This window comes from Drosophila eugracilis, unplaced genomic scaffold (assembly GCF_018153835.1).
Source record: "Drosophila eugracilis isolate 14026-0451.02 unplaced genomic scaffold, ASM1815383v1 contig_1197, whole genome shotgun sequence".
NCBI lineage: Eukaryota > Metazoa > Arthropoda > Insecta > Diptera > Drosophilidae > Drosophila > Drosophila eugracilis.
Window position 1 is genome coordinate 3,081,362 of NW_024571981.1, and position 140,754 is coordinate 3,222,115.

General features: G+C 37.4%; 2 protein-coding genes across 2 annotated transcripts; one reads left to right on the forward strand and one right to left on the reverse strand.

Annotated features, from left to right (window-relative positions):
- Positions 1-6,191: 6,191 nt before the first annotated feature.
- Positions 6,192-108,350, reverse strand: LOC108103058 (neural-cadherin). The gene is given in 25 exon segments (XM_017208376.2): positions 6,192-9,644; positions 10,141-10,311; positions 10,445-10,657; positions 11,924-12,162; positions 16,348-16,518; positions 16,619-18,920; positions 20,356-21,679; positions 23,524-23,661; positions 26,084-26,248; positions 27,314-27,429; positions 27,569-27,712; positions 64,604-64,790; positions 65,977-66,159; positions 67,868-68,057; positions 72,263-72,453; positions 73,063-73,074; positions 74,283-74,474; positions 74,534-74,767; positions 75,330-76,115; positions 76,327-76,543; positions 77,040-77,233; positions 77,235-77,491; positions 93,704-94,592; positions 94,594-95,458; positions 107,758-108,350. Coding segments are annotated over 24 exon segments (9,303 nt in total). The 5' UTR covers positions 95,260-95,458; positions 107,758-108,350; the 3' UTR covers positions 6,192-9,522.
- Positions 61,409-61,724, forward strand: LOC108103047. The gene is made up of 2 exons (XM_017208360.2): positions 61,409-61,559; positions 61,626-61,724. The coding sequence occupies exons 1-2, from the start codon at positions 61,491-61,493 to the stop codon at positions 61,722-61,724; spliced, it is 168 nt and encodes a 55-aa protein (XP_017063849.2). The 5' UTR covers positions 61,409-61,490.
- Positions 108,351-140,754: the final 32,404 nt, after the last annotated feature.

Genomic DNA, 140,754 nt, shown 5'->3' on the forward strand with positions numbered 1-140,754 from the left:
TTTATCCCAGAGGTTCAAAGCGTGCAATTTGTTCTTAAAGTATTACACTTATTCCGACAATAATATATATCCTTCGCACCAAGATCAATTAAAGAAAATAATCACTTTCATCCTCGGCATTCTTTTTCAATTCGAACATTAACCTTAACTCTTCCTTTCTGCCATTTCCCTGCCATCACATCACATCTTGGACTTCCGTTGATTCGTAATATTTTTCGCTTCTTATGCTAATGAGAAAACTGCCTTTTTAAATTACGCAACATAAAGAAAACAGGAACTGTGCATATATGGGCGTATAATTTTAAAAAGGGGAGAAAATTCCGACAGCAATAAACTTTTGTTGCTGCAATCCATTTACCGGCCCGGTTTGCCTTATATATCTATACATATATACATGTATAAAGCCAAGATATATGAATATGACTCCCGGGCAGTTGTGGGGCTACTCAGGACGAGTCCCTTTGGCCAGGGCTACTTTATGGAAATTAATCAGCGCAATTATGACTCGGCAGTAATGCAATTTGCGAAATGAGAAACGATACAGTGACGCAGAGAAGAGGAGAAAAAATGTTAAGGCAGAAAGCCACTGAATTCGAAAGATACGGCATAAAGGTGCTGGTATAAAGTCTTAAATTTAAGTGCAAAATGTATAAAGCCTTCATCGGGCATATATGAAGATAATCGAAAACCAGCGGGAAGTATTAAGTTTGCTTTCCACGGTCCACCTTTGAAGGGACACTTGGCATATCTTTCGGCACCGCGTCCATTTAGCATGAATACGCAATGACAACTCGCGCAAACAGAAAATTCAATGAAAATTGGCTTTCCCTTGGATGTGTGTTTGCTTTGGTGAGGAAAAATAAATTTTAACATTTTATTTGAGTACCTTTAAGCACTACAAAAAAATTAAATAAAAATATTTTTATAGTATTTATATATTATATTCTCTATTTTCATTTTTGTATTTTACTGAAAAGTGTTTTACTGTTTAACTTTTGTTTTTTTGTATTTTATTTTGGGTAAGTTACTTACAATTACTTTAGTAAACAAAAAAAAAAAATTGCAAGTCTTTTTGAATATTCAATTTAAGGCCTTTAGGTAATGGTAGTTTGGATTAACTTTTATTATAATTTTTTTCGTTTCTGGCTTGAAAGTTGAGGCATTTATTATGTCCTTTCAGCGGTTCTGACCACGTCAAAAGCCCTGCCAAAGAGTTTATCAGCAAGTAGCGAAACGCAGTGGGTTTCCTTCCTTCATGGTCCCCCTATTTTTATTTTCGTCTTTTTCCCAGATTTCCCGGCTTTCCACCTCGTTTTCCCTTGTTCTACCTCTTCTGCTGCCCATTGATATAACGATTGCAGTTGATGTTGTAGTTGCCGTTGCAGTTGTAACTTCTGTTGTTGGTTCGGTTGTTCATGGTTCGTTCTCGCCTCGGGGCTCTACTGTACACGCTTAAGGCTAACGCAGACATATGCGACGGTCCCAGGATCCAGGATACACGGACCGAACCAGCACTACCACTGGCAGTCTTTCATTAAAATTTGTTCGCTGTTGGCTTTTATTAAATGAATATCCATCCTCCGCCTGACGGGGGGAAAATCTCTTCCGCAAATGGAAAGCAATCAGAAAATGTTACCGTCCTATCTGTGCACATACATACATTTAAATTACTCGAAAGAGTTGAGCCGGTTTCGAGTCGCATTGGGACATTGTGCTGAAAATTACTCAAAGCGAAAAAGAAACGTGATCTCCAGTGTGGGGGCTTGTTTTTCTTAAGGTTCTTTTTCTTATTATGTGTTTTCCCGAATATCTTAATGGATTTCGATATTGAAATAAATCCAAGGTAATTTCCCTTCTTAACTGAAGCTCTTGAATTTCATTAAAATCTGATTTAGCTTGTTATCTAAGTAGCTGCAATATTAAATCTTATTATCTAGATTGCGCGGATAGGATGATAAGAACTTACTGCACTGGCAATCTTCTTAGGAGTTAACTCAGTTTTGGCTAAAAGCGAAGCGGCGAAGAGAGCTGCTGCATTATCAAATTTATTATAAAATCTTTTGAATTCATATTTTAGACAGCTTGAAAATTTTGTTATTGTACTGTAACATAAAAACTTCAAAGTATAGTAGAAACGTACATTCCGTACATAATAATGTCATTAACAAGGACAGCAGCCATACTAAAATTACCATTCACTCACATTATCCCACACAAATTTCAATTTGCTTAGTGCAACCTTAGTAAGTCTAAGATAAGTCTATTCTAACTGCAATGCAGCTACAGAGGATTAGTCGTTATTGAGCCATCACTTAATATATACTAATGAACTAATCTCATGGTCAGAACATTAAATCCGATAACCGCTCCAGACACCAACACCCAAAGGCATTAAATGTTGACCCGGAGACTAAAGAGAACATTAATTTAAGTGAGTGGATGTGTGGGATGTGCAGACCAAAAATCCACGAACCAAAGTTATCAATTAATTTCAGAAATAGTGGTTAACCGTTTGACATGCTGATATCTGTCCGCCTAACATGGAGAAATCTCGACCAGAGCTTTGGTTTTTGTGCCTGTGATTCATCTATTTCTCTAATGCAATTAAAACAAGCTTAAACCCGTCTCCTTCGGCTCAATTAGATGGTTGGGATAGCTCGTCAGACGTGCTCGGCGACAGTTTATGCAAATTTCCGGGGCAGGAGCAAACAATCAACATTTTTGGCGCCCCACTCAAGAACTCAAGGCCGCCTGTGAGCCAAAGTATTTGCATTTGGCCAAAAGGATATATCCCATTCGTGCCTCGACGGAGTCCCCAGGCATTCCCACATTCATTAAGTAATTTGTAGCCACAAAATTTAATATGTTTCTAAATTGATCCTTGCTATTTATTTAATGCTTGTCAGCCAGCGACCGGTTGTCCCTTATCCTTTTTTGTGTTCTTTGCCATCCTAGGGCAACCCTTTTGACCTTTGATTGACTGACAAGTTGGCCTTAACGACCAACCACAAGTGGCAAGGGGGCTAAGCAATCAAATTGAGCGTCCGATTAGGATTTAAATTGCTCAAGTTTTCCAAAGGTTCATTTGGGGAGCTCACATCTTTTTTCTGGGCATTTCAAGTATTTCCGTGATGTACAAGCGTGGGTTTAGGTATACATGCTTTTGTATGAACTCCAGATGCACAAAGCAAAATAATAATAGTTTTTATAAAAACAATTATTATAATTATAATCTATATATTAATGATATTAAAGCTTAATGCTATTATAGCAATAAATTACCATTATTTAACATGATAGTTATTGAGTTTCTTATTGCATGTTTTACCCCTATTTTCTAATAATTACCAAAACGAAACAAACACTTTTTCATGTTAATAATAAATATATTTGCAATTAAAAATCTAAAACGCCTCAAGGTCAGTTTCAAACTTTTTTCATTGTGTATACATATTGTTAAACATTTTTTGAAATCTATTCACAGCCATCTGGCCTGGAGCTGTCAGCTCGTGCTCTTACTTTCCGCATTTGCATGTGTTGATTTTCGCTTTTGGGCTAAAACATGTTATGCTCATTCCATTTTCCCCCTTGTTATTTTCATTTTTCTGGCTTTTTCCTTCAAGATTTTCCGGTGTGTCAGGGGATTTGTACGAGTTCGCTGGTGCTGTTGGGCTGCTCTTTCCGCCGTTTGACTTTGTTGTCTTGGAGCGTTTCATTTCATTTGCGAGCGACAAATTGTGCGTGTTGACTGTAGGAAATGAATGTCATCTATGTGACATGTTGGCAAAATATTGAAATATGTGGGCTGCAGAAAACAAAGCCGGAATCTCGGCCCGTTTCGAACATATGTAGATGACATGTGCTTATCTAGTGCGCATATTTACTGCATGCTTTCGGGCGCAAAATAGCATTTGAAAATGCCTTGATTTTGAATTCCTCTTTGAAGAGCAAATATGATAAGTATCATTCGCAATTGAATGAGATGAAATCAGTGGCCAAATGCGTCCACAAATGACTTTCACGTGTCTCTACGATTTTTCCACTTTTAAAGCTTTGCTCATCTTTCGCTTGTTAAATTCCATTCAAAGTTTGCCTAGAGCAATTTCATAAACTGCAGCACTTAACTAAAAAATGCCAAATTTATTGCGAGTCGTTGCTGCTTCTTCACTTTGTTCGGCTGCCAAAATCGAGAAATGTTCGCCTTTAACAACCTGCTATAAAAAAAAAGCCCACACACACGAAGCGAGAGCCAAAAGCCCATGAGCGAAAACTGAAATCGAAACATTCAGCTGGCCCATCAAGCTGATGCCCAGCTCAGAATCAATACAGAGTGCACAGAAAAAGTGAATAATAAATATGATAGATGAAGAATTTAACAATTGTGTTGTAATATATAATATTAATGAGTATTTCAGTGAAATTTAAATTAAATAAAATATTAAAAAATATTTAAATAGTATTGCAAATATCTATATTTTAAGAAAAAACTGCTTAGGTTTATTTATCTGATATCTTAAAGACTGTACATTTTTTTTTCCATGTGCTTTCCACTAACGCCATAACTAGAATTTTTACTGCAAATGAGCAAGGGCAACATGCCCTTGGAGAAGCAAGAATAAATTCGAAAGGAAATGGAAAGTTCGATAGTCTGAGGGCTGAGGAGCAACAAGCGAAACTTATTAGATGAGATAAACGAGCGGCTCTTGTCAGTGTGAAATTCATAAATTTTGCAGCCCAAAAACAAAAACCCATAAATACCCGAGGTTGGAGTGGTGGAAAACAAACAAAACCGAAAGCATGACAATGAAATCAAACCGGGGAAAGTGGAGAAAATGGGTGAAAGTAGGGGAATGGGTGGTATTTCGATGGAAAGGGTTGGCCAATAAATCGACAGCTGCAAAGAGACGGCTAAACAAATTGTTTAGCTAAAAATAGTCCGCACAAATTGTGGCTTATAAATTGTGCTTGAAGTGAATGTTTGCATATACATTTACATTTTCCTCCACCCGCACCACTTGGCGTATGCGCAATTTGTTTTGGCGCCTTAAACAATTGTTGGAACGTGCCAAGAGCCAGCGAAAAGGGCAAGACAAATGTTCAACAGGGAGCAATAATATTGGAAATTTGATGCCTCACTGGAAAATGCAAAGGAGGAAAACCTCCTGGCCTTCTTCTTGTACTATATTTGTATATATATTCTCGCTTTGTGGTGGAAGTAAAGATTTCATTTTTTGACTAGAGAAAAGGAAATTGTAGTCGGGACCAATAGCAAAAGCCAAATCCATTTTAAAAACCTCCCGCATTTCTTAGCAAAATCGTTGCATCGCTGTGTGGGTGTTTGTACATTCTTTTCTCGGGGCAAAAGTGTTTCCCTGTTTTGTGTGCTTTGTATGTTTATAGTTACTGCTAGTTATATTTGCTGATAGCGGTAGTGTGACAGCAGACAAAGGAAACACACTCGGGCCGAATAAGGATATAATATGATCCTGCGAGTGTCTGGCCCAAGGCTTTGAGCATATCAGACACAACATTGACATTGGCATAATATTGGTTTCATTTGTTGCAAAGCAATATGTAATATACAAATAAACAAATATCAATGTTCTTGGAAGCTACCTGAATATGGAATGGCCATTGTAATGCTAAGATAACAAGAGATTTCTGTCTAGTAGATACAAACATTTACAATTGATATATTGATACAACAAAGTTATACAACATTATCAATCATAAGCTAGTAAAGCGCTTAAATTACAAATTCCCAGAAAATGTAAAGCATACTGAATATTAAGTTAAGGCTTCAAATGAATGGGATGATAGAATTTATGTTTATTAATAATAATTACCATTCCAAAGTACCCTAAAGCACTCTACCCATTCATTATGTATATATTGAAATTTTTTTACTAAAATAAATATTAAACAATAATGCAATACTAAACGATTACATTCCTTTGTGGAATGTTAATTAACTAACTTTTTGCTTTCTTAGTACCCACTCCATTTTCCCATGACATTTCAATGAAATCACAATTTTTCTATTTTTGTTTTTCATATAACGTTACAGATTCTTTATTTATTTTTTTATCTTTCTTTTTGTTTGCTTTCCACTTTTCTTTTTGTGTGTTTTCTTGCTTTTATAATAATTTTCTTGTTTAATATAATTGCAGTTGTTCTTGTTGTCAATGAGTGAATGTGTGTGTGTGTGTGTATATATGTCAATGTTGTTTGTGTGTATGTTCGTGTATAGGTTTTCTTAACTAAATATTTTCCCCATTTTCCACAAGTGGCGCGTGATTAGCTTACACGTTTTTTCACGCCTTTCTCTGTCGCTTACTTAATTAGCATTTTTATCATTTTCGATACTGACACAATTGATTTGTTAGTTTTTCTAGCAGTTGCTTTGCTTTTGTTTGTATTACTCGTAATTTATTCATAATTTCTTTTTTGTTTTTAATACTAGTTTCCGTTTTCCTTTTCTGTTTACTGTATATTAAAGTGATTTTACATAATAATGTACTTATATGCAAATTTATCTAAAACTGCATTCAAATCGGTTTTTTATATACTTTTTGGTTTCCCATTTTCTTCTATGTTGGTGTGTGTGTGTGAGAGTATGCTTTCCATTTTATTTGACTTAATGGGTTTAATGTTTCATAGAGGAGATTCGGTTTTGTTGCCGCTTGTTTTTGGGTTGGTAAAAAATGCATACATTATAAATACATAGTTATCAAATAGTATGATTCTTGCATCGCATGTATGTATGTAGGTCTGTCTAACTGTCAGTCTGTCATTGTGTTATTCTATATGTGTGTGTCTGTAAATGTATTTCGCATTATATATGTATATGTGTCTGTGCATTATTCAATATATAGTATATGCCTCTAACTTACATTACAAAATATATAACAAATACGTGTAAATGAGTATATAATTCACTTGCCATTCTAATAATTTGGTTTATATTCTATGTGTTTTTTCTGCTGTAATAAATATAAAATATCGTTTCGGTTCTTTTGTTTGCTGTTTATCTGAATGTCTTCAATTTAAAATGTTTGCATTTGTTCAATGTGTTTGTTTTGTGGTTGTTTGAGATGTATTTTTGTTTCGTTTCAGTTTGCTGTTCGACCTATACATATATAAATGCAAAATTTATTCATAGTCAGATGCGTTAGAAAGAAGGCCAAATGAAAAGTTCAGTGCGCGAAAGAAAAGCGAAAACCAAAAAGGAACTGTTCGTTGAATTAACCTTAAAGAGTTTTTGCTAAACTATACCATAATTTTGGCAGTGTCTTCTGTGTGTCAATTTAATTGCGGACTTGCTGTACCGAACCGCACTGTAGCTTCACTGCGCTGGCAAATCATGCAAAAGATGGCTTTGGTTATCCGTAAATGGCTACTTCGAGTTAAGGTTCGATTTAACAATTAATGTGCTTTAAAATTTCTATGAATTTTCTTAAACAAGTACAGCAGAGAAGTTTATTATTATTATTTATTTCGCTGTATGGTTTAACAATTACGTTAAAATCTTTGCACTTTTCAATAGTCAACTTTTGTTGCAGTTTTGTTAGATTTTTCTCCATTTCCACTTGTTTATATGTATATGGTATGTGTTGCTTAAGTACTTTTTATTAACTTTTCACTTGTGGTAGTAGGAATAATTCGAATACCGAAATTTGTGTGTCTGGCTGTGTTCGGTGTTTGGTGTTTCATATCTGCCTTAAGGGAAAATCTGTAAAATTAAGGAACTGAAAGGGAATTTTCAATAGGATCAAGTTTGTGGCCATGCTGCCTGGAAAACTCTATGATTTAGATAGATTTCATTTATATATTTCTTTATATATTATGTACTTACGGTTCTCTACAATCTGTAATCGGTAACCTGTTTGTCTGATTTTGTTTTTCTGGCTGACAGTTTGAATTTGAAAACAATAACGTGAATTCAACTTATAAAATCAAATTTTATTATGTGTGGGTCTATGAAACAACAAATGGAAAATGAAAAATATTTGCTACTATTATCTGTCGATAAAAGTTGCGGCAAACAAATGGAGAAAAAACAGTTCACCTGCAAAAACGTTTGCTTTGTCGTGTGGAAAAAGTTTGTTTGTTTTTAAATGCAGTTTGTTTTGGGTTTATGTATATGGAGGATTTTATTTGTTTTAATTTGAATGCGTTCTTCCACTCTAGTTGAAATGACTTAATAAGATTTTATGTTTTGCTACCAATTTCATTTGGTTTAATATTGTTGTTGTGTCTATGTGATTCTTTGTATACGTGCTAAAACTAATAATATATACAATGTAAAATACTTTTCCATTTTTTCATCATTAATATATATATATTTTTTTGTTTCTTTTTAAGTATTCATTTTAATTATATCAATTGCGCTAAGTTCATCTAAAGGTAATTTTTCTTTTTTTACTTTTACTCTTTACTTTACTTTGCCAGCATTTCTTCGGCAAGATTCGCTTTGAATGGAGATTTTTAGCATAGGTTTTCTGCATTTAGAATATTTTTAGGAGATTTTTTTATCCTGACATTTTGCCCAGAGATTGCCGATTGTGGTTTACTTTAAATTGAATGATACACAATGCGGCAATTTTTGAAATGCCCCTCGACTTGCAGTTAAAAATTTCGTAATGTTTTTATGTTAATATATATATGTTTGTGTTTTTTTTTTAATGTATGTATATACTTGTTATGATGGAACGAAAACAGTCTTTGGGTATTCCTTTATATAAGTTTTAATTCTGTTTAATTGTAATCCTTAAAAATAAATGCCAAATAAGAGAACTTAAGCTATCGATAATTTAAAGGCTTTGAGAATTCTTGTCTGTCTTAGAGGCTAAATGACTCTCACAAATGTCACGAACTTATAAACAGAAAATTCTTAAATAAATATTCTTAAATAATAATTACAACTTAAAATAATATGCACAACAAATCTGTTCAAGAACTAAAGTTATAAATTCATAAGCGCTCCTAAACTAAACTTTGGTATGCTCTCTCCTACATATTACAATTCTCATTTCCTTTAATTTCCTTAATTTTTTTTTCGTTTAACTCGTTCTTAACTTGCCCGCAAAAAATGCTGGAAAATGTGCAACCCTAATTTTCGGATCGGGTTGCCCTAATAACTTAATCTCATTATGGTAATTGTTTTAAATTTAAATGCTGATGAAATATTTTTACAAATGTCATTTTGCGTGTCATAATATGTGTTTGATTTTTAATTCATTTCCATATCCATTTCCCTTCCCTCTTTTTTTTTTTTAGTTTTCTAGTTCTTAGTTTCCATTTACGTAGAGAGTTCTGCCAACTTCAGCATTGAGATGCTTCTTTGGTTGCGCTTTCTTTGTGTGTGAGTTTCCCTCGAGTGTGGGGCTTTCATTTCGTTTTAAATGCAACTTTGTATCTACTAACAGTTTTTAGTTTGTTCATCTAGGTATCCGCATCGGATTTGGATTCGGTCTTGCCCTTCTCCCCACTCGATTCATCGATTCTCCTCGGTCTGACAGCTTACAATTCTAGTTCGGTATTATGGGGATTGGGCGCCTCGGGTCCATACATATTGGCCAGCTTGTCGAAGCGTGGTCCCCAGGCTCCAAGGTAATCATACTCCTGCTGCTCGTCATCAGTTCCTGCAATAAATAGGAAAATGCACAATCGGAAATTCATATTTAATTTCAAGTTTGTTAACTACAAAATAAGAGGGAAAATTTTTGAAAGCCTTTCTAATATCAATTTTACTTTTCTTGCCAATTATCAAAAATTCTTTAAATTTATTGCCTATAAGCATAGTCTTAATTAGTGTTTTTTTCTCTTTGTGTAAGCAAAGGCAATATAAAAGACAGGAATACCATTTATGATTTTAGGTTTTCTCCTAAATTTACACCCAATATTCAGATGTATCTGAGACACGTTGGCCTGGAAATGTCAGAAAAGATGATGAGTCAACAACAAATCGAGTGCTCTAGTTTTCGTTTTTCAATTGCACGCTATGAATGCTTTTCTAGTTTAGTTGTAGCCTACTTTTTGGGGCACTTCGGGCTGTAGGATCTAGTTTCGTGTCTAAACTGCTGCATATTGGGTGCACAATCTAGTTTTTAATTAGAATGCATTTTATAAAGGGCCTACCTGAAGCCAATGAGCTAAGCGATCCAGCTGTACTGCCGCCACCCTCGTACGCGTAATTCCTCAAGTCATCGAAAGGCGGCGCGTTTGGATCACCATCGGCGCGCTTTTTATGGTCCTCGATGAACATGCCCACATTGGGTTCCTGACCTGGCATTAAGGTCATAACGGGATCTGCAAATGGAATGTAGAAGAACAAAATGTTATTAGTTAAAGAAATAGTAAATAAAATTTACTTTCTCGTTAATAGAACAACAATAGAATTTTACTATATCGCTGAAATGGGAAAATTTCTGAGAATACTTACACATAATTGGCATTTTCATAGGCGCCAGCTCAGGTGGCATTGGCCCTCCAATTGGTATCTGCAGGGGTGTGATATCAAAGGCGGTCATATCATCCTCGCCGCCTCCCTCATCGTCATAGTTGATAATATTCTCGCGCACATCGTCATCGGGACCCGGATATTTGATATGCGCCTCACGGCGACGATTGTATACGACGAATACCAAGACGAGTACTGTGAATAGTTAAGATTCAAGAATATTAAAATACAATTTCCCCTCAAGTTCTGCTCTCCTCCTTCTGTATGCAACAACAACTAGTCAAGATTACACAAAGTGCACCATACAACGCTTAATTTAACATGCAGAACAATTTCAGTTATACTTCTCTGAAACGGCGGAAAAGCGAATCCGAAAAATATCTGAACGCTATTAGCTGGTGGAAAAATTCTTAATTAAATTGGACTACGAAAACGGAGAGGAGGAAAATAAGAAAACGAAATAGGAGAAAATAAAGTGAAGGAAAATGAAAATAAAAGGAGACCTAAACAAATATTGCAAACATTGTCCCAGTTTTCTGGTCAACAGAAAATAGCAAATCAAGCTGCTGACGACTTGAATCCGCTGTCTCTCCGTAGCTTTTCTAATTTTGCCAACGCGTTTTTCGCCATATTGCTGAACGCAGACAGCATCTGTTGCACGGGAAAACCCTGAGAAAACAAAAAGTTTTTGGGCATTCCGGAGCCGTCGAAATTGCCACCACAACTTGAAGTTGACGTTAAGTAATTTGCTGCGTCTACTTCTCTTCGTCTGCGCGAAAGTTTTTCCTTTTTCCCCGGTTTTTCTGCCAGATGGCCGGCATATAATTGCAATTATTGTGTAAGTCAAATACGCATTCGCCAAACCAAAATAAAATATTCTCTACGAACGATATTTCATTTGTACTTCGATTGTTCGCGGCAACGCCCAAAATTGATATGCAAAAAATTTACGCTGACCGTTGAATTTAATTTATGGAAGGACTTTTGTTGTGTTATGTAATTTGCGGAAATGACTTTTGACATGTTTGCTTGCCGGCATCCGTCGTTTCCGGTCATTGCAGATTGTTGATTGTAAGACTTAATTAATTTTATGGCTTACTCGCGATGCCATCAATATTTAAAGGACATGTAAACGTTTGATTAAACTTTTAATTGGCATAGGAAAATCAAGGTGAGATTAAGGAATTAAAACTGAATATAAGTTATATAAATGTATTTTTAAGTAAGGAATGAAACTATGAAACCATAATTTAGATATGAAATAAAAGATCTAACAAAAAGTTTAAAAAATGAATCAATCAGTTAGGTTAAGATTGGGTTAAAGCATGCAAGTAAGCAAATTTACTGACTTTCCTCTTACTTTTTCATATCTTTAAGATAGTCAAACCTTATACTTAGTAGTTACTTTAACCAAAAGTCGAATCCACATCTTTTCAATTGGTTTACTTGGTATATACTTACGTATCAGAGTGCCCAGGCAGAGTGCCAGGGCGACAATAAAATCACGGGATGGCGTCAATACGCCGGAGGCCAATAACTCCAGTTCGCAGTGCATGCCGGTGAAGCCCATGGGGCAGTGGCACTCGTACTTCTTTGGAGGATGATGATCGCGACACCTACCACCGTTGCGGCACGGGAACAGTAGGCACTCGTTGTCGTTGATACAAGAGCTGCCGGAGCTTTTGTAGCCAGCCGGACAGCTGCAGGACGAACCCCAAAAAAGTTACGTATACGAGTTGTTGGTTGGTTGTTCGAGTGGATGTGGGATGTATGAAAGGTGGTGTGTGTGTGGTTCAAGTGTTGAAAAAATAAAAGAAATTATTTAAAATTTGTTCCATCATGCAGGGCTGTGATGTATGGGTATGTCTTGGATAAAGTTTTTGCATATTGTTACACTGGGAAAAAATTAAGATTATAATATCAAGAATAAAATTCTAAACAAAATATTCAAAAAAAGATATGGTAAAAGTTTTTACATCAGAGTAAAAACAAGATATTAATTTTCCCTCAGTGTTCGCATACATCACTTTTTTCGTTTGAATAGTTATGAAAATGGAATATTTTCCTTTGCTGTATTTCGCTCTCATCCTCTTAGAGTGTGAAAAACTGTCAAAAAGTCTTCTTAAACGTTCGTTGCAACTTTAGCATTTTTTCCTAGTTTTCCATTGTCGTTATTATTTTACGCTTTGTAAGTTTTTAGTTTTGTTTTTTGATGGAGGGACAAACTTTTTGCATTTGCATTGCACAACGCCCTTCATCGACTTCCCCATCCCATCCTAACACGCATCTTAAGTGCTGTTTTTACAATTTTTGTTTTCCTTTATGATTATTATGTAACAGTTTTTGTTTCCATGGTTGAAATTGAATAAAGTTTTTTCTCTATATGCATTCTTGGGATAAGTTGAATTTCATTTTATTTTGTCTCACTTTTCCTTACTATACTTTTGCCTTCGTTCGTAAGTTTGTTTTGATTAGTTTTGGGTAACGCACTCACACTAGCTTTTTAAAGAAGTTGAAAGATAAAAACTTTGCGATGTCAGTCGACCTTTACGAATTGAGGTGTGAAATGGCCAAGGGAGATTTCCTTGACTCAACGTTTGAGTAATTGAGATGCATGGGATTTCTTTATTTTCTTTAAAAAAAAAAGCAATCTCCTTTCTAAGTAAATTCGCCAAGATGATGACAAGTAGGGAAAAAAAATTATTTAAATAAATCCAGGTCATGGTTGCAATAGATTTTAGTTAAAGTAAATGTCCATTACACTTCTTAAATAAGTATTATATATCTTATTTATTTAAGTAATTAATCTTATTGGATGTTTTCTTAAAAAGTGATAGTTCAAACTATGAAACTATTGAGAGACATTGCTCAATAAAGTCTGCATTACTTTCAGCCAAGGAAAAAAAGTAAAAAAAATGGTTTACATTTCATCTGATTTTCTTATAGTTCAAAGCTACTACAAAATGCATGGCTTTTGAGTGCCTTTTTTGGCAAATACAGTTGAATACTTTTCAAATGCAGACTCGAGACACTTTTGATATATTGACGATTATTGGCAAATTCCATGGTTTGACCATCGTACTCTGTACAATGGGGAAGGAGAAAAAAGAGAGCAAACAACTTGAAAAGGACGAGGATAGAGTAAATACCTCAAAAGCAGCAAGAAACTTTCACACTAAATCAGCGCCAGTTGAAAAGTTGAGTCAGGAATAGTTTTTGTTTCCTACTTTCGGCTGCTTTTCACTGCCTTCGATTGCTCCCAAGTGCGTAGTTTAAACCCATCAGCAGTGAGTAAGGTACTTGATAATTTTTTAGAAAATTTCCCGTCTATAAAGTTTGCCATATTTTACGTCATTTATTTTTAGTTGAAGTTGACTTGGCCTCGAGCAATATTTTTACGCTTCACGAATCGTATTTACCTTTAAACGTTGAGCAAAGGTGGCATATAAATGAAGCTGAACTCTAAGCCTGAAACTGGCATTTTTCTGGCTGTTTAAACACATACCCGGCATTTAATGTAAGAAATGGAGAAAAAATAAATGCAAACGTAGTAAATCCTCGCGAGGCATTGCCCGAAATGCAACTGGCAGCTTCTTAGTGCCACTTTTCCAAGCTGCTCCTTTGAGCTGTCTGATCTTCCAGTCCTCCATCGTCTGTATTTTTCTTTTTTCCTCTATATATATATATGTATTTAGTAAGGTGGGCGGATTTAGTGCATCGTGATTTCTCGAAATGCCAAAGCTAACAACTGCAATTGCTCTTGCTCGGTTTTGGGTGGCTTGCCCTTGTCTCCTCATGGGCAACTTGTATCTTTGACTGCACATTTGTTAACTTACCTGAAGGGCATTTCAGGTCTTGTTCTTTCTCAAGCTTGAGTGCATTTTGAGATGTGTGAGGGGGGGCATAGAGTTGGTAAAAGTATATAGCGCAAAAAACTAAATGGGTAGTGTATTTTACTGAGTCTGAGTCTAAATTAAATACCCAGAAAAATATTAAGCAGTACATACCTTCATTTGGTTAAATAAATTATTTACACACCGTAAAATATTTGGATTAATACTAGACATTGAATGGAAGGCTAAACGGAAAATGTGCCAGAAACAAACATTCAAAATGGTATGCCGATGAAATCATAGTTTGATGAATATGGAAATGCCTTTTTGAATGAGTTAAACGTCACCGGGCATATTGAAAGCCATGTGCCGAATATATAAATTTTCATTAAAGATGGATTCGGTGAGCCGTGATTTTGATGCCGAATGATTGGATTTATAAATGATAGTGAGTGAGAGATGATAAAATAAAAGCAAAGTGCATAAGAGCCTTTGAAAATGTCGAATTGATGGTAAAATGAAATGGGATTTGCATGAAATTGATTGGATGATTGCGACCAGCTAATTAAGTTTTAAATAACATGACAACATAGACACTAAAACGCTAAGCATTCGCTAAAGCACTAATTGCTTAATTATAACTATTAGTTGTTGTTGCATTTTTGGGTATATATAATCTTTTTTGAAGGTGGACTTTGTGGTTCGATGCTCACTCAGTATGATCAAAAGGCAGACCAAAATCGCCGCCAGGGCGCCCATGCTGAGCTTTAAGGTCTGACCCTCCTGCACCAGTTCGCAATTCTCGCCCCAGAAACCATCTGGACAAATGCAACGATATCGAAGTCGGGGTTCGAGATTAATGCAAGTGGCACCGTTCATACAGGGCATATCGAGACACTCGTTGCGATCCATACAGCCCTTGGAGTCGGGCGACATAATGCGTCCTTCGCCGCAACTATTTCGATTCGTATTTTTAATACCATTAATTTAACATTAATATGTTGAGATTGAGTTGGGAAAAATGGCAACAGAAACTGGGCAACCGAAAATTCAAATATCGAATGGATGTTCCAATTATGTGATGGATAAGTTAATATATTTGAGACAGGTCCAAGTTAGGTCAGATAATTATGTCGTAGATATTCCCCAAAGTCGTAGTTATATTTTAAATATATATACTTCTATATCAAAGTGCCCTTTTAACCATTTCATTGCTAACTTTTAGACACTTTAATAACAGATTTAAAATCCGGTATTTTTCTATTTTGGACTTTCGCTACTCAGATGATTGATTTTTTACTGACCAAAAGCTTAAAGCCAACAATGTGTGATGTGTGGTTTTTGTGTGTGTGTATTAAGCAAAGAAAAGCAATGGAGTTGTACCTGTGCTAAGCTCGTTACTGTTGCTCTGAGTGTAATGAAACAAAAGCGTGAATATGTACAAAGACCATCACAAGCCGGACAAATGCTCTTTGCCCCTGGATCTCGATTCTCGAAACGACTTCAACCCGAAGTCAAAGCGAAATCGGAAACGTAAGCCTAAGCCGATTGATTTGTCACGCAACGTTTAGTGCCAATCACTAACTGACTTTTGTGCCGTGTGTGTCGAAAAGGACGGGGTGGGGTGTACAACCGAATCTCCGGCACGAGGTCCTTTTGACGAGCAGGTCCAACAAGCTTTTCGCCGGACTAGCCTTCTCCTACATTGTATGCTGTATTTTTTCTTTTTTCGTACCTGCCTTTAATTGATTAAGCCTATCAAATGTTAGCTTTCTTCCTTATCTATGGGTGCCGATTTTTTTCGATTTGTTTTCTTTTTTGTGGTATTGGTTTTTGGATTTTCCTGGCTGTTTCTTATCGCCATTTCTGGCTTATGGGTAATTTGAGGTTTTACCCTTTTTGTTTTGGGATTGTAGATGTTGTGTTTGTGGGCGTACAGTCCGAACAGTCAATTTACTTAAATGATTTAAATTTTTCTTTTTGATTGATGAGAAACGAAAAGCAATGGGTGACTTTCTTAAAATGAATTACTAGGGTGATAATGTAACTTACGTGCACTCGTAAACATTCCAGAGGTCTACGCATTCGAAGGGATCGGGGCAGATCACATTCGAGCAGGGTTTATTTGATGGACAACCCTTCTCTAGATTCCTGGCCATTGTGGCCTGTCCCCATTGGGTGCCATTCATCGCCGGTGGCAGAGGAAGATGTTTGCCTTCAAGTCTGCAGATGAAAAATAAATTTCGAATAGGAACCATTAATATAATCCTAACAAAATCTGGGCTTGATTAAAACTATAAGGTCGCTTAACGTTACTACTTACCGTATATCATCGAGACAGCTCTTCTGGTAATCGGCGTACACCTCAAACGTTCTAACACCAGTGTATTCAGCTTTTCCGCCTGCATAGACACCCTCTTGTTTGTCCACCAGCAACCACTGATGCCCCACGAATTCAAAGGTTTCGTTGTAGCGACGACCCTCTCCTCCATCCAACTCCAAGGTAGCAGCAGATCCATATCGATTTACCTTCACCACATGCCATTGACCATCGTTAACCACTATGGCGTTTAGCCAGAGATCCTTTTCTTCAGTACGAAGGGAGTTGAGATTGTAACGGAAGTGCAGATGACCATCTTTGATCTCCAGAATTCCATATTCTCGATTATGTTGATCGCTAACCCGGAAAAGTTCGCCGTACTCCTCTCTTGTTCGGAATCTCAACTGGACTTGAGTGCTGAAACGATCCGGTTCGAAACTCAAGGCGTATTTTACATAACTCTGGGCTTTGAAGGTTGTGGGTATTGTAGGAATGTTACAGGCAGGTCCTGTCCAACCCGGTCGGCAATGGCATCGAGCCTCGGACAACGATCCAACACAATTTCCATGTTCCCAGCACCGAGATGTGGTTTCCGTTTGGGCACAAACTTCCTCGGTTTGTGGACAACCTGCAAGACTATTCCTCGAGAGTCCCGGATGAGCCAGATCATAAAGTTTCGAATTGTGGACCAAATTTCGGATGCAGCCATCGAAACCCTTGGCAGTGGGCATGTAGTGCCAGAAATACAGACTCTGATCGAATTGCTCTCGATATAATCCACCCACTTGCAAGGGAGCATTAACATTAAGGTACTCATTGAATGGCGGAATTTGTCCTCTCGCCTGGCAGGACATGTCATCGAATTCTGGTGGAGTACCATCCTCCATTTCGGCAATCTCCGCTGATTTACAGAAGTCCACGACCATGCGAATGGATTCGGTGTCCCAGAACAGATCGATCCTATGCCATTCACCATCGTCCAAGGTCTTCTTGGTCTTCACTCTCAGTTCCAAAGTTCCCGAACCGAAGTCGATAAGGAGTCTAGGATAACCTCGCTCCAATTCTAGAGCAATAAAATCTGATATAAGCGTCTCATCTCGTTCTGGTGGAACAATAGGTCCATTGTAAATGATTAGACCATCTGGTTTTCTGGTAATAAATTCCAAGCTTAAATGAGATTCGTCGCACATTTCCAGAGGAGGATACCAGGCCCAACCGTTTCCACGGAAACTGCGAGTGGTTTGCTGACATCTGGGACCAGCATAGCCCACAGGACACGAGCAGTGAGGACCAAATCTGGTATCTACACAACGTCCACCATTGTGACACGGAGTTGTTCGGCACGACTCAGGCTTGCTGAAGTTACGGGCACCACAAGTACAATCAGCAATGGTATCCACTCGAACACCCACCAAGGCAGTTTTGTTGGCATTAACCATATAAGGCAAAGGACTGATTTCTAGGGCATTTGTGCAGCTACCCTCGCACATTTGATTCTCATACAGACACTCATCGATGCCAACCATGGTGATATTGATGCCGACATCCTTTTCGATCTCCTCGCGATGCATCAGAACAATGCCATTTAGCCTCACAGGTTTGTAGTAAGGAGATCCATGGGCCGAGAACCTAACATCGGTTAGAGGCGGATATTTCCTCTTTAATTGCACACTGAATATATCGACATTTTCCCTTTCGGTGTTCAGTAGGTCAGCCAGCTTATCCCTGAAGCGATCCATTTTCGAGCGACTCATGCTCTGGGTTCTATAGTTCCAGACTCGAATGAAATCCTCATCTGAAATGCCTGATAGACGCACTGATCCCGAGTTTATAACAGCTTCGTGAGGTATTTCCCGCACAGTAACTGTGACATTGGCTGGAATATCGGTTTGAGTGTGCTTACGATCGTAGACTTTAAACCTAAGATGATAGCGTCCTTCGCGAGTTCCAGCTCTCATGGTGACCATGCCGGAGTCCTCATCCAACTTGAATCTCGGATGCTCCATGGCCTCCCAGTAGAACTTCTTATCGGGCAGATCCCAATCATCCAAATCGTAGACATAGACCCGACCAATTGGAGTATCTGGCGATTGTCCTTGGTAGTTGTACACGAAGATTTCCTTGGAGCCAGGCTGCATTTTATTGTCATTTACATCGCCAATAATGACGGTCAATGTGCTGGTTCCAGTCATTGCCGGTGAACCATGATCCTTGATCACAATCGGGATCATATACTCCTTTTGCTGTTCCCGATCAAAGGATCGCAGGGAGGAAATGACGGCCATACCATCACCATTGGCACCCTCTGTAAATTGGAAAATAATAAAAATAGTTACATTTTTTTATCTAAGGCAAATTTAACGAAGTTCTTAAATAATATACATTTCTTTAAATCTAAAGAAAGGTTATTTACCCCATTTATTCCCTATTGAGGGACTTTTAAAAGGAACATTCTACATCTGCCTACAGGTGAATAAACTACCAGTTCTCGGACAAGTAACTGCCAAAGGACCTGCCCAAAACCAGTTGCCATTCAGGACTTCAAAGGCATTTGCCAGTTAGCCGTAAGCTCTGACAACTAACCAAACCAAAAACTAAGCTCTTTTATTAGCCAGCACGTTTTCCTTTCCACCTGATTGCAGATGCAACTTCTGCAATGGCCCATTTGTTGTAATTACGCCTTTGAGCCAACAAGTGTTAAGTCTGGAAGTCCGGAGGAAGGGAAACTATTGCCCCGTTGGGGAAAATACCCCAGGAGAGTTCTCCGGGCGGGAACGCACATTTGAAATGTATTTTTAAAGACACTCCATGGTGTGTTTTTAGGCAAATTGTATGCAAATAGGAGTCTGGAAAAGCCTCCTGTTTACCCCCCCGCACCAGAGCGTTTGCATAAAGTCACTGGATCGTAGTTGTGCGGACTGCCAAAAGCCCCCAAACTTGCAGCTTTTCCCATTTCCCAGCTGGGGCATCAAAATTGGATTGCCACCCACACAAATTGTGACTGCTTGGGCACTTTTACCCCATTTTTCCCTGTTTTTTTGGGTCTTCTTTTCTTGGCTTTGCGAAGGGAACTGCGATGCATACATATGGAGTTTGGATTTTGCGGGTGGACTCTCTATGGCCGGGGGTAATTTAATTGAAAACTTGTGCATTTCCCATTTTACTTCTCGCCCAGGTGGAGGTGAGTCTTTTGCGCTGCCTTGCTTATATTATTTAAATTTTCATGTGCGATGCGGTTTTCGGTTTTCATTCTATGGCCAAAGATTCCTGGCTATTCATTTCGGGCATCCTCTACGATGTAATTGCATTTTTATGCTATTGTTAGCGTTCTGTGACACTAGACACAACCCTTTTTTCCGGTCCCCTTCAATACTTGGAAAGAAAATTTCAATACAGGAACACACACACAAAAAATGCAAAAAGTGTAGTGCATTGTTTAAGCTTTGACCCAAATATTTTGCAAACTTTTTCATTGCAGCCGGCAAAGTTTTGGTCAGCTCGCAACTATTTTTATAGATTCCTATAACCTTTTCATGTTGTGTATGTGGAGCAATTTACAAGTAATTGGCTGGTGTTTGGAAACCAAATTGCCAAATCGAAGGGGTGAAAGATACAAAAATATACATTCGCCAAGGGTAAAATTATTTTAAATGCTTTTTGAGTTAATTTCTATATAATCGTAATTTCAGAAGTTATTGCAGAGAAATAAACAACTTTAATGATAACAAAAATATACTCACTTTGATCTTGTTCCACCTTGAAGGAAGCACGGATAATATCATCGGCACTGGGGTCCAAACGGAACTGGAATGGTGGGCCATTGCTCTTGGAGCGATCATCGTCATCGGTGGCCAGAATTTCAACCACCTTACGTGGAGGCACATGCTCTGGCAATACTGGTCTGTAGTCTTTTAGGAACTTGGGAGCATTATCGTTGATATCCTGAACGATAACTGTTAGAGTAGCAGTGGCGGTCTTTGGTGGAGATCCATCATCGATGGCCAGAATTTTAACCTGGTGACGCGGCACAACCTCGCGATCCAGGGAACGTTGAATAGTTACCGAACCATTCTGGTTAATGGCAAACTGGCGCTGACGATCCGAGGAACGATCGATGGAATAGGAGACCTTACTCTTGCCACCCTGATCTGGATCGGTTGCCTTGAACTTCTCGAGTTCGGTGCCAACTTTAGTGTCCTCGAAAACGGAGACCTCCACATTGGCACGGTCGAAATGCGGTTTATTGTCATTGATATCTCTTAGTTTAACCACAACCCACGAGTAGGCCACATGGTATTTATCATTGTCATTGTCCTCGCCCTTGTCATTGACTTGAATGCGGAAACGGAAGCCATTGCTCTGCAGCTGATCTTCGTAGTCCAAGGGCTGTACGATTTTCAGGGAACCAGTTCCATCGTTATTCCGCACCATGGTAAATTTATCGGCACCATAACCACTGTTATCGATAACTTTATATTGGAACTTATTGGTTTCGTCTTCATCGTGTACGGTTACGGTTAAAATGGGCATTTCCGGCAGTGCCGTACCATCCGTTTCGTCCACTTCCGTAAACCATTCGTCTTTCGTAAACTGCGGCGGCATATCGTTGATATCTTTAACACGTATAGAGGCCGTCCCCGTCCCCTTTAACCCTCCGCCATCCATCGCAACGACCTGTATCGAATAGTCCGGAGTTCTCTCGCGATCCAAACAACATACTGCAGTCTTTATCACACCCGTATCGGGTTCAATTTCAAATATGGGGGACCCAGTTTCCTCCTCAATCACGTTCTTTTCAATAGAGTAGACAAGACGGGCATTGGAACCCTCATTGGGATCGTCGTAATCCACTGCTGTCATGGTCATCACAACCATGCCGGCGGTGCCGTTCTCGGTCACGTTGCCAAAGTATACGCCCTGTGGGAAAATGGGGGCATTATCGTTGATGTCCTTCAGATTGACCTGGACATCCGCATAGCCCACGAGTCCCTCGCCACCCTCGTCCTGGGCGAATACAGTGAATCGCCACTGGGGACGTCCGTTCGGTTGATCGCGATCCAGGGGCTATAAAGGCATAAAAATAAAAGTGTGAGTTAAAGTGTAAAACGATGTTATGGGTTAATATGCACAGGGTGTATTGCGTAATTTTAGCTGTCATAAACGCAAAACCGATTAACATTGGGTGGAGGGTAAATAACATTGTTGTGGGTTAAGGGTTCCACCGCCCCATCTCATCCTTACCCCATGAAATTATCCTTTTACACAATACCGGGGAAGCCAAACAAAAAAAAACGGAGAAACCTGTACCTGTCTCTGATGTTGATTGCGACTTTGATATGCATTCACAGCACAGCCTGAGTGATGTGCTTTGGTCTCACCTGGGCATCCTTAACCCCTGCACACCGCCCACTCTTAACCCTCCTCGCACACGTATTCAAATAATAAAAAAGCGCAAGGGAAAAAAACGATTTTAATCAGTATTTTGTATCTGTTGGCTCCTGGCAACCCTTGGATAATGCCCCAAACCCTTGTTAGCAAATCGCAACCCCGCGACCCCTTAGCCCTCTGACTGACTTAACCCCCGACGACATGTGACAGGCACAGCAGACCGACAACAAGAGCAGCTTTTCATGGCGCTGACATTGGATTTGTCGTAAAAAAAATGTATACGAGGAGACAACAACAAAGAAAGTGTGTGTAACATTTGGCTGATGGATTACACCAAAGGATACTCTGGGAATATTTGGTCAGATCTTTATAAAGAAGTTAATCTTTTTACAGATAATGGGCGTATTTAGCTAATTAAAAACAATTTCTTATAAAAATTAAAATATAATAAAGCAATCTAAGCTCTTAAAATAAAGACTTCATAATAAAATTATTTTAGTTTAACTGTTATTTAGTTCTTTCCTTTACAATAGCGAAAACTCCTCAAAAAATACCCTTTAAATATGGAATAAAAGAAAATATGTGCACATAACCACTGCGTAGTCATCGCTTTAATTTGCATGACAAATTTGCCAACATTGTTATGACATATTCAATTTAAGGGATTAGTTGTGAGTGGGTCACATGCTGGGGTTTCTACAAAAAATGCGGTACATCTGTTTGTTATCCCTTATCAAGTTGCCAGCCCTCCGCGCCACTTTTCTAAAAATTATATTCACGTAGAGAGGCTGGGAGATAGTATATGGACTAAAATGCACGAACTTTATGGCACGAAATTTATTCGTTTTATTTTTATTTTAGCTGCTCGCATGGGAATTTCATTTTATTTGGCTTTGGCGTTTTTGGGACTACACTAGAGTTAAGTGAAATTTTCCAACTCGCATGTGGCGAGGGATTTTCAATTGTGATTTTCTAATTAGTTTTAATTTAGTTTCCAATTGATGCTTTTGTAGAGGCTTTTATTTGAAAATTTAAAGTGCAGCGGTACCGCGAGTACATACTGAACATATTTCTTCCGAATGAAATATTTCCGTTCGAAATCAGTAAGACCTTGAGGGTCATCAGTCACTTTCTCCGCTTCAACGAATCCATTCAGGTATTTAATTTAAAAGGACCCCCTCCTTTTGACCATCAAAATGAAACTTAAATGTTAAATAATGAGCACGTAGACAGATTCACACGTTTGCATTTTGTGGGTATTGGGATTGATTCGAAGCGGGCTTAAGTGCACATTGATGGGGCTTAATCAGCGGGAGCATCGGATTTTCACCATTATTTTTCAGTTTCTGACCAGCTGCGGCCTTGGCCAACATGGATTTTTAAATACCGCATTTTATTTATATTTATTTATGTGTGCGAACACATTTTTGCGCACCGGCTATTGGACATTGGCCATTGGCAATTTGTTAATGCTTAAATTACGAGCCAAGCATTCGGTATTGTTTTCGCTGATGACTTACCTTTAAAACGAATATTTCGCCAGTGGTGCGGTTGATGTCGAATTTGCTATTGGCTGGATTATCCGGATCAATGCCTTGGCCCGTGAGGAAGTACACGATATTCTGGGGACGATCCTTGTCGCCATCTGTGGCCGTAACCTGTTCACCCAGAGCGACAAATAAATACAGATATTTATTATTTATGGTCGTGGAAAATGCATGAAAAATCGAGAAAAAATAAAATAAAGCAAAAAGGGCTGAATTAAGTAGAAAGGAAATAATACAAACATGCCATGCAAAAACTACTTCAAAAACTCAACTATTTTATGCTTTGGTTAGTTTTAAATGTATTTTTTAAGTGCAGAACATTTTTTTCACTCTCCCAATAATACCATTCAATGGTTTTTGTTTACTTCAATTACCATTTTAGACTCTTTTTTAGCTCTTTTAATATGGATTATGATTTATTTGCCAAATGCTGTCAGGTATTAAGTTTGGTCAGTGAAAACATATTTTTGTTAGAGGTTAGTGAGCACAAAGTCAATGGTAAATAAAATATTATTTGGTTATGGTTAGTAGAATGTAAATATAAACAAAGTTAAAGTGCTGACTGATTGATTTTAATTCCCTTTGTTAGCCTTAAGCGCCAACTATGTATATTTTAATTAAATTAGTTGGACGCCAGTTAGCCACAAGTGAAACATGGTGAAACCACAACAGAAAATCTGAGCGAGTCAGGCTTAATCGTGCAAATGTGTAACATTAATACTTAAAGAGCGTATTGAATTTAATTAGCAGCTTTTGGTAGCGAACAGAAAATGGCTAATGGAAAATCGAAAAGTATGTGCACGATAAATAAAATGTGAAAATGTTGCACAATATTTACGCAGGCAATTGAAGACCGCAGGGATTTTTTTATACCAAAAACAAAATCGATTTGTCGTTAAAGCCAACCCACTAATTGTTCTGCTTGTAATGCAGCCGTAAAGTTATAGACTTTTAATGCCCAGTGGAATTTTCTTTTCAATTTACACAATTACCGTAGAATGGGTTTTAATAAATTCGAATATTACACCTTACACACGGCGATTATTCATTATGTTTACGTATTGTTATGGTTGGTTTACACAAAGTTTACATGGGAAATGAGACTGAATGAGATTTTGTGTGTCTCGGTTGTTGGGTTAAATTAATTGTTATGTTGTTGTGGAGGAGCTGCTTTGTTGTTTGCCTTATGCTATATGCTATATGGTATTTTATATTCAGTATGCTTTTATATACAGGACTCTGATATGGTAAATAAAATAGCGACCTGCATGATGGTAAAGGGCGTGTCGGTCATTCCCTCGTCGAGAGTTCGCTCATAGGATGTCTGCGGGAATTGCGGCGGCAGATCGTTGACGTCGCGCACATTTATGACGATTGTTGTTTGATTTTCATTCAAACTGTCCGAGGCAACCAATTTCAGTTCGTACTTTATGCAAACATTAAATAAAATGTACGGCCAACGTAAAATTGGTAAAGGGGAGAGAACAAAAAAAGTGGAAAAAACGAAACGAAATTAAACAATAAATTTGAAATGCACATAAATTACAAAAAAAAAAGAACCATAAAACTATTGATTAAATTTAAATGAAAAGCTCGTTTTATAATTTACACATGTTGAAGATGAATCCAGGGAATATCTTGTAAATATTTTTCCACTCTTGACTCGACAGCTTATTTGCATTTTTCATATTCAACCACACTCGGGTATTTGCTCATTAAAATGCAATTATTTAATCGACTTATTCAATTATGCATTACAAGCGGCATAGTAATTTCAAAGTATGCATGATAATCGACATATTTTGAAGTCATCTTAATTTTAATAATATTTTTTCAACGTTCTCTGCTTAATGATAAATCAATAGTATTACCATACATTTTTTCTGTAAGCCACAATTTAAATGCTTTATGTGTGAGTGTGGTTTACTCTGTAAATAAATTTCATACTTTTTTTTCAGACCCACATTTTACAACATTTGTCCACTCCAGAATGGACAGTATTTTTTAATCGTCCAATTACTTTTCACTAGCCTTAAATCAAACGAAAAAGCGGGGAAGGAACAACATGCAAATATTTCAACTGCATTCTATACTTAAACAAATGTATTGGTTTTGCTTTTTTGATTGTAGGTGTTTTCAAAACAAGCCAATAAAAAAAACGGGGATTGTAAAGTCCATTAATATTGCACAGCAGTAAATACCTTTAATATGTCAACAATTTATCGAGTGAATGGAAAAGAGCCAAAAAATTGAGACACTTTCCACATGATTGAAATAAATGTTGCCAACAGAAGTAAAATCCAAATAAAAAATTTCATCGAAAAGTACTGCATTGCATTAAAATATTGTTTTAAACGCTATGTGTGTCTATTTTTTGTGCAATAAAATGTGGTTCAGGCAATTTTTTGGGACAGGGAAAAACTTTGAAACAAAAATTCAAAACATGCAATAAAATCTAGCGGAATGAAAACTCTACTGGAGATACAAAACAAAAGTTGTGAACTAAGTTTTGGATTTTGTTTCATTCATTGACCTGCAAGACGCGTTTGGGCAAATTGCGATCGTCCTCTTCGGTAATCTGGGTGCGATAAGTGGGTCGCTCAAAAACGGGGGGATTATCGTTAACATCCTTTACGTGGATAATCACGGTGGTGTAGTTTTCCTTCAAATTATCGGAAGCGGCCAAACGAAGTTCGTACTGAACGCACAGAGAGAAAAGTTTATCATAAACAGGTTCGCTTTCATACATATATCATTTTGTACTTTTTTACTGAATGTTAAATGTTGAATAAAAACTAAATACATTTTATAAATTTAATAGTCCCTGTAGCTGCCACAACATATGAAAATATATTCCATTTTTAAATCTTTTCTCTTTCCAACATTTTTCATCTATTAAAACAATGCATTTTTTATTTTTTCCTCATGGCTGTTGAAAAATAAACTTTTTCTCGTAATATTTAAGGAATTCACAAATTATTTATTTTCATATTTATTATCAAATTCAAATTGCAATTTTAATTGTTTGGCTTAATAAATGAAAATATTTGCATATTTCCTGGACAAAGTTTCCCTGGCAGCATTTCAATTAAAGTCACCAGCGTTGAATGACTGACTGACTCTGCACTTTGGCCAATTGTTCAAATTGCAATTCAATTAATGGTTGGCCATCCCTTTTCTTGCCTTCGGTATTTGACTTTTTGACCGCAGCTCGTGTAGCAAAACTTGTTTGAACTTTTAAATATTTAAGCAGCCTCGCGGTGTGCGAAGCGTGTAAATTGAAATTCAAAAGGAGAGCGAGTTTCTTAATGAATTTTATAGTTGGCCAAGTAGAGGATGGCCTTAATGCCTGGTTGGGCAGTGAAATGAAATTTGCCTGTGGTATTCCTAGGGATTCTTTAAAGTTAACTAAGATATTTGACTCGTGAGAGCTTTAGGCAATCCTCTTGAAGCTCTGCATTTATTTCCTTTTAGTTCTTCCTTAGCTTTAAACAAATTTGCGTATGTATTTTTTTTTTTGGGGGATGTAATACTGTAATCCCTGTTGTCCCTTATGTATTCTCAGCTTTCCAATGACATAAACAAATCTCACAGTTGACTAAGCCCGCAACGCTTATGTCATAAATATATCTGAGCTGCGAAAGAACGTTTGTCGATTACAGAGGACTCCTCTACGGGTTTCCACTTTGCATTTTTCATTTTTTGTGTACGCGGTTTCTGTTATTTTCTTCTTTTTTGGGTTTTTTTTTGGTTTTTTACTTACCCGGCGTCGAGTTTCGTAATCTAAAGCGCCAGCTACATAAATGGCACCCGTCATATTTTTAACCGCAAAAGCGCCGCCAATGTTGCCGCTTGTAATTTCATAGCGGATACGTGAGGCTGTGAGGGAAAACCACAGAAAAAAATTCAGGAAAAAGATGGAAAAAGAGGAGAAAGAGAAAAATGTGTGTGTAAGATAATAATTGTGGAATTTCTGGGCATATTTTTGTGGCTGAACCAGAGTAGACCCTCTACTTACATTCGTCGTGATCCTTGGCCGTTACAGTGAGCACTGTGTGCTGAATGTCCTCGTTCTCATCCACTTCGGCCTCGTACAGCGATTTGTCGAAATAGGGCGGATTATCGTTTTTATCGGCGATGCCAATGCGTATGAATTTGGTGACTGTCGATGGGAAAAAAAATATATAGAGACAAGAAAAAAAAAATGAAAACACCATTTTCGCTCGGTTAAATTTCTCGTTTTCAATTTGACACTCAAAGACTGTTGGTACTTCGCAATTATCACGTACTAGACACAATGAGGGAAACTTTTTCTCCGCCAGACAGAGCAACAATTTGACGCCTCTTATTAAGGCGACAAACATTTTGTTTGCCCTTTATTTAAGGCTTTCTTTTGCCTCCCCTACTATTTTCCTTTCATTTTATGCGTGGGAATTTCAAACGCGTTTCGCATATTAAATAGTCCGGGATATTTTGGTTTTCCATTTGATTTTTATTTGCATGTGCGATGATGTAATTTATTTGATATTCATGGTTTTTCCATTTGATCACAGAGAGCAGAGTAAGCGGTAATGCGATTGCAAATGAATTCGAGTGAAATTTTATTTTCAGCCCATTTAAACCTCTTGTCTTGGGTATTCAGTCGCATAATTAACTATTATTACCGCTGGCAATGTTGAACAACACCTATTGTGGCTGACAAAATGGCTTCGAACTCCCCAAAATGAATTTTAAATGGCCCCACAAAGACCTCAAATTTAATGATTTAATATGCCAGGGAGAGGGTAAATAGAACATGGAAAACTTTCATTTGAGGGCAAGCCCAGGAAAAGGACAAACAAAGCCACTGACAATGAGACATATCAGTGAGCAGAGATGTCAGGCAGCCAGTAAATTACATATATCATTTATAATTGCTCCAATAACAACGGACGACAAAGCCACTGCGTTTTAATTAAATAAATGCAAAGACCATCGGACCAAAGGAAAACCTGAAAACTACACACAAATCTATGGCAACAGATGCGACAAAACTTTTGCCGCTTAACAGCCCATTTAGAACTTGCCAAGTGCACAGTGGAAAAATGTTAGATAATTCACTAATTCTGCTATTAAATATATATCTTTAATTATAATAATAGTCTTTTAGATTTGTGAGTATCACATTCTATAGTTTCTTATTAATTTATTTCTATTACATATCCAAATCCTGTAATATTTTCTTACAGTATATTAGTTAGAATCTCGACGCAAATGTTTCTGTTTATCAATTTACTTAGCAATCCCGAGAAGGACATCAGAGGACAACTTTCTCTTGTGCCTGCGTTGTTTGTGTTTCGGTTTATAAATTTGCTGCCTTGACTGGGCATTATCTGTGTGCAAGAATTATGCACATTTGGTCGTGCAGGTTAACAACTCCCATTGCAACCGGGCGCACATGGCGTATGTGTGATAAGTTCCTAACCCTTTGCTAGCATTCTCAGCCTGGCGCTTAAATTAGCAAATGTTTGGGACCAATTTTGAATTAAATTTATTGCAAAACATTGCTAATTGCCAACTCGACTGTAGCTATGCTTCTATGTGACGACATTTTAATTAAAACTTGGCAAAATCCTGCTGCTAGATTGGCATTAAATGCAAATCATTTCCAGCATACTTATTAATATTTATGCTTTAGTCAAAGGCCTTGCATTTGCCGGAATGAACATTTTTGTATCCCATATTTTTGAGTATTCTGTGAATGGCAAATGGAACTTTTTACCATGCCAGTATGCCATACTAATTACCCATGATATATCATTAAAAATAATGACATCTCTTTGCAATGGAAATTAAGTAATTGCGAAATCTGAACTTAAGTCTTTCATTGCTCTGCATATTGTTCTTAATTGTGGTACTTTTTATAATTAATAAGTGTCAGTTTAATCGCAGGAAAACTGTTATCCAACGGCTCCCATAAATACCCAGTGGCTCGCTCTGGCCCGTAGGATGATATTGTGGTGACCCCGAATAAATATATGTACGAGGTGTGTTCAAAAAGTAAGGTGACTTTTCAAATTTCTCGGGCAACATATTTTCGATTATCGTTTTTTTTGTTTTGTTATATTGGTACACTCTTCCCTAACATCTGTACCAAGTTTCAATGGAACATCCTCTTTTGTTTGGTTGTGAGAGGCGTAAAGTTACAAGTTGTTTTGCGAGCTCGGCGATTTTTTGCTATCGAAAAATATGGATCAAAGGATTTGCATCAAATTTTGTGTAAAAAATAAAATTAAGTGCTCTGAAACACTTGAAATGTTGACAGTGGCATACGGTGAAACTGTTCTGAGTAAAAAAAATGTGTACAAGTGGTACAAACTCTTCCAAGATGGCCGGGAAGATGCCAATGACCAGCCTCGCTCTGGACGCCCAAGCACGTCAACAACTGATGAAAACGTTCAAGCAGTGACGAAAATTGTTTTGGAAAATCGTCGAATCACTATCGAGAAGTTGCTGAAGATGTCGGTATATCGCTTGGCTCGTGCCATGAAATTTTTCAAACGTTTTGGGTATGAGTCGTGTGTCAGCGAAGTTTGTTCCGAAATTGCTGAATTTTGAGCAAAAGAACCGTCGCATGAGCATCGCTCAAGAGCTGTTGAATGACGTCAACGACGACCCAGATTTACTCAAAAGGGTCATAACTGGTGACGAATCATGGGTATATGGTTATGATATCGAAACCAAAGCCCAATCGTCCCAATGGAAGAGCCCAGACGAGCCAAGACCGAAAAAAGCAAAAAATCGCCGAGCTCGCAAAACAACTTGTAACTTTACGCCTCTCACAACCAAACAAAAGAGGATGTTCCATTGAAACTTGGTACAGATGTTAGGGAAGAGTGTACCAATATAACAAAACAAAAAAAACGATAATCGAAAATATGTTGCCCGAGAAATTTGAAAAGTCACCTTACTTTTTGAACACACCTCGTATATAGCCCACGGATTTTTATTAAATCCTCACAGCAATTCCTTCCTTGACTTTATTATGTCAAAATTCAATTTACCTGCATGCAGATGAGGGCGAGCTACGCGGCGTATGCAATATATATTGAATGCTGATGTTTAACTTGTAAAAATTTCACGTTGGCTCATATATTTATTTTTGACGCAGATTTTTCCCGCATGCCAGGCACTTCTTTGAGTTTCTCTGGCACGGATAAATGAAATTTTATGAGTTTTTATTAAGCACATTGCCGGGATGTGTGGAATTTAAGGCGCGATATAAGCGAAAATATAATGTATGGGGTGAAATATTTTACAATAAAGAAAACACCAAGAGCCAAAGTCAAAAGTTAACCCAATTTGAGAAAGCTTTTAACCCATCGCCTTTATCGGCTTACGTGGCGAGGGCCAACCCTTGAAATACTTTATCTATTTATCTAACACCAATTTTATTGCATTCTTCAACCCGACCGCACACTCCTATAAACTAACTCGAAATCAAATAGAAGATATCCCATTGAGCTTTTGAGCTTTCTGACACACACTCTCGCCCACTGACATCCAACGAATTTGATGGTGAGTTGTGTCTGTAATGTTTGGACAGCTGCTGGGAAATCCTTTTTCGAAAGGCTTCCTGTTCTCCTCTAGGATCTCAAGTCTTTTGTGCGCCCATGAAAGCTGACATTGAAGCAATTTGGGTTAACTGCAGTCGAGTGGCGAAATCAAAGTCAACTTTATCACATATTTAACTCGAGGAAAATGTGTCACATTCGCTTTCTCTTTTCTGCCAAATAAATAGTTTTCGATATATATGGTTATTTTTCAATTTTTTTTTTGCACTTCTTTTTGCCCTCGAAAAGCTGCTACGCTTAGCTGCACAAATGCCACATGCCACGCCCCCCTCCAATACGAGTGTCATAAATTTATGCGCTATTTTCGCTTGTTCAGGCGTTCCGCCAACCAAACATATTTATATATGTATATGCACTACGTGATGTGGCACAATGTCAAAATCAAAGACGCCATATTTTCCCCCAGATTTTCCCTAACAGTTTTTTCTTCTCTCCCAAACCGCTTTTTCCGACTCTGGTCTTCTTTGGTGAGGCAAAGTTTATCGACAAGTTTTGCACTTGAATGAATTTTAACGATATTAAATAGCAGAGTGAAAATAAACAATAACAGGAGTTGGGAGGAATATTTTTATAATGGCAATGTTACCATCGAGGCTTTAAGTTTTCGTTTCAATTGAAACATTATATTATTTTCTTAAATATATTTTTAGGGGCAGCACATCCCTGCTTACTTGAGGTAAAATACTAATTGGCCAAGATGCAGTTTCCCTTTAGCCATTTCATTTTAAGACCGGCTCTGTTGCAATGCCAACACAATGTATGGTATAAAAGGAAATCACTGACCATCCGCCTGTGCGGGTTGGCCATTAATGGCGCTTAATGTGGCCAGGCAATAAAGACAAGCTAACTGCATGTCCAAAGCTAATGCCACTGAAGGGGAAACTGTGGCATCTAAATTGTTGCAAAAATATTTTTATTGCAATTCTTAAGCCCCAGCTCGTAAAAACTGGTTCAAATGCATTTTGTCGCTCGACTGCTGCTGATTTTTTTATGACTGTGGTCTATCTGTCTGTCATTTTTCCCGTCTGTCTGTTACTGACTGGCAGCTGTTCCCTGCTGTTCGTCCTTCATCCTTGAAATCAAAAAAAAAAAAAAAAAAACATATACATATAAATACTCGTACACCACATGCAAGGCCTGCAACAATGTTTCTGCGGTTCATTCGAATATTTTGTCAGCCTGCCTGTGTCATGTGTATATGATTGTCCTTTTTGCGGTTAGTGAGGTTTTCCATTTTCCCATCACTGAATTTGGTGTGTTCACACTTTTACCAATTATCGACTAATTTACGCTCCCATAAAGATTTCAACTTCAAGGGGCGCTTTATAATTAGTTTAAATGCCAGACACAGCCACAAAATGCCATTAAAATCAATTGACAGGTAGAAAGAATCCCCCAACTGCTGCTCACTCCGAAAAAAGTCAACAAGAAAATATTGTCACGTACTAACGGCAAATTTATGAACCAAAAATTTGGCAGGACATTAATTGATAAAGAAAAAAGAAGTATATATATAGGACCCAGGTGGATGATAAATCGTCGCAACAAAAAACTCCTACCAATTTTCTTAAAGAAATTGAAAACAAGAAAGTGAATACAAAATAGCAAAATGGCGACCCTAATAACATTTTGGGGCTGCCATTTTTGTTGGCGACAAGAAGCAAACGAGTTTTCCTGAGGGCTTGTTGCGGTTTTTGTGGCCAGCAGAAGGGAAGTGGGAACAAGTAGAGCATTTCTCCCTTTGCTGATGACAACCGGCCAAAAGATGGGGGCCAGAGCCATGTTCCTGCCCCCGAAACAGTTGTCATTGCAGTTGTTTCTGCTGCATACGATTGTACAATTACCAAATGGCCATAATTCTGCTCTGACCAAAAACTAGTGACCCTGTTCTTGCACTTGACTTGTTTATGCTGGTCTCGGTCTCGGCCGAATTTATGCGGACAACAGTAGCAGCTTTTGCATAATGAATGGCCAAAAATGGGTTGGCCAGTTGGGGGACCCTCACAATTGCCAGTTGTCGCCACTTGAGCGGGTTTCTTTCTTCGTTTCGACATCGCAAATTGACTGCCAGAAAACTTCGCCAGCTGTCAATGGAGTTTAAGGAAAATCAGCTGGTAGTCTTTTACACTTTAAACAAATTTTTAAGCCAATTTTTTGCACTTACTTATGTTTTAGGACATTTCTAAATAGTATTTATCTACTCTTAAAAAGACTAAGCAGAGCTCTTAAGAAATGCGATATAGGTTTTACGATGATCAAGGTATGCGTTTTAGTTTTTCTAACAAAATAACCACTCAGTGTACCGGAAAAGCAGCTCTAAAGTGTCGCTAAACTACGTCAAGTGGACAAAGTGCTATATCACCGGAAACTTGCCAGAACACCTGCTGCCTTTTGGGCCACGAGGACGACTAATCATGCTGAAAGGACAGCGGCGAAAAGTTGCCGCCCTCGTGTCATAGTTTAAATTATGTGCGCAACTTTGGCGAAACTTTTAATAGCATCCACTGCTTGCCAATCGAACGGTGTAAACATGTCGAACATTTTGGCCCGTTCTCTCTATCACAGCATATGCTCATTGATTGGCTACACACTATCCCTTCCACTAAAAGTGAGGGGTTGTGGCAATGCCAGTAGTTGGCCCAAATGCGTGCCTCGCATTCGGAAGTCCTTTTCCGAGGTAAATGAGTTTTCCACCGCATCGCAGTGAAGCATTAAATTGTATCTCTCAAGCGAAACTTTCAGCGCAACTGTCCAAGAATATTCCAGAGTTTCCATCAAGTATTTCAACCAATGTAAAGCGACAGGTGGACAAGGACTGGCAAAATAAACCAATTTAAGTTCTTGGCGAAGTTAAATTCTTTAAAGCAGGCCAAGCGGCACAGACAATGAACTCAGTTCGAGACTAAATGGAGAAAAGTGGCCAGCAAATTAGAATCCTATTAATAAAAATTACTGAACGGGCTCTTTGTACAGCAAATGTTTCTGCTCTTCAGCTTTTCTCTCTCGAGACTCAATGGCAAATGTCTGTCGGTAATGACAGACACCAATAACATCAGTGGCATCAGCCGACATTATATTATATATATATACACAAATGGAGATAATTATCCTGCTCGAATGGCCATTAGGCATCGAGTGGACGGCCGAGGAGAACTTTCAGCGTTTGATAAACTCGAATTAATTACATTGATTTATGCCATTCCAGGGAAGCGAGACCAGAGTCACGCGTGACTTATCGACACTTGTCTCGGGAGCGACACAGCCAACGCCTTTGTGGCTCAAATTTTCCCAGACGTCCCTTTGGAAAGGAGGGAGAGCAGAAGAACTAAGGACCCCACGACATCAATCAATTTTTTGCTGCAATTTATCAAACTATTCCGTTGCGATACAATTTAAATTGTTGCCTAGTTTTGCGGCGGCACGTCCGCAAATTGCTTATTTTACTCTAGATGCTTTTACTGTTCTACTGTGGCATGAGTGTGCCGTCCATTTACTGAATGCCTACACTGAAAGAAACATAATTTAAAAACAGCTTTTAGGGTTTTTAAAAACCACAGGTTTTCGGAAAGATTCCTAAGAAGAAGCTTTTGTTTACAAGGGAATATTTTTTTAATATCCTACTTAAGTGGCCACTATTTTTGTTTTAAATACAATTTAGAAAACATTAAAAACATTCCTCTTCGAGTGTACACTTATTTTTACTTCACTTTTTTGAAGAAATCGCATCAACAATGTCGTGCGCATGTTTTGTCAATAATATTTTCCATTTGATTGATGTTCTTGCCATAAAAACCATTGAAATGTGCTTCAAATGGAGATGGAAGATGGCAGGGGTGAAGCCATTGATGGGGAAACATGGTGAGACACATCGGTATACGTATGAGTATATGCAGGATATGCCATGTAGGATGTAGAATGCAGGATGTGTGCGTATGAGGAGTGTTCATAAAAACGTCTCCAGACTTTCGTCCTGTCTGTGTGGCACTGTTACTTTCAACTAGCAGCTGGTGTGCTAGTGCCTGGGTGAACAATGTTTTGGGTTTTATGGTCGCAAATTCATTGTTGGTGCTACGAAGGCTTTCGCCACTATCTACAACAGCCAACTATAAATATTGTTTATGCCCCTTGTGGTCGGTGCCATATTACACAATGTTTGTTGCGTCTACAATTTCTGGTTTATGCTGGGTCGCCACCTAAACATAAAATTGTTAAAGAGTTGGGTTAACGCGAGGGAATATCAAAATATCTGACCCCAACGAATTTGAACCAAATGTCAAATAAAATGGAGCTTTGAGTAAATTCCTAGTCTTTGATCTTTTAGGTCATAAAGAAAACTCAACAATGTGAGTTCAATAAATTAAATAACATGATTAAAGGTTCTTCTTTTGTGAATGAACTGCTAATATTCGATGGCATACACATTGCACATTTTCACATTCATATTCACGGCTCAAATATGCAATCAGTTCAAATAGAAAAATATTCCTTTCGTATGAAAATGGCAAACATTCGAATGGCAAACGAAAATTCTTTTGCAACGGAAGCAGGGCTTATCTGGGGCACACGGATTTATAGATATAATATTTTTGTATACCTATTCCAATTCCTATTCCCATTTCTGTTACTATTTTGTTTCAAATATGTGCAATGAAATTATTTGTGTAACAGAAACAGTGGGGCAACCAGTTCAAATGTAAGCTAGATGCCTCGAAATATTTGTTTTTCATATTTGATCTCACTGCTTTGGGGTTTTATATATTTCATTGGCAGGTTTTGGTCGCGGAAATGGAAATATAAGATATGTATGTAGGACCATGTTTAGATTTCCCGTTGACCATTTCAGTTATTCAGTTTGTTTATTTTTTTCTTTTTTTTTTTTTGTAAAATTTAAAGTGTCAGCAATGGGTGTTGTACCACCTGCCGTATTCGCAATGTATTCAGCAGTTGTGTTATATTTTTCTTCTGGCCAGAACACAAATCTATTTGCTCTCTTTGTGTGCGAATGTGGCTAACAACAGTCATGCATATTTTTAGGAATTCTGTTTTCCTTCCAACTATCGGAGGGCTTTTATTTCCATTGTGTTTTATTGACCCCCAGCACAGAAAAGTTTCCGGCTTTCCTTCACTTCCCTTAACGTCCGTTGTTTTCTTTATAAGCAGCTTAAAGTTGAAGGGGATTGCACATAAAGTTAACTGCACCGAACTTCAGAGTCAAAGTAATTAAAGTTTCCGCACGATGCGGTTAAGCGAAGTACCAACCTTACCTGAGTGTGCGGTTTTTATAGAGGAGTTGCGATGGAAAATGCGATTTGTTTACCTGCAATGAAATGTAAGGAGAGGAAATTGGTTTATTTCAATATTGAAAGGTATTTAATATGAAGTCTTACTAAACAGAAGCTTGAACGTTATTTCTATTCCCTCTAATTGAGAACCTCCTAATTGAGTCTGAGCTTACATTTCCTCAGGGGTGAATTATCTATTCGCTAATTACTGAGTTCATACAAACAAAGTATCAGTTAACTTGCTATTTGAATTTCAAATTACTTAAAACCCATTTGTAATTTGTGATTTAGGAATTCTGTGAAAAGGAGTTTAAATTAAATGATTTTGTAATTACATTTTTGATTCTCACTCTCATTTTATTTTGTTTTTTTTTTTTGACAACAGGAAGTCTGGACTTGGCATTGGATAAACTCTTTGTGATTTTAAATTGTAGGCTTTTGTGTTGCAAATTAAATTTTCCGCAGCACGGGAGCTCTTTCAAATCAAGCTTATTCACACATTTGTTTCATTTATCAGGTACTGGTTTTGTCCACTAGTTTTCCTTGCTTTCTTTTTTTTGTAGACCTTCATGTTGAATAAATGAGAAGTAAAGCTGAGAATTTTCCCTACTTGCATAATCTGAGTTTGACGTTGGCAAAATCACAACAAAGGTGACAAATGAAAAAGAAGGAAAACGGGAAATCCCGCTGCAAATATAAGGCAGGACGATCAAAAAAGTGCTTTGTAATCAGATTAAAAATGGTAGAGGAAGAACTTTTGTTAGAGTGATTTCTGATTCACCTTCCCCACCTTTCGGTCTTCCATCTATTTTTTGTTATGCCAAGTCTGTTTGTTATGTGAACCAATTAGTTTGGACTTTGCGTTTCCGTTTTACCTAACGTGTATATTTTCCAAGAAAATTGGGCGATTATGTTTAAGGTGCGCCAAAAAACCATTTGCCGCTTCTAGGTGTATTTAATTAACTTTTATTTTCTTTAATTATCGCATCAAAATTAAACAGAAAACAACGCTTATTTTCATTTAACTGGAATGGCCAGAAAGAGATAGGGAGTTCGGGGCAAAAGCAACAGACGACTGTGTCGCTAAGCCAGCTTCATCCTAAACAAAAACAACAAAAAATGGGGAAAAAAAAAGAAACTAGCTAGCGAAATAGCATAAAATATTGTAAAACAGCGCTCTCTGTTGCATTTTAATTACATTTGCATAAGATGCAGCTTATCTGCCCCTTGCCATGCTTCGCTGCAGTTTCCAGTTTGCGTCAGTCGGCAGCTCTAAAAACCTTTCGATATATATAAGGTCTGTTTCTTTTGCATATTTTATATTCTAAAAACTTAAAGAGAGAAAAATGTGTGTGTGAAAATGTTAAAGTTACAAAGAAAGCTTTAAGTAGAATCCTTAGTTCCTGTTCCTACTTGCGATTCTATATGATTGAGAAATATATTCACTTAATTTCCACTTATTTTATTAGACTTAAATTACCCCACATCTCACTTTAATTACTTCCCAAAAATGTCAAAAATGCTGAATGCATTTGCTGCCCCTTGAAAAGTGACCAATCTCGACACTCTCAGAACAACGAGTGTCATCCTCTCATGCCGCCATCATCATCAGCCGCCGCGTTGTCATTTGGTGACAGTTTGTTCAAACAATTTGCACAAAAAACTCTGGGCATTTAACAAATACCCGGAGAGTGGAAAAACAACAACAACAAAATTGTGAAAATAGTTGCTGCATTGTTGGAATGTGGCAACAAGAAATGTTGGAAAAACAACTGGCAGCAAAAAATTGTATAAATAAAAGCGAGTCAACAATCTCGCAACACGCTGCAAGTGGCAATGCACATTTTTATCAACATTTTCGGTGCGTGCTGAACAGGAATGTGGGCGTGGCACGTCCCACTGATTAATTGCACTTTAGTTTAAGAATGCCAGTGGAAAGAATGACAATAGTGGTAGTTAAAAGGGCTAACTTTGTACTCTTTATATTTATAAATACATTTTTTATCGGATTTTAAAGTAAACGTATAATTTTCATATCCAAAAACTGTGTTTTTTTGGAAAAGTAGATGTATCTAATATCCTTCTCTTCTTTTTTCCAATGTCCAAAGTGTAGCTTAGTTGATTAAAGTCTGAATTAAACCCAAGGCCTCAACCCTCGTGTATTTCTTATATGCTGTAGGTCCAATCTTTGCCAGTCGCTATTTACCTTATGTGTTCACATTTAGTTCATTTGTTTGTGCAGCTTCCTCTCAATATGTTCGAGGAGCCGTTTTCTGTTGTGGCTTATTTCATTATCCCAGCCCACCCAACAGCCCCAGTCCAAACAGGCCATGTATTTTTTTCACTCCCCCTTGGCAGCCCCCTCAGCAGTTGTGCTGATAGTGCACAAGAACGGAGAGAAAAGAATCCTGCGGATGGAGGGAAAGAAGATTGTGGCCAGTAGTTTGGGCCAAGTCAGCTCGACTTGATTTGGCTTTGGGTGCGTGTTTGCTGAAGCTGACCTCAATGTCCTGACTTCGCCCGGACTGTTCGTGTAGCAATCAGTGAACGCCTAGAGAATTTACTGCTCAATGTGCTGGTAAAATCACAGTCGGCTCAATAAAATATACACGTGAATGTGCCTGCCAGGACTTTTCGTAGCCAATCCTTTCCATGTCCTTGGCAAAACAAAAGGTTTTTTGCTAATTTGTTACTCCAGTTGGCCAGCCAGGCTTTTAAAGCATCTGGCAAACTGCTGATAATAATTTCACCACCCACTGCCCCAAATTGCCAGCAAAAATAAAACAAGCTCAATTTTCGTACGCAGCAAACTCAATTAGCTCTCGAGCTATTTTGATTATAAACTTTTTTGAATTATGCGACTCAATTGTGAGGCACAAAAATGAGAAGAAGAAAAGAAGTAAGTAGAAATAGAAATAACACTTGGAGAGGAGGACAAAGGCCGCAAGGAGGTCAAAAGTTAAACGAGAGTCGAGGACGTGTCCGTGGGTGTGCGATAAAACGAAGATGATGCTGCTCCCAACAATTGCACTCTTGGCATTGTGACTGCCAGAAAGCCAAGGACTATAAGCAGTCCGACCATTATAGTGGTAATAATAGAGAAAAGTAAGCAATGCTGCTTGGCAAATTGAGCTTGTGTTTGCTATGAGACAAAAGGAAAAAGAATAAATGTCAGGCAGATCTTATTCAAGTTAATCAATAACTACTGAGAAATTGGTCAACGTAATTTTGACCATTTAAGTTCCATGATTTGTCATTTTGAATATTTTAAGTCAAACAATTTATAGAAGTTATAATTTATAATATTCCCAAAAAACCTCTATTTATTTTGAAGAACCTACAACTTTAACACCCTTTCGACAATAATACTTTAAAATCAAATCAAGACCGGTGAACTGCAAAACAAGAAATGACTTGGGGCACACGGCGTATGAGTTTTAAGGCTTTCAGAGACACGTGCTTGGGCTTATTTAAGAAAACTTTTGGCCCAGCATTTTTCATTGTCTTGCCACACAACGGGAGTTACTTGGTTTCCTCTTCTTTGGCTCCTTTCCCGTGGCCGCAGCAGGACCTTCTTCAGGACATTTATACTTGTTATGAGGCCAGTGCTAAGGGGACCCCAATCCAAGTGGCAACACTTGAGCTCAATTGTCTGAACGTTGACAATGCGAACTACACTGGGGTGGCAAACATGGATAACGACAGGGAACATTTCTGGTTAGCTCTTACCAAACACTTTAAGGACTTTCCTCCCTCACCTGCACTCTCTCAATTAAATCATCAGCTCGAAGTCAAAGTTTTTCTTTTTTCCGAAAAAGAAATCAGACTCGGCAAGAAGTCAAAGGCCTCCGGAGAATGTAGACTTTGGTATGTAGATAAAGGTTGAGGCCATAAAATTGTGCAGCCACAGAAGTTTTGCAGTTTCTGGCATTTTATGGCATTTGTAGCCAAAGTTTTTGTTTTTCCTTTCCTTTGAAATTGGCATTTGGTTGCCTGGATCAGCATTTATGGCTTTTCTATTTGTTTTGTTAGTGATTTTATTAGTTTGTTTTTGCGCTTTCATTTTATTATTATATTTCTATTTTTGCAAAAACACAAAAAGTTTTCTATTTTTCAAAAAAAAAAAAAATATATACAAAAATAAAAATGGAAAACATTTTGGTTTGACTTTAATTGAAGTTATCGACTGTTTATACACAGAAGGCATATTAAGTTTTCGTTTTTTACCATTTATTTAGTTTTTAATTGAAGTTATCACAGCCTTTGAAATAAATTACTTTTCACCGAGCCAAACTGCTGAAAAAGTCAACTTTTGCACGTTTTAATTAGTTTGCATATACGGAACGATTCTTAGTAAACATTCGTCCTCGACACATGCGGCGTATGCGCGATGCACAATTGCATAATGACTTAATTAAAGTTTACCCACTAACACCAACAACGTCGTCACACTCAGATAATTAACGCAAAATCTTTAACACGCATTAACAATTCCAAGTTTGTCGGCGCATAATAATCAACTCAAGTTGTGGAAAAACTTTGCCGTTTATTATCATCATCTCCAGGTAAAAGCATATTGCACACACAGATTGCAATGCATCTTAATGAGCGTTGAGCAGGGAAGTTGGCCAAAAAAAAACAACAAAACGAAAGGAAAAAATATCTGGAAGGTAGGCCAGATGAGGAAGTACAAGCCCTGAAGTCCACTCAACCAGAAAGATTCCCTCTGAACTTCTCGGCTCTGAGTTCTCAGTTCTCAGTTCACTTCTAAGCGGCTTTAAGTTGGCGTGAAAATTGTTGAGGCAAGTTTTGAGAAGTTTTCTTTTCTCCGTTTTTGGACCAGTTTCTTTGATCAATTAGGGGAAGTGAGGGGGCGAGAAAGGGTCTGTCTATATAGAACATTTCGTGGTATGAAGGTGGGCTAGATTTATTTTTTTCTGGTTTCTGGCAAGTGTTTCTCGCACCATCGGGATAACGAGATTTTTTCGCCTATTTCAGTGGTATTTTCGTGCGCCTGTTTTAATGTGATAAAGGTCGCCGTGTGACAGCTGGTCGAGCTAATAAAGTTTCGCACAGATTGCGTTGAAAAAAATTGAAAGGAATTATAAGAGTAATAAGGAGGTGAAATGTGGAATACCCTCGCTAAAAAGGTCTTCAAATTTATGTGGCAGCACTTAAAAGCCTTGTTTAGAGCTGATTATGAGATGATTATTTAAGAGTTTAAGGCGTTAAAGTAAACAAGTTCATTGTGTATTTCTTAATTGCTTAAAATATTTTAAATGACTTTGCATAACTGAGTTTGTATACAAAGAAGGTTAGAACAGGGTAGCAAATAAAATGTTAGAACTTATTAGAAGCCCAAATCCAATCCAATATGTGACAAAGCCCACCACGCCACCTTTATGATAAGACCCTCGTTTACACTTGACATTACCTTTTGTGTCTGTCACTTTAAAAAAAACTTTTCAGAGAATGATAATTGTCAAATTATCGCACAAAATAGCCAACAAGAGAAAGACTTATACGTTGAATGGAAGTCCTGTGAATAAAGGACGAAGGGAATCCAGTGGTGTCGACTAATTGTAATGAATTTTTCAATTTTCCCGAACTCCGAAGCACGCACATGAGGAAAAGCTTGAGTTTCCACCACAGCCTGATGGATGATGCACACTCGTTGCTGTCATTCATCACAGAGGTCGGAAATGGAAAAGCGGTTTCTGCGGTCAAAGTTGGACTTCTGCCCATTTTCCTCAAACAAGATTTTTGAACCCTCTATCTGGATGAGTATGTGTGCAGACTCCAATGAAACGCGATGGAAAATTAAATAAAAGGAAAAGCCAAGATGTTTGATTTTTAATGCCAGAGAATGGAAAAAAGCCGGATAATCTGATCTATGGAGAATCTGATTACATAAGCATTTGTCCCTGTTGACCAATTGTTTTTTGCCAAACATGAAATCGAATTACAGTTGCCATATTCGAGATTATTATTTTGACCATTACCAATTAATTCCTAATGTGTGGACAAGGGGTTTACAGTGGCTTGCCTCTGGTAAATGCAAACAAAAGAAAAAATAGCTGCGGTTGATGTGTGTTTTCTTATGCAAACAAGCTTCCATCAAATGTCAAATTAAATTTTGTTAGGATTTAATACTTTTAAATTCACTTAAAGAGAGAAAGAATAAAACATTTTCTGTTTTAAATATTAAATCCTTCATCTAAAGCATTTTTTGAATAAAAATTATTTCCGTCATTTATTAATATTTTCTCCCCCAATAAAATGAAATCAAGTGTTATAAATTGATAGCACTTTCACTTCCAATTTGCAATCCCAATTATTTAGCAACCATATCTTTCACTTTCTTTTTCAAGCTCTTTTCTGCTAGGTTGCCTTTGCATACCATTTTGGCACTTTGTTGCCCTATTTTATGCTGCCATGCTCAGCATTTTGCTGCTACTGTCTGCATATAGTTTTCCAATTAAGTGAAATAATACAAAAAAATGGCAACAGAAGGAGGCTAAATCGTAACTTTTTTCCTCCCAACTTGTCATCTTTTCGGGGCAAAAACAAAACAAAAATATAAATGACAGTGGAGGGGTAAAGGAACTTGGAGTATCCATGGCCTGCTTAAGATATTCAAGGCGCACTCATTTGCACATTTCCGTTCCGCTTTTTTCGCTAAGCGGAAGTGCCGCATACGCCATGTTGCCAAACACAGACTGAGATGGCAATAGATGCACCGAAAAAAAGTACATCAAAATATGTGTAATCAAGAATATGTACTATACATGCAACATACATTGTTTATTCAGCATCTTTAAGGGCGAAAATGGTTGTTTATGATTTTGTAATGTGCCTAATTTAATACAGTTTCTTTCTGTGTAGTCGTTTTATCTCTCTTTTCAAAACAAAGTGCAACGTTGACAATTTTGCGCTTTAAGTGAACGAGGTATTGCAGCCGAATACTCATTGCACATTGCGCCATCTTGTCTCCGGATGCGAATTTATGCGTATTCAGCTGAGGAAAAGCACCAAAAAATACAGAAGAAAATAGCGGAGAGATTGTCTAGCAATTGCTTTTTGTTAGCGTTACTTTTTGCATGCTTTCAGCTGATTTCTGTCCGCCTTTTTGCAGCAAATTAATTGCGTAGACAGCAGACAGGAAACTGAGAAACTACCGGGAGAAATCTGCGCGACACTTTTTCATTTGGCATCTAAATTATTGTTTGCGTTTCTTAATTGAAAATTAAGAAAAGTTTCCCCCGAAAGGTATCCGTGTGTGTCTCGGTATAACATCTGTTTGTTTTCTCTGAGAAAATAAAGTTTCTTCTCCACTCCACTTCTTTTCTTGCTAACTATCAAACCGCTTTAAGAGTATTGCACCTCCCTAGGGAGAACGTCTCACGCTCGAATTGTTTCCGCCAAAAGCAATTTATACTGTTTGAAATGGAATGTCATAATACTTCCACATGCTCAAATGTCCTGTGGGAATGCCTGACAGCTGCCCAGACAGCAAATAAAACAACGCAAGAAAACCCTTGATTTATTGTCAAAGGAAAGAGTTCAACAATAAGTTATTCAATGAGACCTTACCCCCGCAGAAACATAAATCAAACAATTTCATAATGCGCATAATAATAAATCGCATAAAATGTATAAAATGTAATTAATAACTGCCCATTTCCGTTTCTTCAAGGCGATGGGGCTGCCATGGCACCCCCGTATAACAGGGGTTGAATTTCCCCCTAGAGGGTTTGAATTCAGATTGACAGGCGCATGATTGAACTAAACATAGAAATGGCATTATGCATAGTTTGAGAACGCTGTTAAATTATAATTTAATATTTAATTACAATATTTAAAATACCCGCATTCAAAAATGTACGCGGCAATGGTTTGCATTTGATTGCGGCCTCAATTGAATGATAAATGATTGAGGGTGATTAAAATATTAGCCAAATATGCGTACAATTTGCCCAAAATAGCAAACAATATTTCACCAAACACCTGGCTGTGTATATGGATTTTTAGAATACGATTTGCAAGCTAATAAATCCTCAGGTCTTGCCGTGTGCATTGCTGCTGATCAATTTTCGCTAAAATGAAAACTCAATTGACTGCATTATCGAATGGGCTTTCCTCCGCACACCTGTGAAAATCCTGTGATTTCTCATTGTGCAGGTGCATATGTTTTTTCTTTCAAATCGCACACAATGCTCCGATTGTGATTCCGCATTCAGATTTGAACTCGAATACTGATTCCCATTCTGATTGCCCAGCAAAGGCAAATAAATTTACGTGCCAGCTCAAAGGCTCAAATGCCAATTGAAAATTGACTGACAAATGTGTGCTCGTGAATTTGTTGTTTGGCTGCCATCAGGGTCTTAAGCGATTTGTTTGGCAAATAGTAACGGCTATAGTACTCCATTTGGCAGCCACCCAACATCACCGATTCCCTTTGCCAAATGACCTTGCCCCTCTTCCCATTATATATAAACTTCAGTGCCACCTGTCAGTTAATTCACTTACTTCCCACAACAAGCAACAACAATTGGCTTAGCTGCTCTAATTATTATTTAAATTGTTTATAATTCATTGTAATAAGTCACAACCATCGAGGTGGGACAAATCCTACCCAGATTATTAAAGTTTTAATACTGAAGAGAAGAGAAAGGTGGCCTTAAAAAAGTTTTAATTGTGTGACAGAAAATTGTAAGGTATAAGGTGGTTTGGTAATTACAACGGCAACTGGTTGAGGGATAAAAAGAATTTATAATTTCTCTTAACCAAGGACTTTCTCTTTGGTAGAAATGAAATAGGACAAGCCAACTGTTATACGGAATAAAGGAAAAAGTTAGAAACCATAATATTAAGTCTGAGAGAGTGTCCGAATAAAATAGTAGGATATTTATCAACGAAAGCTCTTTAGTCTTGTACAAATTTGTTAGAAGATGAAAGGAATATTTTATGTTGGAAGAAAAACTTTAAAATACCCAAAAGCCAAAAGGAATTATTCCTCGAAATATAAGATGATTTTTCTGAAAGTTCTTATACATGTATATTATAAGAATGTTATAAGCAATATATCATCATGAAAGCTTTTTCAAAAAATCGGAAACCGTCTTTTGAGAAAGTCTTATATATTTCTATAAAAAGTCTCTAAATAGTCTCTCCCAATAGGCAGCCTTCCTAGAAACGTATAAGGTATAAAAGCTTTTATGTCCTTCGTTCCAATGCACAGACTTTTTGCTATAAGTATGGAACTTGAAAGCTCTGTATAGCAGAAAAGGGTATAATTATAAGACCTGAAAGCTTTTCAGAAATAGTAAGCTTTCTGCTTAACGAAACATTGTTTTATAAAAAGTTTAAAAAGAAGCTGTCTGTTTTATGGAAACTTTGTAGAGATATTTTTAAACTCACCATATCTGATTCAAACTTTCTAATCGCATAAAATTTTAAATGTAACTATAAAGAAGGCGTCTTAGCAAACAAGATTTTTAAAATGATACTTAAAAAAAGTTAATTATCCTAAACTTTAATTTCAATCTCTGACTGTCATTGACTGAGTTTTTTTCCTTCTTTCAAGCTTTTCGACCAGCTGCTAATTTGAATTGCCCCTAACTTAAACTCCACTTCCACAACATGCTAATCTCGGGCCACTTTTTGGACACTTAAATCCACGTGAACACTTTGTCTCGCTTTTGGCCAAAACTTTATTAGTACCAACTAAGTAGGAAATATTCGAGAGTTGGTTTTAGCTCATTACGCTGGCCAGAATATTTCGGAAATTGGGCTTCAGCTGTTGCCAAAAACGCGTATTTCCGTACATTGTTAGATGCAAAGAATCTGCTTTGCTTTTTATACGGACATATTTTAAAGTTTTATACCCTAAGAAGGGCACTTAAACGCAGCCATCAAAGGCACGGGACCTTGTGGCTAAATCTCATCGTGACATTTTTGCTGTAGCTGATGATGATATTGATGATGAAATCGGCAAGTTTAGATGAGCAGGAGAAGTTTGCCATAAACACTCGAGCTGTGAAATGTTTATATGCATGATAAAATCATAAAAAGATGTGAAGCTGCTTATTAAATGCACACCGCAAAAATTGGTGATCAACTGCCAAGTAAAAGCGAGATTTTTTGATGACACAAGTTTTGTGAGAGTGTTTTTGGGGAAAACTCCTAATGAAACTGAGCGTGAAACTATTTGGATGAGCAAAGTTTATTTACTTGATGAATGTTTGCCCTCCCTTATGCAGATATCGTGTCGAACGGAGGCTTCAGTTTAGCTTTCTTTATGGACTTTTAAAAAGCTGAAAAAGGTCCTTGAGAGTTCAAGCTTGAGTTTACATAAGTAAACAAGAAATGGGAAAGATATACAAGTATTTGATAGAGCTAAACATCGGATCAACTTACAAAGCAATTTTTTCTAATTTCTAATATTTTTTTTTATTTTAATAGCTTTGAACTAATTAAATAAAAACCCTTTAATGATGTTCAAAAGATGTTATAACTCCTAACCGAAATTAGCCCAATTTCAAGTATCCTATTTAATTCAATTTGTTTTGCAGCGTGGGCGGGGTCTCTGGAGGGCGTGTTTGAATCGCCAAAAACTTTTTGACATTCGCATAATTTATGTAGCGCAATTTGTTCCGAAGCTGGTCCGCTACATGCGATCGCATTGTTTGCCAGGGCAACATATTGCAGCAAAAAGTGCGCGGCCATAAACAATGGCCAACAACCCACACTCACACACACACATACACCAGCACACGCATAGCCATAAGTTGACCCCTAAAAGCAGACAACGGAATACACTTGAAATCATAAATTACAGTGAACGTTGTACTGTTGTTACGGTCTCCCGCATAAGTTAAAACCACTCATACGCCCTCTTGGCCCCGGACACCTGCCAAAAACAAAATTTAAATAAATTCACTTGTCAAATATATCGTACATAATTTCAAGTGCATTTTAAATCAATCGCATGTGTTACCAGGCACCACGCCCATCGAACGCCCACTTTTCCGTCTGCCAGATACTGTGTATGTGTGTGTGGTCATATAAAAATAAAGTGGCGGGGAACGAAAAAAGAAAGGGCAAAGTGGCAACCACTTGCTTGTTCGATATTTATGACAAATGTGACCATGAAAACACTGAGAGAAATTACTCCATAATGCCGTGACAAATTATACAATCTTTTCAACCGTTTTTTAGTTGGTTCTTACATTTTAAACGTTCATTTTATCTAAATCTGCTTAAAATAGTATCTCAAAAACCAATTAAAATGTCTGAGAACTAATATAATTAAGAAAAAAATGCTGTTTTTTGCTGTGTAAAGGGCTTTAGGGCGTTAGTTAGAAGGCGTGGTTCAGGGCGAGGGTCACCACGACTGTTTGAGATTAATGGCGCGTCTAAAATGCTCCCCGTGTGAAAAAAGAATCTATAAAACTGGCTCACATGCATACCACACAAACCATATCAAGGGACACACTCAGGTGGTTTCTGGCCAGGTTGGTGTTTCACCCACCTTCGAACACCCCCTATTTTCCACCTACTACCACCATCACCACCTCCTTCTTCAGTGTGTTTGTGTGCGCGTGTTTTTGACACTTTAACTGCGCTTCCACTTTGAGCATAACTTGCGTCACGCTTGTTATTGCTGTTGGTTTTGTTGCTTTTGTCGCGACTGCTGGTACAGTATTTGTTGTTTTTGCCTCTGCAGCTTGTTGGCTGTCATTTTGCGTTTATTTCAGCCAGGTTGTAAATGGCAGGACTGTCATTGTTCAGGTAACTGCCGCATGCCCACCCCCTTCTAACGCTTTCATCGACTGATTGTATGCACTTAATTTTAGAAGCGGCGTTAACTGAAGGCGGTTTCCAAAGTTAACTCAGACAAACTTGACAAATAATGGTAATTGTATCTGGAAATTGTTTTAAAATGTTTAAAAAACAAACTTTTGTTAAACTTCCCAGAAATATGAAGGGAAATATATGAATGTAAAGAAAAACTTTATCTGTTAAAAGAAAGAAATTATTCAATAAACTTCATTCCTAAAACAATAATTAAGTGACGTTTCCGAAAAATCAATATAGACTTTTAAACTATGTTATTCTCTTACAAAATATAATAATATTTACATTTTTCAAATTCTATGAAATGGAACTTTCATTTGTACCAAGTCTACTAGAGTTTTATATCTTTGCTAAATCTACATCTTCCCACATATTTTCCCTGCATTGCTTTTCTGCTACACCGTATTATTTCTTAAAAAACAATTCAATCCTTAGTTCTACATAAGTACTTACAACAAAAAATAGTGCATTATTCCAAAGAAAAACATCACATACCTGAAAGAAAATAAATAAAATGTTGTTAGTCAAATTTGCAGTGGCACCTAATTTGTATTCTTCGATAAGGACACTTCCGTTAACGAACTTACTCATCGCTCTGTCATCCCTTGCAATCAGCCAACTGGATTGGGTACTCTGAGGGCTTTCGGACGGAAAAGTTGTAGGGAAATCGGCTTACAGGAAAGTATGGATGCATGGCTATGGCATTTATTGAGTCTGCTGTTGCAGCTGCATTTCGGACTAAGCCAATAAGCATTTGAGTAAAGTGAAATAAAAGTAGTGAAAGGCTAATGCCATGTCTTAGCCTTCTTCGACCTCGCCCCCTTGTTGCACTCGAATTTACTTGGGTATTTGCCTTGAGCCCACACACACTTTTCCCGGCTTCCCCCAGCTTTCACGGCGTCTGTCGTCACGTTTTAGCGCTTTAGTAGCTGCAATTTGTTGGAGCGTGCGGCCGGGCCAAGTGCACACATGCATGTGCAAATAACTTTTTACGGTAATGCAAATGAATGCCAATTTACGAGCCGAGACATTTCCCACATTCAACGAACTTCCTTGCCTGCCAATCGCATTTGTCAGGCCAATTTGCAACTGCCGAGGTGACAACTCAATGAATCTCCTCCGATCCCAATAAAATGGTTGAGTTTTTCTTCGTTTAGAAACTTTTAAGGAGGTTTCGAGTTTTCTTAGAACGAAATAGTTCAATTTTAGAGTGCAGCGAAGTCGTAACTTGAATTTGCAACTTTAATAAATTAGCAAATGGAAATTTTATAGCTTTTGCAGTTAAATATTATTTTGAAAAAGGTCAAAAAAAATCAATTTTATATTTGGCAACAAGGCCAAGCTCACACTTTAAAAAAATGTTTTTTTGTAAACATGCAACAGCTTTTCACGGCTGAGGCAAGTGTTTCTGCATCCATAGAAAAACTAAAGCCAATAACAAATCCCCTTGTCGGCAACAAAAAAATTGTTCGACAGGTGCAACGGTCCAACGGAAAAGTTTTCAACAGAAAGTACAAAAAGGAAAAACAAAAGACGGCCACGTATGAAGCAATCATTTATGCAGCGCTTTGTGGAAGCAGCAATTCAACGGAATTTTCACAGCTTCTATACAAAAGAAGCGGGCATTTTCGATCCCTTTGTCGTGACATTTGACTGGCAAATTATTTAAGCTTAGACAATGTGAACAATAAGCCCGAGCACTTTCCGTTTTGGGCCCAAAATTCCATTTCCCATACGCTGACCACGCCCAAATTACTCCTGTTAGTACGAGTGTATGTGTGTGTCCATTTCCATTTTGGATTTGTCTTTGAGTGTGTGTCCTTTGTCTGTCCCAAGCATTATAAAACAATTTGTTGTTTTGACACCAACATGCCGAGATAGCCCTTTACCCTCTGCCCCTATTTCCCACGACCAACCCATTTATTTAACCGCAACTGACCCCACCTGAACCCTTTTGCCCCTGCTCTCACACTCAGTCACACAATCTCGCCTATTGTTTGCTCATTGCGAGACAGGATTTCGCTTTGCTTCCGTTTTGTGTGCGGCTGCCATTGGTATTTGTTTATTTGTGCATGTGTGTGTGTTGTGTTGTGTTTGCCTTGGGTTTACTTTTTATGTGGAGTGGAGCACTCCATGGCAGCACTTAAGTCCTGTTTATTTATTGTGCCAACGAACTTTAAAGCGGCTTGAAAAAGGCTCTAAAAAAATCGCTAGTTGATAGATTAAATATCCAAAAGAAAGTACATTTTTATTGTAAATTATGAATTTTTAAATATTTTTATATTTATAATTTGTATATTTAATCCGCTGAAAATAATTTTCCAGTCTTCCAATTTGAATACATTTTTGTAGCAACCTCAACTGTTAACACACACATTTAAATTAACAAATTCCTGTCAGTCTAAAGTATCAGCTGAAATTTATCCGTATTAAAATTTCATGTTAAATCCTGCCAAACACCCACATTCACCCGCAAAATTTATGTGGCATACTCTCAGGCATTGTTACACATACCCACGCTCACGTGAAAAACCCACGGCGACTAAGCGCATTGGATTACACACAAATGCGATCAACAATTGAAGTTTCCCTTTGGTCCAACCACACCTAAGCTTATTACACATAGAAAGAGGAGAAAACAAATTTTGTTGATGAACTCAATTAGAGGCGCCACCCTTTGTTAGCCCTTTTTTAATTAAATTTGAACATTTCTGTATTCGTTGGCTTGCTTGTTTTATTTATTTCAAAATTTACTCGGGCGCCAAAAGTGTTGTGAACGCAACTAGAGTGAAATCAAATTATGAAAATTGTTCGCTCTTTTCTTTGCAAACACATTTTCAATTAGTCAAATTGAAAGTTTTTGCCGAAGACAAAAGTTGGCCGAAACTTGAGCGAATTTAAGGGAAAATACTGTCGGGACACATTGGACGTGAGGGCACAGCATTTTATTGCCTTTTCAACTCGCAGGAAAAAGCGTCCAAGAAATTGCAACTAAAACGCAGTCATGCTGCACAGGATAATCCAAAGGATAATCCATGCGGCACAGTAAAGGGAGCACTAAAAAAATCATACAAAAGGGTTCCAACAACGCTACTACCGCTTTTCCCCTTCCTTCTTTCCTTTTTCCAGCAGTCCACACATGTTCAATTTTATGCTAACAAAGCTTTTTTTTATTGGAACCTTCTGCAGAAGTGGGCGTGGCCCCTGGCTTGACGGCAATTTCGCGGCCTTTGTGGAGCCCGTATTTGTGTGTGTGTGTTTTTTTTAGCAGCTTTACAGCCGAAAAATTGAAATGAATTTGCAGCTTGCAGCACGAGTGAATGCATTTTTTTAAACCAGGGTTTTTTATTAAGTTTTTGCCAGCCCTTAAATGTAAACATATTGATGATGATGCCGCAAAAGCCGAAGCTTATGTTTGCTTTCATCAGTTGGATCAGTATTGGGAAGCTTAGGTGGGAAAAACTTTTCATATTAATACCCAGTCCAGCCGAATATATTTTTTAGGTCAGCTTAACTTGATTTTCAGCAGCACACATTTGGTGAGAAAGCACCTCATTCCTATTGGAAATAAATAAAGTTTTTATTCCCCATTTAAGCCAACATAAAAAACATGACTTTTTGATATAAAACATTTTTTAGTTGAATGATTTTATCATATAATAAACTGACTCAATACAAGTTCTATATATTTTTAAATAAAGGTTAATTTAAAATGTAGCCACTGAAATTACATTTTCCATTTTGTATATAATAAATGCAAAATAAATAGAAAAAAGTAAACTTTTAAGGAAACCCTTAGTTTAAAAACAAATAATTATCATTAAAAACTTTTCAAATTACCTACACAAAATTCGATTTTGAAAGGATAAAACTTCACTTAAAAGACAACAAAACCTGTTTACCTATTTTCCAGGATAATCTGAGCTGTTGTACCACCCACCTTTTCCCGACTGAGTGGCACATGATTAGGGCAACTCATATGCGCATAGAAGGCCGTGAGCCAAGTGGAACGCAATTTGCATATATATCTTTATGAGCTGGGGGCCAAAAAGAGTAACCAAACTGGAAAAATAACAACACGACCCCTGACCCTCCCACCGAAACACAAAACGCCACAAAAAAACTATGTATACGAACGCAACAATTTTTCGGCGTGGCTGCTGATGTTTTATTTTTTATGCAAATTTTGTTGCATATGAAAAATTGTCAGAAAATGGGCAAAGGGGGGAGCAAAATCATCATATAGTATGTGAAGAACCAAATGTGCAAAAACTTTAATAAAAGACTGTGTCGGTAAGGGGTTTGTTGAGGGCCCCGACCATAAATTTCGTACAGCAGGGTGCGACGTGCCTCTTCAAACAAAGCAACACTCAACGTCGCTGCTGCTCCAACGAAATAATTTCAGGAGCAGCAGCAAAAAAAATGGGAGGATAAAAAGGGCCAGGCTTTTCGGGTTGCTTGCATATTAAAAGTCAGAAGCGTTGAGCTGCTGAAAGGTTTATAAAGAGGGAGGGAGTGGTATTTTCTTATGCCTTGTTGCATGCAACACGAAAAATTTGCGTTGACAACAATGCTACAACATATTGTGGGTGGTATCCAAGCCAAAAGGTAGCTTACTTTGCCTTTCATGCCAGCTTAAATAAGTTAATATTAATAATTTTGCTGGTTTGTGGGCAACAGCTTTTTGCATGCGAAATGTTTATTAATCCATGGAAATTTAATGATAACGAAGGTTATTTTTTAACCGAACTTTTAACTAGGTATTCAGTGAAATTAAACTCTTAAAGAAACTTTTTCAAACCAAAACCTATACAAAAATATTAATATAGCCGTCTTAATTTATTTAACAATTTTTTATCTTTTTTTAGTAACTTCTTCTTTGTCTGCAATTTCATGGCCAATAAATCAAGAATTGCAATGAAATTGTTTCCGCTACAGAGTCAAAAAAGGATAAAAATCCATGAAAACTTTGTAATTGGTAATTGCTATTGTACATCGATACTTTCCACGACTTTCGTTGGATTCTTTTTCTCTGAAGTTGAACTTTTGAATTATATCGACATTTTTATGCATCTTTTGACCTTATATTATTGTCGTTCTGATTTTCCTAATTAATTTATATAAAATTGTAGTAATTAACTTGTTTTACCAATCAACTGATTGACACTCCAGTGATAGAATCAGGAACACCCGGATCGCTGTTTTGCAATTAAACACCTGTATGTAAAGCTCTGACGAAAACCGCATGCGATGACAGCTGCTGACAAATAAACAAACGGCCTGACAGCAATCAACCAGAGTTTGCGCCATATTTTGCTGTTGCCTTTGATTAAATTATATTTGCATCGTGGTGCGCGGTGGAACAATTAAAATTCATTAGAGTTAATTACAGCCGCAATTAAGAGGACATTTTCATAACTAATTGGGGGTAATAAAAAAACAAACAACAGCACAACTGAAAGCAAAGTATTTTCATAATGTACTCCCACTGGGTTTCCTTGTTTGCTTTTCTTTTTGAAATTAACAGAAAAAATTTACATAAAACTCGTATGAAAAGAAATATTACATTTATAATGATGGGAGTTTCCTTTGTCATTTGTTTGGTTGATCGTATGGAATCATTAATTTAAACTGTTTACTGACTCAGTTGAACCAAATAATTTACAAATATATGAAATCGGTAACAAGAGAGAAAGTAAAAAATGTAAACTCATTAAAGCTGAGTTAACAAAATTATTTTCTAATCTATATTTATGATGAAATATAATTTTTGCCTTCGATCTCAATTTGAAATGTCAAGCCAAATGCTAAGACTTTTTTGAGACTAAACCTGCTTACTTTGCAGAAGTTGAAGGGCCAAGAAAAATGCCAACACAGCCCAGAAAAAAAGTGGAGCAATTATAAAAGTGGCAAACAACAGGAACGACTACAAGAAAAAAAGAAAAGCGTCTAGCCTTGTTGCGACTTTTGTTTTGCTTCGTTAACCGAGTTTTCCTTGGCGGTTTTCCGCGGCGCAAGTTTAAGTGGATTTTCATAATTTACGCGCTCTGGGCTCGGTGAAGAACCATAAATTATTACCCACAACCGGGAAATGGCAGCCACGCCCCCTTTTTCTTTTGCTGTAACAATTGGATTTAATTGTAAGTAAAATATGTGAAAACTTTGTGTTGTCTTTTTTTTGTTTTGTCCCAACGTTATGAAGCCGTATCGAGTGTTTGAAAACTTTTTCAAGTCTCTAATGTGGGTGGGACTTATCCATTCAAAAATCACCCAAACTCACTTTTGCACCCCCACCCGCTCTCAAAGTCAGCGACATGTTGTTTTCATGTGATTTCCCACTGTCAGCAGCAGCTGCGACTGTATATGTGTGTCGTCTGGCTTTTTGTTTTGCTTTCATGATGATGATTTTCCAGCTTGTGATTCCTATGTTTGCTTTTCGTCAACGTTTATGACAATATATCAAGCGAAGAGCTCCATCTCCATTTCCATTCCCATTCCCATTGCTCCAGAACTTGGTCTACTTTATGCTTTTATTGGTTACATGAAAATATTTTCCCTCCTCCTTATTTTCTTTTTGCCTTTGCCTTGCCAGCCACAATTGTCAGCCACAGAAGTTATGAAGTATTTTTTCTTGTATTTTTTTTTAGTGCTAGCTGGAGGAAGAGCGAGGAAATCGAGCGACATGTTGCCATAAAGTTTTTAATTAAATTGTTAGATTTTACATTGACACTTTTTTTCAGTTGCTGCTGGTGAATGACAAGCAAATTGGGTTTCTTGTGAACAAAAAGATACATGGCCTAAGAATTTTGCTCGATATTTTACAGAATTTTTCAAATACTTTATAAAGAGCTATAATTTTGTGTAGCTTTTCTCGAATTTTGTGATATAGCACGGAAATTGGCTTAACATTCTCTCTGATTGACTGAAATATTTTAGAGAATTTTCTAAATCTAGTTTGGTCTCATATTTTTTACTTTTTTTTGTTTTTTCTTAGTTTAATGGCACGCACATTGGCAGCTCGGTTTCGAAAGACTTTGTTAGCCAAAGCAAAGAGAACCTTTGGTCAGTCCTGACCTCTGCCGATAAATGTACGAAATGTGCACGCTCCGGTAATATTTTCTCCAACCCACAAAAGGTGACCAAAGTGGGTGGGAAAATATGGGAGATGGAAAAAGGGAGTGCAAGTTGGCTGCGGTCTCATGATAAAGTTGACACTTTATGCGTTTTGGCTTGGCGTCGACAGCCTCAGGCTAGAAAATGCAAAAAGCCATGCAGGGAAATGCGGAAAATATCCCACTCGCATGTGAGTTTTGAAAGTTTTTGATTTTGTTTAAAAAGTTGAAGCGATTCCCTAAAAAAATTGGCACACCCAACTTTAACTGCAAGTGTGGAAAAACGTTATATACAAAATTCAATCTGACCGCATTTTATTAGCATTGAATCTTTTCACTCAACATTCATCAAATAAATCCAGACTGTATGCTGTGCTATATATTTTAAACCCATTCAAAACAAGTCCCCGAGTTCGTATCACATTTTTTTCGTGCCTTTACCTGGGATTTTTTATGTGATTTTTTTTGGAAAAAAATCAATTAAAGGCTTTTCGGGTACGGGCGACGTATACGCAATATTTGTTGCTGACCTGTTTTTTTTCTGGCTGTACATATACTATACGTGAAGTGCAATATCTGTGGCCCAAAACCAAACTATGCAACTAAGTTAGGTTATTTAAATTACTAACCCGTGCACAGGCGACCGCTCTCCCACATTCCACATTGGTATTTTATTTTTCTGTACGAATTTCGCATTTCGGTTGTGGTGCTTCCACTTCTAATTACCCCTATACTAATATATATATATATATATATATATATATAATGTATATATGTAAAGAATGTGGCCCACGAAATTTTGTGTTTATGTTATAATTTGGTTTTTAGCACTTTGCTGCATTAATGAATATTTAAACGATGGTTTTAAATTTTATTGACGTTTAGTGTTTCGTTTTGAGAGCTGTCGAGTGGAATGTGTTAAATGCGAAACTCAAATAGATTTTAATTGGTGGCAATTTGTTTCCAAAATAGTTTAAATAAATAAAAGAGCTTGATTTAGCATAGTTAAACCTATAGAACATCTATAGAATTCTTCAACAAATTTCCTCTTTATATATTTGATATTTTAAATGCAAATACGAGCAGGATAACTAGTTAGGAAGAACATTTTCATTGATGTTTTTCCAGCATTGTGTGCTCTTCAATTTTGTACATCTCATCAGGCTATTTCAACAAAACCCGCTTGTGCAATAATTTCGAGTGCACGCGTGTTCAAATGAATTGAATTGGATAATTGAATGCATGAGTGACTGACTGGTTGATTGACTGGCTGAGTTGATTGAGAGCCGCTATGTGCAGAATGCCACGAATTTTTGCCCCAACTGATATACATACTATACTCGTATAGAGTTTTTCCATGCCTTTTGGGGTTAGGCATTGCAACGTGGAGGAGCGACAATCGCAACGCCTTTCAATCAAACGCTGCACACAAATTCCCAAACAAACCGACATCCAGCCACGCCCGCATCCACCGCCCCCACGACCTGTCACTGCACGTGACAAATGCCGACAAACGACATTCGTACTCCTTCTTCTTCTTTGCAATTCCGTGTATCTCTTGCGTGGCTTTCAATATTGCTGCCGGAAGGGTTAAAAGCCAGCTACCTGAAGTTGTTTGGCCCCGGCTTTATGCCCCACTAATTTGCCAGATATTTCCTTTCATGCATTTGTCTTTGGCATTTTTCAAAACCATTTTTTCACCGACTAGGACTTTTTTTATAGTGTATTTTGGAAAAATGTCTGGGTTTCTTTTTTTGTTGAGTTTTTAGGTAAGTTACCTAACTAACAAAAGAAAATGTTTACACTTCTTTATTTGGTCTATGTGAAAAGAGAACCTCTAAAAACCTTTTCATCTTAGCTTTCGATATGATTAATTCATGCAAAATTTCGGTAATCATGGTAAGCTAGGTAATCATTAATACTGCGAGATTAGGAAATAAATCAGTTGGCCAAGCTTCGCCTCCGGACAAATTTGATTGGCTGAAAAACTGGCGCCAACAAGTAGATTTCCATCAAAAGGAGAGCTGCCCACGCCTAGACAGAAGAGGGAAAAATACTTGCCCCACACGAATTTCACCCCAAAATTGCTGTCATTAATCATTTGCCTTGAAAAAGGTGCCAAGCAGGTTGGGTGTGACGTTAATCTCCAGTGGAAATATTGGCCAAAACGAGACCAAAACACTCTGCTGGACATTCTAGCAGTATTAACCTAATTTTCTGCAACCAACTTGAAGCTGAAAGGTCTTGGACTTTTCGTAAACAATTAAAGTTGTCCGCGTGGGCTTGGCAATTTTTGTTGTATGGTTGCTGCTACTGACTTTTGACACGTGTCATTTACGTTTGAAAGCGTCGACACAACGACAACAACGATGTCAAAGTGAATGAAAGTGAATGACAAGGCCAGTTAATGGCTATTTGCCCACAAACAAATACCGAGCATAGTTGTTGGCCAAGATGCCAGGACATCAAATACCTGATCCTTGTGGCAATTAAAATAATTCCACACCATGAGAATTTTAATTTAACATTTGAGCCGTGTTACATGGAAACTATTTATATTATATGTAAGGAATAAAGTGAATTAATAAAGGATATTTCAATCGATAAAAACAAGTTTGGTATGACCAATTTTTCTTTTAACTAAAATATATTGGTTTTATAAGCATCCTTTCAACATTTATAACTTTCGTTCTATAAAAAATGGCATTCCATTGACCTTAAATTTTTATAGAGTTCCTTCTTTAATGCACAGGTGAGCTGTCTCATCAGAAAACGCTTAGGCAGTCGACTGAATCGCTGCCTTTATCCTTTTGCCCCTGGCTAGCATTATGCCAAATGGGCAGTTCTTCCCCCACTGCCAGTAATTTATTTGCACTTTGATAGCAACAAGATGCATGCAGAGGCTGTGGCAACAGGGGGTGTGGTATGTACTATGTGTGGGGGTGAGGGTGTGAAACCCTGCACTTATAAATCACCGAATGGAGGAGAAGATTCTGCGATGCTTTCGCTGCTGTTGTGGCCTGCAACTGCGACTAAGCAGTTTATTGAAAAGTGGACCCAAAGTGCGACGCCATAAATATCAACTCAAGTGGGCGCGGTTACGCCCACAGTTGTAGCTTGTGTTTTGAAAGCTGTTTTGAGCTCACAGCTCGGCTTGATATTCAGGTTTCTTTCACAAACGAAAAGGTCTTGGTTTTATTATTTAGTAATGTTATAGTAAAATTAGTGAAGTAATATTGCTTTAAGTGTCAAAATGCCTTAAAATGTATCACTATATTTAAAGCTACATATCTCAATTAATTAGTTGAATAAGTCAATAAATCGAAATTATCGTGAAAGAGAAGCCTTTGCTTTATGGGTCCCAAGGTCACGGTGAAGTGCATTAAAATTGCTCATCAAATAGCACTCGGTACTCCCATTCAACAGATTCGCATTTTTGATGGCAAGCAGGCTGGATCCTTACTCTATACTCGTATATGAGATGCATTTCATTGCATTCGCTTCGATGGCTGCTCAACATGTTCAGAAGCGTCCTCGAAAAACGCCATGAACAGCAGTGGCAGGATGTTAAGAGTCCTTCCCCATTCACACCGACACGACCACGCACACAGAGCCAGCTGGGTGTGCTGAACAGGTTCAAAGACCTGCCAAAATGCCGGCACTGTTAAAAAAGATTTCAAGAGCTGCTCACGAACCCAGTTAACATAAGTTCTACATCGAGAGAGAAATAAAGTCTTTCAAGTGAGAGCGTGGAATTCGAAAGCCATCGAAGGAGCTAACATCAAATATACTCTTAATATAAATTTCGGGGGAGTGTGGATCTCATTTTAGATAAACAGGGGAAGTTTCTGCTATCTACCGAGACATGTTCCACACAAACTAAAAAGTTTACTTTATACTGTTAAAAAGTTTCCCCTCCATATGGAGTCCCTTTGGTGGCCTGTTTACGAACATTTTCGAATTTCTGTTAAACCTTCCCCTAACTTTTGGGATCCCAAAAAGCAACATTTATTCCACAAACCCCAGAACTGTTAACTTCCCGACAGGAAAATGTAATGTTCTCATCTCTGCTTGTGGACTTTAACCTCGTTTTTACGAAAGGGAGTATTCGCTGTTTTTAACGGCGTAACCTCCTTTAATTTTTTTTGCGTAGGTTCGGCAACTTTTTGTTATCTTTTGTTGCTGCTGCTGCTTCTGCTGCTGTTCTCAAGTCGCAAAAGTTGTTGACAGGCATCTCGACGCAGCTCAGCTTGAAATAGTTTGCATGAAATTAAAATAATCTCTAAGATTTATTGCTCTAGAAAGCGCAATTGACTCGATTCGGCGCAAAACTTGCTGCTCGGTGTCTATTTTTGGGCCATTGTTAGGCAAGCCTTTAAATATGCCAGCGGGGAATTTAAGGCGATTTATGCAAATTAAAGGATAAGTAGTTGAAGGAACATTCAAGTATTTCTTCTTGTTTATCGGCGGCTAACCAGAAAACGTAGCAAATTGGCCCAAGTGCCGGCAGCTTTGTTTAATGGTCGAAAAGTACATATTTGCGTTTACTTTGGACCTCTCTCCCATTTCTTTTCGGTTTCTATTTTTCTCTTGCATTTTCTCCCTCATTTTAGCGTTTGGCTTGAGGCATTTCTCAAGACGTTGTCAGCTCTTCAATGGTAAATGCAGCTGCCACTTTGGCCAACTTGTTGTTGACTTGTTGCCACTCTGACCGTTCTTAAGGAAAAGCGGAAATGAAGTTGGCAATGTGGAAATGCCATTTTTCATGATTTCTTCTCTCCACATACACTCTTTTTCTGTGAGATATATTCGCTTTTCCCTTTTTGTTTTCCACTCCATCTGCCGTCTCTTTTGGTTTGCTTTTGACAAATTGTTTGGAATTGTCGGGCTAATATTAACAGTGCATATCTATTCTACGAAGACCAACTGTATCTCCATATATATAAAGTACTAACCTGTCTGGCTATTGTCTTTGTCTTTTATCTAATTGGAAGTACTCAGTATTTATGGGCTTAGAGTTTAAGGGTTTAAGAAAAATTGCTCTAGTGGTTATTTGAAGTTGGCTTTAAATTTAAATATTTAACTTTTACACCCTACCGCCAGCTTCTTAATATCTGTCATGTTCACTAACGACTAAACAAAGTTCCTTTTACATACCTGCAAACAAAAGAGAAAGAATGAAAACCCATTATTAACAAACAGATTCAATTTACAGCAAATATTGATGGTCATCGCAGACTATTTTTAATGCCTTAAACCGAGGGTTCAATGTCTGGCGGAGAGGACGCAGTTCAAGCATCGATCATAAATGATGGAGTGTGGCAATCAAGATAAATGGTTCCGTCGAGTGCCGGAGCAGCCATGGGCAAAGGAAGAAATTCACGACTCGACGGCCATTTATTGTTCAACTTTCGATGACATCACTGCGTATGCGCAATGTGTGTCGAGAACAGTTTAAAGTGGCGAAAAAACACAAACAAAAAAATCAAACAAACTATTTACAAATTGCTGGACCGACCCTTCATAGGAAGTCATAAATTGAATGCATGGCATAAAAGCATTATCGAATATTTAGAGCAAAGTTCAGAGTTGCTTCTTTGCTAAAACGGTTGTGTTCTGGCGAAAAGGGGCGGTAATATTCGATGGGTGTGGCCCAATTTTATGGGCTCGAACATTTTTTACGAGCACTTATTTCCGCCCCAGAAATTAGACAACTGCTTGAGAAGCGTTTATGCCCGAAAGGGTGTTGTTTCCGAATAACTTGAGACTCTCGCTCACTTTAGCCTTTCTTCTATTTTCTCTGAATTTATGATGTGTGTAACAATTTGGCCATTGTTAAGGTTGCCCTTGGCCATTCACTCAAGTATGTCATGCAAATTCTGCTTATTTTATTTAATGCGATTTTTACGAGTACCAAAAACAGAAAAGGATGGGATTAATTTGCTCCCGGCAGTGGCTCAATTTTCTTGGCCCCTGGATAAATAATAAATAATTTCCATTGGGTTTATTTTTTTCCTGAATAACTCCTTTATACTGCCCAGTGAGGCTTAAAATTTAACTTTCCGACATTTGTCATGTTTTGTTTGTCTGGTGTTTTGGTTTCCCTGTTGGCGCATTTATACCCAAAGAAGGCAAAAGGATTTGCTACGTGCAGAGAGGCTGCTGCTAAGCCTAAAAGTATGCATAACTAAAAAGAGCACGTTCCACAGATAACCAAACAACAAACGGAAAGGAAAGCAAGGAAAGTATTCAGGAAAAACAAGACATCGATAACTGGGTGCAGAGGAAGAAAGTTAAAAAGCTTTTAATGTGGCTTAAACTATTTTGATACGACAAAAATTAAAGATGACGTATATAACTTTTTTTAATCCTATTGTAAAACTAATACCGTTGGTCTTTAATTTCCTAAAAAAATTCATTTTTAGGAACAAATGTTTTCAATTTCAGTTGTAATTTCTCTCAGTGGCTTAGAGTCTATGTGATTTTTGGGTCCGTCCATTTGTGTGCGTGTGGGATAACAGATATGTTTGTTATTTAGGCAAATGATTTTTCGCTTCGGGTCTGCTTGCCAATGGAGCGGAAAATGCAAGCCGAAACGCAGCTGTGGCAAGACTGTTGGTATTTAAATGGGTCACAAGGTCGCTGGATAAAAGGAAGGATGCTCAAAGCCAAACAACAACAAAGACCAAATAAAATGAGTTGCTCGGCTCTAATGCAAAACGGAAACCCAGGGCAACCGCATAATGGTCGGTTGGAAAAACTCCTCCATCGAGGAAAGCGAAAACGCAGTCAAAGCGCCGCAGAAACATCACGGCACAATAAATGCAAAAAGTAAAAACCCAATGCAAATATCAACAAACAATGATACAAAACACAAAAAAAGAAAACCGAGAGGAAAGCCAATGCGAAGCACCTAGAGTGACAGACAAATATTGAAGCGAAATTGAACAAAGGCCAGAACCACGCCAAAGGAAAATCCAGAAAATTCAGTAGAAGTGGAAAAAATTGAATCAAATTGCACAAGCTTAGTACAGGGATTGATTAAGTCTAGAGAAATACATATTCTCAAGGAAATCCATTTCATTTTGTATTTCTGAAGGTAGCAATACATTTTTTAGCCAAAGAGAGTGGTTTAATAAAAGTCGTTCCTTCATTCTATTAGCTTTGATGGTAAGAAATTCCTGAATTAAAGAAATATTTTTTTTTCATATTTTATTGACACATTTCCCACCAACATGATAGCTTTAATTTCCAGATTTTCCAGGTCAAATAAAAGCTATGAATGAGGCGCAACTATTGATGCCTGAAATTCAGTCAATCTCATATGTAAATACATGCTAAAAAAAGTATGCCAGAGATTTACAATTTCAGCTTTTCCTGCTTGCCAAAACAGTTTTTCATGCAACCCACAAAAGGCCATAAATATATATATACCTATTTGTTGGCGTTGCCGTGTAAAAACAAATAAGCCAACATCAATTAAAAACAATAAATAAAAGCCGGAAAACTTTTGCATTGCATCAGCAGAAAATGAAAACGAGACCAAAATGTCGAAACAAAATAGCAACGGAAAACAAATCATCGCCGGGTACAGGCTTTTAACAATAGTTTATTGCCTTTTCTCTAAACAAGATCCCAAGCAACGAGCCCTGTTTGCTTTGGCTGTGGAAATTGCGAAGCCACAAGCTGTTGCCAAAAACCTGGCCCTAAAAATGAGCCGACCGAAAAGCTACCAACCTTCAGAAACACCCAAAAACCCTGCCACAACTTTTTCGCTCAACATGAATATCAATATTTGTAAGCAACTGCTGTAATTTACATACATATATATATATATATATATATGGGTCTTTCCATTTTCCAAACCAACATGAAAACTTTTTAATTTTCGTTTTCATGGCCAAAAGCCCCCTTGTCTTCGCCTAGCGCTCATGTTGATTGCACATCATTTTCAATGTGGCCCGCTGCCGAGTCTATTTTTTCGCCATTTCCATTTACCACGAGCTTATGTACGGCTTAGTGACGTATTAAACAATTGAAAAGCATTTTCACGGACTGCCGCAGAAGAACAACAACGAAAAAATATAAAAAATCCACGATGTAAAAGCGGAGAAGCAGAGAAAATTGATTGCCATTTCAGGGGCAATTTTTAATGAACAGCAAATAACAATGATGCCGAGGCTTACCCATAGAAATTTGTAACAAATGAAAAAGAAGCAACATGCTACATGCCACAAGTTACAAATCAAATTTTAAAAATAAAATTCTGACATTCTCTTAATTGCTCATTTTGATTCAGCAAACAAAGTGTATTTGTTTTTGTAATTGTGGAATGTTGACATAATATAAAATTTTGATTATTTTGATTCAAAATATATATTCGACCAACCCCAATAAATTGTAAAATTAAAGAACGCAAACGCCATCGACTTTTTTCATTTCTTTAAATAAAATCAGTTGAAATGCTTTTAGTTTTTGAATCCCCTGACATCCTGGCAATCTGATGTAACCCCGTCAACAATCCTCACCTATGTCAAATATTTTTCCAACCAGCTTAACCATTCAAACTCAGGAGGCCCGGCTGACGTAAAATGTTTTTGATGTCCGCCACGCCAAATGTGGCAAATGCCTGGCCAACATGCCGCATAAATAAAATGCCCCAAATGCACTCGACTAAACACACTCACCCACATCAGCTACATTCAATCACTCACACACAGACAAGCTAGTCAATATTTGGAGAGCGAATTCGTTTCTGGTTTTCGGGGAATTTCAACTTAAATTTATTTGCTGTCATTTTATAGCGAATCACTGGCACTCAAGAACTCGGCAATTTGTTTCTAAACTATATTATGCATTTTGCAATCTCGGTGCGATAAAAGTTTGTCACTTTGCATAAACATAAAGTTTACAAAGATAAATAATTGGACTTCGTTCTGAGTTTTTAGGACTTGTTTGTATAAAAATACATAACTTTACTATGCATTGTCATAAATTTAAGAATTCGGAATATGTAACGCGTAGTTTTGTATAAAATTTCCAATATTTCTTGCTTTAATGAATACATTTTCTGAAGACATTTCAACATTTCCCCGGCCATCTCCGAGAACCCATGTATTTATCTGGATTTCTATTCGATTTCGGCTAATAAAAACAGCTAAAGTAAAGTTCAATATTTATTGCTTACCTGAATTTGGTCCATTGCTATTGGGACGAGCAGATGGAGCTCCGTCCCGTGCCTCCACCTCGAGGGCATAGGCGCCCTTCTTCTCCCTATCGAATACGGTTTTCGTGAATATTTCGCCACTCTGCAGGTTAATTTCGAAGAATTCTTTGCCCTCGTTTCGCGGCGAATCGACAATGTAGTAGTAGACCTGCAAGTGAATAAAACACATAGGATATTCTGGTTTATATCGGCTCGATTTTCAGCTTAATTAAAACATGGAACTCACATACATAACTTCAAAAGGAGACAAATTAAGAATTTAACTCGGGTCCCGAGAGTGAGGAAATGAAAGAAATTTAATTACTGCTTCGGACATTAAAGAGGAACGATAATGATAATCAAATCCCGTGACCATTCGAGGGGGAAAAGGCGGGACTATAAATGAAAACGCTAATTAGTGCGGACATTTCGCGCGTACATGCAAATTACTTGGCTTGAGGACACAAATTGTGGCTGGCTGAAGACTTACAAAGAAAAAAAACGAAACGAAAAAAAAAAAATAAAAGAATGTCCACCCCAAAGTGCCATATTATTATAATCGCAAAAGGGGCTTGAGGGGTCTGTCTGAAAGACCCGACCCATCTACACCCTTTCATCACTAAAAGAGATACCCCTGCGGTTGTGCGCGTTTTGCATTTTGCATTAGTTTTTTTTTTCAAAACGCCCTTCTTCATCCTGGACTTTCACCAAGGGCTTAGCACACACACTTGTAAGGCGTGCAAAAATGTTAACTCTTTGACATTTATTAGCCATCTGCCAGCTGATGGCCAAATGGACGAAGGACGTGGTCAGCGAAGGAGCAAAAAACAATTACAAAGGCGTGAAAGGGTCGGTGAAAGTGGAGTGAGAAAAATTTAGGGGAAGCGCTAAAAATTCTAGTTGGCTTAGAAAGCGGGTAAAACCATTGGGATAGCGATGATAATGGTAATTTAAAGGGACTGAAGAGGGCTTCGTTGAGGAAAGTTCAACATGAAGGGCTTTAAGAGATTGCTGATTTAATGGGATTATGAAAAATAAAGTTAGCTTTGATGCGATTTACAGGGAAATTTAATATAAACTGTTTTAAAAGCAAATTTAAATTGGTTTAAAAAGTTATAAAAAAGACTATTTTTACACCTCCATAAGCTGTCAAATATTTAAATTAAGGATCTGCTCTTTAAATGGACTTCTTAATCGCCTCGTTGTTTCCACTTTTCATCTGTTTTTTTCCGGGAGATTCTTTGTCTCCTTTTTTCGTTTTCCCTTTAATTTGCTATAGCAATCGTCTGGCATTTCCGCCGATTTTCCCCGATTCCTCACCATTTCACAGTTGGACTGCAGGGGGTGGTACTCACCTGATTATTTGGGAATGTGCCATCCTTGTCGATGGCGTTCACTTGTGTCACTTTGGTGCCAATCGGTTCTCCCTCGAGCACCGTTTCCTGTTCTCGTTCGGTGAATAAAGGTATTTCATCATTAACATCCTCGAGCATTATGTAAACGGTCGCTTCCGATGCCAATTGTTGGGCCCCGTTGTTCTGGAAAAAGAGGTGAAAATGAAGGGTGGAAAACCAATTTAAAAAGGGGTATATTTGATTTTTCATAACTTTTTTCACCCGGTCTGTTGGCTGTTTGTTTTTTAATTAAGCCATAAAGTGTGTTTAATGAGTTACGCTGGTCGCTTTTTGCTCCTGATAAAATATTTGTATATTAATTTGTAATAAAGGTTGACTGATTAAAAAATGTTTGAAATTCTTTAGCGTTGCGGGAAAAACTGTGATGGATATTGAACCGTAAAACCTCCTTCTCCTCATATGTGTTAATGGGGATTCGAGATAAATGTCGGTTTCACCCTTTGTCAAATGATTGATTACACACCGCCCATCAATCAATAGAACAAATCTCATTGGCAACTTGTCATTTATTAGTTGTTTTATGGCCAGATTGCCGATTGGCCTTGCTAATATTCCTGTCCCATACGTTTATTTGCACACTATTTGGCATTCACATTCCGGCATTACGTTATTAATCAATGCATATGAAATCGATATATATATATGTATATATGAACACATGTTTACACTAATGTTGACATGAGCAAGGACTCTCTGATGGAGAGCAGTGCCGATATGAATTATTTATTTTGTGTTCGTTCCATTTTCCTGGGTAAACACATGTTTCTTGCCAGGCCCGTAATTAGACTTGTTATTGACCATGATGGGTGTTTTTGGACTGAGAACTCTGATTAGTTGTCATTAGGAGCTTAAGATTCACTGCCTGATTTATCAATTTATATAACAAAAATACTAAACAAGAATTTTCAGGATTTATTACATTTTTTAAATTAACTTTAATGCCTCCCGGAAAATTAATTACAGTTCTAAATAATTTAAGCATTTTAGATCTAACAACGGGTTAAATAAAAAATGTATTTGACATGTTTGCCAACCGCAACGACGTAAAAAAACGGAATTAAAAATTTATACAAAAATATTGTCAAACTAATATGCGGAAAAATACACACTTATGGCGTCCCCGAGACCGCAAGCTTTATTCAAAATTCATTTAGAAATTCGTTTTACCCAACTCAACGAACGTTTTAGGCCCACTGGAGACCATTAGCTTTTAGTGGGTAATTTTCAGGCAATGAAACTGAAACCTTGCGATATTTAATTACCTGCACATCACATGAAAAACGGTGGAAATCCTATTTGGAATTGCATTTTTAAAAACATTTCATTAGGCAAGTTTGTTGCAATGCACTGCGGTTAGCAACGGAATTCCCATTAATATTTCAGTAGGCAGTTTATTTAGTCTGGCATTCAATTTGTCCTTCGCTGAATGGCCAAACTAATGAGGAAATGCTAAAACTTGACATTGATTGGGAATGCAATTGATTACCGTTCAGCCGCGAGCTGTCAGTCATTCAGTCAGTCAGTTGGTCCGTCATTCAGTCGCTCAATCAGTTAGTTTCTAATGAATTCGAAACGAAGCGGGACTCGCATTTGCATTTTCCGGTGAGGAAACTCGCGCAAGTAATTAAAACTTTTCAAATCAAATAATTACAAACGTATTTGGAAGTCATTCTCAAATACAAAAGTCAAATACATGTCTAATTGGGCCTAAGACCGAATTGAAAACTTTCGGCTGCCTTCTGAGAATTGTGCAAACATTTGGCAACTTTAAATTGAATTCGCTTGGGGTTTCTTTTAATTTTATGTTTTGGGTTTTCTTCTTCAAACTCACCTCCACACGTATGGTAAGATTATATTCCTTGATACTTTCGTAATCCAGCGGATGATTTACTTTTATATCGGCCCAAGTGTCGCCATTGTCCGGTCTTTGTTGCAAGTAGAACGTGTGAAATTTGTTCGTTTGGGCCGTTGACCCGGGCATCAGTCGATAAAAAACTGTGGGATTTCCTTCAATACCCGAACTGCAGACGTTAAGGCCAAAGGTCAAGTGTGAAAAAATAGAAAATATTAGTAAAAGGAACTTTATGACGTTTTAAAATCGTTGTTAAATACTCGCTACATGAAATTATGCTTAAACTACAAATTAAATTGTTAAATTTATTTAAGTTTATCAAAAATCAATTGAAAAAGAGCAAGAGAAGGGTAAATATTTGAATAGGTTTAGCCGACTTTCTCTTGCTCTAAAAAACAGTCATACATTCACACACACAAAAATTAGTCTTTGTTTTAGACTTAAACACATGCAAAAAGACAAAATACAAAAAACTGGTCGCATAGATGGAATTTTTGCTCTAAAATTAAGTGCAGCCAAAATTCATATTGTGCGCTTTAAAAATTTGAACTCAATTTAATTCCTTAAAGCGTCTTTTGTGCAATTCAAAAAGTGAAAACCGAAAAAAACGCAACCGAATATTAACCAAATGGCCTCAAAAAGTCTAATTGCCATTTGACTATTTCGGGAATGGGTTCGGCACATGATAATGAAAAACAAATTAGGCGCAAAAAGAAGAGAAAAATATATATACCATATATATAATGTATATTATTTGAGCCTGGACAACACTTGCAACTGACAGACGAGGGCGTCGAAAAAAGGCCTTAAGAACGGGTCTTAAGAATAAATGAAAACTGTCAGGATTGCGCACAAAATGTTGCCAAGGACAAAAACGGCACAAAAAAATTATTGTTCCGAACAAAAAAATTCATGGCGGAAAGGTTGGTGGGGAAAATGGTTGGGAAATTTGTGGATTGCATGAAATTTTCTTGGAGGTTTCGTTTGGTTTTGTAGTTGTTCTGTGATTGGATGGTGTGAATTGATTTTAATTTCATTGATTGTGTTGAGAACCTAAAATAAAGTGTTTCAAAATTATGTATATTTTTGCTTCTGTACACTTAGCAAATGTTTGCAGTTTGCTTATAACCTAAACTAAATTCTATGGGCTTAAAAAAATATTGTAAAAAATTATAAAATAATAGATGCTGACTAAGAGATCTCTGTAAAAGATATATTAGTAATATGCCTTCAACCTTGTTTATTTAAGCCCCTAAGGACTCGCGACGCCCCAAGGAGCAAACAGAATTATTATGATATACGCACACACTCGGAAGTCCTTCAACCCATTCTTTTTAAACACTTAAACCCTCTCCTAATGACCTCCAATGTATACATACATATTGCTAGCAAATTTCTGTGCTGGGACATGACCAGATAATTGCGAAGAAGAAAACTCAGGATGAAAATGCTTTTCATTCAAAATAATTTAAACACATAAAAAACAGAGGCGAGAAAAGAAAACAGAAAGCAGAACCCAAGCACGTTTAATAGATTGTAATTTCCTTAATATTGCGCTGGGGAACAGAAAGGAAGTGTACTTAAGGGCACTAAACTAACGCTAAACAGCAGATTCAGAAGATCAGACTCAGGTGTGTGCAGGTGCGTATGTGCAGTATTTTCACTTTTTTCTTTACTCTATTTACGTTTATATTTATTTTTAAGGTGGCCTTACGGCTTAAGTGCATTTGCTTTTAGTGCGGCGAGATAGAGGGTAAAGTGCATGGTAAAAAATAGGATTGGATAATATAAAAACTGACTTGGACTGACGCATAATTAAAATGCCAGTGCCATGTGGCTGGTTTGCCACGAAGATAAAACGCTGCCCGGGGAGATCCAAAGCAGAATAGTGTCGCGGGGTGGGGTCAAAAGTCATTAAAGTCCGCAGCTTCAAGTTTTTTAATTGCAATTATAAAAAACAAAACTTTGTTTAAAATAAACTTTTTAGCTTTTTTTTCCACCATCTCCCTTCAGATGGCGACTTGTATATTTTACTTTTTGCCTCTGGCTGGCACTAAGTGGCAGGTAATTGAAACTGACCCAGCTCATCATGCGGCAAAGGCTGGCGACAAAGCCGACTTGTGTGCCATTTCAAGTTTATGCAGCACTTGTATGTGGCAAAAAGAAAAAATTATAAAATTTGCCAAAGCCACTATTGCCTTGAAACAACATAAACTCAGATTTTCACGGTGGCATTGTGACAAAAAATTCTAAATATTTTGAGCTTTCCGAAAAATACAAAAAAATAAAATAAAGCCTCAAAGTTGTAGTCTATATATAATATTACTATATAGAATATTATTTCAATAGCAATAGGCAGTTTAGGTAGAACATAAGTGCTCAAAGTCAAAGCTAATATGAGTAGCTTTCCTATAGTTTTAAACATATTTACTTTTTAAAAATATAGCTTGGAGTAACAGTAAATAAATATATGTGCTTAATAAATATACAAGTGTGAGTTTGTGCAGTATTAGCATATATTGAGTGTATATTTCACTGGTGCAGCTTGGAGTGCTTCATATAAATGATGGGGGTTCTATGGGAAGATATGATATGGATAAGGGGAAAACTATTTGGGTGAACACAGTAAACAAATAAGATTCGAAGAGAGCGTCTATTAGTATTATGCAACTATACAGAAACACTTTCTTCGAAGGCATGGCAATATCTATGGAACATCTAGAGCAAACATTCAGAACACACAGAAATAAATGATCGGCAAGACATGACACCAATAACCAATATTATATGATATAAAAAAACATCTAGAATTATAATGAAAACAAATATTTATATAATTCTTAAAAACGAACTAAGCAAAATGGAATGAAATTTATTTCATGTTTGATTTTTAATTTTTTTTTTGTGATAAACTGTTTTGCACGAAAAATGAACAGACCTGGCTTTGATCGAGACGACTTTGCCGCCAACGGGCATATTTTCCTTGACATAAATGGGCCCATAGACAGTATGATCCCAGACGGGCGGATTGTTAGCACGATCGACCACATCGATCTGTACTTCGACAGTACGCGATAATGGCGGATAGCCCTTGTCTTGGGCCATGGCCTCTAACTTGTATGTCTCGCGCTGTATTTTATATACATTTCACGATCAATATTTTCAAAAATCGTTTTGTTTTATATGTTTTTTTTTCAAAATCAAGCAAGGCGTTGCAAAAATGACAGACGAGTCGATATTGGTTGGTAAATACGAAATTCGTTCAGGAAAAAGGCAAAAAACAAAATTATATAATATAGTTGGAACCTTTTATTTAAAGAAGTTCTAAAACAGATTTAATTATAATAATTATATCTTGGTTAAAAATCAAAAGTTAAACTGTAAACCAACACCTCTAGTTAAAAAAATAGAAAATAAATTGAAAATCGGGAAAAACAATATTTCAAGATTAACCCCTTAGGTAAAAAGTTTTTTTTTCAAATGCAGTGCAAAGTATTGTATATAGTCTCGACCCTAGCCTTCAAAAATTAATGTTTTGTTCTTTGAATAATTATTTTTAGCATTAAAATAAAAATGATAACGAAATATGTAATATAATAAACTAATATAGGGTTTTGTGCATTTTATAAGTACAATTTTCATAGCATACTTTACATAGTTTGCTGTGGTTATAATTCTTTTCGATTTCGACTATTGCTTTTTAACATTTTTGAACACTTTATTTAGTTACCTTCTTTCCTCTAGCTTACATCTAAACTTCAACCTTGTTTGACTTATAAAGTAAATGACCATTACAAGCAGCGCGCATTTTTCAAATGAAAACCAACACCAAAAATTTCATTACGATTCTCACAATATTCCAGGCATTGATTGATGTAGGGGATTTGAGTCTTTGAAAGGAGGAAAGTAACAGATCCAATGGTAATATGTGTTTATTTTGGTGTAGAGAAAGGGGAAAAGACTCGACAAAATCCAAAAAGATCTTGAGGAACAACCGTATAAAAAACCTGATTGCTCACATCAAAACCATATACAACCCAGCAACAAAAGATTTTAGGATTTTGAATTTTTCCATTTCCATTTTCGATTGGTTACTGCAGATTTCAAAGGACTTTTGGTTGCCGTATTCGCTGATTGCTTTTACGATTTGCCCAAAAAATGAGGTTTTCGCATGGCAAAGCTCACGTAACAATGACCGTATCGTATGTTAAAAAAACATGAAAGCTTAAAGCTAGGTTAGCCAATTGTTATTCCACTGTTATTTTTACAAAAATGTTAACTAAACTATGTTAAGGGACCGACAGCTGTTAGACTCGCAAGTTAGATTTAGTTTAGTTTAGTGTTAGGTGTTGAGTTCTCATTGGCTATACAAACCTTGCCTTAACCGATGTTACAACCGTACCCACAGTGACATTCTCGCGTATGTGTATCGGCCCGTAAATGCTCTTATCCCAAATGGGTGGCTTATTATTCCGATCGACGACATCTAACTCAACATCGACATCGGCTGCCGAGGCGGGAGTGCCTTTATCGGAGGCGCTAACCCTCAAGCGATAACGGTCACGCTGTTGATTGATTTGATTGATTGGGTGAATTTCGATTGAAGCAGTAGTAGTACAGTTTAGGGCCAAAATGTTAGCGTCAACAGCAAAACAGTGGGTTAACATTGAAAGGAGTAGTCGAGAACCGAACCCAAAATGTTAGCACAGTGTACGTTACGTTTTTCGGTATGTGTATTGGGTTCGCGTAACGATTACGTATTTGATGGCATCGTTGTTTAATATGTAAATGTTGTATTTTTCACCAAATGGTTTTATAAATATATGAAACACAAAAAAAATTAAATATATAACAGAATATTGGATAAATAATGGATATATATAAAACATTTTGGGATAGGGGAAGGATTAGTAGGGGTAAAAGCTTTGTTACAAGGAATTCGGAGGATCGGTTCACATAAATGGATTGATTTCTTTTGACGAGACTATTCTTGCTCTACTTTGAGTTGCCTAAGATGAAGTGAATTTGAAGGTTCACAACTATTTACAATTAAGTGAAGTACAGTCTGTTCCTTGAGTTAGTTTCGTTTTTCAGGTTAGCTTACAGTCTTCGTTTTAGTTTTGTTTTTGACTTTTTTGGGGGTTAGCACAGTAAAAGTAATCGAATTTACTTACTGGATAACAACCCTAAATTGTTGATAAATATTTCGAGTACCATAATTTTGGATATGTAAAGATAAATGGTAAATAAAAATTGAAACCATTAAAATGCCTCAATCGTTTTCCCTCACAAAAAGTTAGAAAATTGGAAAAAACAAAACAGTAAAGGTGCAGTTAAAACAAAAATACTTTAATATATTCTAATAATATCCATAAACAAGTATTCGGCCACATATTCAATGGGCATGCAGAATGAAATGTTCTTCAAAAATCCATATGAACATTGGTTTCAAAACTTATTCGTATGTAATGCTAAGCCAAAAATATGTAAAGCTTGTGGCAAGAGACGTTCAAAAAGTATCATAGTCTCGACAAAAAATATTTCTTCAATTTTTCATTTTGGGATTTTCTTGGGAAAGTTTTTTCTTTTGGGATAAAACTAAAAAAAGGCAATACAAAATTAAGCTTTTTCATAAGATAAAACTATATTTTAAAAATTTTTCGATTAGAACCTTAAAAAATAGGTTACAACGATGCTCAAAAATATTCGTGATCGTTTAAGGGTATTCGTTTTGAAATATTTTCAATATTTACATTGTTCTTAATCCTATAAACCTGGCACCAAAAAAATCAAGCAGCTCAACTGTTATAAGCATTTTAATCCCAACTTCTGATACTTAGGATTTCTCTTTTTATTTCGTGTTAGTTTTGATTTGTTTCAAAAAATGTTAAAAATCAATTTGCTTTCTTGGAATTCTTTGCACTTGGTAAGGTTTCGTTCTTTGGCCAATTACGCACTATAAACTAAACAAAACAATTCGAATGAACTTAAAATTGTTTAAGTTATTATAAATATTGTAAACGCAGATTTCGATGGATGTGGCAAAAAACTTGCACTGCAGGCACATCATATTCTGTTTCACCTAAGACACTTTTTGCGGACTTGTAAAGTATTGAAATACAAATAAAAATAAAGGTGCAGTTTGAAGAAAATCGAAAAACGTAATAATAAGTTAGATAGATATAGGTATAAGCCGCTAGAACTGACTAAAACTCGGTAGATGCTAAGCATCTGTCATTGAAATAGTTAGTAAAAACAAAAGATTTTTCTTTTGTAAATGAAAAGTTTTAATTCAAATTATAAGACTTGGTTAGTTGGGATTTGGCAAACTTATAATTGGGGTAATAGATTCTTTTTTTTAAATCTGAAAGACAATTGAAAAGCAAACACTTACGTCAAGGGGTTTTTTGAGAACAATCCAACCGGATTCTGCCTGAATTTCGAAGTATTCCAGATCGTTGGGATTGAAGGGGGCTGTGAGACTATATACTATAGCTCCATTGTTATCGGCATCTTCATCGGAGGCGGAGACACGGAGGATATTTGTGCCAATGCTGGCATCCTGTTTCACATTCTCTACATATTTCTGAAATATTATGAATTATTGATAAATGTTGGAGATTTTTAAACTATAATATCACTCACCTGACGATCGAACAGTGGAGGATTATCGTTGACATCTGTGATCTCTACGGTGAAGGAGCAAACACCCTCCAAACTTGGATCACCCTGATCCGTGGCCTTTACTGTTACGGATACAAACTTGCCATCATCTCCCTCACGATCGAAGACCTTATTGGTGGACACCTCGCCAGTTTCCTCGTCCACCGTGAACTTAGTTCCCTTCTGATTTGGCTGCTGAACTATCGAGTATTTCACCTGTAACAAGAACATGCAAAAATTGTTTAATGATTGACACAAATTGCGATTAGAGCTGTTGAACCGTTCGACCTCCACACACGACATGCACTTTGCAGTGCATTGAACTTGGCGGGCACGAAAAGAAAATTATGGCAAAATCTCGTCATGAAATCTCCCTATCGTTTCCACACACATGCAGGTAATTCAATTAGGTGTGGGTAATCATGTTTGCGTTGGCCTCAAAACACAAATAACGTATAATTAATCAGGTTTGCCCAACGAAAAGGGGGAAAGTAATTAGGGAAAGGATAATCAAAAGAGGCCTTGAAGTGGGCTTTGCTATTGGTAATAGCTAGTGTGTACATCTAAATAAGTTAATGGTCAAATTAATGGAAGTTTCCGAGCTTAATCGAGATTAAATGTTGTTGATATGGGCCAAAGGGTTCCATTTTATGGATATTTTATACATGATGTGGAATAACATTCTGAAACTTAGTTATTTTTATCCTTTAGAATCGATAATGCCATTTATTTTCTATAGGTATGGATATATTATCTAAAATCCATATATATTCCTTACCTGTCCATTTACTCCCTTATCCTCATCGGTGGCCACAACTTTAATTACTGGACTACCATTGGGAGCACCTTCCTCAACTTTCGGATAATAGGTACTGCAATCCTTGAACACTGGCTTATTGTCGTTAACATCAGTGATGAAGACCACAACCACGGCGGTTGAGGTGTGGATAGTTTGATCGCCATTCACACAACATGATCCATCGTCCATGGCCGTGACATTCAGCTCGTACTTGTCTCTGTCCAGGGATATGGCTTTATTATGCAGTCGGATAACACCGGTTATGTCCTCGATGACAAACTGACCGGACGAAGTGCCGCCGCCCACGAAGCCAAACCGTACGTTATCACCATCCTTATCAGAGGCAACCACAGTGGTAACTAACGTGTTAGGACCTGCATTCTCATCCACATTTGGGGTATACACTTGTTGTGAGAACTTTGGCTCTTCATCGTTCTTGTTTTTTGTGTAAACACGAACTGTGGCAACTCCCGACTTAGGCGGTTCACCTTTATCCTTGGCAGTGACTATGAACTCGTAGTAAGCATTATTATTATCCGCATCCAGTTGCTTGTTGTTCACAATAATTCCATTTGAATCAACGGCGAAATGGTCATCGGATACTAAGTATTCGATTTCAGCATTTGACCCCGAATCTGAATCCATAGCTTTCACTCGAAGTATGCTCGTGCCCAGCGGAATATCCTCATCCACGTTGTGAGCTTGGTAATCAGGCAGCTCGAATTTCGGAGCGTTGTCATTCACATCCGTAACGCGAATAGTGAGCTAAAATTTAATATTAATCAGTTTAGTTCTTGTACTCTTAAAGAAAATGATGGATTAAAGCTTTTATTAATTTGTCTTTCTAGGATTAACCACAAAACTTGCTTAAAGAATTCATTGATTGATTGAAAAAACTTTCACAGGAGAAATAAATGACAAAAGCTTTTTCCCATCTTTTCTCTGCCATAACCACTGAAACAAAGATGTCACTCACATCGACGGAGGTGGAAAATCCTCCAGAGTCCTCCGTTGCTGTCACAATCAGCGAGTACACGTGCGGCTGTCGCAGATCCTCAAAGTCCAACTCTTTGGCCAACTTGACAATGCCCGACGTGGGTCCAATGTTAAAGGTGCCGGCTCCCTGGCCCTGGGCCTTTAAAGTATAACGTATTTCGCGGTCTGCGAACGACTTGGCCTTAATCGAAATGATGCTGAAAGGATACGGAAGACGGAAAAAGTTAGCAATGGGAAATGTAAAATTTGCTTGCATATTTTATGTCCATCTACAGGCCACTTCAAGCTCTGCATATATGTGCTTGTCACTCGCTCCACTGCCTTTTGACAGTTGTTTTCCCATCGGAATTTCAATGAAGATAAACACAGATATACATACACTCACACACTGCAGGACGAGCACAAGCAAGCACACACACACATGGCCGCCGTCTAGTTCGCATTGTTATGCATAACTTTTATTGGCAGTCCCACGAAATTTGCATACACTGAGAGAAAACCCCATGAAAAATGTTTGATTTTTATGGAGCTTATTTTTAAATTCTAAATACAAAAATAGATAAAATTTTTCATTTTATATTCTGTAACTCTTGCATTAGTAAAAATCTTTAATGGGTTTTCGACAGTGTCCTTACGAAGCCTTTCCTTTATGGGTACCATAATGTGTTTATTTTCGATTTTGTTTTGACTTACTCTGAGTCCTTTTTCTGGTTTTCTGGGATCTCGGCTTCATAGCTGGGCATATAGAATTGAGGGGCGCGTTTGCCACCCACAATCGAAAGTCGCTCCTCGGGAGTGCTCTGGAATCTGCGATCATCGACCTTTCCATTTTGATCCTCAGCCTTTACGTACAGTACGTATTCCATATCCAGTTGAAAGAGATCCGTGACCCCTAGTCCTGACAACTCCAGATCGTTCGTCCACCTCGAAACGCCCACCAGTTCGATCACGAACGATGAAATAATGAATATTATGATCCGTATCGGGATCCCGAGCTTGTAGTGTGAAAACTGGAGTGTTGGGTGGTGCATTCAGTTGAACCACCGCCTGCATGGGCAGTGGTCGGTTGATGAAGTACGGTGGCTCATCGTTCACATCCTTCACCAGAATTATCACACGCTGGTTGTCCGTATACTTGATGCCAGCTAAAACATAGAGAAAATATAAAAGGGAAGCATGAGAAATTTTCTGTTTTCCTTATTGGTTTGTTTGTGTTTTGGCTTTTTTGGTCTGTTTTGCCGAAACTTTTGCCTTTTGTTATCACAACTAATGGATAGTGGTTTGGTTGGGTAGGAAAACTGAAGAGGGGTAGCCCCCTTTTGTAATTTAAGGCTCTCGAATTTCAGTTAAGCCATTCAAATGCAATCAGCCGGAAAAGCAGTCCTAAGGCAAGGCCAAAGTCTGGCACAAAACTTGTTCACTTTAAGAAGAAATTAAAGTGTTGGATAGGTTTCATTGCCAAGTTTTTGTTTATTGAACTTAAACAAGAAAAATTCCTTTATTTAGCTGATTTATGTTTCTAAACAGAATATAAGTATTTCATATATTTCGTTATATATTCGTGTTTCCATCCATCAAACTAACTTTTTGAATACCCTGAGCTAACGAAATGCCACAACTTATAATTTCAACTAAACATGCACACAAAAAAAGGTAAAAGCTGAAAGAAATCAATAAAGGGCTGAGGAAAGAGAAAGGTAAAGAAGTAATGCAGGGGTCGCAATTTTTTTGCCTTCCACTACCTTTGCAAAAATGTCTGCACCGGAAAATTCCAATCATGTTGTTGTGCTGCTCCTCCTTTTCTACTTTTTTTCGGTTGGGACAAACAAGAAGCAGTAAACGAGGGGAACCCCAAGCTGACGGACGCTTATTAGAGGCGTGTGTATTTTTTTCTTTTGCGGAAAAAGCGGGTGTTGTGGGTGGTGGAAGGTCGGCTAAAGTAGCGGGCAAATAAAGCAGACGATTTACCGGCCCCCTCAAACAACACAAAGAAATTCGAGCGATGCATACGTATATAGAAAGAAAGGGGCAGCGAGAAAAAATACAAAGAAAAAGAAGCGAACGAGAAATGAACCAAAATGGGGGTGAAGCATGTGTAATTTCTCAAGAGCAGCAAAGTGAATTGTAAACAGGTAGCCGAGGCTAACCCTTAACCTCTGTAAGCAAATATTGCAATTGAAACACAGACGCATCGCGGCAAAGAGTTTGCCAAAAAAAAAGCGAAATAAACAACATTCTCGCTCAACAGATTGCACTGAAAATGCAAGAAAAAAGTTTTTGCCAAGAACATAAAGAAAATTTCATGGATTCGGGTGGAAATGTGTGTGGGGGCTAGGAACGTTTTCTGAGGCATAACTTGGCAGAGTTATTTGCTGATTCTTGGCAACTTTTGTTATTTCCCTGCCAGCTTGGCATTGTAACGCTTTTCTATGGCTTATTGTGCTACTGCCAAGCAGGTAGAAAATCACAAAAAAAAGTAATACCATTTTATATTCACATACACTCGTATATAACTTGAAATTTAAATAATACGAAGGGAGTTTTATTGTTATGGGTGTGTGTGCGAGCAGTAGTACTAATGTGCATTGAGTTTCTCCATGGAGGAAAACCAAAAGCAGCAGCAGCAGCCAACATGGCGGATTTCCGTGGCGACAATGCACACGATGGCTTGGAAAATGGTCGGTGGAAAATGGGTGAAAATGCCTTTTGTAGTCTGGCCATAGAATAGTGTGTGTGGCAGGATTAAAATGTGGAGAGTGAGAAAGATTTTCATTATGTTCGGCGCTGCAATAAGCATGAATAAATGTGATTTGTGATTAAGTTTTTAATGGAAAAATTCTACACTAGTTGAAGCATTTTTAATAATAGCTGGTGGTGGTATTTTTAATTATCGCTGGGGCCTAGTAAATGTTCTATACTCATATAAAATATAACATTCATTATTTATAGCTAGTTTTCAATATCTCTATTGGTATTGATACCAATCTAGTATACCTTCTCTACTTCTAAGCATGTACTAATAACTTTCTTCATTTGCAAGACAATTTTTGTGAAGTATGCTATAATTTACACCCGGAAAATGTAGTAATAATGAGCCATCATCTTCGCCACTTAGCCTGCGCACATTCTTTTCAATTTGATGAAACTTCTTGGCAGATCTTGGCCCCCATTTTAACACACCCCTAAACCACTTTCATTGCTTCCTCCATATGAGTGCATATATATGTATGTTTGTAGCGCCTTTTTCTTATCAAAAACGCCATATACCCGCACATATGCACATTAAGTGACTGTCACACGCGATGCGAACTGAGGATAGATCCTTGAGGAGTCAAAACCATGCAGCTACTATAATACTCGTAATCACTGCCAAGGGATGCCGTTTTTCCCCGTCACCCCAACAACTCCCCTCGGAGTCATAGCCCATTGTCATCATAAGCTAGCCAAGGGGATGCAGTCCCAGGAACCTAGTGGGATGGGACTAAAGGGGTTTTAAGGATGCATACAGACAGGGGAGTAGACAGAAGGGGGCACCCAGAGGTTAGCACTAAATGAAACACCCGAAAGCAGACGGCAAAGAAGACTTTGTACCGGCATTGTCTCCATTCCCGTTTGCATTGCACTTCAGACGCGCTTCGAGACTACAATGGAAAAACGGGCAAAAATGGTGGGGGATTTCAGAATTGCACCGATGGATAACTAGCTTGGAATTTGGAATTTAAAATGACTTTTCATTAAGAAGGAGAATATAGAAAAAAATATCTTTAAAAGTACCATAAAACATATCTTCTTTATATCGTTATCTTATTTTTAAGTGTCATTTGTGGTATTTTAAAATATTCATTCAAAAAATTAACTTTGAAATTGATTTTTGAGCTTTTTCCCCTTTTTATAGGGTATTTAAACGGCAAGAAAAGTTGTATTGAAAAACTTAAAACTGCTGCGGCGGCATCTAAACCTATCTCTCTTCCACTTTATTGCTTCATCCCTTTCCATTTTCGTGGAGTGCAGGAACAAAACAAAAGTGCTGAAGAAAAAGTGCGAGACTGTCGTCGTGGATAGAACAAACAAAGCTGCTTATTGTTTCAATGGATTAAGTGGATGGCAGCCAAAGTGAGAGAAGCTGCACTGAGCGAAAAAAATGGGGAAACTCTTGGGGAACCCCAGCGAAAGAGAAAGGCGTACATATGCAAGAAAGAGTCGGCAACAGCAGCTCATCGCAGCTCAGACGATTTTCAGGGGATGTGGGCTCAGCGTCTGTGGTGCCATCTTCAAGTGTGTGCCAGCTTGAACTTTTCCAAGTTGTTCCCCTTTGTCTCAACCACCCTTAAATCCACCCATGCATCCACGTTACCACTTTTTCTATGGTGGAAGCAAACGAATCTGAGAGATGAGCGAATAAAAATTGAATTTGTTAGGAAAATTGGCATGTGAAACTTGTGCTACGTGCTGAATTAATGTCATTTTCCTCTATATAAATACAATTTTAGAGTGTACTTTTCAATAAATTATACATAAACATTCTTTTCTTTAAGAAACCTAAATAATAGAGAATCTTTATAATTATTGTTGCATTTGGTAACCTCTTCTAGCCATAAGCCACAACAAATTATGAAAACATCAAGCTTCTATTTTCGGTCTTAGCAACCATTTCAAAAATGTTCGCAATTTTTCACCGCAATTTAACGGCAACTTATCCTTTATGACTTTGGCAAGGGGACCAGGTCTTTTTGACACCCCAAAAGCTGAACAATTCACACTCCACCATGCTCGACATAATCAAGAGGGTCAAAAAATGTGGTTCAGTTCGGTTTTGGTTCGTGGTTCTCGGCTTGATTAAAATGCAGTCAAGTCGAAACTTTATTCCTTGGCTCAAGATCCAGGTACGCGAGTTCCAAATGAATTTCTTTATTTTCCTCTGCGGTTTGAATGGAAAAACTTGGGGCGAGGGTGCCAAGAGCCTTGAATAAATACGTGCAAGAAATACAAGTACAATGTTGAGAAGCAAGTTTCCTTCAATTTTCCTCGAAAAAAAAATATTTTTATGGCTGCTGTAATATTTCCCCTTATGCAGGGGCGAGAGCTCCTTTTTTACGACCATCCTTTTGCCATGGACTTAATGAAGCTGTTAACAATGGATTCCGGGCGTTTCCAAGCAAGAAAGTAGGAAAAGCCATTGCCAAATATTGAACATACGTATTGACTGAAGCTAATTCGGATTGAAGTTGTTTTTTTTTTTGTGCTCTGCCATGATTGCACTGGCGAAAAGTGGCAAGGATCCGAGGAAACGGAAACAGAAGCGAGAATAATCGAATCGGAGAGTTTGAGCAAGCTCAAGGGACTCTGGGATCCACTGCAACTGATGGGAAACAAGTTGAAGTTGAGGAAACGAGTCAAGAGGAAAACTTTGCCAAATAATTAACTACAAAGAGTTTTTCCTGTTTCACTTTTGATAAATCGTTGTTGATAAAAAATCTTGTATCTGACACAGAAAACGGTTAACGGAAGGAAAAATATCTAGTATTTCTTTTGATTTCTTTTGATAAGGTAAACTCTTTCTTCGAAAAACTTGATTAAAATCAATGAAATGGAATTTATGGGATGTTAGAAATAAGTTCCAGTTTTGTATAAAGGAAACTTTAGCATTGCAAATTGTGTGCTCTTTTACCAATAACATCTTCTTTAAAAACCAGTTTTTATTTTACCGGAATATCGAATACATTGGCTGGCTTTACAAATTTGTCACTGCAAATTGCAAACGAAGAAAAGCGACTTCTGGCGTGTGTATCCATGAGATGCAGCCTCTGCGGGGAGTCCTCAATTTGAGATGTCGTTATTGAGTCACTTAAGAGCCACGCAAATGAGTTAACACCTGGACAGGTGGAACGAAGAGTGCAACTGCAACTGGGACAACAACTTGCCAGGAATCCGAGGTGCGACAACGAGTTTGCTTGGTGCGTTGGCGGATGGAAACACGAGGGGAAAACCGCCTGCTTGCGAATGCAAAGATATGCAAGACTGCAGAAAATATAAAAAATAAGAAAAAGAAGAGTTTTCAGAGGACCCAGCCGGTGGCTCTTTATCTGCCGTGCCTCGTTGCAGGCAACAAATTGGCAGTTGCAGATAAAGATAATGTTATGACTTCTGTTGCCACCGGACATTAAAAACCACACTTTATCAGGTGTCATATTTCCCGCGCTGCTTCTGATAAATAAACTTGGGAATTTAAAAACCCAGTCTAATGTTGACACATAAAATGGGGGAGCTATATCATTTGACAGACTTAGGCGAAGACACATTGCCCATCCCTGCTTACCGCCGCCCATCGCAGACACTTTAATTGCCAATTTCAGCGAAGAAGAAGGATGGGCAACAAAATATTACCAACATTAATAAATTAATTTGCACGCACTGGCAAAGAGGGCGAGAGATGAGAGCTGCGACTCAATTAAAGTGTTCGTAATGAACTTAGAGTTATTGCGTATATATGAAATGGGCAAAATATACGACGCGAGGGACTTAACGGCTAAGAAATGGCTTTTTTGTGGCATTAGGGCGTTGAAAAATTGAATTTTTTTTAACAATCGAAAATGTTATTTAATTTCAGTTAAATCCTAGTTGAAAACTGTTCATAAAACATACATAAATCTTTTTAGAAATCACTTTATATTTCAATTATCTTTTCTCACTAGAGAAAACCTCCTGAAAGTCTTCATCGATCAGGCTATCTTAAAGCTAATCAAACTTGATAACAATTCACCCCCAATCCACTTTTAACCATTCTATGTTCCACCTGTATTCACCATTCTTTTCGCCTAGACACTCTTTTGCATACACAAACACACCTTGAAGCCCCAGCAAATGAAGTGAAATTGCGCACATGGCGGACATTAAGCGAAAATTAATGAAATTTTCCAATGGCGCCTCGCCTCCAGTATAGACTCAGTTTAGCCGAGCTTTATCACCGGGTCCTGGGTGTTTCTGTTCGCCAGTTCTCCCGAGCTTCATCCAATCCGTTGTTATCCGGGGGCTGTCGTGAGCTTGATTGAGTTTGATGGCGATTGTGCTGCGCCAACTGCGATGCCTTGATTGCAATTTCAGCCATGATGTTACCCACTCCGATAGCCAAAGGCAGCATGTCACGCCCCCTTGCATACCAATCAGGTGAGGAAGAAGGTGGTTAGAGGTTGGAGGTCGGAGGTTTTTCCCCATCTCAGGTGGCAGTCAGTCATTTAAGGCCTCTGGCAGTGGCACGAGACATTAGTTTTTGCCACCTCCTCTGCTCCTTTTTGCATGCTCTAAGCTAAGAACAGGACTTTGGCTTTTGATTGATGAGCCAGCCGAGCAGAAGTTGACTTTAAGTTTCCAACATAAATTTCACTTTAGTTTCAGGCAGTCAGCTGCCAACTGAGTGACATAGAAATGCACTGAACTGTGGGCATCGCAGATAAAATTATGTGGTCTGCACAGGCAGAAAATATATCGTTTCGAAATTAACATTTTAATAAGAAGAAATCATTTAAAATATATTTTAAGAGCTTTTTATAATATTTTTTAACTATAACAACTTTCAGTTTTATGGGAATATCTAATAAAATTCGAAAAATTAATAAACTTAACATATTTTTTGTACATTACTCAACTTTTCTCTCAGCATAGGGAATATGAAAAATATTCTCCCTTCGATTTTCATTGATTTGATCCTTGCCAGTCCCAAGTGCTGCATAAATCAAACACTCCACGCCACTTCATTAGGATTTTGCCTCACGTTTCCACCACCCCCTGCGGGAAAGTTCAACCCTGGAAAATTATAGTTTGGCTCATAACCATTACCGCATTTAATATGCATTTTTATGAGCCTTACTTTCCAATAATAATAAGCAGCAGCAAAAGCGGGTTGCCATAAGAAATAATGTACCTCCCCGCTCTCACACCCAGGAAAAGGGAGAGCACCCACAGATAAGGAGAGCACACAAAAGTATGCTATGAAAACCGTAATCATAATCGTAAAGCTTAGCGTATATATATTCCGGATCCTGCTGATTTGTGTCTTGCATGTGCGGCATACCAAAAAATAAAAAAGGAACATAGAACGGAAATCTCTGCCGTTAACGCCCACACATTCACATGCCATGATATCGAGCCAGTGGAAATTGCTCAAATTAAATGCAAATACCGAAAAATATTTAAATGTTTCAGCGCATTAAGCTATGTAAATTGTTGTCGTTGGCGCTGTCCGGGGACTGACACGCACTTTCCATTCAATAAAATGGCAACCACACAATGGCACATCAATTTACACAGACTCTCACACTGTGAGGGTCCCGAAAAACGGATGTGGGGGGCTGGCAAGTGTCCAGATCGCGCAACAACATCTGGCATGTTGTCATTAAAGGCCAGGCCAAATAACCCCGAAAAATAGAGGGGCTGCCAAAGGGATAACCTGCTGTATACAGCGATTTATCGTTAAAGGAGAAAAATATGTATAATATTTGAATTATTTCCTTATTATTTTATGAAAAATATTTGTAATAAATATATAACAAACTATTCTATTTATTAATTAACTTTTCCTAAAAAGGTTATACTATCCTTTAAAGAAAATAATTTAGTTTGTTTTACTGTTAGTTTGTCAACTTAAAATGAATTCCAAATAAAACCTCGAAAACTCTATTAGTTTCGCAGTGTTTTGTGTACAGGAAACATGTTCTTTTCATTGGATTTCCATCCAAACCACTTGCCACACACAGAGTATTAACAATGTCGAGCGTTAAATGAATGGCAGTTGAACCACCTCTACAAGCGCGAGCATTTTGCATTTTAATGAGTAAACACAGTGGCGGGTAGAAAGGGGGGGCTATGTAAGGGGTTTTTCAGGGGTCCTGCTGTAGAGGATGCCCCATGGCGATGGAGGCAGGATCGCTGGTGTGAATACCGAAACGCTCCATATGCAAAGTGTGATTGGTCCAAAAAAGGGAAATATAGAAAGAACACAAAAAAATTGTGTAGCGAGCAAGGACTCTACCTCCCTACTGCACACTTTCAATACGAATTTCTGTTGTTTTTTCTCGTCTCTTTTTTTCCACTGCCCAGCTGTGGAATTTAGAGGACTACGATTTTCCGCGAACAATTTGTATTTGCAAAGTGAAAACAAAATGGCCACCGAACATGGCCAATCCTCAGGACTTTCTCCCTTTCCACAATTTTTGGAACACCTGCTGTTTGATTTGTGTTTCCTCGCTCAAAAAATAGTCGCTGGTTTTTCTGTTTTCGTTTTCATCAAATAGCCAATGCGGTTAACAGTGAAAAACACTGTGCTAAATATGCTTTTCTGTTGTTTTTCTACTGCTCTTATTTAAGTCACACAATTTCCGCTATCGAAAAAAAGTGAGAGGGAGGAGAATTATTTATTTCGCTTCGGCAAGCAAATGTTTATTGATTTAGCTCAGTGAAAGTTTGTTTTTCCGATTTTCCGTTGTATAAACTATCAGCAGCAAGGCGAAAAATAATATTTGACATATTTAAGAAGTCCCTTTAAGAATTCCGTGAACTGATTGCCATGTTTACCATGTTTATGGCAAATGAATTAAAATTAATGCTTGATTTGATTACATTCAAAATGGAAACAATTTGAAAAATGTGATTAAAAAAAAAAACACTTTAATCAGCCACTCGCAAAATTAATTATTTATATTAATGCAATTTATTGTTTAGTTATGCAACATTATAATGTGACAAATTCCAGTGGCATTGATGATGACCAAAACATGTGTTTAAAAACGTGTTAAGTATTTATATATTTTAGTCTGGCATTGGCATGACGTTGATGCGTTTGGTTAATTTGGTTAGAGCTTTACTCCGACCATAATCAAATTCAATGACATGTGAAATTTTCACGGATCACTTGACGCCAAACCGAACATTTTCGCCCACTCGAGTGTGAAGATTTTGTGCGTTAACTTTTCATCAAGAGCCACCGATTATTATTGCGGATAACAACTTCATCGCTCTTGGGTGTGCTAATTGGACCGTGACGTTTGCGTGTGTGTGTGTGTGTGTTCGCAACGCCCACAAAAACACAAATCACAGTCTGTATTCTGTGATAAATAACTGCCGCAAGAAAACGTCAAGCCACAGGCCAATTGTACTCGTATATTTCCCAACAACTACCGACAACTCTCGCAGTATATATCGTTACCCCGTTTTCCCGTTTTGCCCGTTTTTGCATTGCAAATCGAGTTGCCTGCCACGCACAGAATGGAGTCTACGGACCACGGACTACATACTACGTACTCATGTGTTTACGGGTTCCGTGTACGGATACGGGTTCCCTTTGCGCCGTGCTATGGTATATTGTAATAAACGCAATTTGTATCATGAATTATTACTGCGGCGGACGGCTCGTCCGGATGTGCGGGCTCAACTCGGCAATACCGAATGGAGAAGTGAAGTTCAAATAGGTTTGGGGCAAGGAAACCAACTGCCAATACTCTAACAGTATGTAAACTTGGATAGGATACAAAATATTGCATATTAATGAAACTTAAAAATAATACACCTAGTTTTCCTAAATTATTCAGATGAATTTCACATTTTTATTGTTGTAAACAACCAACATTTATGTTAAATTCCATAAACCTTTGCAAAACTCTGAACACATTTTCTGCAAAATGTAACGAGAGGTAAGTCCAGCAGTCCGGCAATCGACGTTAGTTTGAACAAACTCGATAAAAATGGTATGTGAAATTGCAATGAAAACAAATTGGAAATAAAATACACACACAGCAAGCCAAAAAAAAGTGGAGAATAAAAGAAGAAAGATACTATGAAAGTCCAGGGCCAAGATACGGCATTGAAATAAATTTTCAGCATTTAATTTGCTTCAGTATATTCCCGAAAATAGTTGTTTATTAACTGGACTTGCAGTCAATATTTTTTCAACTGCATCGAGTATAAATTGTTCCCGCAAATTTATAGAAATAGTTGAGAAGTGATGAAAACTAAGCCAATCTGCGAAGATAGAAAGCTGAAACTTTAGCCAACTCTCGGCACAGCTTAAAGTTGATTTTATGAATCCGAGTCAATAATCCCCCACGGAGGGGTTGTTCAACAATAAAGTCAGAGCTCAGCAAATTTTTCGGCGTTGTCAAACATTTGTGCTCAAGTTTTCCTATAAAGTATCTATATGCTTTTATATATATATTTATATATAAATCTTGCTTTTTTGGAGGGTGGCTTCTTGGCTTCCTGGCTTGTTTACTTTTGTGCTTTTTCGCAGCCGTCGTCTCTGTTTACTTCATACTTATTATTCCATTTGTCGTTTAGTTTTCTAAAGGCTCTTCTTCCTGTTTTGACTGCCCAAATGGGGCGCCATTACTTATCCCTTGGACGCCATTATATTTCTCTTTCTTTGTGTGTCTGTGTTTGTGAGTGTTCCTTATTGCAGTCGCAGTCGCCGAAAACTAAAAACACAAAACAAACAAAATAAGCCGCGTTTGGAGTTTTTCTCCTTTCATTTTTTTTATATTTTTGGACGCAGAGCGCCATCCATCCTGCCGAAATTTCCCATTTTCCCATCCGTCTGCCGCCATGGCAACATGGTCGGAATAGACGCCATTTTGTTGCCACATCTCTTCGTGGCAAACTGTATTTGTATTTGTGGCTCCATGTATGCGAGGATAGGATGGTTATGCTCCTCTGCTTCATAGCCTGCCTTTAGGCGTTTTGGCCTGTGTGTCTGCCTTTCGTTCCCTGTCTGTTTCAGTTTTTGATTCTGATTCTGTTTCTGATTCGGGTTCGAATTCAGTTCCTGTTTGTGACTATGGCCATGGCCATTTATTCCGATGCTCCTGTCACTTGTCTACTCCGATTATTCGTTAATTCGAAACTTTTCTTTTTTTGCCTTTCACTGAAGTTCAACGTTTATTGAACCCTGACATGAAAAAATGATACGGAAAATGACATGAAGGTGTTGAAATACATCAGAACAGTTTTCATCTACGTAAAAGTGTAAAAAGTTTTGCAAAGTTAATTGACAGATTAAAATATGTACAAAAAACAATCCAATTGAAGCAGATTTTAGTGAAGAGAAAAGATGACTCCACTCATGTAATTGTAATAATTGACAGCAATTTTAATAAACCAAAGGAAATATTCAAATTAAATTTATTTTTGGCAGTTTGGTTTTCCATTCACAAAAGACCATCTGTTACTCGACTATGTGCAAATTCAAACTCTAAAATTGAATTGATATATTAAAATAAAAAAGCTAATAGCAATCAAACAAATTGAATGCAAATTCAATAAAAAAATTAATTCAAGTTCACTACACTTGAATCGCGCTTTGAGTGTTACTCGAAAAATAAAACTTTATCAATTCTGATTGAGAGCCAAGTCTGTCTGCTTACATACTTACAAATATATAATAGAATAAATATATACCGTATATACATATAATCGATTTGGTTTTCTTGTTAAAACAAAGCCAGGTTCAACATTTTTTTTTCAAGTCACACTTTACATGATTTTTCCATATTTGTTTTAAGCATTTCTATACAATACAAATAAAGTTGGCAACCAAATTCCTAAATTGATTTAGCTTGTTCCAATGGTTTTAAAGCTGAATGGTGGCCAAATGAATTTCAACAATATTTCATATTTAATTAAGTACAAAACAGGCCAAAAAGGTCAAGCTCTTGTGGTTATTTGATATTTTAAAATGTAATTACCGTAGTGACCTTATCATTTTCGAAAGATTTCCAAGGACAACAAAGCCGCAAAATGGGAAACCAGCAATTCAAATGCAATTCCAATTAGATTAGGGCAACCCAATCAAGTCGTATGTCAAAATGAAAGCTTGGATTTGCAATTTTTATTTGAGTAGAAAGTCACACGTAGGGAAGGCTGAATCTGTTTCTCCGAAAACGACGTATTTTAAGTGACATTAACTCGAAGCCTGTTTAATATTCGCCCTGCTCGACTGTCACATTGAAAAATCCTAACCAGGCATCCTGCATCCACCATAGAAAATTTATGTAGTGAAACTTTATTCAACATTTTTTCTTCTCTACTTTCTTTTTGCTCCTTCCCTCGGCGGCACTTAGGAATTTAGGCCAAAACACTTTTGAAGCTTGCAACATGGTGCAGTTGTGGGTTGCAAGTTTACAAATTTTCAAGAGCTGCAGAATCGTGTAAAGTTAGACGAAATGTGACATAAATGATTTTCATAGCCGAATTTTTTCTTATGGCGTGAAGTTCGCAAAGTATTTAAGGAAGTGTTGTATTTGCTTTAAGTGCGAATCATTTTTATGTTTTTAGTTCTTGTTTCTATGTATATATTATGAAGTAAAACAAAGTTTTAAAGAATTAATTTGATGGACAAATTTAAAATCGATTACGATGTCAGACCCAAAACTGGCATTTAATATCGTCTGTAGTGTGACATTTTTCACATAATTGATGTAAAATGTACATAATTTATATTAAAATTAAATCGGAACAGAGCGTACACATATATGATTCACCGTGCAGTCTACGGCATTTGCCGTAAACATAATTTAAATAATTTCCATTACGGGTACAGTTCGCTTTGCCTGTGCACTTTGTTCCCTCGCTGTTCTGTTCTGTGAAAGCCCAGACTTGCATATAAAACATGAAATTAATGCTTAATTAAGCAAGTTCCTACCTCCACACACCCAAGGAATGTGTGTGTATGTGTATCTTTACTCGATTATTTCGCTAAAGAAGAGGGCACTAAGAAGTTTTCTCCGCCATAAACTTAAATTCTGATTTTCATAATTTATACCCAAGCTTATATGCCAGAGGCTATGCTACAATTTGCGCAGCATTTAGCCAGGGTTGCTCCCTTTTAGGATTGCCATGCTCGCCTTTGTTTTATGGCACCCAGATGAAGTTTATGTCCCAAAGCTGTGTAAAGTTTTTATAAGGGGAACAGGTCCAGCTTTGACATCGCATCGGAAGTTTTTATCTCAATAAAAGTTGACAATTGCAAGTAGAAGGGGTATAGATGTCAACTTACGTCTCTTTAGTTTGGTTCTCTAAAACTACACCTGAGATCTCGAGGAACTTTTCTCAAAAGGAATATTATGTAGAGTACGAACAGAAAGTTACATAATCTCATAGAGAAAGAGTCTTTTAAGATTATAGGTTATTATGTCACAAACTATAATATATTCTTTGAATAATATATATTTTTTAGTTTTGAAATAATTAATAATGAAATTACTTTGTATTATCCCAATTTAACTTTACTATTTTTCTAAGTTTTCCTAGTTTTTCCGTTGTTCAGTTACAATTTTGTATTTTTCCCTGTGCATGCAACTTTCTTCTTTTCATGCAGTGCATAAATTATATGCCTTTTCCCTTTTACCACATTTTTCTTGTGATTGTATGTGTGTGGCGGAATGTCAAAGCCTTTTGCTCCTACCCTTTAACCCATTGTGGCACCCATCTTAACCCACGTCCTTTGTGGAGCTATTCCAATGCAAAAAGGTCTGCATGCATTTTTGGGCAAAACAATGCGCTTGGAAATTTCTAAAACAAACACACACGATAGCCAGCTCTCTCTGTCTATCTGGTTATACCCCTCTCTTTCAGTCGCTCTATGTCAAATCGTGCGTAGTTATTCACAAGAGGTACCAAAACTCATTTCGGTTTCCTTGGGATTTTTGGGGTGAGATAAGGAGAATTCTAATTGTTACGAGCGTTTTCCTGTTGGACTTGGCGCGAGTCCTTAGCAGAAAAAAAATACAAAAAAAAGAAACCAACAACCCAACCCTTAGAAAAGTTCTCGTTTCTCTAAAATGAATTCTCTCTTTCTCAGTGCCTGTCAGAATTCTCAGATTCTCTCTACTTTTTAAGTGGCGCATGCTCAACAAACTGTTCGAATTTCACTTGTTTCAGGTTTTAGTAGTTCACGTTCCACAGATGTTTCTCACGTTTATACCTCTCTTTCACCCTGTCCTTCCTCTCTCTGTCACACTATTTTCCCCTCTCTTTTTCCCCTTTGAATAACCGCATGTGTATTGGCGTAGCATTTTAAATGAATGAAAAATATTGTCGTAAATTTCTTGTTCACTTGTGCTGCCTTATCCTCTTCTTCTGCTGCTTGGCCTTTTGGCTAGTGCAATGCTTTGTTAAGTGTTTTACATAGTTGAGTTTTCCGTATTTCCCTGTTTACCGTTATCCAAGCACATGTGTGCATCCTAGAATTTTCCTTTTACCTCCTCCATGCCATCATACGTTCATAAATTAACTCAAGGATTCTGGGATCTCATGGAGAGCCTAGAAATAATGTTGCATGCAATCTCAAATTTCTTGCCTAAACGCTTGAAATACTGAACATCATTGGAAGTGGCTGGAGGGAGTTCTTCATAGATAATTTCTTTATGATTTCATCAAGTGGTTGATTTTTTTGGTATTTTTAGAAAGTGCAACTTGATGGATCAATATTTTCTCATTTAATAAGAATACCAATTTCGCATAGCAAAAAAACAAAACTAACTAACTCTTTTCAACTGCTTCTTTGTTTGTTTTCCTTGAAAGTCAATTATTTCCAAGAAACGCCACGAGCAATCCCTTGCTTTTAACAAATCCATGATTAATCAGTTTTTGAAAGCTGCAAGTGTAAGGACGTAAAAAGTACATTTTCAAGAGGGGAAAGGCTGCGATAATGTGTGAATACAAACAGTGTAAATGAAAATCCCTTAAACAAAGAGGATATCCGATAGCGAATGAGAGACAGTTGCAGTTGCAAAATTTATGGAAACTGTTAATTGACTGACAGTTGAACAGGCGGAAGGGGGGTCACCAGAGGGGCCACCAATCGCAGTCACAAAATCCTTTCCACCCACAAAATGCGGAAAACTGCAGAGGAAAAGTTGCTTTTACAAAAACAAAAGTCCATACCTCGATTCAAATGAAACAAGCGTGGGTGTGTGGATAACAGTGAATATATTTCAACATTTCATGAACTTGTACACTGGTTGCAAAACCAACTTGGACATACGGAGGAAAAGCTGTCAGTTGTCTGAACTTTTCATTCGACTCGTGTCAAAAGTTGGGCGCAGAAATGGGGTGGGTAAATGCGGTTTTCGGGTTTTCCGGGCCGGAGGACCACCGGTCCGGTAATCCTAACTTGCTTTACAGCTGCTCAGTTGATGCCTGAATGGATTCTGGGTTGCTGATGCTCCAATATTTGCTTATTGAGCCACGCTTGAAATGACAGTCAAAGTAGAGTGGTTGACAAAAAATATCACATAGTAAGTGAATAAACACACGGAGAAAATCTCATCAAAGTTGGTAAATCCATTTAAAAGTTTTTATCTGAATATGTTTTAAGACATATATGTCTTATGTATTACCTCGATTTTGCTTAAAATTGAATTATTCTTGCAAATACCTATTAATTTTAAAGGCCATAGTTTTTTTCTGTGTATATAACCTCCACTGTTGTATCGACCGTAATTGCTTTCCATGTCAACCAAATATTTGAAAAGCAATTTGCAATTTTATCGTAACAAAAGATGTTCCAAAGGAAAACAAGGAGTGACGAGAAATGGTCAGTAAAATTGAAAGAGAGCCAAAAATAGTCAGCACTTTTCCTGTGATTTACGTTTAATTGTTGAGCTTTAGTCGTTATGCTCAGCAAAAAGGTCATATAAAATCACTTCCAGTTTTCTTATGTGTCCTTAACTAATCAAAACGAGATGCACTTTGACATAAATTGTATTTTATATTAATTTCTGTGAAGTCTGACAACTATAATGTCAAATGTTCGGATTTTTAAGCCATTTAAGAAATATTTTCAAGCATTAAATGACACGAGATGCTCCCCTGACATATGAAAACGAATCTCCGTTTTGTCCGTTAACCCTAGATCGAATTAGTCCAGTTTGTCCATCATTGTGTACTCCGTCGTGATTTTCTTAATTTTCCTCCCCGAATTTCCATAATGCGATTAATTTATTGGTATTATTTTGCAGACGCATTTATTTTTCGAGTACCCCTACGCATATAATTATGCTTAAACAGCTGAACAATTTTGTGTGCTAATGTGGAAGATTAAATAGGCTGTGGCGTGTTTAATAAATCACTGAACAAATACAGTGAACGCTCGCTAATTGCTTTCGTCTGAATATCGAAATTGAACATTTATTCAAGGAGATTTGGCAACAGTTGTTGATGATTTTATGTATAAAAAATTTGGTGGGATATTGGGTTAAGTGCACTGATTTATTTGGCATATCCTAAATGAGATATTATAAATTCTAACCATAAATAATTTTTGCTTAATGGTTTTATTTATATTAATAAATAAATATAATCTGGTTACTTACCATTATGTCCCATGTTTGTGATAATGACCCAGAAATCGATGGTTTTCTCTGGACCCAGCTCCTCGTAATCCCACTTCTTCTTGACTCGCACTGCTCCATTTGTTTCCACCGTCACCCAGGGGTTATCGTCTCGGATCTTAAATGTTTCCTTATCGGTTTCCTTTTCCAATTGGAACACCGACTTTCCCTCGGTATCGCCATCGGCTTCAGTGAATTCAATCCTCTTGGTGGGTCGAACAGCTCGGGTAACTCGTCTTTTCTCTCGGTGATGCGAGTGATTATTTATCTCATCATGTTCCAGATGTTGCATGATAAACGAAACTGGTTCAGCAGCCAAGAATTCCAACAAAACCTTCGCTGGTTTAGCACTCAATAGACTGGGATACCTCAAGTCATGGGCTATCACCTCGATAAGGAGTTCGTTTGAAGTGGGTTCACCTGCCAGCATTATTTCACCAGTTTGTGGTACGATAATTACAACATTGCTTGGTGACTTCAGCCTGTAGGCAATTTTATCACCATCAGCATCGGTGGCTTCAACTTTGCCCATGATCGCAAATCGCTGATAAGTCACACTACTATTGCTCTCCATATTAGCAGACTTTTGACCAGCAATGGCGAATTTATAATCCAATGACTTGAAAATCGGTCTATTATCGTTTTCATCTAGCACTGAGATTTGTATTTTGGATATGGTCTTATCCAAGCCATCAACATCTGAAGCTTCCACGGAGAGATCATAGTGAGCCCTTTCCTCTCGATCCAAAGGACGATTGGTGACCAGCCAAACACCGGATTCATCATCACCATTAATTACCAAGGACTTTGCACTTAATTGAATATTTTTATTGGACTTGCGTTCCTGCAGAGCGAATGCATCATCTACGTTTGCCGTCAATAATGGTGTACCTAACTTTCTTGGGTGTGGCCAGTTCTTCATCCAGGATGGAACCACTGAAGGCCTGCATTAGGGGCACTCCTCTTACCCGGGTACCCGCCGGTTGATTCTCCCTTACCTCACCACTGGCATCGAGTAGGGAACCCGAAAATCGCAGCATGTCATTGCGATGCATTACGAATAACTGAAGATTGTGGGTATTGGTGACATTGGGAGTTTGTTCAACGACCACCAATTGAACTGGACGATTGACCAGCGGGGATATATCCGCCGTGGTCATCACCACACCATCTTCCAGTACGGTAAAGTACTTTGAGTAATCACTATCCAACATGTGATAAGCAGCTCCGCCGGCATGCGAGCTACCATTTATCTTAACAGGATGGGTTTTGAACTTCTTGATGCTAAATCCAGGATAGGTATCGTGGGGCAGCACCAGGGACATTTCACTGTGATGTGACGAGGGTGACTTTTCCACATCCCCTGGACTGCCAGCCAACATGCGGGCTGCATTTTCCGCCGATAGACCAGCAAATGTGGTCTCCTCTATGGTCAAAACTAACGGGAGGGCTATCAAATATATCGCGCAGGTGTATATATTAAATCGGTTGGTTATATAACGTTGCCTGAGCAAATCCAGGCAACGTCGTGCCGCCATTTTGCCGCGGCACTTTCTGATCCTGTTTGCTATCAACACTGTTTTCCTGTGACTTTTCCTTTTCTATTTTTCACCCTTTTCAATTGTGGATTTTACACTTAACACTTGAGTTATTCATGGAGTTAATTCCTTTTGTCCAGTCTACTGTTTTCCACTGCTGATCAATACATTTTCGTTGTTTTGCCGTGGTTGGCGCAAACTGCAAATAAAATGGGTAGAAATGAAAATTGATTTGTGGTTAGTAGCAGTTCTCGGTACAGGTAAATATTTATGGGCATTGTGTAAAGTTTATGGGTCATTGAAAGTGAATCATTCATGAGCCATGGGTAAATAAATATCCTTTGGGCTGACCTGCAAGGGTTAATCAAGTATGCAGGAAAGTTCCGCTTATGCGTGGGAAGACATCGTGAATAGTGGAAGTAAGTTTAAGGACTATAAATATTTAATTTATGGTGTAATTAAGGTCTATCTGGGACAATGTTTTGATTCCTTAGTTTGTATTTTCACTCAAATTTAAGCATTATAAATAAAAATTATAATTTCTCTTTCACCGACAAATTCCCTAAACTTAGTCCAGCGCTTACATGCTAATTAAACTTTAAGCCCGTAAAGAGAAAATGGAGCCCAATTTTTGAGGCTGTGTCATCACCACCATTACATAGAATGCACCAGCTGAGCCCGAGAAAATTGTGAACTTTTCACTTTTTAATTGCTGTGTGGCAGGCAAGGACCAGACTCCCAAAGAACACAGAAAATGTTGCACAAAGCGAAAACTTTTTAATGATATTAGTAAAAATATTTAATATTCAAGCTATTTTGCAAAGAGAGAGCACATGGATAGAAAACATGGAGGGGGGAATGGCAACATTGTCACAGTCTTTTCCTGTCAAGGACTTTTCACAGGATATGGAATTTTCGCTGGGTTTTTTGATGTTTCTCCCGACATGCTCTACATAAGGGCTCAGCAATTGCATTGTCCTAGGCTCTAGGTTATTCCGTGGAGTTCTTATATATTTTCACCCCCTAAAAATATGTGCCACACATGGCTGGCCTTGAAAAGTAAAGTTTCATTGAGGGAATTATTTTAATTACCCCATGTGCAACACGCCATGTCTATGCCCTGTGTGTCTAATCCGACATTGGCACGCACCCTGTAATTTCGCTACCTAAAATTGGGTAAGTCGGAAAAAGGTTCTTTCTCTTTTCATAATTTTTCCAACAGCTGCGCAGGCGCCACTGACTTTTGGGTTATTGAGCGTTGCACGTTCATCCCAAATGTGTTGACAATAGTTTTATTTGCTTTTTACGCGTTCCTATCAACGAAGAGGATTTCTGGTCCAACAATTGTCGGGGTGACAAAAGAGTGGGGGCTATAGTTTGCTAATGATCTTCTAACTAGCCAGACTTATTATTGGGTGTGACCGGAATTCGATGACAAATGATTACATGGGTAATTCGTGGGTGACTTTTTGAAAATTACACGTGTGTAGCATTGTATTTCCTCTAACTTTGTGGGTTTAATTACAAAAAATTGAAGATTGAACTGAATTAAAAGAAGAATTTTTTTAGAAAGATCACATCTGTAAATGTCTCTAATTAGCTATCGGTTTCTGCCCGAATGGTTCATGACTACTACTCAACAATGAACATCCACTCTTCTACTAATTTTAAACGGTCCCAAAACCCGAATCACATATGTTTAATTCTCACCTCTTTGGGTTATCTCTCTTGCGGCATCTTAATTGCAATTAGCTATGAAAATGTCCCCGGCAGCCGAGACAGATATCTGCGCGATCTGCTAATCAGTTGACGGAGTTGACTACCAAACAAATTATCGAAATGTCGTCCATTTGCATAACCAGCTTTTGCTGCTAATAAACCCATAGTTTCGGGGGTAACAAGCTCCAAGATATAAGCCATATAAATCATTTACAATTTGTTTTAGCGAAAAAGAGAAGAAGATTTTTCTACTCGGCTTCCAACTAAATCATTTCTTTGTCTTTCCTAAATTTGATTGGCGGCAGTTTTTCTGCGTGTTAAAATTCATTTGAAATGCCCAAGTCTGCGATTAATCAAAACACACAGTTCGGTTTTTGTATCTTGAAAATGTTGGTTTCGTCTCTTTTTTATTTTTCATAGTGTCACTTAATTAAAAGCAAAGATAAAATGCGATACAATATGGTGAATAAAAGCGTCCTCTATGCGTAGCTCTACATTTCGGCATAAATGAATATTTGATGCTGGAATTTCGTGTGTTTGATATTTATATATTCAAGCATTCGATTGATTGATGCGTCATGGCAGCCAAAGGGCACGCAAGAGAAAAGTTAAATTAAATGCATAAATATTTGGAAGCTACGTTGGAGTTTCGGAAATGTATCTTTTACTTTGACATAAAGTTCAGCTGGGGAAATCAATCTGGCTTACTTTCTAGAAAGCAGTGGTAGAATTTCAAAGACTTTAAAACTCAAAACCTTAGGCACGCCCCCACAGAGCATCACCTTGGGCTTTCCCCATATTTAAGTCATTTAAAATCGATTAAATATCAATGCAACAGACCACCTGCTGTGTGTTAACCTGAAAAGAACTTGAGTGTGAATATGTTTTCGAAAAGACATCGAAAAATGGTATTCAAGCTCAAGGCGTTGGCCGGTTTATTGTTTATTAGATTTTTAACTGCTGGCAACAGTTTTTTACAAGTTTCAGTAGCGAAGCTCATAAAAGATCAGTCCGGCTGAATAAATTTTATACTGTTGCGACTGTCTTAAAAATTTCCTGGATTGAATGACAACCAAATGTTTACTAATGAAGCTTTAATTGCCTTTGATATATTTACTCTTCTTTGCGTTGCTTTTTCTGACTGTTTGCCAATGGGAGGTAGGCTTATTGATTTCTCCTTTGTTATTACCCAATGGCATGCAATTAAAATTCACATTTTCATATTTTATTTACTCGCTCTTCACCCGCACAAACACAAGTTGTCGTCATAATTGATCTGACGATTTCTTTGACTCTTTTCACTTTGTTTTATTACCAGAAATTCAATTTTTTGGGTGGGACCTTTGTATCAGGCATTCCACGTTAGTGGCAGACAATGGAATATTAAATTTTACGAATTATTGTTTAAATAGAGGTTAATAAATATTTTTAACAGTCAATAAATGAAAAAGAAAGTTTGTAGGCAAACAAATTTTTAATTGATGACGATTTTTTGTTGGGCGGGAAATTTATTACTTTGACATAATAAAAATTATCAAATTTTAATATTGCTGTAAGGAAGTCATTCCTGTTTAATGGGATAAAAATACAAACATGCCAAAGTCTGTTACTTTCCCAGTTTTTTTTATTAAAATACCCCATCTGCTTATAAAAACCCTCATAATTCCCCTAAAATTATAATCATTTACAACTCATTTCCCTAATCAAGGTCAAAAAAACAAAGTTCCTAAATTTCGAGAAAAAAAAATGAAATAAAACATTTTTTACCAGGAACTGCGGGCAACCCCCAGAAAATTATGCAAATGAAAAACTAAAAAGGGGCCTTAAACAAAGGCCAGCTAAACGGAACATGATGAAGGGCTCAAAACTCCTCATGTGCAAGTCCACTCTATCAAAGTCGATGAGAGACATATTCGGTTTGAGGAGATTCTTATTATTGTGCCACCCGAGCGCGTGGCACTCCACACAACAATGGCCAAAAATCTTCCTTGTCAGGTAGAAATTGGAAAACGAATAGAATGCCAGACAGAGGGTTGAACAAAAACACACTTCCGATTTTCGAGATTTTTGGGAGGGTCGAAAATCAGGTCTGGTCCCTCCGCTTAATGTATCCGGCAATGGCAAACAGAATGGATGACAGGGCAGGAGCAAGCAAAGTGCTTCATCAAATATGAAATAGCCCATCCAAGTAGAGGGAAAACGAATGGGAACGCCAACCAAAAATTGTCATCCACATGGACGAAGACCGACCGACCCTCTTCTCCTCTATTTTTTTTTCGGGTGACAATGAAAAATTGAGCAGACAATGATTAATTGGCCGGCGCTCGGATGTTTTGCTATTTAAATTGAAGCAAGGCTGAAAAATAAAATATACGAGTAATATCCAAAGATAAAATTCCCGTGAAATCTGCAGAAACTCATTAAATTGCGGAGTCCTGCAAGTATTTATGGGCTGTCAACACTTTCGCAAAAGGATGGCGAGCGGAAAATGACTTCAACATGCAAATATCGCATTCGGTTCGTTTTTTGGTCCCCAGGCTATTGTCTCAGACCGAGTCATAAATAAAGTCATTACGCACTCGTTTCTTATTTATGTTGGTTTTTCTCCATTTTTTTGTATGCCATGCGCCAAAGGATTTTTGCATGCGATCCAAATATTTGCATATCACAAGAAGCCCGCTCGCCAGAAGCGTAAATACACGGTAGCCAGGTAAAACAACAGCGGTAATGGAGGAGTGGGGGAAATGAAGGCGTGCACACACTCCAGGTAAAGAGCAACCTGATACTCCTCCGATGTCTGGCAACAAATTATGTGTTAACAACACATGGCCAGCGTTTGGTGACACGCCTCCTCAAGACCTCTAGACTGGTTGGTCGAGGGGAAAACTGAGAAAAAACCTGCATTGCTAACTGGAATTTAGCGGTAATGATAACTCAGGTAGCTGATCAGAAAACGACGGCAAAGGTGCAGGGAATGGGCTGGGCTCAAATGATGATAGCTGGGATGTGTGGCAAGCCTAAGATGTTGGGTAATCATAGTTAAAGTGCTTGCACTGAGAACAAGAAACTTGAAGTATAAAAATTGGATTTTTTAAGTTGGGATAAACTATAATTTAAAATAATATCTGAAGCATTCAAAAAGTTATCTAATTTCCTTAGCCATCACTTAAAACCGAACAATCATAGCAAATAATAACATCAGATAAGTTCCAGGTCTAATAGCTCCCGACCACAGCTATCAGAATCTAATTCCCAAAGAAAACAAATCGAATTTTCCTGTATTTACAATAGTAAGCCTTGCCAACCAGAACAATTGGCCATTATAATGTCATTAACTGGCACCCCAGAGGCATAAGAAAATTTCGCTTTGTCCGCCTTTTGCCATGTAATAACAATCTTAGTTGATCAAAAGTGCTTTTTGGCTCGCAGCGTACCGAATATTGCCGAAGCTTTTAAGCAATTAAATGTAGGACCTGCAGTTCCTTTGCTGACTGAGAGAGAGGTGAAAACACTTCTGTTGCCGTCCTCGTTCCCGAAATTCACCGGGGAAAAATTAACTTTTTATGCCCGAACTGCGAACGAACGCCTGGAAGGTGTTGAATAGAGGTAACGCCTTAATTAAATTTGCAGACTTTTGTCTGGCTTTTTGTGGCTGTGAGGTATATTTTGCGTGCACAAAGCGAATTCTTCGATGTGCTATTAAATGGGCAAAAATGTGAGGGGATGCGGCTATGCAGGTCTTCAGACTGGCAATTGTTGATTACTTTTGTTTCGAAAAGACGATTAAGCAATTTCGTGTGCTTGGATTAGCATGGCGTTCAGCATGCAATGGTTAAAGAATTTTGAAGATTACTAAGTAGTGGGCCAATTCATTTTGGTTGCAGCCAAATGTATCCAAAAATAACTAAAGAAGAGAAAAAATCATTAAGAAATATGCCATCATCAGTTTACCAACCGTTTGAAACGAGCAATTTGAAGAAAATAGGGATACATAATGTAATCCGATTAGGGTGGATATTTGCCAAACATTCTTACACAAAATAGACCACATACTAACTTTTAGTACACCTCTCCGTAACTTTTCCTGTTCAAGTTCCGAAACGAGGTTTCGGAAATATTCCAACCAACGAGAAATGTTCAACAATGGAACTGAATTAAGCATGAAATGTGCCAAAAACTTATAAGCAGGATTGCAACTAAAACACATTCGAGCAACAAGAATAAATGTTGGCACAATGCCAACTGCAAAATCTACAACGCCATGACTGTCTGACTGAAAACATGGGGAAGTACCGCACCTAAAGAACAAAAACCCCCGCCACTCCAATCATCACCTTCCGCTGCACTTCCGGCGTAATCGTCATCGTCAGCGCAAAAAGTGCAATGCACTAAAATTGAATTAAAACAAAAAAAAATACAAGATAGAAATGCAAAAGGAAAAAATAACCCAACGGAATACAAAACAAACAATGTAGAACGTGAAATGCAATCGATGAGGGGAGAAAGAGAAACGAAATCAATTCAAAGGTGAGAGGGTGCCTCGGTACAGTGAACGTCATAAGCAAGAGGACATTCAACTTGCTAGAGCACTGTAAACATCCCTATTCATAGGAAAATTCCCAATAATGGTTTAAGTTTTTTTTTTTTTTTTTTTCATTTAATACTAAATGCTTTAAATAATACAAACAGGTGTTTATTTTGAGTAGAAAAATATAAGCCTTTGGCAATATTTAATGTTCATCAATTTAAACCATTATTTTTCTCTCTGCACTATGGTGGTTGCAGATGTGTGTTTGGAAAATATGCAGAATGTAGCATCAAGGTTAAATATTTGCATTTGTTCCATGCCGCGCATTCACGCCCATGTATAATTGTCGTTTGTTTTATGGAATCGACTGTGTGTGTGCCACATTTGAAAGCCCAAAAGCCTCGAACGCTAATTAAATTGAGACACAATCCGCCACATAAATTGGCAAATGGGGACGAGAATTAATTGGAAAGCGTTTCCAATCCGCTAAAACAATAAAAGCGTGGTGTAAATGTTTTAAAACGTCCCAAGTGGGGATAAATACAGCAATTGGAACACCTAAATAAATATCTGATGGTAAATAAAGCCCCAGGGAAGATGTTAGTCCCGGATTGTGCGGATATCGATTGGAAAGGAACACACCTTGGGGATAATTTAAAAGGAGCATTGAAATGGCAAAGCTAACATATATTTATTAAAATAATATTTTAATATTCTAGTCAGTAAGTAAGCAAATAAATAATTAAGATGGGGAGTTTAGGTAATGAATAATTTGAAATCAGAAATTAATGAATTTTACTTTTCTTTGCAATATTTTGGAATTGTTTAATATATAGTTTATGATGTTAGTTGAAGTTTTGAAGATATACCGTAACATTTTGCACCTATCCTAAACGATTTATCGATTTCCGTTGTCTGGTATTTTCCACGACTCCAATCTATATCTCTGTTTCTCCCTTTCACCATTCTTTCTCTTTGTTCTTTCACGTATTTATGCGCAGTCACGTTGTTGCTGTCGCATATCGTCTTATTTCTCTATCCTTTGTTGTTGCTGCGGCTGCCCTGAATGAATTTTACATTTTTATAGCGCCCGGTCTCGTGTGGAAGTTCCCCTCGTTTCTTCCTGTGAGTTGTGGATCACCCCTCGTGTTCATACATCTGCATTTTTTTGTTTTCCTACAGATTTGTCACAAGTATTGCCGCACACGCCGCTCCGTTTCCACCTTTTTTTTGCCATTTGTCGTCACCACCCTCAGCAGCCCACCCCCAGAGAGTCTGTCCTATTCCGCTCTTGCACTGAGAAAAAATATGCACTTTAAAACAAAAAAGTAAATATTTTAGAAATATTATTTCTTGAACTATTTTTGAGTATTTTTTGAAAAAAATAAACAATTTTAATGTTTACCTAAAATAGTTAAGAAACATTTTATTAATAAATTTAAAAAGAGGTTAAATGGAAAAAAATAATGTTTTTCGAGTGTATTCCTGCTTTTGTGCAATAAAAAGGATACGATGCGCGAGCGCACATACATAAATATCCTTGGCACACACACTCGCACTCACACACATCGATATACACACTCATACGCAGACGATGCCGGAACTGTTGTCAAAGAAGGAAGTGGATGGCCGCAGGGGGAGGAAAATAAAAGGAGGCATTGGGATACGGAGCGGGATTCATTCAGCGGACAGAGAAGACCGCAGCAACCGGCAAAGAGGGCAATCACCCGACCCGAGACATCGGATCACAGACTATGATTCCTGCTTGGGGTTGCAATTCCTATTGATTTTCCATTGTTTTTGTTGGCGCTGCTGCAGTGCGGCAAAAAGTTGCCAGAAGATTTAGGAGCTCTTCCCCTTTTTTCGGTTAAATGAAATCCCCTTTCCCTCAATCACAAATTTTTTTCATGAGCCACCCGCAGCTGTGGCTTCATCGCCAATTTGTTGCAAGTGCCACTTGGCAAAAAATAAACTAACTCGATGCATCCCGACATCGCCATTTGACACAGTATGCAGATTAGCAGCTAATGCCCTCCTCAATTTTTCACTGTACTACACAGATATAGTAGAGTATGTATGTAGATCTCTCTCTGGATTTTGCTCTGCAGCCCTCCACTTAAGATTGATTGATTGTCAAGTGGATGTGGGAGTGGGTGGATGTTTTGACCCTGCTGGTTGCTCTACAATTCCAGGGCAAATGCAATTATTCAGAATATGAGTTGATGTAAGCTTATTAGAGTTATAAGCTTAGCCCGCAGAGAGTTGAAGGATGTCAGAGTGGCCCAGATACTTGATATCCGACAAATACATCTTTGTTTAAGTCGTGACAAGAAAGATCCTTGGAAAAATCATTTTTAATCTCGTTTCAACCTTTTGTATGTAGAGTATTATTTTTCTGTGCATTTATTATTTATGAAGTCAGGAGCTTTTGAAAGAAAATTGCTATTCCAATTTTGCAAACAAAGTAAGTGTTTACTAATATATAATCTTTAACTTATTTATCCTGCCCTGTTATCATATCCTCTTCGTTTCCCATTTCAGTTTTTTAATTTTTTCAAAAAACGTTTTAAAATCTCTCGTTTTCTGACAGGGTGTCTGCATTTAATTGCTGTTGCCAGCTAATAAATTTTAATTGTCCTCAATTAGCAATGGAATGCAGCGGAAAATATGGACATCCCGAGGGGTTGGTTGGAACTCTTTCATGCGAGGCCTTCGCATGCATCCAAACTAATTTTTTTATTGTACGCCCTCGGTCGGAAGTTGTTTGCATTTTTATGCGGCCAGAAAATTCCATTAGAAATGACATATTCTGCATTGCCACTCAAACGAAGACAGCAAGGCTCAATTAAAGTCGAGGGCAGGGCACACAAATGTTTCACATTTGGCGAGGGCAATATTATATTTCCAAGTGGCATTCCGGACTGCCCAAGTTGACCCTTCCTCCGCATTGCAGACTTTATCATCATCATAAGTCTCACACATGCTGCTCACATGGTCTCGCCAAGACGAATGCATTAAGCAGAAATTTCATTCATAAAGATTTCATTTCATTTCGTTTTTGCCCTGTCTCAAAGAGACCACAAGACGTTGGCCTGGACCAGCAAAAATGAGTGCAAGAAGACCCCGAGTCGAAGAAGATTTATTGCACAGGGACGTAGGTAGCGCCTTTTTGAGAGGGTAATAAAAACCAGATGTTGGAAGCCAAAAGTCAATTGGCAAAAATGTAGTTAACAGTGCTTTTCCATTATTTCTCTTAAATTATTAAACATTTTAAAAATTTATTAGGAAAGTTGGTTCACTAAATGACACTACATCACATTTTCTTTAAAATCCCCCTATCTAAGCCCTTGCTCAGAGCATATCAAAGGAGACAGCATCAAATTAAAATTCGTGCAGCTTCAACAAAAGTATAATAAATGAGAAATTGTTTAAATATTTGGCACACACGAATGCGAGGCATGCAAATTCATTGAGCGCTTGAAATTCTCAATTTCCCAATTCGTTTTACTGCAACTCCAAGAATGCAAACATGGAACATCAAGGAAATGATTATTGTTTACCTCGCATTCTGGGGAAGACGTGTCTTTGAGACGCCAGTTCTCTCCTGGGTTAGGGTTCAAATAAATTGCTTTTGACTTGTCGCTTGAGTGGAAAATTGCACCAAACGGAAATTGAGGTTGAAATTAATAATTTGAGACTTTTTGCCATGCTTGACGGTGGAAAAAAATGCCAAAAAAATTAATTGAAAATGCTCTACGCAAAGGAAGTTGCCAATCTCGGATCTACCTTTGTTTTTATTTATTTTTTCTTATTTTCTATTTTGCATAAGCAGAAAAAGTTGGTGATTTTGCTTTGCTTTCGATTCAACCGCAAAGCAATTTCAATCAATCTCAATAGTTATTGACCAGGCAGTCGGGCCCCCCGTCGCATTTCCTATATCCACCTACCTAAGAGTCAAATATTTCACGTGCTTTTTTCGCTTCTCGCGTCGCCGTCGCCATCGATCAATGAATCTTCGACGGCGGCGCGTTTCGACCGCAATAAGTCAAATACGAGGCCAGCGAGCTTCATTATGTTTCAAAAGCCCAACCGCAGAAAGGAGCCAGCCAACCTCTTCGGGGCAATATAGCAACAAAAAAAATATATATATACAATATAGCAAGAAAAAGAACGACTCGTCTTGGCCCCAAAAGGCAAGAACAATGCAGCGCAGATAAGTCAATTATATTGACTTGGCCAAGAACTCTTTGAGACTGTCTGGGGCTTTTAAGGTGGCAAGCAGCTTTTCGCTGCTCCTCTCACAATTCCCACAGTCGAAAGTCAACGTCACCGTGGCTTCAACTTTAGTTTTTTTTTCTGTGCCTTTGGCCTGAACCAAGGCGATAACATCGACGCTGTCAATGGCAAAGTGGCAAACAGTGGGCTAAGATGGTTGGAGTATTTCTTTAGTTCCTAAGAGCCAAAAAATTTTTGATTTTTTAATTTAAAGTTTCAATCGTGGATTTATAAGGTTCGGATTATTAAATGGAGTTAAATTTATAAAAATATGTATTTTTCTTTAAAACTACCAAACTAATTCGGTTTTTATAACTTTTTAACCACAGTTTCTTGATTTCGTTGAATCTCCTTTGCCACACTTTGCTCACAAAAATATCTTTTGGCCAGACGGTGTTTTATTATTTTCCTGACTGGCACGTAGATTTATACTCATATTTATTTTTTCCTCTTATTTAATTTTTTCCGAATTGTGTAGCATCTTTGGATCGCTTTGAGCTTTCGGTCTTGGATTTTTTTTTGTTTTGTTTGGACCGTCAAGAGTGTAGACGCAATTTACTGATTACATTATTGCTCGCAAATTGCTAGATTATAGTTTTCTTGTTGCCTGCAAATTATTGCTGTTATTATTGACTGACAAATTATAGTGATTAGTTTTTTATCTTTTTCAATAAAATGGAAATATTTTCGTGTAGGCAATTTCGCGCTTAATATGTGAGAAAGGTTTGTGAAGGAAGAGGAAAAGGTGGAGCGAAATATTTTGAAATGAGATTTCAATTAGCTTAGGCAAAAAACAAAATGTTATTAGTTTTTTTTAAGACAATAAGAAACTGTGTGTCATAATAAATTTAAGTGACAAACTAACAAAATCCATAAAAATTAAGTTATTATAAGCATTTTTAGTTTTGATATTTCTTTTTGAAATATTGACAGTTCTGAATTACTTTGATTAAGGCAAGTTTACAATACTTGAATTAATAGTCCTTTAAAATATCAACCATTTCCCCATTTTCCCTTATGGTATCTTTTAGATAAAATAGCTGCTTTTAGCTGTGCTTTCCTTTTCCCTGAGTCGTATTTAAGCAGATTTCTTTTGATTCACCCTTTATTTCTTTTTTCCAACCCATCGCGACAAAGCAAACATGAAAGCGGAGACTAGAAAACCGGCAAGAACTTCGCAGTGAAAGCAAAGTGCCGAGAAACAAGTGCAGTCCACATGGCGGCAATTCAAAGAGAGCTGCTTTTCACTCTCTCACTCTCAGCTTTTCCAGAGAGTTGGCTAAAAATCTGCAAAGCCAAGAGAGGGTCTTGCACTCTCAGCTAAAAACCAACCCCCTGAGAAAATTCATAACTTGCTGTGCAGAGTCCTGCCAATTTTCCTACTGGGAAACTATGTTGGAGTACTACGAGTTCGTATTTTTGCTGATAAGCGGCCGCTGCTGTTTTCCTTTTACCGTTATGGTGGGGAGAGGGTATGGGGCAAAACATAATTGCAGCTCCAGACGAAAGAGGGGAACAAGGATTCGATCGATTTTTCGTGCTCCCCAAAAACAGAGAAAGAAACTGCTGCATACGCACAGGAGCAAAAGAGTCCAGCGGCTTGGCTTGTCGGGCTGGGGCTCCTCTCTCTGTATTAGTGTATGTTTCGGGGTGTATGTGTGGCGTGTATGTATATGTCTAAGGTGTGTTAACCTCAAATGCTCCAACTCACACAACAAACAAAATGAACTAGAATTCTTTAAAAAAATCGACATAACACAAATTTCTATCATTACAGACTTTTTAATTCACCAAAAGAAATCCTCTTAAAAGCCATGTTGGTTGCTTTTCGTTTTTCCAGTAATCTTTCTATGTTTTCAACATTTTAACCTTACAAGTCCCTTTATCTTTGGTATAAATTTCAACTTGTATTGAAAGTTTTCTCTAAATAAACATATTTATATTTTCATAAACTTAGTTTTGAAACTTTAGCTTACTTTAATTGTTTTTATAACGTCGATTTCCTTTTCCGTTTCTTTTTGTAATAAACTCCAGCTACTAATCCCAGTTATTGATTTTTGTCGAGTGCTTGTGTTTTTACTACTATAATCTCTTTTGGGACTGAAAACCCGGTTAGCTTTACGTTTTATTTGGTTTTAGTTTCCATCAACACTTTTGCACATTGAACACTGGCTCACACACATGAATATATCTTAAATATATAGATACTTCTTTATGGTATATGTTATATTTTCTGTGTTAAATTTACTTCTTGTATCCAACTTTACGAGGAGTAAAGAAATTTGTATTAGCTTTCGTTACGGACTTTTTCCGAATTTATTTAAATTATTTTCGCTGTGCCCATTTCGCACAAACACACACACTCTTGCACTGAAACACGCGACGCGAGAGACGCACACAGACACAGTAAACGTATAGAATTTTTCACTGCGCCTATGTATTCGAGGGGTGGTGGGCGGTAGGTATATGCTATATATTAATGTGTGTGTCTCTGTATATCCTTTGGCGCGGACCGAACCGAAATTTAAAAGTCTGGAGACACCGCCGTGGTCGTCGTCCTTCCACGAGCAACTCAATCGACACAATGAGCGCAGAGCATATTGGAAAAGTCCTCGCAACTGATGGGAGAGCGCTATGTCTAGGCCAACCGAGTTTTCCACCACCAAAAAAACATGTGAAAGCAGCGCTGCAGAGAGCGAAACTCTCCTGTTGAGTGAGTGAGCGCAGAGACCGATAAGGTAGCTCAAAAGGGAGAGAAACAGAGGAAAAACTAAGCTGAGAGGAAAAATTCAGATTAAAACTCAGGCGGAGAGCAAGGAAAACTAAGATGGAGAGCAGGGAAAACTCAGCTAGAGAGCAGGGAAAACTCTCCCAAAAGGGTCTCTCCCAAATCATATGTTTTGCATCACATCCAAAGCCATGAGCCTACAGATTCCATCTCCACCGTAACCGCAGTTGGAACTTCCTGGACTTCCTTCGTTTCGTTTATAGCTAACTTCTGACCCTCTCCGCTCTTCTCGTACCCTTTTGGCCAATAGGTGTTGCTGTTTATCTGTATTTGTGTAATATCCTGTAGTTTCATGAGTTTCCGTTACACTCTCTACGTGCGTTATTTTTTTACACTTTTTCGATGGGATTTTTTGGCAAACGATGCTCGGAGTTGATGAGCTTGTGGCTAGATTTTTGTAAACTTTTTAAGGGTTTCGTAGGAAGTTTGAAGTAATTTGAGTAAAGGGCTTAAAAACATGAGAAGGGCTATTAAATAATTTACACAAAACATACTAGGCAATCAAGTAAGTTTTGTGGTTACCAAGTATAAAACTGTTAGAAGAGTCATATACTTTATTTCAATATATATTTATATTAAATGGATATGTTGAAAAGTCCCTTTCAAAAAATATATATTTGACTTCCATATGCCCCTAAATAAATGTAGTAAATCAGCTGCCGTAACCAATAAAATAAAAATTTTGCTTTACTGACTTCTAAATTTCCCCGCCCATATCCTTCGAAAATCGCGACACACCCAAATTTTAGGAGCCAACATAAAAAAAAAGTCAAGTAGAATAAATCAAAACGGCAAGAGGCGATTGCAAGGCAAGAGTCATAAATACTCATTTTGCATGAATGGGAAAATAAAATGAAATTTGCATTTGACTGCACACGACGACCAAAAATTATTTGCCTGCAATATACGGTTATTTAAGGTTGAACCCGACAGTTATGCACACAATAAACGCCCTGAAGTTCTCAAAGAACGCAACAGGAAGTTGGCCAAAAAACACAAAATAACCAAGAAAAACAAAAAAAAAAACTTAAGAAGAAGGAAGGAAGCACGCAAAATGCGCGCCATATGATCAAGGGAAAACTAGAGGGGGACTGTTCAGAGAGCAGCGTAATGGGAACACGTCAAGTGGGAAATGAAGGGAGAACCGAAGGGAAAGCCCCCGAAAATTGCCTTTTTGGTCTTAGAGAGTCTGCGTTGTTTACAACTCAAACCACACACACTGCGATAGTATTACAAACAACCGAAAGAGGGTTTTACAAACACTAAGATCCTAGAGTACACACTCACACAAAGGAAGGTCCTCAAGTTACCGTTACGCGTTTCCGATTGGAATTAAATGGACAAAAAAGACGGAGCTAAAATTTCAAAACACACCGAACGGGAAGCCAGCAAACGGAATTCTGAGTGGAACCTTTGAGATATTATATCCAAGGAGCGGTCGCGGAACGCAACGGAAATGGAACACAGCCCCTACAATAAAACAAAAAAAAAGAAAAAAACATAAAAAAGAAAGGAAACGAGAGAGGCAATACGAGAGAGCGAGACAGAGGGGGGTGCACATTTTGCAGACATTTGGCGAATGCAATTCTTTGGTGAACTAGAATGGGGAAAACGAAACCCCAGATTTGGTAGCCCCCTCACGAATTTCTGTAATTAAGCAGCCAGTAATGCGTGAAAAGCTGGGGTGGAAAAGGGGGGGAAATGGGCGGGAAAACTAAGGGAAAAGGGCTAAAAATGGCAGCCAAAGCAAAAAGGGTTAAGACAGTTTTAATTTCAAATTCAAAAAGAAGGCCAATTAATTAAGCAGGAGATTCGGATTTAAAACGACTACTGGCAGATCCCGAAAGATGGTGAGATGGCGATGATGATAATGATGATGATGGTGGTGGTGATTTTGTTGACGATGCTGTTGACAGGTGGCCCAGGTGGGTGGAAAACGGGTTAAGGGTTATCCCTTACACGAAAACTGCGTTAAAAGTTTTGAGCCAACTGCGGGCGAAACTTGGTTTTAAACGAAAACCCAAATAAATTTTAGACAGCTGAACAGAAAAATGTAAAAGAATTTCTCTTTATTGCTTTTCCCTATTTATTTAAATTCTTTCAAACTTCGCGTAAAATATATTAATTTTGTACATTCCTTTAAATTTTAAGGACTTTTAATATTCGCAACGGCTTATCCCTGTTTCTGGCAATAAATCCCCGTCTAGACACTTTTATATTTATTTAAGCCAAACTTTTGCAAACCGGGCCAAAAATAATACACTCTTCCAAAACGGAACTGTGTGGAATCCATCAAGTTTTCATTTTCTTTCGATTTTTTTGTAATTTCTCTTTTATACTTTTATATATTCATATTTAGAGGCGCTATGCATTCGCTGAATATTTTTAGCAAATTTCATATTCATGGCACGTTGGTTTGTTTTTTATTAGAGCGATGGCAACCAAAACAAGCAAAATATCTAACCGAAAATGTTTACATTGTCGGAGGCTTCATACCATCATCATGATTGTTGGATTTTTCGCCGTTCTTGTTGACTTTTGGTCGATACTTTTTGCGTTCCTTGGGCATAATTTCGCTCATTAAAATTCCATAAATCGAGGCGAGAAGCGGCAACGGCATATAATTGCTTTTCACTCCTAATTGCATCGCGTGTTCGATAAGAATTGATTGGATTGTATCAGATTGGAAGCGAACCACATCTCACCTCTCGCCAATTAAAAGGTTCCCAAGTTGTCTCGTGTCTCAGGGCTTGAGTTTGGGAGTGATCCTCTAGAGTAGTTCTTTACTTTCTTTGTTTGCCTGTCCCAACATTTGGTCACACATTGCCGGCACATGTTTGCTTTATGAGTTATTCCCCTGAAATTTTTTGAAAAACAAAGATGAGCATATGGGCAGGCAAAAGTGAGACGCCCTGGCCCTCGCCCTCATAAAAGGTTCAATTTCGTTTGGATTAGTTGACCTCTCGGTGGAAATGGGGATTGTAAAATGACATAGGGCCACGCAAGCGCACACGCTCTGGCTTTATTTTTTTAATTTTTATTGTTTTGACTCTATCAGAAAGTTCTTAATCCCGCTCATCCACATGGGAAACATGTCCGGGTTTGTAATGATGATGACATTATTGGCTGAGCATACCAGCATCTTTTTGTATGCGGTTGCGGCTTTAAATATAATTATAGGGTCTGGGATCAGGAACCCCAAACATAAAACTCAAACCCAATGATCATTGCCGCAGTAGTTTGTCTTTCGTCAACATCTGCCACTTCTGCTCTCTCGTCTTTTAAATGCATTTTTATGTCGCAACCATTTCAACATAGTGCGCTTCATTTGTCGCCTGTTGTGACATTTGTTTCATTTGTCAGCGCTTCATTAGTCATCCGAAGGACCTGCCCGGACACTCCCTGACACTCGATATGTGTCGATATCAATGAATTTGTCACTAATTTATGTTCTTCCAACGACACCTAAGGGGAGAGGCAATTAGAACGCGTGGGATACTAAAAAATACAAAAAAAAAAAAGGAAGCAGATAAACGACTACTACTCTGCCTGAGTGAACGTTATAAGGGTAATATTTGTGAAAAAATATTATTTTACTTAACTAACAAACTAACTAATCCAACTTTTATCTATTGAAAAATGATTCTAAAATGCCAGTCACTAAATTAATACTCAAGGGTTCTCAATTGTTTTAAGGAAGTTTCTGTTTTAAAAGAATTTCACTTCTTATTGTAGTGATATTCTATCTAAATCTTCTTTTGTGTTTTCTGAAATTTGTTTATCACCTAAACATTCATTTAATTATTCATTGTATTCTAACTTCTGCTTGCAACTCACTTGTCATTCTGTGTGGCTTTAGCATTTCAACTTTGCATTAAAACATTTATCTTCATTTTGCGAAAACAACTCACAGCCGCATTATCCCTCGCATTTTTGGTTCGCCCATGATGTCTGGGCCTGTTACCAGTTGAGACACATTTCTGACCATTCCGACGGCGACGCCTGACATGGTCTGTGCTGCTGTATCTGGTCTCATCGCTAAGGACCACGCTCAACACCCAGGAACACCAGCAGGCAGAGTGGCAGGCAGGAACCGTCATCAGCTGAACACTCCACGCCTAGCAAACAAACGGCGAAGGACCAACAACCACTCAAAGGAGCGAGAAAACGCAGAAAGGCAGTGATGCCAAAACTGAGGCAGGACACAGGCTAAATCAATAGCCATTAAATAGCTAAACGTTAAGTAAATCACCTTAATAAAAAGACATAGCGATTTTCAAGATTAGGTATTTTGAAAATGATACAATGATGTACATGATCATTGATTTATCTTTAATTTTGAATATTGAATAATATTTAAAATTGTCTAGAATATAGCTGCCATCACTGGCGGAGGACATGCGGACATCCAGCTGTTTCGTGCTCTTCGTGGCCCATTCCTGTGGCTTAACACTCGACTCGAGTCACGTACATGTCCTGCAATTTCCTCACACCCCGGCTTTTTCACTGACATGACCGGGACTTTGAGTTCGGGATCTCAAACAAGAAGTTGCCTGTTTGGCTCCTTCGCCACATTTTTGGTGGCCGTTTCGCTCAAGTGTCGCAATTTGATGGTACATTTTGTTAATGCCAAACTCGTTATTTATTTATATAAATTCTAGTGAAGGGTATCTTATTCGATTGCTTATGGTCTTTAAAGCTTTCGGTTGTCGCGCCCTCATAAGCTATCAAAATGCCAGAAAAATATAAAGCTATTGGTAACCTCTTAGCGAAATCAATGAAAATCAAATGCAAAGAATACTATATCCCCTTTCAATTGGGAATTTTATTAGTTTTTGTTTTTACATATATAGAAAATTGATTAAATAAATTATATTCATACTTTTTTCTTTTGAGATAGCTGACAAAATTAGCACCACCAATTTTTAATGAATTTGTTTAAGTGAAAAGTAAATATGTGACTCATAAAAGCTCGGTTTATATTCCTAATTTGGAGAAGAATTACGACAAGTGCGCCCCATGAGCCATTATTGCCCACTTTTAGGGCAAATAAAAATATCATAAAATTCGTGGAACTGTCTTTTCTCAAGCTGAGTTCAAGGTTTGCACTCTGTCTCTGCCCCTTTTCGCTTTTTCCTCTCCATTTTCCAGCTTGTCTGTTAAATTTTTCGCAAATGCCAAAGTTTACACGCATCAGCAGAAGCTTTTGCCCAGGAAGCTAGGGATATAAAAACGAGTGAGAAAAACTTTAAAGAAATCCAAATAAAAGCAATGCAATATCTAAAGTTTTCGCTGCCAATTCTTTATTTTTTGTGTGCTCTTATTTTCCCGGGATTTTCCCTCACGCTGTGAGCGCATTAAGCAATTTCTCAAAAGCACTTTCCACAGACTTTCAGGGGCACCACCCAGACATTCTCAATTCCCAAGATGAGTGCTCGTATTTGGCATTTGGGGGTCTATTAGGAGCGACACTAACAAATAACGACAATTGATATGTCTGGCATTGATGAAGGAACCAGCTAGCTGCAGAATAGAATTTTATAAATGTGGAATTGAAATTATAATTACACAACGCCTTTTGTCTCTAACAACTTTGTTAATTAAAACTCAATAGCTCGCCCTACGAATGCCAGAGGGTAAATGATGAAAACAAATTGCGAGCATGTTGCTCAAGGGGAAATTATGTCAATGCACAATGCAAAACTAATTTTGCAACTTGGCAGCTGAACAGCCGAACAGCCGACTGAACTTTAGGCCAAGTGGAATCCCAGGGATCCTCAAGTGTTGTTCCCGAGGTTTCCATGGCCTATCACTAACACTTATCCTCTATCCTGAACCCAAGCCCAAACCCAAATCCAAATCCAGAGCACAACTAACTCATAAAGCCAAGTGCAACTTTTACAGTTTTCTAGCCAGGCCAAGAAAACAAAAACCATAACCAAACTGCTGCGTTGTGGCAAAACTTTCTTAATAGATTTTTGCTCTGCGATAAACTTTTTCCAATACAACAAAGGCATGGGAAAATATATATGTAGATATATATATATATATAAGCTAGAAAGAAAGAAAACTAAACAGGAAGAAGTCTTTCCTTCTAACTCAACTCCTAACTATGAGTCTCTGTCGGCTGTTGGCTGTCGGTATTCGATTCGTATTGTGGCCATCTTTTTGCTAAATTCAGTTTAGTTGTGGAAATTGATTTTCATTCCGGCCGGCATCTTGAGTTTGTATTGCGGCTTAGTCAAAGTTTTCCAAGAGCTTCGTTTGGGTTGGGGAAAGTGGAAACAGGATTCGTCCTAATACCAGGCTTATTGTTTACACATAATATTACATTATGGCGCATTATATATAAATGGTAATCAAATTGGTTTTGTTCAAGGGCCAGACACTAAAGACTGTTGGTAAAGTTTATGAACAACTGAGATGGGATTTAATATGTACGAGAGGAATGCGAGGAACTGTAGGGAAATATCTTTAGAGAATACACAACAATAAATTGTAATAAGTTGAGAAAGACACTCAAAAGGTCTTAACAAAGAGGTGTATTTTAGACCTCTTAAACTCTACTTTTTTATCCTTAGGGAAGGACTTAAAACGCTGGCCTGTGAGTAATCCCAAATCAAAGCTATGCTTTCCACACAGATTTTCGCACTTAACCCCACGCCTATGGCAATCTCACTTCACTGTCATCCAATTTTCAGTTCCCTTAGTTTTTGCTGAACTCCCTCTAACCATAAATCCTCCCCTCTGGTAACAAGTTAATCTTCATTTTCCTGCTGCCTTTCTATTAAAATGCCATGCATCAATGTGACCGACAAGTGAGAGGTACATGGCTGCAAAAACCTAAGGCACTGCGACTTACTAGTGTTCTTTCTGTCCAACCCCTCCTGTCAGGGTCTCATAAACTCAATTAGAATGAACGAGCTGGCAGAAGAACTAGCTGAAGTAGGGGCACCCACATGATGCAGATGCAGATGGGGCATGCAGTCATGCAGTTACAGATACATTTTCCTGCCGGACTGTCGCAGAAAAATCCTGGCAAGGTTAATCAACAGAAACACAACACTCATAATTAGAGGGGAAAACGAGATGGGAAAGTACAGAAAACCAAGGAAATATACGTAAACAGGGTTGTCATGTGGGTTTTATTCTAGCTAAATATAGATATTTTAAGAGTTACAAATATTTATTTACTTTAATAGTTTTATATATTATTTATTTTTTATTATTTTTATTTTAATATTTTCGAAAAATTTTTAATTTTTTGTACTTCCTTGATATACCTTTGACAACACTAAAAACCAGAGATGGGAATTGCGGTTTGGGGTTGGAAACTTTTGATTAGGCAGGAAGAAGTTGTTTCCCCTTAAATTCTTTTTCTTTTCACTGCGTTTTATTTGCGCTCCATTTAATAATTTAATGGCTGCGAATTTGTTGCAATTGCAGGCGATCCTGTGGGAAGTTTCAGTCGCCTTTCGCACAGCCGGAAATGAGTTCTTGATGGCAGTTGCTGGGGCTTTCGGACCACCCATGGTCGAAAGTTTCAAGTGTCTGGTTCACTCTGCTAATTAAGCTTTGTACACATCTATGTTTTTAGTTATTTGCGGTAGCCACATGCAAAAAGAACCCATTGGAGTGGACCAAAAAAACCCGAAATAAATTAGAGTTGGTGACACTTGAGCACGCTTCTGCCCCAAAAACATTTATATTTTTGCAACTTTTTGCTGTTTTCAATGTCAGACAGTGAGCACGTCCCGTTTTGTCTGTTGGTAATTTATGTGTCTGCTATTCATTTGGGTCCAACAACAGGAGTTCTTCCGCTTCCTCATTGGGTTTTTGCGTTTTTTTAACCATTTTAATTTACAGACTCGTTTTTTTGCGCTTTTGCAATTAGTTTTTGCGGCGGGACATAAGCCCATTGCAATATTGCTCAATAAATTTTGAATTGATCATAAACAAATTGAAATGTTTTTGTTGGTCGTCGGTCCTCTGAATTCATTTCGTTGGTCGATTGTCATTCACATTCGGTTTTCGTTCTCGATTGCTTTTTGTTTGCCTATTTATTTTTAAATCATTTGAATTTCATATTTTCATTATGCGGAGGACAAAAAGCTTATTTTATTCATGCTTAATTAAAGTTTCCATATTGTGGAAAATGGAATACATTATAAGCCTTTTCTAATACGGTAACTATTAAACAAGTCGCCATGTTATTATCACTATTAACTGATATAACTAACTAATTCGCAATAAGAAAGTTATCAATAAGCAAACGTTGTAAATGAAGATTACAAAAAATATAAGCTTATTAAATTTACGTACTTACAATTATTTGATAAATTGCTGAACAGCTTGCTCATAGTCCACAAGACGTTTTCCACATCTGAAAGAAATTATAAGAAGGCAAGAATAAGCGTATGGAATGAGTTAAGTAATAATTGCAACATCAGATCTTAAAATGTCTTTAAACGACCTTCAATTATCTACAATCCTAATTTCCTGCCATTGATCCTTATTGGAATTGCATCAACTCTTGTCAGTGTCAAAAGCGAGTGCATATAACTTTTAAATGCCAAGGACATGGTTGATGGGTTCTAAGCCAAAAGGCCAAAAGCCAAAAATCTGTGAAAACGTCAGAGCTAAAGGAAGTCAACTGGTCAATAGTGGGAAGGGTAAGCAGGAAGGGAACCAGACACAGGATGGGACTTTTAGCTGTGGTACAACAAAGCAATAACAAGCATTAACTAGGATTGACTCGAACATGCCATAGAGACCAACAACAACAACCACAGCCAAGAGTCCTGGCAAGCAATAAAATTGTTGTTAGAGCCACAAGCCCCGACACACATGAAGAGGAATAGAGCGAAAGGACCCCAGTTCAATATATATAAAGTGCAGGTCGAAAACTATTTACTAAGCTTTTATGCAATCATCCAGAAAGAACAGACGAAATCGAGACGACCAAGAGGTTTAAGTGAATTAATTATTAATAATTTTTGGTGGGGCAAATTGCCAAAAATTCATCTACAGAAAAAAGGAAACACAAGAGCGACCACTCTAGCGTTTATTGTTTTTCCCCTTCACTTGTGCAAAAGTTTTCCAGATCCCCCACAAAATGAGAAAAGCGTAGGAAAAGCCAGGCATTAGCCAAAAGTTTCCAGAGTTTATTTTATTCAATCTATATAGAGGGTAGGAGAATGTAGCGCTAGGGATTTATTTAAGTGGATTTAAATGCTTTCTGAGTCCCGGGAAAGATGCAAAAGTTTTGCATTTCATTTGTTTACTTGCATAAATTGAAAAGCCTGAGCCAAATGCCTTTAATTACATTGCCAATACAAAATAAAATAAAAATAACAATGGTAGCGAAATAATTCATTGAGCTGTTGGGCTTATTCTAATGTGAGGTTGCCGGGGAAATAGGCAAATAAAAAAGTTTAACAGCTGCTTGGAGTGAAAGTTCTGAGCGGAAGTTGTCGATTTCGAAAATGCGTTCTAAATAATTAAGTACCATCTAATTGATTTATATTGTAGTTAAAAAGTAGAAACTTCTTAAATTTAAAATTTTCCAGCTTCGCCTAAAGTTCACTTGAAGGTTGAATAGCTACATTTTTTATTTCGGGTGCCGGCCTTTTTCTGGTCAAGTTCATTTGATTATCTAAATGATGGTAATTAAAATTAATTTGCATTCGGCATCCTCCAAGCTCGCCCAACACATTGACTGTTAAATGGGGAAATTAAAAGTAAATTGAAAGTGAAATTAATTGCAGGCCCGGGTGGCGATCAAAGTCAAGTGGAGTTCACCAGAGGAACATATGTAGGTTCATATACAGTTGCGGTCAAAATAAGAGTAATTGGAGTTCAAAGTGTTTGTAGTTCAATTTATACTTAGTTCTAGGAAAGGTTTCATCTCGGATATCTGATTAAGAAATATTTGAGAAAAACATTGGTTTAAATGACACATTCAAGAATCTCATTGCAAAGGAAACCTCTTCACTCCTATTACATTAACCTCATCTGTACAATATGCTTATCCCAATTGCAATTAGCAGCCGGCAGTAAATATTTAATGAATGCATCGCCTCTTTAGTCTTGCGAACAATTGATGGGCCGAAGTATCTTGGTTTCTCCTGAAACATTCGCCTCATCATTTATCAATTCCATTTCAGTTTGTTTGGATGGTATCATTTTTCTTTGGTCACAGATTTCGCACGCCCATTTTTCCATTCATTCCAGTCAGTCAGCCAGTTAGTTTGTTGGTCAGTAGTCAGTATAGTCAGTGGCCAGTAGTCAGTGAAGTGACTGGGTTTTGGATTTCCGCTGCCTGCGACACTTGACACGAACCCAGACCCAAACGCTCATCCATTCAATCACTCAGTTAGTCAGTCGGGCATTCGCTCATTCATTCGGGCATTCGAACAAAGGAGACGCCTCTGGTCAGCCAACTGTTGACATTGCTAAATGAATGAACCCTAGTTAAGTTACAAAATTGCATGAAAAAAAGAAAGGAAAGTACACAGGAAGAGGAAGTTTACTGGCAGTTACGTTGGGTATTCCAATGCCCTTACTGAGAGGCCTTTTCTGATTAAGTCTATTTAAATGAATCTATTTCACTCCATTTAATTTTAAAATTTAAGGGTTTAAATTTCTTTAAAAGAGTAAACCATTTACGTAGTTGTAGTAGCCTATCAGTATAGAAATGTAACATTAACCTTTTTACAAATAATTAAAGAAGTTTCTGAAAAACACACGACCACATAACTTTCATGGAACATGTTTCACATTTTTATACAACTGTAAAAAATTGCCACTTTTATTTTCTTTTAAAATAATGAACAATGAAGTTAAATGTATAAAACCGTGTACAAAACATAAACCGTGTACATAACATAAAAAACGTGCAATACTCTAACTTCCCCTTGCTGCAAAGTTTGTGAGATGAAAAAAGATGACAGGCGGACAGGTAAAGAGAAAGATGGATGAAAGGGACACAGCCGAGTGCAAATCAAATGCATTAAGCGCAACGGTAACCGAGAATGCTCGAGTATCAACCTGAAGCTATCTTAACCCGGCCATTCCATTTATCCATTTAGCGTTGGAAAACTATTTCCCCTCCACCTTATTTCCCTCTTTTTTTTTTTTTTTTTTTTTGGCCCTGGCACTTTGCACGTAGCTGCAGTTGGGAACAAAGCTTCGATAGGGCTGCAACCTGGGATGCAGCGTAAATCCCATAAAAATAAAAATGGCCAAGGAAGTTGGGAATTGCAATTTAATTTCGACCGCAGCAAACACGAACATGAACCTGGGCGAGAAAATCCTAACCAAAGGAAACTAATGGAGGAGTTTTCCCCGAGAAAACGGTGACCATATTGATGGGTGGGTATGCATTCTAACGACCCCATTTGGTAACCCTTAGCCTCCAGTGCCCCAACTTTATTTGTTTGTGTGTGTGTTCTACCCTCTCCCCTCCGTCACATGTGCGTCCCATTTATCAGAGAATCGCATTTTAACCACAGGATATTTGATCTTGTGCCATTTGACATAAGTCTTGGCCAGCCAGCTCCCCCTTCAGCATCTCTCCCAATTGCATGTTGTGGATACACATTTCCGCAGGGGGAGTTTGTTTGTTTTGTTGGTTTGTACCCTGGAAAATCAATAAACTGATAAACATATTGCATTGTTCGTTTGGTGTGGGCCAAATTGAATCGAATCCCGGTTGGTCAGCTTGCGGAGTAAAATGGTCAAAGCCAGGCAGAGTGGCATCAGATGAAAACTAATTTCAAATGAATGGCGAAAGTTAAACAGCCAATCGATTGTGCAAGGCCATTAAAATAAAAATCAGAAAATAAAAGTATTTGCAAATTATTGGCGTAATTTCAAGGATTACTATTCAGGGGAGGAATAAATTTGAATCAATGCATGTGCATCGAAAATGCTTTATTTATTTTCAGTTTATTTCGAACGTATGATACATTGAAACAAAAATAGAATACGAGTTTCTGGATTAAGTTTAAATATTGCTGATGCAGAAAAACATACAATAAGAAATGAATACATTTTTGGTTTCACTAAAAGCTTATCAAAATTCAAGAGAATATATTTATTTGGGTTAATGGAATACTGTTTTAATTTTCTCTGTCGCAAAAACAGTTCAGATTTCAAAATATGTGTACAACTTATAGATTTATATTTTGGCTAAGTTATATTTTCAGGAATTAAGAGTTCTAGTATTTGCTTAGATTTTAATCTGATAATTCCTAAGATAACTTCTCAGAATTTCAACTTTCTCAATTACTTAACTCAATTAAATTTGCTCTCAAACTTTGTCTCATTCAAGATTTAACCACTCGAATTGGTTTAATATAATTAAAGTAAATTAAAGTAAATTTCTTTTTTAGACTGGACGGAGAATTCTGAGAAAGGATTGAGATGCCAGAAAAGCTTGGTAGGTATCTCATTTCAGAGACAAAATTCAACCCATGAATGCTTCACTTGCTCAAATGCCAAAAAAAATCAAAGGGAATCCTGAACATTTGGCTTTGTTATTGGAGCGCTTCTGGGTTTCTTTTTCTGTTCATGTTTGTTTCACGGCTGATAAAACAAAACCAAAAGTTTAGTATAATAAAATATAATGATTATGATGTGGAGCGTAATCAGGGAAAATATCAATGATTCACTTCATGACAAGTGTTTGCTAGTCCAACCCAATTTGTTGCTTATTTTGACATCATCAGTGGCATTTCGCATCTCATTCCATCGACCCATCAGCATCATTATCGAGGGGCTGCTGCTAGAATTTTTATGAGAAAAGTGGCCCCATAATCATTATGTATGAGTGCCATTTACCCCCACATTTCCAACCATCCCACCCCCCATCCACCAAAACACTTGAGCAAGCATCCAAGCAAGACAATCATTATCTCTGGCCGCCCATCGTGAACCGAACACTCCCCACTTTTCTCCCCCATTTCCAGAGCCAGCGAAAGGAAAACTATTTTTCTATTTTTTCTCCCTCTGCTTAACATTTGATAAAGTAATTTGTCAATAAAACTAAAGATGAATAGTGTACTTTGCATAATAAATTCCAGAGCTTGATTGTGATTTCTAGACTTGACTAAGTGTCATTGTGCTTTTTTTATTTATTATAATAAAGTTCTTCTCTGAAATACCCAAAGTAGGTCTGTTGTTTCTATCAGTGTACCGTGTAAAATAAAAATTTAAATCATTCATTCCCCCAAGACAGATTGATTAATCATATAAAATGTTAAATATTTCATTAATAACTTTTCCATTGACTTAATTCAATCTCTGCCTTTTTCATAATTTAAAAAGCCCTCCGAGAATATTCGTATATTAACATTATGGCCAAACTGCCTGTCATTATATATTTAAAAAATACATTAAAGCCATTGCCTGCGGCCAGTGGTAACTCTTTGAGGCCCGCATGGTCAGTGTTGTGTGTAAATTAGTGGTTAAGTAAATATTTGCTGCACAAAATAAGCAAATTATATATATTTATGTAGGCACATTAACAATTAATTACAATTGCCGTGCACAAGCGACCAAAGTTTGATGATGATGATGATAACATGGCACATACGCCCCGTTGAATGTGGCTAATAAAATTTAAATATTGATTTATTTTCTTCAAGCTGCCCCTTGGCCACTTTTATGCCTTGTTCTTGCGGCTATTTTATGGGCTTAGTTAAGGCGGAATCTGAAAATGGGGAGAATAGGGAGGAGTTTCGTGTGTAAATCAGCATAAATCCTGTGGTTTCATTTGCTTACCGAATTGGGTCATTAGGGATGATTTTACAGTGCCATAAAAAACAGAAAGAAACCTTAACGACTTGGGCAACTAGGTTAGAACGGATTTACCACCTCCGTAAAAAGGTAAAGAATGTGTAAGACTTATGACTTAAAACGGTTAACGCATAAGTTCTCAGCAGCAATTGGGAAGGAAATTTTTAAGTACTCTCACACATGATCATCAATTAGAATGCCTGCAGTCATAAACAAATTTGCGTACATCATCATTTATCATATGGAACCTAAATGCTTTTCTCCACCATCCTCCTTCCAGAAAAAATCCCCAGCTGTGACCATTGTGTGAGTGGTTTGCTCCATTTAAGTCAGAGAGCCTCATAAACAATAATTTTTGTATAAATAAATAAGGAAGTGAAGAGCATTTCCCCTAAATGATTTTCCAAGAATTGTAGTAGCAGAAAATATCGAAATATGTCCATATAAATAATATTTAGCAAGCGCTTTAAGTGGCTACTTAAAAAACTTTTGTTATTATTATTATGACTTGTGTCGTTTATGATAATGATGGCGATGATGTCGGCATTTTTTTACTGACTTCCGTTGAAGGGGAAAAAGCATAACAAGTAGCATAAAAAATGATTCCTTGGGCAGCATTTGCATCATTTATCATTTCAAAGGAGCATTTGGATTTTTCATGATGGGTAAGTCTTGGGAAACTGAGATTTTTTCAGCTTAAACATCGTGTATAAGGTCTATGCAAGATGAAAATGCATTTCTTTTTTTCAGAAATTTTAAATTTCGTTTCGCTTATGTCTAAAAAAGAGTACATTAAGGTGGCTATCCTTTATAAACCGCTACAAGGATAGAGAAATGGAGAAGCAAACAATCATTCTATTAATCAAATAGGAAGCCATTTCATGCGCTGATTTTTCCACCCATGCTTTAGATTATTTTTAATTAATTTTATTTTTTTATTTATTACCCACAAACATATGCTTATCTGTTGCAAATAAAACCATATATCTTTTTACCATATTATTAATCAGTCATTTATGCTCCAATTGCTTTAGCATAAAAGGCTGGGCTTGCCCAAACAAATCGCTAGGATTTCAAACTCATTCCGCACATATTAATTAACAGTCTGAAGAAGTTGGCAGTTTGTCATAAAATGCTCAGACATGCAACAATTTGTATTATGCTTTTGGCTGATATTGAAGGGGAAGAAAAGCCTCGCCCTGCTGAATTTTATTGCTTGGGCGCGAAGTTTGTTAACCCTTACAATAGATATAAACCCCTTTTTTTTTGTCAGGGAAAGTTTACTTACTGCCGGAAGTTGCTTTTGAATCTGGGCTTGGCCAGAACAATCCCCCTCTGACTCATTCTCTCAACCATTTGTGTTCGAGTCGGTAAGTCATGGAGATTTGCAGATTTATAACCAGATTTTTAACTTGTTAGGTGCTCGGTGCTACTCCTAGGCCCTACTTATTTATTTTGAGAGCCATTTTAATTATATTTATTGCCTTTGATGTGCGATTTTATTAATTGATTTCATTTTTTCAAACAAATTAATTGCTACATGAACTTAAATAAAAGTCATGTTCATTTTTTTTCATAATATATATCAACAATTTAATCTCATCTATTCAATTAATTCAAGTCAACTTTATCCATCTTTATAAATTAAAGAAAAAATCGAAGATTCAACGCTTTCTACTTTCCCATGATATTATCTTGAGATTAATCCGAGACCCTGTTTATATATCCCCCAATTTTAATTTGTAATTTTTTAATCATTTTCTCCCAAGATAAAGTTCACATTTATCCATTACCCAAAGACTTTCGACAGAAATTGTTTTTGATACGCTTCGATTCGTTATTATCAGAAGGAGGCTGCACCACGACATACACAAACTTATCGAACAACTATAGATCATGGGCTTAATGGCAGCTCAAAGATATCGAAGAAATTGTACGGAATTTGAAAATATTTATCATGCTGTATTAATCAATTTTATATGCCTCAAAATACAGAAAAAAATACAGAAAAAAAGGGGACGGGTCGGACAACGGGGATTGTCTAATAAAAAGCTGTCTCGCATTTGATAAACGCGACCGATAACAAAACGACACACGGAAGGTTTGCAGCACCCGCACGAGATGAGTTCAGAAAATACAGAAAAATATAAAATATGTGGCAGGGGCAGTGGTGGCAACTTCAGCGGCTTCTTTGCCTTTTTTCTCTATTTTTTCTCCTTTCTTTCTTGGCCAAACATTTCGGTTAGGCACGCTAACCCAACGAACCCGAAATGTGTGGGGAAACGGGGCCAAACCCAAAGAAAAAAACAGCGGTCCGAAAAAATTTCAAAAAGTCATCATTAACCATTAGCAACGTCATCGATTCAATTCGTCGGGGTCGATGTCGTGGTTGGTGCACCTAATTAATTGTTAATTAATTAACATAGATACAATGTGCGCTGTGTGTTTGGCAATGGCCGAAGCCAAACATTTTCACGGCTGCTGCTGTTTTTGTCATAATTTCCTTGTCGGTTTTCCTTTTGTTAGTTGTTTTGTAAAGCGCATGCAACACGCACTGGCGCCAAAATAAAAAAAAACCTAACAAAATGTCGAACAAAACGCAGTGAAACAAACAAAAATCGAAATACATTTGCGTGTAACGTCTTTTGTTTTGGCCCCAAAAAATAAAAAAAAACTTCATCAGCAGTGGACGTTGCACGCGACCAAAACAGAAAATTAAATACCAAAACGAAAAAAACCAACAACGGCAGCCAGTTGACCACAGCAACAAAAAACTGGCCCAAAGTGACCAGATCCCATATCAGAGGCCAGAAAATTATTTAGGGTTCACTTTTTCTGTGTGGACGAACGGAGTGTTTGGTCAAGTGATGAGCAAATTAGCTGAAATTGAGCTGGTGGCAGTTAAATTAAAAAATACTTTGGGTGGGAAAAGGGTCGGACAGGTGACAGCGGGAAGTGGGTGTCAATATTAACTGTGGTTGGGTGTTTAGGTCAGAGAAATAAACAATGAATATAAGCAAAAATTTATTTGTAAGCCAAAATGAAATCTCATACTAATAAATAACCAACAAATCTTGTAGCTGTCGATCTTTCCGCTTTAAGGTTGTATTCGATTTAATATTTTTAGTTTTCCGTCGATCTTCATTTATTTTTCAATTTAGGTAAATCTCTTTAGTTAATCATAGCACAAATTACTTTCTCACTTCAACATTTCCTCTAATAATTAGAGATTGCCCACTCATTACTCAAACACATTTCCTCAATCACGAATGAGAAAAAAACTGTATCATTAAGAGCATTAGTATCAAAACAGTCAACCATAGCCCAAAGATTTTGTACATAGAGTCATTGAAGTGCAGGCATCATCAAGAGTATGAGACACGCAACATTCAAATCAGAGCCAAAAACCAGTTACAACAATATACACAGAAACAAAAGGGAAGGAACACATGTTATATTATTAATAAATATATAAATCGCATTTTTTCAGTGTACCAAGTCCGTTGGCAATATGCCCATAACTGTATCTGTGACCAAAACTAGACGCAGACCCACTCTCCACCAAAATCCTAAGCTTGCGGCTCAAAGCCATCATCAGCAACCGCAATGATGTCGATTTCAACGATATCCAGCAGATACAAGATACAGATGCGGCCAGAGCTACAGATACATGTGTCCGAGTAGCTTTTGTGACCATTCAGGGGTCTGGCCCCTTGTCTATCTAGTTATTATTGAAATTAAATTACCCTTAATTGAATCTGAAATGGTCAATAAAATCGCATGCCGACAACTATTTCGTTCGAGGCTTTGATAGGTTCCGCCATAGGCAATCCCTCTTGTTGCCTCAATTTGTATTGGGTTTTTTTCGTCTTTTTCTTTTTTAATTTGCATATCCATGGCAAAAATTTCATTTTTGTTTTGTTATCGTTTACAATTTGTAACTCTTTTTCTTTGGGGCACGCTTGTTTATTTAAACAAAATGCAAATTGAATTAATTGTTGTTATTTCTCTTAGATCGGTTATCGCTTAATGTAGCAATTTGTCTTTGTCTTCGATGCTTGGTGATATAAATCTTTAAATTGCGGCATTTTTGGGTTAACTGGATGTGAAGGTGAAGTCGAAACGGTTTATTCAAGTTTTTAACTATTACTTTAAGGTAAAAAATAGTTAGTCCGAAGAGATAGCTGTTTTGGGTTTACTAGGTCAGTTATTCCAAACAAAAATTAAATATTTATAAGCTAAGGAAAAGTAATTGCAAATGTTTTATAGTGCTCTAGGAATCTACTTCATTTTTATAAATAGCACAAGAAACATAATTGGTATTCGCTGGCAATTAATGGCTACTCAAGCATCCTAGAAATTTTTCCTTTCTTGATAAAGTTCCCCCCAGTCCAAGTAGTCGGATCTGTTTTATTTGTATTCGCTTCTCGAGAACTCTTACTCAATAAGTTCTTGAGCTACTTCAAGCACTTGTGATTGCGATGTTTTCCTCGTGGCTTCTCTGAGAAAAATCGATCCACAAGTTAACCGACCAGTGTTAGCTCTAATTACCTAATTGATCGATCTATTTCTTTGGCTCTCTGTCACTCTGTCCGGCTTTGGCTTAGTGTCTTCCGATAATTGTCCGACTCGTTAGGCAACTAATTCCACTTCAATTTCCATTTAAGCACTTAAGAGAATGCACGTTTTGCTTTTCACATGAACAATTGACGGCAAAGTGAAGAAGATCAGACAGAGTCAAACTGCCAACGCAAATCAAAGCCAAATCAAATCAGCGACAAGTCAAAAGCTAATTAACTGGAAAACTGGAAAATGTGCCAAAAGAGTGAACAAGAAAGCAGATCGGCCAAAGATCTTCTCGGTTAAAGACTGATGATCGTGGCGAGTCAAAAGTAAATTACATGCGAACATGAAAGATGCAGATAAAACATGCCAAACAAAATAAAGCTCAGGTAAGCAAACAAACAAACAAACAACCTACAAGCAGCAGACAACAACACAGCAATGACATTAAGCATTTAGCCGAGGAGAATCAGCGAATTGATGATCAGTCAGTGATCTATGTTGGCCCCAATGGATGCTCGAATGGCTTTCAAGTGGTTGCTGTGGTTCCTCATGTTATTATGTATGCCAAACAAAGTCACAACAAGTTGACGACATGAAAAGAGCCACAAATAAATAAATAAATGGCCAGGACCATGAGATCGAATCGGAATGGAGGATAGTTCGATCCCATAGATCGATGAGCTCCACTTGGCTATAGTACATCTGTGCCGCATAGTTTGGCGTGCCTTCAATCAGACGGAATACTTTGCTGCACAGGGCAAAAACTTTTTGTTGAAATTGTAGTTTTGACAGAAATCCATCAAGAGTTACTTATTAAATTGTTAAATTTATGGTCACCGTTTTGACTGTGTGATTTAACATTTAGTAATCAAAAATAAATTAATGTAGCATTCGTTGCTTTAATAACAACAGAAATAATAAATTATGAGTCCCCAACACCATTTGTCATGCTTAAGCACATAATTTTACTAGTGTACAATTTTGCCAGCGCTTCCTTGGAAACTGTTTAGCGATTTTTAAAGTGCTCTCCTGGCACAAAACTTGTCGGAGATCTTTTGACCATAAATCCAAACGCAGTCGAGCGGGAGGAAGACAATTTAAAAATTGTCTAAGTCGAAAGGCAGTGCTACATATGTGCGCGAGATGCTGGAGTACCCACAACTCCAGTCCAACCATAAAAGGTCACACACAGCATTCTGGCCAAACACTTGTGAACCCGTTTAGCCTTGGCCCGTTTTGGGCGTCTGGGGCTGGTAATTGCCCCCAAGATTTATTTGCACGCCCCCTTCGGAACTTGGAACTCTGGATTCTGTTTTCTTGATTTCAGACTCCGGCAAAAAGCATTCTTTACCGGTCTATGTCTCTTTTGGCTACAGATAACCTGCCCAACTCCTCTCTTCGGGCCAAAACTCGAGCGTGACTAGGCTCTTTTCCATTTTGTTCCACTTGGACAAAAAAAACAGAAAAAGATTCTCACGAGCCGAGCCTCTCAAATTGGTTGACAAACTAGTCGGCTCTGCTCATATATGCCAGCCCATTTGCATATATCCGTTGCACATCCATACCTTCCCTTCCATACCTTCCCTTCCCTTTCTGTCTAAGTAATTGCTTTTGTGGCACGTCTTTAATATGTTTATTGGCCCATGGAGATGGAGGAGTCGAGTGAACGTGCAGCACCTCGGGGGAACTTTTGGACTCGATAGGAGGGCATTAAGTGGTAGCCAAATCAGCTTGGGTTTGTCCTCTGCCACCGAGTTCCTCCTGCCATCTTGCCGTCCACTCAATCTTCATAAGTCGTGGCGAATTAGCTCCGGCATTGACTTTGGCATCTTCGATTGTGAGAGAATGCCCAAGGAGGTGCTGGTTATGAATAGATTTCGGGCTTGTGGGATTATTGAAATATTCTAGTCGAGATTTCCAAATAAATGGTAGGATTATTGAGTGAATTGAATGGTAGGTAAGGTGCTGGTTGGCCTATGATTTTGAATGGGTAATTAAGCATAGCCTTACATCTGTTGTTCTCCAGAACAATTGTGCAGAGATAAATGGAGAGCTGGGATTAGTAGAGGCAGAAATTCAATTTAATTATGGATAAATGAGCTTGAAATTTAACTTAAAATAATTTAGCCGTAATATGGTTTAGTATGTATTTTAAAGAGTTCCCTTCTTATTATTCGTTTGACTACGTCTCCGAATTAATTCCCAACCTTCGCATTTCGAGATGATTTTTGCAGCTCTTCCGACTGAACCCGCTTAATGAACTCGAAAACACATTTCAGCATAAAGCCGAGCGTTGCGGAAAGTTTCGTATAAATAAACAGCAACATCCTCTTTCGAGTGGCCGAGAGCTAAACTGGGGTCCAACCCCTTTGGCTGAACTTCATTAAAGTCGGCAAAACATGCCTGCAAGAATTATGAATTCAGTTGATTTATAAGTAGAGCAAATGGAAAAAAATGTTCGTGGACAAGTGACAATCGGCGACAATTCCTTATTCTCAGAGTACGAAGGGAGAGCTCAAGCTGCGGCTCAACGTGATGAGCAATTGTGCAGAAAAACTTTACATGGTCTCTGTAGGGGGGTTGGACTGTATACAGGGGGACGCAGCAGACATTGACATGAACTGCCAGCTAATCGACGGCGAAAACAAAAAACAAAAACGTGAGCCCGACTTGGAAGCCACTTCGGAGATGCTACGACAAGGCGACCCATTTGTTGTTTTCACTTGTGCACCATTTCACAGACACTTCACTTGCCATTCCACTGGATAGCAGGAAGGAGGGAAGTTCAGGGGAGTAGATTCCAGCGGGGGCGTGGAAAGCGGGGTTACAGGGGCACGACACATGGGGGCTTACGTTTAGTGTACCCTATGAAATGGATGAACATCTGGGACAGCAAATTTTTAACTTATATTACAAAATATTAATAATGAGATTTTGTATAAAACTAAAAAAAAGAATGTTATACCATACACATTCCTATGAATAGTTTCTAAAACTATATATAAAATAAATATGCATGGATCATAACTATACTTTATGGCCGGTACATAAAAAATACGCAACTAATATTTTTGCATAAACTACAAACAAATTACAACTAGTTAGTTACAGGTCAAATAAAAAATAAATGGAAAGAGTCATAAAAATTACCTAATTTATGCTCGTTCACGAAAAGAGTATCAAATAGTTGGGCTAAGCTTTCTAACAGCTTTTGCTTTTCTTAAGACTGGGATTTCTTTTAGTTTAGCTGTCGCACCGCCTCCAAAGAACATTAAACGTGCATGTAAGGCAATAACTACTATTACAACTAAGACAGCGTCTAAGACTGCGACTATGGCCTGTAGTTTTTGTCTCCGTCTAGTTCGACTTTTTGTCTGCAGCTTCCTGCAAGTTTTTCCTCATCTATTTTCACAAAGATCTCGAGGTGAAGCTGGAGAGCTAAGCTGGAGATGAAGTTGGAGCTGAAGCCAAAGCTGGAACTGCCGCTAACGATGTATTTATGCCAAACGACAAACTGTGGGAACAAATGAAAATTTAGCAAAATGCCAGACACTGAAAGCCAACAAAAGAGGAGCAAGAAAATAAGAAGATACAGCACTCTGAATCATCCGATTGTGGGTTGCTATATACTTAGTTTAAATAGTTACTGTTTCTGAAATGAAATCTAGAGATTTTACTCACTCAGAAAACTTGAACTGAAACTGAAGAATTTCCCGATGTCATTAATGTCAGAAATATCAAACTGACAATATTGTAAAACTATCGATAATACAAGTTATCTTGTCTGATACTTGTTATTTCCCTTTTCTCCCTCATTTGCTTGACATTTGAATTGTATTGCACACTGACTGGACTAAAAAACTTTTGAATGCAACTTCTTTTGCATTCTTTTTGAAGGCATATTTCTCACTGTCATTTGTTTGTTGGTGTTGTTTTCTAGGGAAATATAAAATTTATAAATATATAAATTCAACCCACAAATCGCTCGTCACGTTTTTCGCGCGCATCTTCATCATCGTCTTCCGCTCCCCATCATTCCAGATCCAGCTTTATTTTGTATATCATTCCTTTTCGCTTAACCATTTTTCCTCGTATTATTTCTCTGTCAATTCCAGCGGCAGTAAGCCCAAACTCAGCAAACGTAAAGCCTCGAATGTGCAATGCCCTTGCGATTAAATAATGACATTCGCATTCAAAAGAAAAGTGTCAAAAAAAGGTAAATTCAGAAGATGGAAATATGCAAATATTTAAAGGATATAAATAGTCTTTAATTTTGACAAGAAAAGTGTGGCATTGACAATTAAGAGCATTACTCAATAAAGTCATTCATTATTTATGCCAATTATATCTTTAAAATAATAAAGTGAATGAAAAGAGACACAATTTTAGTTATTGAACTAAAATGTAAAACAATTCCTCCTTTATTACAAATACTATATTGATCATGTATTGGAATAATAATATGTTTTATCTTCCTATAACAGTTAATTTTTATGATACCAAATACTACTTACTCATAACCCATTTTACCTAGTTTAAAGCCACAAGAAACCAATTGATGCCTAGTATAACAACAAACACGATTTTCGCCTTGCCGAAAGGTTAAATTCCCCCGATTACCTCTCGAGCATTAAACTGGCAAATGCAAACACCGAAAAACGCTTTTCATTTTACGAGTCTACAGCTTCTCTAGAGCTCCTCCCCATTCGCTTGTCCCCCTCTCTTATCTACACAATTTGCCTCTGGGAAGCCTTTTCCTGTTTTTGCTGGTCATAATAGTAAAAGCAAATTGCGGCAATTGCATTCATCATTAGGCGCCACTTTTTGGCTATGCTTGTTGTTGTACACAAGCATGGGCATAGACAAAAGGTGCTGTTAACCCAAAAGACTCCCCCTCATAAATGATGTTTTTATGAACGAGCTCACATTCTTGCAATTTACGCCGAGAGTCGGGTTGAGTCGGTGATTTGTTGCAGTTATCAGCATTTTTCATTTTCAAAAGCCCTCGCGGTCTGTTAACAGAGACACATCATCAACAAGGCAGCATTCCGAATAGAATTGTTATATACACCGAAAAAAAGTATCAATATTGCCAAAAATATTACAAAATTTAATTTTATTAGTAAAGAAAACCCAGAAAAAATGTTATATAAATTTTTTAAGGTTTTTAAAAAAATTTTTAAATATCTGATTATTTTAGGTAAGATTCATTGCAAAATATAAAACATTTGAATATTAAAACATTCAGCATCCAAAGTCACACATAAATCCTATTATACATTATTTCTCTCACTGTAATGTAGGGCCCAGCCACGCCCCCTTTGAGCTGCCTCCCACGCACCGAATGTGTTTGCAAGTGGGTGCCGTAAGTCAGATTTATGTGTGCAAAATAGTTGCTTGGATGTGTTTTCCCGAGGTTTCGGCTTGTCCCCATGCACTTTACCCTTCTCTAAGGCGGTGGGCGTTGGGGGCGTGCCAGAGCCTAGTTTTACTGTTATGCTGCTGCCGCTGATGTGTAATATGATTTGTGGGCTTTGTTTAAAAGTTTTACTCCAAGGCGTTGTTTGTTATAGTCTCTGCTTTGAAAATGGCCAGAGGTTGACATTTCCCCGAACGACAAAAGAAAAATTGCTAACTAAGCTTCAGGAATGCATCAAATAACTTCGCATGGAAGTGAAGTGGGAAACGGAGTATGGCAACAGATTTTGTTTCTCTGATAAAGTTTGTTTTTTGTTTTGTTTTGGGTAGAAAAACGTGGATAAATGTGATATCATATAACATCTGGGAATGGTTAAAATGTGGTAATAACTTGAGGTCCTGAATATGGGAATAAGATGGCTAACACTTTCAGTGTACGAAGAATATTTGGGATTTCAGACAACAATTTTATAAATAAAGTCTGCAATATCTACTCCTTTAAAGATCTCCCAAGTAAGATACTAAAAATATCTTAAGGAATAACTTCAGGCATTCGCCTTAAAACGAAAAGTTAAAACATTAAACCAAATTACCTAAATTGCATCAAAGAATAGGCCTATCAGATAAAATCTCTCAAAGAACAAAAAAGAAGCCAAAAACTGGAAGATGGTGAGCCATTAAATAAAAGATATTTTTGCCCGATGCCACGACGAATCGGGAGAAGATTGCAGAAGCGGGAAATATATTTTACAATAAGTGCATAAATCACAATTTGTTTTCTGGTATTGAAGATATCAGATAAAATGCTTACCCGCCAAGGGAAATAATCCAATCCAAATTGCAGGCTCTCCAAAAAAGAAAAGGCGATGGATAAAAAAGCACAACAAAAATATACATATATATGTATGAAAACACTTTCGAATTTTATTTATCTCTTGATTTTAACTCGCTGCTCTGTGGCAATTCAAATGCATTTCACTTGCGGCGCCCAAAATAAACACTTCATTATTAGAAACACATGCAAGGCATTTTTAGCAGGGGGCACATCAACAAAGGGTTGGTCTTATTTTTGTTCTTTTAATATTTTTGGTCGCTTGTTTTCCTGGCAGCGCCTTGAGGGCGAATATTTAAAAATATACAATATTTTCCTTCTCTATTTTTTCACATCACTGCACTTTAGCATTCTGCTGCTGTTATTTTTCTTTTCCTCGATTTTTGCACACGCAACGGAAATGCTGGGGCAAAAGATGCAAATGTACGGTAACGGGATTCCGAAATGAAAAGGAAAACGCACAGAGCTCCCAAAATAGCTTTAAAGGCAGCACAAAAAAATGGGGGAACTTTAATGTAAGCAAAAGGCGCTATTACGCAGGAAAAAAATATTGTTTTATACAAAAAATATGTTTAAAAAAATCGTAATAAGAAGTTTTATAAAAGCAATTTAAATGATATTGTAAGATATTAAACTGAACTATAAAATCACAAAAAATTCGCGGAAATATATTTCCTAATACAAATTTTAAAATAAAATATTTTTATAAATCAAAATAAATTATATTTATAAGGATTGGTAAATCTTAAATATATATTACCAATTTAAATTAAACTTAAAAACTTTTATTTTTTCCGAGACTCAAAGTTTATGCGCATAATTCCTTTCTATCCGTCACCGTTCCTCCTTTTTCCGCACCTAGTTTTTGCTTAACTCCATCAACACACTTTTCTTTTTTTATAACGGCCTGCACTTTTTACGCGCTCTGCCCTCAAATGAAAACAATTTTCCCGACCACTTTTGTCCGCCTTTTCCGAAGCTTCCCGTTCGCGCGCCCAAATCGAACTGAAAAGCAGAGAAATAAACTCTTGATCATCGGCGATGCTGATCCGGTGTTGTGTCTTCTGCCTCGTAAGAGAGCGTCTAGGTTGTTGTTCTTGTTTTCCGCTGCACGTGCTGTTAATATGATGAGCCAGAAAGAGATAGTCGAACAGAAAAAAAGAGAGGGGATAACATCGTTAAAGAGAGAGCATAAGTTAATTTTCGTTGCCGGTAAAATGAACGCTGAGTTTTGTTTACGTTTTGAATGAACAACCGGCTTTGATATGCACTTGAAAAAGTTTGTGTAAAAATGTGAGTTATAATTTGTACTTATTGCGAATTTTTTTAACGCAGTTATATTTAAGTAATATCTTGGGGATTTTTAATGAATGATAAATAAGTTGGTAATGTTTTACCAGCCAGGGTGTTTAGCTACAATTAATATGATTTAATATTATTTTTTGTTATTCATAAACTTGATCATTTCTTAAAAGTTATTATTTGGCCTCCTTTTTATTACATATAAAATAAAATTTAATCAGAAAACTTCCGCTTATTTATTGATTGCTTAACTCATAATGAACCCGTGCGCATGTTGATCCCATAAATCAAACTTAAGATTATATTTGGTCATATATAATCTTAAAGTTGTTCTCACGCGAACTCAGAAGACCGGACTTAGTACCGTTATCGTAAGCAACCTTGAAACATTTGCGCACAATATGCGGTCAGCTGATGGTCATTAGCCACATGATGAGGCGAAAATGGCGCTATTAAAAAAGCGCTTGGCTAAAAAGTTGTCACACCGAAATGTGCAAGTGAAGATGGCAGAGACGGCATATGCGAAAGGAAAGAGACAACCTATCGGCAAGTGCACTAAAATGCACTAATGAAGAAAATAATAAATAATAAAAAAAAGAAGTGACCCACAGACAACGAATGTCATGGATGAGGGGAAACCAGATTTCCAGTTGAAAATGTGTGACAATTATGAAAGGCGATCGACGGCGACATATTGATGTCGGTTAACAACAAAAGCCGCGATCAAAAGATATATCTGTTCGTATATACAGTCGAAGAGACAAAGCTAAAAGACAGACAGGCAGAAAGCTCTTAGATAATCATCTCTTTGAAATCGCTGACAAAACAAGCGCAAAAATGGTAAAATAAAATGCTGTGAAAAGGGGAGGGAAATGAAAACAAATAAATAAGAATTCTTTTCAAGCGTAACGGAAGTCGTTGAGAGCTAAATGGTCAACGGCCACTGAACAATGATTAAGAACGAACTAACAAGCTGCTACCGGATGCTTAAGTCGGCTAAGTTGTGAGGCTTATAACTGAAATTCGGGAAGCCCTTCCATATGGACAGTCACTTTATTTCAAAGCAGCTTTGAATAGATTCTATGTCTATTTTTGGAAGTGTTAACATATTGTTAGCATTGAAAAATAAAGGATGTAGTGTGGGTAAAATCATTGACGTGATCAATGGGTTAATGCTATAATGTTCGATATTTGTCAGAAGTCTAATCTGAAGGCATATAGTTTAAAATTAAATACAAATGGTAACGGCTTCTGTAGTCTTAAGTGGTTTGATTTAAATAAATATATTTAAGGAACTGTTAGTATTATTCACTTAATTGTAATAATATAATCAGACATTTTTATGCTAAATTTTTTTTAATTTATATTTTTCTTGTTCTGCTCAAAGCTTTCCATAAACCTTAAAATGTCAAACCACATCCCATATATAAAATATACGAGTAGCATGAAACCACGTTTTGGTTTCTTTTCTCCTTTCGACTAATTTTCTATTAATATTAACATATACGAATTCCGCGCCTCTATCCAAATAATTAGACATATTTATGTGTTCATAAATATATCAGATATGATTCCTACTTTTTCAAATTCTTTGGCTCCGTTAAAATGTATTTCGTTCAATCCAGTTTTGCTTTGGTTGATATCAAACCTTCGGCAGCTTTTAATTAAAATGCGATAAAAGTGAGAAAATTCGTTGCGGTTTGTCTAAATGGGCACCCTGAAAAAAAGGCAATCAAAAGTCCAAAGAAAGAAACCTCGATGGTGAATAAATATGTGAGTGAGTATGGATAGAGGAAAATCAACGATTTCTTATCCCGCTTTTGGTGCGCACTTATTTATGTAAATCTTGTCGTCGTCGTCATCAAAAAACCGTCGTCCCAGTGGGCAAACAACTAAAATGCATTTGTGGAGCAAACGGAGTCCGCCCAACAGAAAAAATATAGAGAAGAAAACCAATCGAAGCCAATCCAATTCGAATCCAAGCCAAGCCAATCCGATTCCGATGGCCACTCGAGACGTTGAAGGCAAAAGCCTATTGAATAATTTTCGATTTGATTTTCGTTACAAACGCTGTTTGAATACACTCTTTCCGCACCTCCTTGTCCCATTTCCATTCATGGCTTAATCACTTGGTTACTTGATTTTCCACTTTATGACGGATTATGTGCAAATGTTTGCTAAAGTCTCTAAAAGGAAGCGAAAGGTATTGAATTACTTGTAAAATTTTCAGTTGGAATTTGACTGTGAGAAATGGTCTGCCAAAAGTATTTTTGGTAGCCAGGTCGTTAATCATTGCTATACTTTCTTATTGTTTCCCAGAAATTTGAGATGGTTTTGAAAATGTAATATAGAAAGTTACAAAAATGTATTTGTGAACAATAATTTACAATTTTAAATAATTCTAAAAAGCATCCATTAAATATCCCACCAATTTAATTAAATAAAAACATAAAATACTCAGCTTTAATCTTACTCCTCCATTAATTTCCCCTAAAATTCTTTCGCTTACTCAGCTCAATTTTCGTAACCCAGTGGAATGTAATTAATTTTTTAAAAGCCGCACGTTTTTCATTGAAACAATCAAAAGATATTGACTTTAAAATAATGAAAAGCTTATGACCCTGCTGCGGACCTGTTCCAAAATGAGCCAACAAAAATAAGAAGGCGTGCCACAAAAAAATCATAAAACCCCCGAACGCAGCACGTGATAAACGCACTTTACAGGTAACGCCATTTAGCAAATGATGAGCTAAGGGGGAAATGGAAAATGTTGAAAATGTAGAAGATATACAATCTTTATCTTGGTATCAAGATGAAAAAAGTGTTTTAAGTCTTTAATTCAAAACATGAATGCTACTTACAAAGTTTATAATTTAATTTGATATATTTATATTTCCTGATCCAGATCATCCTGATCCATCTGCAGCTGCAACATAGTTTCCCACAAAATTGACAGTGACAACATTAACAAAATCAACCACTCCAACAGCAAGAAAATCAGCGAAAAAAAAAAAAAAACATCTGGAAGACCATAAAAACCAGCAACAACAAGCGTAACAGCAGCTACATCAACGGGCCCAGCAGCAACATCTAACCGACACAGCAGCAACATAAGAGACCGCAGCAACAATGCCACGCTTTTCAAATTGCTCCCAAGTTGCCAAGTTCGAGACCCCCTCTATAGCACTCTAACACCACCATCCTCCGTGACCATACCAAAATTTGTGTGAGAGCCGTTTAGAATCGCGGTTATGAGGGGAATCGAAACGCGGGGAGGAGCTGATGTCGGGGGACAGTTAATAAACTTCTGGCAGGGCCGAAAACTTGGTCTAATACCGAGGCGGGAAAGTTGAGAAGCGCAGAGAAATTAGTTGGAAAGACGTGCGTAAGGTGTGCTGCGGACAGTTCCGCTTCAAGCCCGAAAACCAGGGGATCCAATGCGGTTTCGGTCCCGGGATTCATGTCAGTCAGTCAGCTAGTCCGTCTTATGAAGTCACACTGAGAAAAATTACTTCTTTTATCGATAAAAATGCATATAGAAATATTTTTTATATGATAATTACAATTAAAAAAAAGAAGGAAGGAAAAATATATATAAAATTGGCTCAATATTTCATTTGTATTTATTATATAGAAAATATTGTTTGGTATTACATTCCAAAGTGTTTTATAATATTTCCAGTGTGCGTTTCGTTCGTCATTCATTAAAACTGTCGCATCCTCTTTCAGACACAAAAGTTTTTGACAAAACGTGCAAAAAAATATTAAAGAAAAAAAAAATGCTTTTGCCTGCATTTTGGCCATGAGTCCGATAAAAGTGTCAGCTCCAAAAGTTTGGCCAAACGCAGGAGCATCTGGCCAAAAGGAACAACTAAAATTAAAAGGGTATTTAGGCGGGGGAAGAGACAGAAAAGGGGGTCAGAGTTGTGGGTATCCCTTATTTATGAGAGACAAATGGATAGAATGTGTAAGGGGTCAACTTGCTAGCCTTGATCCAAACAAAGTTTTCGCAAACAAATTAGTAGGTATTCATTTTATTTTTGATCGGTAAAGAAATGGAGATAAAAGATTTATAAAATAGAACATAATAAGAAATACACAAATCAAAAGTAAATTAAAATAATAATGAATAGCAAATACAAGTTTTGAAAAACTATTAAAATTTGGAAAGTAGATGTGCTAAGTGCTCTTCTTTATTGTATATGTAAATATTCCACGACTTTAAGCAATTTAAGGATATTCTCCACCGTTTTCACGTCAATGTCCATCAGTAAAAAATATAAAAACGTAGATCCACTCAAAAAGTTTTAAAGGCGGCCTTTATCCACAAACATCAAGAGCGAACGGCAACCGGCGGTCATTTGGCAAAGGTCAACGACAAGCAAACAAAAACAGAAAACGTGAAACTCAAACACTTTATCCAGAACAGAACCGAAAATGTTCCCCAACACAGCCTCCAGTTGGCAGCTCATTATTGATTTTCAGTCATAGAACAGCGTAGAGCGTAAAAAATCGCTTAACATGTATTAATATAAACTTATATTTTTGCTGACTGCTTGTTAGGCATGTCTATTTTAATTATTAACAAATTGTGCGTTGATTAAAAACGTCATTAATTAAATATGTATCGGGGCATATGTCAGTCTCCATCCACTTCTCCACCTATTCTGTGTTTGACACGAAATTATCGCCGTTTTTCATTTGTCATTAAAAACGAATTTCAACACTCAACAGTTCCGAGGTTTGCGGTGAGATGAGTTCATTGGTTTATTTTAAAAGTTGGTTTTAATGATAATAATAAAAATATATAGTCTTAAAGAGCCTATTTGGAAAGTATTTAAAAATAATATGCCTCCGTTTATTCTTTGAATATTTTTCAATGTTTTTTTTAACTATTATATATTTTCGGGTATTAACTAAAGAAATATTTTTGTATACTTATACAAAGCGTATTATAAACTCGGCTACACTTTGTCTTTACACTTTTTTATACCTGCCCTTTTTTTTATAAAGCTTTTGCCTGTCAACGTTACGGCGACAATTTAGTAATTTAAATTGATTTATTTAACTAGAAATAAATAAAACTGGCAACGTTTCGTTGTCAGCCCCCTTCTTTTTTGGCTTTGGGCCACGCTAATTAAATTTAATTTCCCATTGATTAAACGTATTTATTTCGATGTTTTCGGCTTTTCTGGTAGTTTTGACAGCCCGGCCAGGTATTTTTTCTTCTGTCTCTTAGCTGAGACGTTGAATTATTAATTGTATGATTGATTGTTATACTCGACGTGTGGTCCATGGTTGCTTCTCTCGAAAATTTCGCCCTTCGTTTGTTTCGCATTAGCAGCAAGTGGCTTGAAGAGCATCTCCATGGGGAGCTAACTACTCGATGAGGAGCTTTTTTTTATATGGCGGCCCGTTTGGGCGTGAGAATCGCTTTTTTCTGGCCTCTTTCCCGACATTTTCTCGCTTCTTTAACAATTGTTTTCCTGAATGAAGTGGCTTGATTAGCTTTGGTTGCCAGGGTGTCAATATTAATGTAATTTCTTGTTCTTTCTATAGATGTTGAATGTCTCCAACCTCTTCTAAAAATATATTAAAACCTTAAACTTGTAAATTGCTATGAAATTTTTAATCACAGTTTGGTTTTGATTTTTAGGAATATTATCTTATTATATTATAATTGTTAGAATTGCAACCTGTTTCATATTTATTTCTATTCTTAAAATTAATATGCAAAATTTGTTAACATTATGGCATTATTATTAATGCCTATATCATTTTATTTTTTTTAATTTAAATCCACTAAATACGTAGCGAATACCGTTGCCAGATAAGCCCAAAACTAATATGACTTATCCTGCACTTGCAAAGCCTTTATCACATCTAGGTGGCGCCAATTCGTGGAAAATGTAAAAATCGCCATCTGTAGCTTGCACTCTTTTACTATAAAAGTTCTAATGTAGATGGCGCCATAGAAATTGTTGACTGTCTAGAGTTAGCTGCTATAGAAAGCAAAGTCTCATTTAATTTTTATTTTTAATAATCAATATAAGTAGATAATAGTTGGTTTCGTTTTCCTTAAGTTAGGTTCTACCCTAATATATATACCGTATATATTTACAGCGTACGTAAAATTACTGTAGCTGCCTAGAAAAATAAATAACATTTTAAGGATAAATTTCTTTTGAGTTTATTTTTTTACCAATTTCCATTCAATTTCCCAATTTTCGAATAAATATTCGAACATGTAATTGAGCCTGATGATAA

Coding starts and splice junctions, on each gene's coding strand:
- LOC108103047 (XM_017208360.2), top strand. CDS start 61,491: ATGTTTTGTTTGTCTGGTGTTTTGGTTTCCCTGTTGGCGCATTTATAC. Junction 61,560..61,625: donor CAAAGAAGGCAAAAGGATTT/GCTACGTGCAGA, acceptor CACGTTCCACAG/ATAACCAAACAACAAACGGA.